The sequence below is a fragment of the Zalophus californianus genome, chromosome 2 (genome assembly GCF_009762305.2).
Source record: "Zalophus californianus isolate mZalCal1 chromosome 2, mZalCal1.pri.v2, whole genome shotgun sequence".
Lineage (NCBI taxonomy): Eukaryota > Metazoa > Chordata > Mammalia > Carnivora > Otariidae > Zalophus > Zalophus californianus.
The window spans coordinates 130750177-130894355 of NC_045596.1; the positions used below are offsets into that span (position 1 = coordinate 130750177).

General features: G+C 38.5%; 2 protein-coding genes and 3 pseudogenes across 12 annotated transcripts in view; 4 read left to right on the plus strand and 1 right to left on the minus strand.

The window, feature by feature from the left end:
- Nucleotides 1-314: 314 nt before the first annotated feature.
- LOC113925337 lies at nt 315-690 on the minus strand (annotated as a pseudogene).
- Nucleotides 691-1963: 1273 nt separating this feature from the next.
- Nucleotides 1964-3067, plus strand: LOC118356747 (annotated as a pseudogene).
- A 12764-nt stretch (nt 3068-15831) lies between these two features.
- On the plus strand, nt 15832-76683 carry GUCY1A1 (guanylate cyclase 1 soluble subunit alpha 1). 8 transcript variants are annotated; one of them, XM_027600299.1, is made up of 10 exons: nt 15832-16087; nt 16466-16539; nt 47178-47546; nt 51069-51130; nt 54961-55019; nt 56352-57061; nt 58439-58924; nt 62467-62610; nt 65889-66043; nt 74750-76683. In XM_027600299.1, the coding sequence occupies exons 3-10, from the start codon at nt 47292-47294 to the stop codon at nt 74949-74951; spliced, it is 2073 nt and encodes a 690-aa protein (XP_027456100.1). In that variant the 5' UTR covers nt 15832-16087; nt 16466-16539; nt 47178-47291; the 3' UTR covers nt 74952-76683. The 8 variants fall into 8 exon arrangements, with proteins under 8 accessions (XP_027456100.1, XP_027456109.1, XP_027456107.1 ...); XM_027600300.2 differs by lacking the exon at nt 15832-16087 and adding an exon at nt 16116-16323; XM_027600305.1 differs by lacking the exons at nt 15832-16087; nt 16466-16539 and adding exons at nt 16915-17126; nt 20128-20261.
- Nucleotides 76684-97090: 20407 nt separating this feature from the next.
- On the plus strand, nt 97091-97612 carry LOC113925751 (annotated as a pseudogene).
- A 12803-nt stretch (nt 97613-110415) lies between these two features.
- The window catches only part of GUCY1B1 (guanylate cyclase 1 soluble subunit beta 1), a 46126-nt gene continuing 12362 nt past the window's right edge, over nt 110416-144179 (plus strand). The window contains exons 1-6 of one of the 4 annotated variants that reach the window (XM_027598820.2): nt 110416-110548; nt 111215-111288; nt 127276-127376; nt 128854-128972; nt 139559-139756; nt 143160-143390. In XM_027598820.2, coding sequence (XP_027454621.1) covers nt 110546-110548; nt 111215-111288; nt 127276-127376; nt 128854-128972; nt 139559-139756; nt 143160-143390 — 726 coding nt within the window. In that variant the 5' untranslated portion in view covers nt 110416-110545. Of the gene's footprint in view, nt 110549-111214; nt 111289-125466; nt 125695-127275; nt 127377-128853; nt 128973-139558; nt 139757-143159; nt 143391-144179 lie in introns of those variants that run through there. The other 3 variants (XM_027598821.2, XM_027598822.2, XM_035726145.1) reach the window with 3 other exon arrangements.

Genomic DNA, 144179 nt, shown 5'->3' on the forward strand with positions numbered 1-144179 from the left:
TCAAGCACCATTTTGATTCTGATCCACTGAACAGAATCTCATGCATATTTGGTGACTGGGTTTAACTTCATGGGAACTCTGATGTACTGAACCATTTCTGTGGTATCCCAAGATCTCTCAACATAAGACAAGACCCTACACAAGAAAAGATAATAATCAATCCATCCATAAATTATATCTCAGGTTCTTTCTTTAGTGTAAGAGGGAAAAAGGGGCCCTACATGGATACAAGCATTATTGTAGTCTAAAGATTGTTGGATTGATACTGTGTCTGTTATAATGAAAATAAGGTGCACATCAGAACCACTGCCAGATTAAGAAACTTCCGCAACTTGTCTCAATTCTTCAAATAATGGAGCAAGTTCCTTTTCTAGACTGACAACGAGTCCAGTACTGGCATTGCTACTGGCTATGAAACTCACCATCCAAGGTAAACAACTGAACGGAACCATCTGTTAGGTGTTATAGGAACAGATGATACTTTTGTTTTTTTGAAAGTCCAAATTTGCTCCCTTGGTCTGTTGCAAAGGCAAAGGAGGATAAGCAATCAGGTCCCAAGGCATGCTCTGGAGCATTACCATTGGCCACTTTAATAATAGGCACTCCACGTCTATCTGACCCAACAATAGCATGGAGCCCTTCAACACTTGGTAATATTTTATACAGAAATTGATTTAGGTCATCTGCCATGATGAACCCCTTTCTCCTGCAGGATCAATCTCCATGCCTGGTTTTCTGGGCTGCCATGTTCTCTCACCTGTCAATTCAGGGACAGCTTCAAGGACAGTCTCCTCTGAAAGCCATCCTCGCATGATTTGTATTTCCTCTGTGCTCCAGGAAGCCCTTTCTCTGAGACATGAGTGACGTGCTCTTTTCCTAATACCATCTCTGTGCTCTGAACTTCTGGCTAATTAACTCAAAACTGGTGGGTTTACTTATATCTTAGATGAGTAAATTCAGTATCCAATAGCAAATATATTATATGGGCTAATTGATCAAAAACACACTTATGCAGTATTTGCAATAATAAAATTTATTTCAAACTCTGTTGTTAGACCAGATAGTCTTGTCCACTGAGCCTCAGTCCAGCCCCTTCCTATATTCTTGGAATGCAAGCGGGAGCATGGAAACTACAGTTCCCAGAATCCCTCACCAGCGGGATTTAGTTTGAATGTGATCTTCAGATGGCAGAGAAAAAGAGAAGTGCTATTTCCCTCTGGCAGCTGCAGGCGCCTGCACTGACTAAGGGACTCGTGAGATTTGTATCTGCCAGGTGCCCCCTGAAGACAGCTAACGTCATCAATGGGATCATACTTCCTCTGATCTGTACATTCCTCCTCAAGGCCTTCCAATAGTTCTCTTAGCACTCTTTCTGTTTGAAATGCATAAAGTGATTTAGGTTTTCCTGAAGAAAAAGATTCTGATATAGTGGTCACAATAAAACCTAAATATTCAATAGCTGAGATACGAAAAAAAAAAAGTATTGGTTGAATTTGAAGAGTTGAAACTCCTCCTTACCACCTCACCTCCATCATCCTTCTTTACTTTATTTTTCCCTACAGCACAAATCACTGTCTGACACCCTATATATTTTATTTGTTAATGTTTTTTTTTTTTCTCTTTCTCTCTCTCTTTGGGGTTGGAGGGAGGGGCAGAAGGAGAGGGAGAGAGTATGTTAAGCAGGCTCCACACCTAGCACAGAGCCCACTCCATCTCACATTCCTGAATCATGACCTGAGCTGAAATCAAGAGTTGGGCGCTTAACCAACTGAGCCAACCAGGCGCCCTTGTTAATCTTTTTAACTGTCCATCATAGTAAAAGTGCCACAACAACAAGGATCCTTGTTTATCATACTTGCCGAGTCCCCAGTTTCTAGAGCAGTGCCTGTTGCATGATTGTTACTCAATAAAAACGTTTTAATGAATGAATGATTCTGAGAAAATATTTTTTCATTTTTCCTGAATGTCAGTAAGCAGAAAAAAAAGGGCAGGCTCTAATTACAGTAAGAAGAAACAGAGCGTGCACACTGAGGAAATGCGCTTCCTGCAGGAGTGGGTGGAGAGCATGGGGGGTAAAATACCACCTGCCACTCATAAAACTAAATCAGAAGACAATATCAAGGAAGAAAAAACAGATAGTAAGAAGGCGGAGGAAAACACAAAGACAGATGAACCATCAAGTGAGGAAAGTGATCTAGAAATTGACAATGAAGGTGTGATTGAACCAGATACTGATGCCCCTCAAGAAATGGGAGATGAAAATGTAGAGATAACCGAGGAAATGATGGATCAGGCAAATGATAAAAAAGTGGCTGCCATTGATGCCCTAAATGATGGCGAACTACAGAAAGCCATTGACTTGTTCACAGATGCCATCAAACTGAATCCTCGCTTGGCCATTCTCTATGCCAAGAGAGCCAGTGTCTTCATCAAATTACAGAAGCCAAATGCTGCCATTCGTGACTGTGACAGAGCTATTGAAAAAATCCTGATTCAGCTCAGCCTTATAAGTGGCGAGGGAAAGCACACAGACTTCTGGGCCATTGGGAAGAAGCAGCACATGATCTTGCCCTTGCTTGTAAACTGGATTACGATGAAGATGCTAGTGCAATGCTGAAAGAAGTTCAACCGAGGGCCCAGAAAATTGCTGAACATCGGAGAAAGTATGAGCGAAAACGTGAAGAGCGAGAGATCAAAGAAAGAATAGAAAGGGTTAGGAAGGCTCGGGAAGAACGTGAGAGAGCCCAGAGGGAGGAAGAAGCCAGACGAAAATCAGGAGCTCAGTATGGCTCTTTCCCAGGTGGCTTTCCTGGGGGAATGCCTGGTAATTTTCCTGGAGGAATGCCTGAAATGGCAAGGGGGATGCCTGGAATGGCAGGAATGCCTGGGCTCAATGAAATTCTTAGTGATCCAGAGGTTCTCGCAGCCATGCAGGATCCAGAAGTTATGGTGGCCTTCCAGGATGTGGCCCAGAACCCAGCGAATATGTCAAAATATCAGAGCAATCCAAAGGTTATGAATCTCATCAGTAAATTGTCAGCCAAATTTGGAGGTCAAGCATAATGCCCTTCTGACAAATAAAGACCTTGCTGAAGGAGAAGCAATGATCACCTAATGGATGTCACAATAATACAAACCAGTGTACCTCTGACCTTCTCATGAAGAAAGCTGGGGTGCTGTGAAGAGAATCCCTACCCCTCTGCCCCACATGCAACTGAAACATTCTATAGTGGTTTGCCATTAGGGTATTCATTCAGATAATGTTTTCCTACTAGGAATTACAAACTTTAAACACTTTTTAAACCTTAAAAATATTTAAAAACATATTAAAAAGGTGTGTTAGTCCCTAAAAAAAATAAAAAATAAAAAAAATAAAATCTTCCTCTTCTCACCCTACTGCCAGTTCTCGCAAGATGATTTTGTTGAATATACAATTCTAAATTGGCAGCTCTTTTTCTCTTAGCACTTTCTAGCACCTTGAAGGTAATAACCTATTTTCTTCTAACCTCAATTGTTTCTGCGAAGAAACTAGCAAAATTGGCAGTCAACCTAATTGTCATTCCATTGTGGATGGTCCAAATTTTTTTCTGGTCACTTTGAAGATCTCTTTATCTTTTGTTTTGTCGTTTTATCAAATACTTCATGAACAGATTTTTTAAAATTGTATTTATCCTTTTTGAATTGTTAGACTAAGAAGAAGATGGGTGACTGAATTAAATTCTGGAAAACCTTAGCAGTTGTCCCTTTTAATATCACCTTCTACTAACTCTCTGCTCCTTCTTGGTAATATCCTTCATAAATCTTCACTCTCTCATATTTTCATCCAACTCATTTCCAAAAATGTGGTTTTTTCTTTAGATCTATTTTTTTTTAGTTTATTAATATTCTCTTCACTTTTACCTAATCTGCTTTTCAACTCTTCCAACAGAAGGGTTATTTTCAATCATTATATTTGTATTTCTGGAAGTTCCTTTTGGTTCTAGTTTCAAACGGGTCAAGTTTCATATTCTAGGTCCTTTCTGACACAATGACTGCATTTTGATGTATAAAATATATTAAACAGGGGAACCTGGGTGGCTCTGTCGATTAAGCATTTGTCTTTGGCTTGGGTCCTGATCTCGGGGTCCTGGGATCGAGTCCCGCATTGGGCTCCCTGCTCAGCGGGGAGTCTGCTTCTCCCTCTCCCTCTGCCTGTCCCCCCCTTGTGCTCTCTCTCTTTCTGAAATAAATAAATAAAATCTAAAGATATATATATATATTAAACATATTTATTTTATATTCTTCTTTGAATAATTTCTACTTTTGTAGTCTTTTTGTAGGTCTGACTTCTCATTTATTGAGTTCTCTCTATCACTTATGGTTGCATTTTCCCTCATGTATTTGGTGACTTCCTTATTATAGGCTTATTTTTCCTGGGACTTTATCTGTAGAAATTATTTGAAGACCTTCTTCAAAGTGGATTCCCCCCACTGAGGATTTACGCTTGCTTCTGCCAGATTCCTGCAGCCTTCCCAATGCACTACTACCACTTTATTTATTTATTTATTTTATTAACATACAATGTATTATTTGTTTCGGGGCTACAGGTCTGTGATTCATCAGTCTTACACAATTCACAGTGCTCACCACAGCACATACCCTCCCCAGTGTCCATCACCCAGCCACCCCATCCCTCCCACCCTGCTCCATTCCCGCAACCCTCAGTTTGTTTCCTGGGATTAAGAGTCTCTTATGGTTTATCTCCCTCTCTGGTTTCATCTTGTTTCATTTTTCCCTCCCTTTGCCTATGATCCTCTGTCTTATTTCTCAAATTCCTCCTATCAGTGAGATCATATGATACTTGTCTTTCTCTGATTGATTTATTTCACTTAGCATAATACCCTCTAGTTCTGTCCACGTCATTGCAAATGGCAAGATTTCATTTTTTGATGGCTGCATAATATTCCATTGTATATATACACCACATCTTCTTTATCCATTCTTCTGTTGATAGACATCTAGGCTTTTTCCATAGTTTGGCTATTGTGGACATTGCTGCTATAAACATTTGGGTGCACTTGCCCCTTTGGATCACTACATTTGTATCTTCAGGGTAAATACTCAGTGTGCACCACCACTTTAAACTAAAGGTTCTGCCTGCAGATGTTTAAGCCACCAAATCTGTATTCATTTCCAATCCCAAACTGTGGAAGTTCAGGCTTGGGATCAGGAATCCTTAGGAGAGACCTGTTTTCTACCCCCTGCTCCATTCTGAGTCAATATCTAATGAGAGAAAAAGTTCTTTGTGAAAACACCACCTCTAAGATTCCTATTACATGTGTTATCACTTCTTATTTGCGTTTGGTTTTGGCTTCTCAGTGCCCTGCACATGTTGCCCCATAACCCAGGTTCTGGCCTACCATGAATAGGCTCATGACCTCAAAACAACTGCCAACTACCGTGATTGCCTACCAGGGAAACCTTTCTTTCTCACTGCATCTGGTTTCAGCTTGTTACCCTTTCTGGACATCCAGCCTGGTTAAGCCCGAAAATCATGTTTAATTTTTTCTCTAGCATCATCCAGTGTTCTGTTATGGGAAGAGTTTCTAGGCACATCTGCTATGGTGTTGGAAAGGGAAGGCCTCCTTTTATTACTTGCATTACTTTTATAATCTGACCAAAATAGAATACTTTAAAAAGTAAGAAGAAAGGGATTTGGTAAGACATAATTTCCCTTAGGTAATATTGCCAACTATTTAAAGAAATTATTTTATAAATATAAATATAGACGCACAGCCGTAACTGTCATTTTCATCAAATGAGATTTCAACTAGTCTGCCTGTGCATAATTTGCCTTTTTTTTTTTAATGTCAAAACAGAGTTCTCTTTACTTTGAATCTGGAATCAATTTCTTTTTTTAATCCATGGCACAGGACATACCTTTTGGCCCCGTCTGGTGGGACTATCTTTTAAGAGCATCTTGGGCTCTCTGGCTGCTTTTTCTACTTTTGAGATCTATGTGCTTCACTTTTCCCAGAAGGAGAAAGATATGCGAAACACTCCTATAATCAAAGCTAGAAGAAAACAACTTGGCTTCGGAAGTAAATCGAAAACCAAAAGCAAAATTGACACCCATTCATTAGATGTTTCTGACACACACACTCATAGCTTATTAGCATAGCAAATCCCCAGTTGGTGAGTGTCCTGTGTTAGACTTAGGAAAACTACCAGGCCATGCTCTCACTGGGCTGCTTAGCGAGACGCATATTATTTTTCACACATCATCTTTTGTAGGTTTAAATTATAAAAGAGTAACAGAGGAAGCAAGACAAGGTTTTATGTGTTATGATATTTAAAAGGAGAGAGGGTGCTTTACTGACTTTTCATTTCATTTGCCATTATTTGAAAAATTACAAACATGGGGGTGTCTGGGTGGCTCAGTCGTTAAGCGTCTGCCTTCGGCTCAGGTCGTGATCCCGGCGTCCTGGAATTGAGTCCTACATCAGCCTGCTTCTCCCTCTCCCTCTGCCTGTTGTTCCCCCTACTTGTGTTCACTCTTTCTCTGTCAAATAAATAAATTTTAAAAAAATAAAAGAAAAATTACAAACATGGCTTTGCATGCAAAGAGCTCGCTTTTCTATAGGTCGGTAGGTCATGCTGCCTTGGAATATTTCTTTTTAAGATTTAAGGGCAACTAGATGTTCACATATTTATATTTGCATATAAAAATTCTCATTTTGATTAAATGCTTTCCTTTACAAATTATAGTCTATTAGGATGGTGATATTTTTAAACTCTATTTTAACTCAGCTCTACAGGAAACCCCTGAAATAGTATTGTCATCCTGTCGAGGAAGATTCTTGGGAGCTTGAACCACAGGAACCCTGGGGTCATTTCCACGTTCAGTGCCTAGACATAAAAAGTGTTAAAGAATTTCCAACTCTTTGTATAAGGCATTCGTTTAATCAATGATTACTTTTTAACATTCCCTGCCATGAAAGGAAGTAGGAACAACTCAACCTTTATGACTTTTGAAGAATTGGTAGAAAATTACCTGAGTGTATTTTCCTTAATAGTTTCTTCTGTAAGGTGCTTTGTTGAATAAAATTCCAATGCTTTGGCTACCTCTTCAGTAATCTGGCTAGCTTTGTCCTTCCCTTCTTTCCTTCCTTCTCTTTGTGTCTTTCTTTTACTTTTTATAAATACATAATTAAATGGAAACATACTACCCCTATTTAGTTAACCATTCTATTAAAAACTAAAGCTCTTGAAACTCATGTTCTCTGCTCCTTACTTGGCAGCTTAAACTCATGTCAAGCAAAGAATTTAAGAGAATATATAAACAGTTCGAAGTGCAAGTGCCGAAAACCCAAACCTATTACATAATTGTGTCAGGAATAGGTACCCGTCCAAGGAATTCTCAATAAGACAAATTTACTACCTTGAAATATCTGTTTCTCATACTCAGCCATCAGAATGATCTACAGGTGCTTGTCAAAATGCAGGTTCCTGGGACATACCAGTACCCAAAGAATTTGATTTAATATGTTTGCACTAGGACTCTTTACTTCACAAAATTAAGAAGCTCTTTGCAGGATAACCAGAGTGATTCATACCTCAGGATTACGAGCCAGATGGCCTGAGTCTGAGTCTTGCTTTTGCCACTTGCTAGCTATATGCTTTTGGGAAAGTTACTTAATCTTCCTATACCTCAATTTTTTTCATGTGTTAAGCAAATATAATAACAGTGCTTACCTCAAAGGATTACTGGAAGAAACGAATGACCTAATGCACATAGTACTTAGAACTGTTTGGCACATATTTAACTTTAACATCCTACCATGCCAACTATTATGATTCTTCTTGACCATTAAAATGTTAGAATTCCAGAAAAGAAGTCATTCATGCTTCTTTTAATGACTTTGATTGTGGATGTTGTTTTGAAATCAACTTCACTGAGATAAATTTACATACAATAAAATACACTCATTTTAAGCATGTAGTTCAGTGAGTTTTAATACATGTATATACTCTCATAACCACCACCACAATCATGATATAGAACATTTTTATGACCCAAAAATGTACCCCTTTGTTGGCATCTTCCTATCCTGGCTCCCAGCAACTGCTATTCTCCCCTCGGTCATTACAGATTAGTTTTGCCCTTTCTTGAATTGCATATAAATGGAATCATGCAGTATGTATACTTTTATGTCTCCCCCCCCCGCCCCCAGCACAATGTTTTTGAGATTCAGCCTTGTGATTCCATGTATTAGCAGTTTCTTCTTTTCTATTGCTGAGTGGTGTTCCATTATACGAATATACCATAATTTGCTCATCCATTCACCTGCTGCTGGATATTTGAGTTGTTTCCAGTTTGAGGCTATTACAAATAGTCCAAATAATCTTTTTGGAAGCTGGCATTCGTTTTCCTATTTAAAAAATAGAAAAGTAAAAGGCCCAGGAAACAGAATCTCTCTCTATATGGTCAATTATTTTGGAAAGCCTAGAAATCCTGTAAAAGCAGGGCAGGGGGCGGGGAATAAGCTAGAGTAGAAACAGCAATAGTGAAAACTAAGTGTGTTTTGAGCTAAGTTACAATGAGAGATTAACCATAGCTATGGACTTTTTGTTTTGTTTTTATAGACATCATATCTTTGTAGGGCTGAACTGTTCCTTTTAGATGTGTCAATTTTTACTCATGGGAAATATTTGTTACTGGGTAGAGTTACACTCAATAGATATCTTTATTAAGTTTTTCAAGTCTTTGTTTTGCGGTATCCTAATCCATTCATCTTAAGGACTTCCATGTCAATGTCTCCATTCTACATTTTCTTTTTGATTTCCTGAAGTCAACAGCAGTAAATATATCGAGGTCTATAGACTACCATTTTGGCCTCCTTTCAAAACACAATTCTTGGAATACTACTGGTGCTGTGTAATGATATCAGGGCTAAAAAAGTCAATATGACTATAGTACTTTGGGACATAAAATTAAAATATGGGGATCTGCCATATCAGTATGTTCTGCAGATTTTTCAAATACAAGAATCGATAAAGCCTCTCCATTTTCACCCAAGTATAAGGACATTACGTTTACCTGGAAAAGGATGGCATGGCATCTTTCGCAGGCTGGATAAACTGAAGATTTCCTAAATCACCAATCCTGGTTCTGTTTTTGTTTAATGGTTCTTCTTTTCAATTTCTCTTTCCTCCCACATTTTATAGTAAGTGGCAAGAAAAACCCAAGGCACGCCTTCCAACACTTTGTTTATATAGTAATAGTGCTTACCTCAATGTCCAGATTCCTCCTTTCTGGTACCTGCAGACTATAATTCAGCTAAGTTTCCTGCCATATTGCTTTTCCTCCAGTTTCCATCAACAGATACCTCATTTCCAGCTATGTCGTCCCTGGCAGCACTTTTAACATCATAATTCAACCAGCAGTCAGATCATGACACATTATGTATTCTTTAGAATGATACAGGCTCTCTCTACCATGCTTCCACTTCTCTACCATGTTTTGGAGTCCTTGCTAACAGAGTTAACATACATATGTTCACTGACAGTGCATTCAAAGCAACCTAGGCTTTTTAAAAACCGTGCTCCACAAAATTCTTCCAGGATTTGCCATTGCCCCATTTAAAGCTACCTTCACACTTCTAGGTATTTGTTACAATAGCACCTCATGCTCCAGTACCAAAATCTGTATTCATTTCCCATTGCTGCTGTAACAAACAATCGCAAACCTAGTTGCTTAAAGCAACACAAACTGAGACTCTGAAATGAGTCTCACGAGATTAAAATCAAAGTGTTGGCAGGGCTGCTTCTTTTCCGGAGGCTCTCAGGGAGAATAGGTTTTCCAGCCTTATCCAGTTTCTAGAGGCTGCACACATGCTTTGGTAAGACCTTTGCATCATCCAAGCCAGTGATTCCTGGGCAAGTCTTTCTCACGTTGCATGACTCTGACTCTGACCCTGAATCTCTTGCCTCCATTTTTCATTTATAATGACCCTTGTGATTACAGTGCACCCATATGGATAATCTGGGGTAATCTTCCCCATCTCAAGGTCAGTTGATTAACAATCCTAATTCTATGTGCAACCTTAACTTCCGCTCGCCATGTGCCTTGTAACATAACATAGTCGTAGTTTTCAGGGGTGGCATGGGCACCTTGGGGCAGGGAGGGCACATTATTCTATTTACTGATAACAAACACCATCAGTTTGAGAAAACAGTGAACATTTCTGTCATCATTAGAATCTCTTAGAGTCCAAACTGCTTCATAAATATCGATACCAAGATACCAGGATGAGAAATTTAGGGACCCCTACTCTACATGGTCTGCTTTTCCTAATTGAAACTTCACATTCTTTTTTTTTTAAGATTTTATTTATTTATTTCTCAGAGAGAGAGAGAGCCCACAAGCAGGGGGAGCAGAAGGCAGAGAGAGAAGCAGTTTCCCTGCTGAGCAAGGAGCCTGATGCGGGGCTCGATCCCAGGACCTTGAGATCATGACCTGAGCAGAAGCCAGATGCTTAGCCAAGTGAGCCACCCAGGCATCCCAAAACTTTACATTCTAAAAGAGACATTTTAGAGTACTAACATGATCCCAGTAATGACAAGTTACCAATGTGAAGTTTATCTAACTAGTTGTATTTAAAACAAATTGAAAGTAAATCACCTTAAGAAGAAAAGGAGGAAAAAAAGAGTCATAAAGAGGAAAAAGATAATGAAGTTATCTTTCTTGTGTTTGACAAGTTATCCCTATTTGATAAACAGTACAGTCAAGTCGTTTGTCTGTTTGCTAAAAAAATAAAGTGAGGTTCTGTCCCTGACATATTAAAAAACTATACAATAATGTTCAATGTTTCTCATATCTTTCCCTCCTGCTTCATTGCTCCCATCCTCATTTCTCTCACAATTCCCTTTGGTTTATGAATTTGTGTTTGGTTTATGAATTAGACCAAGAAGCCAGTAGAGATAAATCTATTAGTCCCATACTTTATGTAAATCGATTTGGTAATAAACATCACAGAAAAACAAAAAAGAAGAAGCTGGTCCTAAAAATCTCTAGGTTTAAACACATTCATACAACCTGTTTCCAAGTCTAGCATACTTAATGCATTGATATTAGATCAGTGTTTCTGAAACTTTAATATGCATAGGCATCAACTGAAGATTTTGTTAAATAAATATTCTGATTCCATAAATTTGGAATGAGGTTCATAACTCTATATTTCTGGCAGAAGGAAGGTCATGCCAATGCTGCCAATATGCAGACCACACTCTTGAGTAGCAAGGAGTGAGAGCACATCACTGGTTGCCATTGTCATTTGCAAGTGTGAAAAGAATAAACATTTGAATGGTTTTTGTGCCATTGTCAATTGTGGGCACAGGAAAAAACAAAGCATTGAGAAGAAAAACTGAGCTTTTCTGACAAAGCTGACAGGACTACCAAGGATTGCTTTAACTCAATACTTGTCCTTGTAATATTTTTTATTAAGTTGTCATGACAAATTTCCTATTCTCAATAAAGTGGAAGCAAGTGGGTATTAACCCATACATTATCTATAAGATGGAAGAATGGACCTGGAAGACGGTGAAATACTCATATATTCATTCATCCACTCGACAGTAATTTTACTGAATTTCTCTTATGAACCATGTTCATTGCTTGGCACTTAGTCTGCAAAGATTACTTCTCTAACATCAAGAAAACTCTTAGCACTTTTTCAGGGCATATCAAACATCTAGATTAGAACATGTGCTTCATGATCACCCGATACCCTAGATTGGTTACTTTTCCCACATACCATATTGCCTGACAGTCACAAAGTTTGGGAGAAGGAGAATACAAGCACTCTCTAGCTGAGAGTCTGTCCTTGGTAAAACTGAGTAGCCTGGAACAGAGATTACTGAGGTTAAATGTAGTACTTGTGAAGGACTTCGGTGTGCTATGGGTTATGAAGATGGTGAAGACAGAAATGAATGAGTTAAGCAAGTCATGTTCCAGGATGAAAGGAATATTGACAAGAGTAAAGGAACACAAAAACAAAAACACAGATTTTATGCAAGCCTACATGGCATGCAACTGGAGGACAGTCCAATGGGGCCATCTGGCCCCAACTGATCTTTCTACTTTATCTTCCTAGACTTTTTTTTTTTCATTTACTTCATATTTCTATCTGTTGGCATCACCCTCTGTGTTTTGAATATTGGCCTTCATGCCTTCCCACCTCCATGCCCTTGTTCACAAGTTTCCCTTTGCCTGAAAACAAAACAAAACAAAGAAAAATCTCCTCTGATTAAGGAGTCAATCCCATTTACAATTGCACCCAAAACCATAAGATACCTAGGAATAAATCTAACCAAAGAGGCAAAGAATCTGTATTCAGAAAACTATAGAACACTCATGAAAGAAATTGAGGAAGACACAAAGGAATGGAAAAACCTTCCTTTCTCATAGATCGGAAGAACAAATATTGTGAAGATGTCAATGCTACCTAGAGCAATCTACACATTTATTGCAATCCTTATCAAAATACCACCAACTTTCTTTCACAGAACTGGAACAAATAATCCTAAAATTTATATGGAACCAGAAAAGACCCCGAATAGCCAGAGGAATGTTAAAAAAGAAAAGCAAAGCTGGCAGCATCACAATTCCAGACTTCAAGCTCTATTACAAAGCTGTAATCATCAAGACAGTATAGTACTGGCACAAAAACAGACACATAGATCAATGGAACAGAATAGAGAACCCAGAAATGGACCCTCAATTCTGGTCAATTAATCTTTAACAAAGCAGGAAAGAATATCCAATGGAAAAAAGACGGTCTCTTCAACAAATGATGTTGGGAAAATTGGACACCCACATGCAGAAGAATGAAACTGGACCATTTTCTTACACCATACAGAAAAATAGACTCAAAATGGATGAAAGACCTAAATGTGAGAGAGGAATCTATCAAAATCCTAGAGAGAACACAGGTAGCAACCACTGTGACCTCAGCCACAACTTCTTCCTAGACACATCGCCAAAGGCAAGGGAAGCAAGGGCAAAAATGAACTATTGGGACTTCATCAAGATAAAAAGCTTTTGCTCAGCAAAGGAAACAGTCAACAAAACCCAAAGACAACAGACAGAATGGGAGAAGATATTTGCAAATGTCTTCTCAGATAAAGGGCTAGTATCCAAAATCTAGAAAGAACTTATCAAACTCAACACTGAAAGAACAAATGATCCAATCAAAAGAAATGGGCAGAAGACTTGAACAGACATTTCTCCAGAGAAGACATCCAAATGGCCAACGGACACATGAAAAAGTGCTCAACATCCCTCGGCATCAGGGAAATGCAAACCAAAAGCACAATGACATACCACCTCACACCAATCAGAATGGCTAAAATTAACAAGTCAGGAAACGAGAAAGGTGAACCCTCCTACACTGTTGGTGGGAATTCAAGTTGGTGCAGCCACTCTGGAAAACAGTTTTGAGATTCCTCAAAAAGTTGAAAATAGAGATACCCTATGACCCAGCAATTGCACTACTGGGTATTTACCCCAAGGATACAAATGTAGTGATCCAAAGGGGCACCTATACCCCAATGTTTATAGCAGCAATGTCTACAATAGCCAAACTATGGAAAAAGCCCAAATATCCATTGACAGATGAATGGATAAAGAAGAGGTGGTATATATTTATATGGTGGTGATATATATATATATATATATATATATATATATAAGTGTGTGTGTGTATATATATATACACACACAATGGAATACTACTCAGCCATCAAAAAAAATGAAATCCTGCCATTTAAAACGATGTGGATGGAACTAGAGGGAATTATGCTAAGTGAAATAAGTCAATTAGAGAAAGACAATTATCATATAATCTCACTCATGTGTGAAATTTAAGAAACAACACAGAGGATCATAGGGGAAGACAGGAAAAAATAAAACAAGATGAAATCAGAGTGGGAGACAAACCATAAGAGACTTTTAATCATAGGAAACAAACTGAGGGTTGCTGGAGGGGAGAGGGGTGGGGGGATGGGGTAACTGGATGAAGGACAATAAGGAAGGCACGCAATGTAATGAGCACTGGGTATTATTTGAGACTGATGAATCACTGATCTTTACCTTTGAAACCAATAATACGTTATATGTTAATTAATTGAATTTAATTTAAAAAAAATTTAAAAAAACAGAAAAATCTCTTCTATTTCATCTTTCATAGTGGCCAAATTTTTAAGTACTAACTCTAATGCTGCTCCATTATAAAGTATTTCTATCAGAAGATATTTCTTCTTCCTCTGAGCTTTCACATCATTGAATTTATTTTTAAAAAATAGTAAGAGGTCCTCTTTCAATTATGCTGTCCACTGAAAGAAAGCCAACCTCATGGTAGGTTAGTCAATGCCTTATTCATTGTCTCCCTGAGGACTATAGCCTGGTACAGTGTTTCAGATTGCTCTGAAGAACTGCTTCAAAGCTTGTGAGCTACAGGGGATTATAGATACAAAAGAGAAAGGGTACATACCCTTTGTTCTTCAAATACTTGCACATCACAAGTTATAATTCAGTTGCAAAAATATATATACAGTTGTAAAATGTACTACAGTTGTAAATATAATACAGTTTTTAAAATAATGGTTTTTCTGCTTTCTAAATAGACACAAGAAAGACCCTTAGGTCATCTTTTATTTTTTTCCTCTAGGTCATCTTAATACATTATGTTTCTATTATATCTGATTGTTTAAAAATATTGTTTGCATGCCTCTACTTAACTGATTTTCCAGTTCTTCCTGTTCTTGATTTTTCCTTGAGATCACCTGAGACAATCACACAAGGCTGACATAGTCACCTACTGCAATTTTAGTGCACAGTGCATCACTGGGTATTTATTTTTACTTTTTATTCTAGGTCTTAAATTCTAAGAGCTGTGAGGACAAACGCCTACTGACTTAAGACATTAACATGGGTTGGGTGTAGAGGAGGAGAATGTTTCAGAGATGGCAGAACCAAAAAATGCCAATTTATAGCTCTGAACTTTTGCCTGATACTAAGGCAAAGTTTACTTAAATGCTTTTTTTTCAAATTTAAATTCTTTTTTCCCCCTTCTTTGCTTATTCTCACTCATGTTTGCCATGAGGAGAACATAGTACACAAGGCTGGGAGAAAATTTTGCAAATGTGGTGAGCCTAACACGGGACCAGATCATGTGCTGTATGTTGCAAGAAATATAAGAATTTCAGATAACCATGAACGATTTGTTTCAGAGTTCCTGGGTTTGAAGAAGGATCACATAATAATCAGGATTAATTATGAATTCACAATGAAACAGCATAATGAGATTTTTTTTAAGTCAGGAAACTGACTCAAAATCAATGTCAGAACTTATTTTTCTGTGCTGGAATTCTTTCTCGCTCTCTTTCTCTCTCTCTCTCTCTCTCTCTCTCTCACACACACACACACACACACACACACACACACACACAAGAAATAAATGCACTGAACCAAGCAGAATTAGGACTTTACTGGAAAGATGTGTAAGCTTTGCAATCGCAGAATTGCATTTGCAAAGGCGTAGATTGGTTTTAAACCTGTAAACCAGGACAAGAAAACCGTCCGTGCGGTACTAACTTCTGAGCAGAAATGTTGGGGGTTTTAACTACTGTAAACGATAGTTTTTCTGGACCAGTGTGTACTGGAGATTTTTTTTTTTTTCTAAGTGAGCCAAATTTTCCTTAAGTTCCCTCCCTTTTTTTTTTTTTTTTGTTTCTCTTCCTTTGTCCCCGTCCCTTCTCCCTGTCTCCACACAGTGACTGCTGGGATGGCGATTGGGCGGCTGGAGAGGCCAGGACTCAGTTCCCCTGCCCTAGTCTGAGCGTAGTGGGTGGGACTCCAACACAGAGAGCTGATTTTTCCAAAGCAGGTTTCTATGCAGTTTTCCGACACTTTGGCTGCGCTAAATCCGAGGCAAAAGGCAAAGAGCAGCCGGGGAGCCGCCCCAGGCGACCGACACCTGCAGGGGGAGAGGGGGCGGGGAGCGTCACGAGCATCGGCGGGACCCAGACCCTGAGTGACCTCACCATGGTGCGTTTTAGTCGCTACTTTCTTTTTCAGTCTTTCGGTGCTGGGAAGGGGAAGGATTCTGAAAAGAACTTGAATGCCGTAGGGAAAGGGATTATAAGGGATCCTTTGGAGTCATCAGAAGAGAGAGAGATAACGGAGACAGGGCGGAACCACGGCCAGAGCTGATTGAGTGTTTGGGAGCAGAGCGGGAATCCGGTTTGCGAGGCACGTCGCGTCCCGCCCAGCCTGTTGAGCAGGTAGACCGGAGTGAGCCCAAGTGTGAATACCGCGGTCGCATGTTTGGTGGCTGCGCTCGCGCCCCGACTGACAGGTGCGGCTGCAGGGTCCCTCTCCCGCTCACCCTCCTGTCCTTGACGCCCACTCTCTCTGCGTTCGCAGTGGGGATTTGCCAGGCGCACCCTGGAGCTGCCGGAGATCCGGAAACGCAGCCGCGAGGTCTGCGAAGCCATCAAGTAAGTGGTCTCTGAGTGCCCACGCGGCTCGGGGCTCCCCAGAGAGGCAGTCCTTCTCCCCCGGCCCCTGGCCTGGGCTCATCCCCCTTCCCCTCGCTAGGAAGACTTACGCGCGCTCCCAGCTGCTCAGCCCCTGGGGGCCGGGGACCGGTTCCCACGCCGGGGAGGAGCGGGGGAGCAAAGGTGACGGCGCCCGGGGGGCCCGGCTCAGGGCCCGGGGGAGCTGCGGGGCCCGAGGGAAGAGGACTGACGGGGGTGGGCGCCGGGCCGCGCAGCGCCCGCGGCGGCGCTCGGAGAGCCGGGGCGTGAGAACGCTCGGGGCGCGCTGGGGCCGCTGCTCTCCCACGGCCGGGGCGCCGGGGCCTCGGGCGCACGCGAGGGCCAGCTGCGGCAGCAAAGGGCCGCCGGGACCTGAGAGCCGGCCGGGGCTCGAGGCCGCGCCCGGGCTTCACCGCAACTTCACCCCGCCGGCTGCTGCGTAGGCGAGCGATTCGCCCTTTTAGAGAGCAAACAGCTGCGATCGCTCGATTGCTTAGAGAAAGCATCCAGCAAACTTCCAGCAGGGCTGCTCGGGGCTGGACCCAAGAGTAAGAGAGAGAGAGAGAGAGAGAGAGAGAGTGTGTGTGTGTGTGTGTGTGTGTGTGTGTGTGTGTGTGTGTGTACGCGCGCGGTCTAATTTGGCAGACCAATTTTCTGTTCTCATTATGACTGCAGCACTTGGGGAGATGGGGAGATGGTGAGCAGGGGATCACAACCGTCTCTGCGCGTCGCGTCTGTGCTTGCACCCTGTGCTCACCGAGCTGAGCAGCCTCACAGTGGCATTTGTGTGAGGGGCTGCCTTGCATCGTGGTCATGTGATTTCAGGCTATGGATTTCGTGCGTCTTTCTTTTGCTCACTTTTATCCTACGGTTCTTCATTTTGCAATGGATGAAGTTTGTATCTTCTGAAGTAATCCAGGTTGTACCTCTCCCTTAATGGTAACCGGTCAGAGGCACCTTGTTTCCAACATACTGAAAACTCATCTGAGTTTTAAATACAACAGGCCATATTGTGTGTGTGTGCGTGTGTGTGTGTGTGTGCGCGCGCGCGCGCGCGCTCGCATTTATTTTGTATCAGTAGGGATTTTTCAGGGTCAGTCTTCTGATGGTGATATCGTTAAATGTCTACCTACTTACTTGAACTAGTCTTGGTGAGAATATCATTAACCCTCTGGTTACATACATAAACGTCCAAGCGCTTAATGGTAGAGACTTTTATATCTTAGTTCATAATGTGGAAGTTATCTGTTGCTTTTCCTAAAATGGCTATATTTCTCTTCAAGAGTGGTCATGTCAGGTGCTATACTATGAAGAGTGGTAAAAAATCAGTAACAATAAAAATATAACAACAATATGAAAATCTAAAATTCCAAAGCAAACTTTAATATGTCAGAAAGCTGTATAAGCTTTATTATTCTTTGAGTGAGATTGTCTGTGTAGTCTGTGTTCTGCTAAATTATTAAACAACTGGGTCGGTAGATCTTCTTCAAGGAGTCATGAAGCCCCTGATATTGTATTTAAACATTTGAGTCGCTGCATTTTTAGGGCGATAGTCCAGAGTTCTCAGATATCCAAAGGGATCTTTGACCCAATAGAAAAATAACCACAAAGTTAAAATATATGAGCTTTACTTTTTCTTGTCAAAACAATAGGCTTTCTACATAAAGCCTGCAGACATAAAATGGTAGGAAAATTTCTAGAATAACTCCTGTTATAATAATTAAACATTTCATATAAGATAGGCCCACTTGTATGTTTTTAAATGTATCAGGAATCTTAGGTAGGGGAACTTTATTTAGTAGAAATTTGTGATGAATATATAGGTACATTCTGTTTCTTCGGCTGTAAGATCTCTTTCTAGTATGACATAGAAAATAAAAATTGTATTTTTCACTATTTGAAACCCAACAGAAATATAAAGTACTTATAGTTGGTATGCTGTTTCAAAGTGTGTGAATATAAATTATCCCTTAAAAGCCATGTTTTTAGATGTCCACGTATAGTATATCTAAGATAGTTTTCTGTCATTTAGAGAATGTGGAAGAAAATATAAAGGTATTTGACTTATATCTGGCAGCATCAAAGGAAAAAGAAATGTGGGAAACTTCATAAGTCTTAGTCCTTATATTTCTTATAACTATGGTTTATGAAACAATCTTATTTTAAGGCATTATTTAGGAAAAACTGTTTTAATATGGCACTAAAAACTAAAGAAATGATAACTAAAGTGAAATTATTTCTATTATGAATATATCAATAAAATATTTTTGTGCCTAAATGTCAACTGTTATGTCATAGATATTTTTCAAACAAAAAGACTTAAATCTTTAGTTAATACCAGGTTTGTTTGTTTTTTATAAATTAAGATTGGATAACCTTGAATTTTGTCAGAAATCATATCAGGGAAATTAAATCCTGTATTTACATTTGTAACAATTAATAATGACTGTAGGGGGAAAATGTTTATTTTTTTAATAGTATCAGTACCGAAAAAATCTCTAGTTAAAAATCAAATTAGCCTCAAGAATTAATTTCTCCAGGTAAGGAGAAGTAGAAAGCTAAAACAGTATTTGAGTAAATCAAAAAATATGTTACTGGTGGGAAAATTTTTTGGAGGAAATTAGTTATTGAGAATATTTTCTGTATGTCAGATTTGCCAGTAAGTTGCTTAGCTTCTCTTTTTTTTGCTGGGGTAAATAACTTTTATGGCACTGATTTTTATACCATTTAATTATAGATATTCACCCAAGCTACTTTTCTTAAATACTACTAATTACTTTTCTGTATATTTGTAGAAAGATCTTTTTCTTCGTAAAATATCAATAATTTTAGTTTTTAGTCTCTAAACCATCTAGATTTATTCAGTAGGTATTTGTTAGGTGCCTATGCAATAGTTTTGAGCATTTCTACCTTGACCTGATACAAGAAGAGTTTTTGACAATTTTTAGGTTTTTATATGAACAAATTTGGCTGTCCATGGACTACTCGACTTATTTGGGGTTGCAATAATGTTTGGCTATCCTGAATCACATTTGCTTTTCTTATTTCTCTCAAACCGTTTAGAAGTGTCTGACCTATTTCATATTTTTTTCTCTCTCCTGGGTTCAGACCAACAGATTTTCTCTTCCTATAGTCATGAGGGTTATAGAGCATGAATAGAATTATTTGCAAGGAGTGAAGAGCTTTGGGTAAGCTCCCTCCTCAGCCTACAGTAGGAAAGAATGATTACCTTATAAAACTTGAGGGTCTCTGGGGCATGATTACCCCTTTCCACAAAAATGTGATTTTCACTGCTTGTAGTTACTCATATCACTTACCGGAAATGCTCTGGCAATTAATACTTGTTTTATAATATGAACCCTCCCTTTCAGAAAATCAAAGGCTATTTAATTAACTCACCACATACCACCACCTCCTACTCACCATAGTAAGAATTAGCAAGAAGCCAACAGAAGACAATGGCTTTGGGAGTGAACACCCGGGGGGGGGGGGGGGAAGGAAGTTGGGCAGACCAAAAAAAACTTCTTAATCCTGAATTTTTTTTTCCAGGTCTGACCTATCTACATGTCTCCTTTCTCTATGTGGCATTACATTAAAAATACCTGTAAATATGTCTATATTGCCTACCGAACTCAGATCTCTTTCAGGATACTCATCACTGGATCCACAGTACCTGGCACATAGTAGGTGTCTAAGAAGATTAATTGTGTTGTCTTTGTAATTACTGAATTAAGGGTTTTTTTTATGCCTTGATGCTATAAATTATTCTGTTCAAGAATACGATTTTTTAAAGAAATATTTGTTTTGCACTGATGCTCAATGGAATATTATGGTCTTGATCATCCAGAGACATTGCTGTGCTCGTCTCTCATTTGGCTTTCAGCCTGTTCAGAACTGCTTGTAAACTTACTTCTTTCACCATCGTCCAATAACCCTTTGTTTTTTTAAATTTACATCTTTCACTTGTGTTACCCTGTGCTTTTTGACCTCCTGAACATTCGACTTTCCTTAGGAATCTAAAATAATGGAGGTTTTCATCAGCTGTCATTGTTCAGGGCTTCATTCAACATCGACGGATTCAGCTTTCACAGGACCATAACCTGCTCGACCTCCCTCTGGGAGTCCGCTGGTATTCACCCACTTGGGCCTTCTCATCACTCAGGATTGTCCTGGCTGAACGAAAAGCTAAGCATTTCATAGTCTTTCTTACCAACAACCTCTTATCCCTCCCCTAATTCCACTCACTCATCACTACCCAACACCCTTCTCTCCCATTATTGTTTGTTGGCTGCCCCCAATTTTCTCATGTTTTCCTCTTTACTTACCACACTCATCTTGAACAGCAATGTCAACTCTGTTTCAGACTTCAGATCTCTTGCCACTAGAGCTACCAGAATCTGATTCACTCTAACTTCAGCTTAAGAGATGGTTAACAGTGCTAAGAAGTTAGTTTATCCTCTCTTGGATAATTCCATATCAAATTCTCTCATAGTATGAGCAAGTCTCCTCATAATACTTGTTCCAGATTTTTCTAGGTTTTCCATCTGCCCACATTAGCCTTACTCTTTTCACTCTTAGCAGATGACCTTATTTCCATATTCACAGAGAATATTAAGACCAATTTAGGCAAATCATTTATCAAGATTCATCTGGAACTTAGGAGGCATTTCTTTATTTGACCCGTCCTGAGCATAAGAACTCTTTTCTTATATTGAACAATACTAGTTATCTTCTGTGATATTCATATCCTGATTATTACCTCTTAGAGTACTTACACAAAATGCTTTTATATATGACAACTCTTGTGTCTCTATTGGTACTATCCAGTTCCCTCAACTCATCCTTATTTGACATGCCTTGAAAGTCTCATTATCATCAGGGAATTTCTCTTTTGGATGCACTCCTGTTTTTCTTAAAGTGTGGACCCTAGAGCTGAACATAGATGAGCGGACTGCTATCATTAGATATACCTGGCTAAGTCCTCTGGATATCGTATAATAAATCATCCTAAAACCTAATATGTTTTTCCCCCACTTTTTTTTTTTGCATCCACACTGCATTGTTTAATTATGCATCTTTTTGTCCGTACTCTTCTGCAGATATATTTCTCCTCAGTTGTACATTTGGCCACTTGAGTTGGGGCTTTTAAAAATACTTACTGCAATTAAATGTAATCTTTACCTTTAGTTAGTCTATTGTTCCAGAAGGTCAAGGTATCTTTGGATTCTGATTCCTTGATAAAGATTAGCCATTCTTCCCAATTTAGTGGCATTAATAGATTTGATTAGGATACAATTAAGATCTTCATCCAAGTAACTGCAAAATGCTGAACTGGAAGAATATCTGGCACAATCCTAGATCCTAGACACCTTCTTCTTGCTTTACATTAGTCTATGAATTACTAGTCCTCTTTATGAGGATGTCCAGCCAAATATATCATCAATATCTCTTTCTTGGAGTTTACATTCCTTTGTGTAGCCCAAGAATATACTGTGACAGACTTGGTCAAATTCCTTGGGAAAATGCATTTCTACTTTCTGCAGAATAGATACCAAGTTATTATTTTTATATAATGATATGCTCCCTGCGATGTTCACTAGCTTGGAGGTAACAACACATCACATTTTGAATACTCACATACCATAGTTTTACAGATCTCTTGGGAATCATGCCTGGAATGAATGTCAAGTTCTCTAGGCTGGAGTTGATGGAATCACCTTCTCTATTTTGAAAATTGAGACAATGGCTGGATTCTTCCTTCTCTATCAACGCTTCTCTTCATTGTAATATTTTTAAAGATGATTTTAACTATTCCCTTATTTCATCCACAAATGCTTTCAGTACTTCGTCATGCAGTTTCTTCACATGAATAGATTTAAACTCATTTAGAACATTTCATATCGTTCTATACCTTGGGCCTTAAATTTATTACTTTGATTTTGGTCTTCTTTTGCCAGTATGAATATTATTTTCTTGAGGAATGGAGATGAAACAAAACAAAAATAGAGTAATTCTGCTTGACCAGTCCTGTGCCATCATTTGAATTTCCTCACGTCCCCCTCAAGTCCTTGAACTCTTCCTATGCCAATATAAATGCCATTATCTCCACTTTATCTGAAAGATAAATTAAAAGATTTAAAAGAACTTTTTTTTGATTTTGTAATTTTTGAAAGCTTTGGCTTATTTTATATTTTATGACACTCTTCTCAGAGGCTCAGTCACTTTTGTGTACTTCATGCAATAAAGTTTATTAAGGATTGTGTTCGTCACTGAGCGACATACAACACAGTTTATGACACAGTCCCTGACTTGAGGGAATTTAAAGTCTGCATGTAGAGATAACAGAACCCAGAAGTAGTCTCAGAATTACACACATCAGCACCTATCAATGAACTTAATATGAGTGGTGCCTTTTTAGTAAGGTCTGAAGAACTTAAAGGAGAGAGCTTTGCAGGGTGGAAATACTGAAGGCTCTCTAGGGAAGATCTGGCTCTTAGTTGAGATTTTAAAAGAGGACTGATGTGGGACTTTGCAGGACCTGTAGGATTTAAATATAGAGAAGAGTGGGAAGGGTGTTCTGGGCAGAGAATAGGAAAGGCGCAGAACAGGAAGTGGGTGAGTGGGGTGTGTGTGTGTGCGTCCACGTGCGTGCATGTCTCTGAGGAACCAGGGTATGGAGGGAGAAGGGGCAACAGCAAGTCTCCTCAAGAACACCTTTGAAGTATTCCTTTGTGCAATATATTACTACCATCCCCCTCCATTTCTAGATTTCTTTTCCCTTTGCTCAGTTTTCGAGAGGCCCATAGCTACTCAAACTTTTAATCTCAAATTAGGCTCTACTTCTCAGAAACTTTCCCTGACCTTTCCAGCCTGAGTTAAGTGCTCTGTTATGTTTTCCTTCAATGCCCTGTGCTTCCCCCATCATATTATTATACTACCCTGTAATTGCTTGGTGAATTGTCTGTTTTCACCAGTACACTCCTATTCGGTGGCAGGAGGTACCATTTCTGTCTAGTTCTCATTCTATTCATAGACACCTAATAGAAGTGTCCCATGGATCCTAAGCACTCAGTAAAAATGTGTGATATGATACAGGCCTGCTTGGAGTGATGAGGTTATGCTGGGGCATATTTATAAAAAGATTTAAGGTAAAGAGAGGTTAGATTACAAAAGACCAGGATACCAGGCTGAGTTTTTGCTTTATTAGGTAATGTAGAACTATCTTGTTTTTTGAGTTTAGGGACAGGATACGGCACATGCATGACTTTTAATTAGACCTCTGTAAATCAATTCAAACTATTCAAAATTTGATATGCTTTTCTAGATTTAACAAGGAAATTATTTGGCTCCTTATCTTGCATCAGGTGTTTGCATCTGTGAGGTTGAGGAGCCCCCATAACTTTAATGCCATTCGTTTTGTTAAAGAAGTTTTGTTATTTTACTAGTCTAATTTTATTTGTAGGATATTGAAGTTATTAGCTGCTGATTGTTCTCAATTTTCAATCATTTTGCAGCTTCCGAAGCTATTATAAATAGTTAAATGTTATGTGGTTTATATTATTAAGTTAATAACACACAGGGCAAGGAATTTCAATGTTCCATTGGTATAATATAAACTTTTAAGTCGTATATTTGTGAGCATAAAGTTTAACAAAGATAGCACAATTGGTGGAGTATTTAGGGGATTACAACTCTAATATGGAAGAGATTTGGGTAAGCACATTAACATTGTCAGTACTTGATATGTCCAATATTTAAAACAAGATATTCTTACAGTGGATTAGTATTCATTTGTAAATGTGATTAGGAAAACACACTTTTCCCAGTGAAGAGTCTTTGGGTGAAATTCCATTTTTTAAGTGTTTTAAAATATTCGCAGTCACTAATTGTAAGTAACATTCCTCTTTGTCCACCTCTACCCCAAATAACAATTTAATACCCCATGCATCTATTTCTGGTTCTTTTCTCTAGTGACTGGCTTAGAGTAATTCTTAAGTTTATGTTGTGTTGTCTTATGCTTAAAAAAATCAGCAGTGGTATATAGGAGAGCTGTGATCTTTTCTTGAGAGAGTCTGTTCCTTGGGTAGATAGCAAATTATCCGAACTGAATTTGCTAGCTTGCCCCATCTCCTCTTTCTTTGCCACCCTTTGAAGCTATAAGAATTTATCCTGTTTAGACTGGGTTACCACCTACAACTCATCTGATGGCTTGGCCAAGGACAAAAAGGTTGTATTTGAGGAGTTTCGTAAGGCCATCTACCACAAAAGTTTTTCTTCCACCGGTCCTCTCCTAGGGACAACTCTTTTGGATTGATGTAGTCCTTTGGATTTTATCTCTAGGAGGCCCTGGGATAACTGTTTTACTCAGAAGAACAGCATAACCTTTTTTGCCCAATAGCAAAAGTCACATTTATTATGTTGCCTTATACCTTCAAGCAAGAGTATGGTTTCTTGGACCGTAGACATTTAAATGTAAGAGAAAAAGAAAACTGAAAGACCTAGCATGTAGGACATAAATGAGAAAGGTAGATACAAGTAGGGTACATTTGGGTGACAATATGGTGTTCAGACAGGAAGAGGAAGGTTAAAAAAAGTTAGGGTCCTGAAAAGAGTTGTTTTTTCACATTTTTGTTCCCTATCCTAACTGGGGATGGTTAGAACATTTTCCTCACCAGCATGTTGTGGTCTTGATTATCTATCTAAATCAAATCAGAGTAACATCAATTTAGTTATATTTATCTTAATATTGGATCTGTTTCAGTACATAGTGGAAATTGGTAGCTGTAGGTTGTCATAGTCTGTTTTACACACGGTAAAATGGTGTTTGGCTACATTTCTTTACATTAACTGTCCTTGATAAATATCACTGGTCATTGTATGAGTATCAAGAATTTGCTGCATGCCATGTGTTAAAAATGATTTTCAGTGTTGTAGAGATCATGCAGTGTTCATAATTTCAAGTAGTCTGCCAGCCTTACTTTACTGTCTAACTCTGCTGGCCAATGTCTTGGTTATTCTCTTACTTGATTCTGTGTTATGGACATATTGTCTTTACTGTACTTGGTCACCAAGCTCTTTTTGTTTGTTTGTTTCTGTCATTGTCTTTTGCACATCTTTTTCTGCTCCTTAAAATACCTTTCTTGTTTTCTCTATGCCTTGTTATTTCTTACTTATTCTAGAAGCTTCAACGTAAGTCTTTTTTCGAGGAAGCATTTACCAGTGTACCATGTCAGGTTTAGATGCAGATTTTCTGTCTTCCCATCACATGTCATGAGAAATCACACTTTAACTGAATGTGTGTGCTTTTAGTCTGTCCACACCCCATTCCTTACATGAAACATTCCTTAAGCGTCTAGTGCTGGTTTATTTTTATTTCTTTTTGTTTTTGGTTTCTGAATCTTCATCTCTTAGAAAGTAGTCATAGATGCTTAATAAATATTTCTAGGATAAATGAACGAATGAATGGATGGATGGATGGATAAATTGAGGAATTCAGGTAGAAGAAAGGGGAATATTTTAAGGGAACATTAGAGTAATTATAAAGAAAGGTCCTGGAGAAAGCATGTTGTGATGGAGTCTAGAGCAGTATATAGACTTTGAAGAGGAAATACATTGTCTTGTCCAGTATCAGAAAGAAGGATACGTTGGTGGATACAGAATTAGTGTGACATTAAGGTAAATGCTATGGAAGAGAGAAGTGGCATTACCCAAATGATTTGTGAGATATAAACCTAAAGTATATTAATTGAAAGCACTAACTATGCATTTGATAAAAGAACCCACAATCGTTATATACTTGTTTGAAGTAAAAAGTAATATTTTTTTTCTTTTTAAAAATATTTTATTTATTTTAGAGAGAGAGAAAGAGTGTGAGTGGGAGGTGGGTCAGAAGGAGAGGGAAAGAGAGAATCTTAAGCAGGCTTCTCCCTGAGCATAAGACTGACTCAGGGCTCGATCCCAGGACCCTGAGATCATTCCCTGAGTGGAAATCAAGAATTGACGCTTAACCAACTGAGCCACCCAGGCGCCCCAAAAGTAATGTATTTTTTTTTAACATTTAACAAATTCAGGTTGTTTTGGTTGAAGTCTATGAAAAAATTCCAGCCTTACTCTGATACACGGTTGAAAAGGGAGGAGTGATTTAATAGTATTTTCAGATAACTATGGATTTTTCTGATATAAAAATTTCAAAATTTGAAGCATGATTATAACCTAAAGGCTACTTGCAGTATGGGACGAGAAACCATTAAAAATCTGTGTTCTGTGAATGGATCTTTATTAATGCACGATTTTGTAACATCATAGTCATTGGAAAATACTGGTTCACTGAGCTTTGCCAGGTCTATCAAAGGTTGATGCACTCTACATTTTATCATGTAGTATCAAAAAATCACATTCATCAATATCACCATTGATCTCCTCCGGAAAATTTTTTAAGTATTGGGAAGCTGTCGAGTTCACCATGGCAGATGTAGAAAGTCCAGCTGTTACGTATGGTGTGATGGCTGAGAAAGTCTCCCAGTCTCATTTTTTCAAGCCAAGAATCCATCCATAAATATATGAAAAATACAAATAAATTTTCCTTTCAATTGGAATAAATATTATTAAATTCTAACATAGCAGCTTAAGTGAAAATTTGCAATTTAGAAAACTTAACATAATTTAATATTACTGCAAAACAAAATAGCAAAGTGTAGTTATTTTTTGTATTTACATGGAGATGTAAGAAAAACTCGGGAATTTCAAAATGATGCTTTATTGAACAATGATGAGGTTACAGAGATAATAATAGCAAGTATATCCAGTGATTTCTGGGAAGAGCACAGCAGAAGTTCTGAGAACAAACTGAGTTAATCCCTGAACATACATACATTTATACATGAAATCTACTACCTTAGAAAGTTCTACGCAAGCACAAATTCCATTGGCTGATAAAATTAAGACATTGTTAGATGATTAGATGTCGTATAGCTTCTGGAAACCTGCACTCAATAACTTTAGAGAATGAGAATGAAAAGGGCACTTGGTATCTCAGTACTGTTATGAAAATAGTTGTGATGTTGCATATCCTTTAAAGGGCCTCAGGGCATCCCCAAGAACCTGCAGATGACACGTTGAGAACTACTGCTTTAGGTCAACCAAGCCTCGAACAATGTAACATACAGGCGCTAGAATAATTTTATACCTAATTTCAGAAACTAGAAGTCAACATTTATTAAGCACATATTATATTCCAAGCATTGTTAAAACTGAATTAAAATTAAAGCATTATTGAACCCCTTGAGAAATGTTCTACCTTATCACTTAAATGTACAGATGAGGAAACGGAGTCAAGAGCAGAAAAGTAATTTGCCTTACTGTCATACCTTGTTAGTGGTAGAACCAGTGTTTGTAGTTAGGCAGCATCCATCCTCTTAAATACTATGTTTTACCACCTTTCCTGGCTATAGAAAGGGTTTCTGGTGGTTTGTAAATTATTTTCCAAATGACCAATAACATATTTGCTTTACAGTGGTCAACTTAGACTCTAGAGTTAGGTTTCAAAGACCTGTGAACTTCCAAATAAAATGCATGAAACAGGAGATAATTAATGCATTTGAAAGAATTTTGATAGAAATTCAGTTAACTTAGGGATGCTTGGGTGGCTTAGTTGGTTAAGCGTCTGCCTTCTGATCAGGTTATGATCCCAGGGGCCCTGGAATCGAGTCCCGCACTGGGCTGCGAGCCTGCATCTCCCTCTGCCTGGCTCTCTCTCTTACTCTCTCTCTGACAAATAAATAAATAAATAAATCTTAAAAAAAAAAAAAGACTCTCTCCTTCTCCCTCTGCCCATCCCACCCCACTCACTCTCTCTCTAAAAATAAATAAATAAATCTTTTTAAAAATTTTTATTTATTAATTTGACAGAGAGAGACACAGCGAGAGAGGGAACACAAGCAGAGGGAACGGGAGAGGGAGAAGCAGGCTTCCTGAGAAGCAGGGAGCCCGATGCGGGGCTCAATCCCAGGACCCTGGGATCATGACGGGAGATGAAGGCAGACGCTTAATGACTGAGCCACCCAGGCTCCCCAATATATAAATCTTTAAAACAAAACAAAACAAAACAAAAAATAAATTCAGTTAAATTAAAATAAAATATCTTTAAATTTTCCACCAGTCTAAAGTTGTTATGATTGCAATGTTTAGGCAACTCTATTCTTTGTATGTGTTAACTCTTAAAGAATATTTTGTTGGATATATAATTTAAGGGAAACAGATTGGTTTGTTTCCTTTCTTCAGTCCTTAATTTTTTGTTTCATTATTTGCTAGTTTCCATGATTCTCTGGCTTTTTTTTTTCCTTTTTTCTTTGAATTTCAGAAGTTTGGTAACTAAATGCTTAGGTGTGATTTTCTTTGTATTTATCATGCATGGGGATTTGCTGAACTTCTTGGATCTGTGAGTTAATGCTGTTATCAAATATGGACTATTCCCAGCCATTTCAAATATTTCTTCTTCCTGCATCCCCTCACCTTCCCCTCCACCCCGGGACTCTAAATACATGTATGTTAGACCTTTTGATATTGTTCTATAGATTTCAGGTGCTCTTTTGTGTTTTTGTTTGTTTGTTTGTTTGTTTGTTGCTGTTTATTCTCTTTGTGATTCTGTTGGTGTTGTTTCTATTAACCTGACTTCAAGTTCACTGATCCCTTCCTCTGATGTTATCCAATTAAATGGAATTCTTTATTTCTTGTATTGTAGTTTTCATTTTTAGCATTTCCAATTGTTTCATTTTCTTTGCTTGCCATTTCTCAATGGATACTCTCTATTTACACATGCGCACATATATATTAAGCTCCAAGTGTGGAAGACTGAGTCAATATAAATTGTGGGGCATCACTGGGTTCTAATCTAACTTGCAGTGGTTAAAAGGTTTATAAACATTTAACCAGCTTTTGTTGACCCCTGCCTGGGGGAGATTCTGTCACCTTCCACCACTTCATCTGGGATGAAAATAGCCATGAGTCTCATCTCCCCCAATGCCTGTTATTTTTATTTATTTATTTATTTTGGAATCTATTTCATTTAGATTTCTTTGAGTTCTCCACTGAATTTTTTTTTTTAAACAACTTAGCCAATGTGTAACTTATGCAAAATCTCACGTATCTAAAATACACAGTTGGATATGATTTGATGGATGTATACACCTGTGAAACCACCACCATCATCAACATAAAAAAGATCCCCATCACCCCTTAAAAGTTTTCTTGTGTCTTTTTCCTGTCAATTCGCCACTCCTCCTTTGTTCCCCAGGCAATCATTGATCTGCTTTCTGTACTTACAGATTTGTTTGCAGTATCTAGATTTTATGGGAAAGCAATGTATTCTTGTATGTGTGGTCTCATTCACACAATTTGAGATTTATCTTCCTTGTTGCCTGTATATGCTGGTAATAGTCCTTTACATGTGTGGCTATACAACATCTCTTTTTATTTGTTCCCATGACCAGAGACATTTAAGTTATTTCCAAGTGTTGATTACTACCAAAAAATCCCCCAAAAACCAAAAAACAAAAAAACCTGCTGTGAACGTTTGCATTCAAGTCTTTGTTTGAAAACATGTTTACCTTTCTTTTTGGGTAAATACTTAGAAATGGAATAACTGGCTGGTATGAGAAGGCATGTTTAACGTTTTAAGAAACCACCAAACTGTTTTACAAAGTGGTAGTTCCTTTGTACATTCCCACCAACAGCATATAAAAAATTCTAGTTATCCCACATCATCACTAAGTCTTGGCATTGTCAAACTTTTAAATTTTAGACATTTCAATGGGTTTTTGCCTCACAATTAGTATTATTGAACATAGGAAGAGATATTTATGGGCTAGTCATGTATTTTTTTAATGAAATATCTATTCAGGTCTTTTGCCCACTTTTAATTGAATTGTTTGCTTTCTTATTTAGCAGTAAAATTTATATATTCTGGATTTAATTACTTTGCTGTTATATGTGTGGCAAATGTTTTCTCCCAGTGTGTGACTTATTTTTCTGTTTATTTAATGGCATCTTTTGAAGAGTAAAAGATTTAAAATTTTGATGAAGTCTAATTTATTATTTTCTTTGATGTTTCATGATTTGTTTTTTCTCTTTGAACATCTTTGCTTCATACCAGGTCACAAAGATTTTCTCCTGTTTTCTTCTATAAGTATTATCATTTTAACATCTATATTTATGACTGTGATCCATATAGAATTAATTTTTGTATGTGGTATGGAATATGGATCAATGTTCATTTTTTTTCCATATGCATATCCAGTTGTTCCAACATCACTTATTGAAAAAACTTTTTTTTTTTCCCTCACTGAATTGCCTTGATATGTTGGTTGTATAATTGAACACACAAATCTGGATCTGTTTTGGGGCTCGTTAGTCCATTGATCTCTATGTTACTCCTTTCAAACCAGTATCACATTCTTTTGATTACTTTAGTTTTATAATAATTTTTAAATAAGTTATATATATCTTTCAATGTTATTTTTCTTCTTTAGTATTGACTTAGCCATTCTATGTCTTCCATTAAATCTTAGTATCATTTTTTCAATATCTCCTAAAAATGATAACTGGGATTTTAATTGGGTTTGCTTTGAATTTATAGACTATTTAGGAAAAATTGGTACATTAACAATATTAAGCATGATACACTTCTGCATTTCTTTGGCCTTCCTTATTTTATCTTACTGGTATTTGTAGTTTTCAGTATAGAGGTCTTGAAAACCTTTGGTTAGATTTATTCCTAAGTATTTCATATTTATTGATATTATTATATATGGATTTTAAAAAAATATTATTACCCACCTGTTTACTCTTAGTACAGAAATTACAACAGATTTTTGTAGATTAGCACACATATATACATAGTTGTATTTTCAACCTTGCTAAATTCACATCTTAGTTCTAGCTGTTACAGGCAGGTTTCACTTTATTGTGCTTCACAGATACTGTGTTTTTCCAAATTGAAAGTTTGTTGGAACCCCAAATCCAGCAAGTCACCTAGGGCCATTTTTCCAACAGCATTTGCTCACTTTGTGTCTTGATGTCATATTCTGGAATGATCATGGTATTCCAAAGTTTTTCATTTGTTATGGTGATCTGTGATCAATGATTGCAACTCACTGAAAGCTCAGATGAAGGTTAGCATTTTTTAGCAATAGAGTGCTTTTCAGGGGCGCCTGGATAGCTGAATCGGTTAGGCTGCCAACTCTTGATTTCGGCTCTGGTCATGATCTTGGGGTGGTGGGATCAGACCCTGTGTCTGGGGGCTCTGCGCTCAGCAGGGAGTCTGCTTGGGATTCTCTCTCTCCCTCTCCTCCCGCCCCTCCTTGCTCCCGCCCCCACCCTCTCGCTCTCTCTCTAAAATAAATAAATCTTTTTTAAAGAATAAAGTACTTTTCAATTAAGGTATGCACATTTTTTTAGACATAATGCTATTATACACTTAATAGATTGTAGTATGGTATAAACATAACTTTTATTTGCACTGGGAAACCTAAAATTCACTTGACTCACTTTATTACAATTTTGCTTTATTGCCATTGTTTGGAACTAAACTTGCAATATCTCTGAGATATGCTTATATTTGGTAGATCCCTCGGGAATTCCTGCATGAACAATTATATATACATACAACAAACAGGGATAGTTTCACTTCTCTCTTTCTAATCTTTGTGTCTTTTATTTCTCTTTCTTACTGCAATGATTAGGATCTAACTTCAATGCAATTGATGAGGTGTGGTGGCATCTTTGCCTTATTTCTGATCATAGTAGGAAGTGGTAAGTCTTTAATTTTGGGTATGACTTTTACTGTAGTTTATATAGACGTCCTCTGATAGATTTTTAAAACTATGATTATGTAGTTTGTCTAGCTAGTTCTCATTCTTGGGATTGGAGTAGGAGTCTTTTGTGATTTTCTATAATCTAATCAGAAGTGAAGACTCTGTACTTTGACTTTAAGCTAACTTGATACAGATGTGGTTAAGTATTTCTGTTTATAGAAAACTACCAGTATACATAAATAAAGAACAAGAGATTTCCCATTCTCAAAATCCTTCCTTCAAACTTGCTGTTTCTCAGTGTAATCTGTAATCAATCACACTGTAGTATTTCCTCACCATAACTCCTTGTTTCCTTTCACTTTTACTCTACTATTCTTACTGAAATTTGTCTCATAAAAGCTATAAATGTCTTTCTAATGTAAAAATCAGATGATATTTTCTCAGTTCTCCTGCTATGGACTGAATTGTGTCCCCATCCAAATTCATATGTTGAAGCTCTAAAAATCCCCAATGCATTTGGAGGCGGGGGGCCTTTGGGAGATAATTGGGTATAAGATGAGGTCATGAAGGTGAGACCATCATGATGGGATTAGTGCCCTTATAAGAAAAGACAGCAGAGAACTTGCTCTTTCTCTCTCTCCTTGCACCATGTTAGGATACAGTGAGAAAGTAGCCATCCACAAGCCAGGAAGAGAGCTTTTACCAAATCCAACCATGTTGGCACCTGATCTGGAACTTTCAGCTTCTAGAACTGTGGAAAATGAATGTTGACGGTTTAAGCCACCCAGTCTATGGTATTTTGTTAACATCGGACTGAGCTGACTAATAGACCCCCCTTACCCTTTTCAGACTTGCAAAATACACTTCTTTTTGAACATGTGTCTTCTTCTGTTTCCATTCTCATCATAGTTTTCTGATTGCTGCTTCTCCATCTTAGTCATAACAATCCTTCTCCAACTCTTATATATGAATATTCCCCCAGAGTAAAGAATTTGGCTGTTTTCTCTCTCTACTTGCAGCCTTTTGACATTAAACAGTTTGAATTAAAGTCAACTTTAAGAGCTTCCTCAGTGTGGAGGACCACACACTCATGTCTCTAATGCTTAATTAAAAATTCCAATTTTCAAATGTATCTCTACCTAGATGTCCTGCTAATTGTTCAAGATCCATGTGTACAGAACAGAATTCAATATCCCTTCTCTCAAGCCTACTTGTGTTACCTCTTTCTATTAATGGTACCATTATCTTTCCAGACAAACCTCAAAGTCATCTTGTTCCTCAGATCTAGTCATTTGCCACGTGATGTCAACTTTAATTTTATAATATCTCTAGCACCCATCCTTTCCTGCCCCTTCCCACAGCTTCCTTCACTCCCCGCATTCGCTTCCACTGTTCTCCCTCTTTGGCATGAGTTTTTGCTGATGACTTTATGGCCAAACCTTAGTCATTTTCAAAACTAAGCTCAAATTGCGTGCCTTCCAAGAAGCTATCCCTGATCACCTTTTTGCTGCCACTACCTTAAAGCAATGTTTCTTATAAACATCATTAACTTTCTGTCTCTACCTATCCTCCACTTTTTATTATAGCTATTTACAAAAATATATATCACCCATACTAGACTTTGAAGAAAATTAAAGAAAGGAATAATTTTATCTTTTTCAGAAACTCAGTAAATATTGATTGAATTATAAGTTCATTTATTAATAACTCATTATAAAACTTGTTTTCAAGAAGCAACACATTTTGTAAGCTCCAATTTAGCCTCATTTTACTTCTATTTTATACCTTTTTGACTGTTTTGTCTTTTATACTAGTTATAATAATGGCCTAATATTAGTGTATTTTTTTGACATTAGCTCATATTTATTGAATACCAAATAATATATGATGCTGTGCTCAGTGCTTCTGACAAAGAAATGAACTGTAGGAAACATGTATGGTTTTTCACTTAGCTAATTTCACAGAGAAGTGGAAAAAGACAATAGGTGACTACCTAAGCCTTGTTGGCTTCTTTGTCACACTTTAGTAAACTTCATAAATTTTTATCTATAACAAGATTTCTCCTTTCCAAAAAAGGTAAACAATAAGTAAGAAAAGAGAAAAGGGAAGAAATAATAAAAAAATAGATAACATGGTAAATACAGAATAAAATGTAAAAGGAAAATATATAGGAAAACATTTGGAACACTTTTCTTCTCAAACTGTATGCCATTTATATATATATATATATATATATATATAATACAAATACATTGTATTGTATAATACAAATACATATATATGTATTTGTGTCTGCACATACACAAGATCCAGTGAAAATAAAATGAAAAAATTGAGTGAATTTGATAATAAGGATTTAAGCTACCCTAACCCCTTCCATGTTTATAACAGATGAGTTCAAGCCAGTCGTTCTGTCATTTAATTACAGCATAAAGTAACTCATTGGAGGGACACCTGGGTGGCTTAATCCGTTAAGCGCCTGCCTTCTGCTCAGGTCATGATCCCCGGATCCTAGGATCAAGTTCCACATGGGGCTCCTTGCTCATCAGGGAGCCTACTTCCCCTCTGCCTGCCATTCCCCGTGCTCCCTGCCCAGCTTGTGCTCTCTCTCTCTCTCTCTCTCTGACAAATAAATAAAATATTTAAAAAAAACACTCATTGGAAGTCCAAAATTGAATAAATTGCGATCTACATTGGCTAGTTAGATTAAGTCTGGAAACATACCTACTTTCTTTTTATTTTCTTTTAAAGATTTTGGGGTGCCTCAGTGGCTCAGTCGGTTAAGCGTCTGCCTTCGGCTTAGGTCATGATCCCAGGGTCCTGGGATTGAGCTCCACATCAGGCTTCATGCTCTGCCAAAAGTCTGCTTCTCCCTCTCCCTCTGCCCCTCCCCCCCACCCCATCCCCCGCTCGTGCTCATGCTCTCTCTCTTTTGCTCTCTCTCTATCTCAAATAAATAAATAAAATCTTTAAACAAAAAAACAATTTTATTTTTTAATTTATTTTAGAGAGGGAGAGCACTGGGTGGGGGGAGAATCTCAAGCAGACTCCATGCTGAGCCCTGAGCCAAAGTGGGGCTCGATATGATAACCCTGAGATCACAACCTGACCTGAAAATAAGAGTTGGATGCTCAACTGACTGAGCCACCCAGACGCCCCCATACCTACTTTCAATTAAGTGGCAAAGGTTGGATCATGAGTAAGGTTATTTAGAAAATATTTTTAGAGAATTGAAAAAGGACTAAAGAAAGCTTCTTGAGAAACTGCAAAATGTGATGAGAAAATCATGAAAAAGAGTCTGGGGAAATATTGTAGAAACTACAGACAGCCAAAGCAGTCTGATGGCATGTATTAATATTAATTCATTAATATTATTAATAATGATGTATGGATGAAATGTAAGCCTCTGATTAGACTAAGCTAAAGTATTTTTTTTTTAAGCTGAAGTATTTTTAACTCAAATTATTAAGGGTGGGGGGGGCGCCTGGGTGGCTCAGTCGTTAAGCGCCTGCCTTCGGCTCAGGTCATAATCCCAGGGTCCTGGGATCGAGCCCCGCATCGGGCTCCATGCTCAGCCGGGAGCCTGCTTCTCCCTCTCCTGCTGCCCCCTGCTTGTGCTTCCTCTCTAGCTGTCTCTCTCTCTGTGTCAAGTAAATAAATAAAATCTTAAAAAAATATATTAAGGGTGGAACTTGAACTAAAATTATCGTTAAAGAGGGGCTCCTGGGTGGCTCAGTTGGTTAAGTGCCTGCCTTCGGCTCAGGTCATGATCCTAGGGTACTGGGATCGAGCCCTGCATCAGGCTCCCTGCTCAGCCCGGAGCCTGCTTCTCCCTCTCCTGCTGCCCCCACTTGTGTTCCCTCTCTAGCTGTCTCTCTCTGTGTGTCAAATAAATAAATAAAATCTTTAAAAAAATTATTAAGGGTGGAACTTGAACTAAAATTGTCATTAAAAAGGGGCTCCTGGGTGGCTCAGTTGGTTAAGCGGCTACCTTTGGCTCAGGTCATGATCCCAGGGTCCTGGAATTGAGTGCGGAATCGGGCTCCCTGATCAGCGGGGACCCTGCTTATCTCTCTCCTCTGCTGTTCCCCCTGCTTGTACTCTCTCTCTCAGATAAATAAATAAAATCTTTTTAAAAATACTGTTAAAAATAAATAAAAATAAATGAAAAATAAAATTACTAAGTGTTAAATTTTTCTCAAAGCCGTCCCTGCAGTTGTTGGAGAGCCACAAAAGGAGGAGAGCTTTTCTGCGTTTCGGGTGAAGGGGTGATCAGAGTATAGTTGATCCGTGAACAATGTGGGGGTTAGGGACACTGACCCTTGCACAGTTGAAAATCCACACGACTTCTGACCCCCAAAACTTAGCTACTAAGAGCATACTGTTGACCTGAAGCCTTAGCAATAAAGTAAACAGTCAATTAACACATAGTTTGTGTGTCACATGTATTATATACTGTATTTTTACAATAAGTTAGAGGAAAGAAAATGTTATTAAGAAAATCATAAGGAAAATACATGGACAGTACTGTACCGTATATATTGAAAAACAAATCTGTGTACAAGTGGACCAGTGCAGTTCAAATTCATGTTTTTCAAAGTTCAGCTGTATATTGGAGTAAATTCTGGGCTTCTTGTGGTCCATCTGCCTGAGTTCCCAACTGACTCATATAGCTCAGTAACTTTGAGATTTGGGCCAAGTCATTGAAATCTGACTTGTATTCTGCCATCTTCAAGTAGGAGGGGTTACAATACATAGTCTCTAACATGTTTTCTAGTTCAAAACTTCTGTTATGCAAATGCCTATTACTTTATGTTCACTTTTATGTAGGAGATACTGAAATGGAGAAGAAAACTTGCTTAGGGTTTACTATGAACAGGAAGGCTTCTTTTAACTTTTCCCATTTTGAATAAATTAGATATAAAAAGGCATTAAAATAATATAGTTGTGGTTTTGGATTTAATGGGAAAGAACTGGGCCTTTCTCAACATGTTACTTTGTGAGTATCCAAATATGTACCTGCAAAAGACACATACAGAAGGCAAAATTTACTTCTGGTAATGATTTCTTTTAATTTAATCATTATGTAAAAGTTCAGAAAGAATGGAATTTGTGCTGGACCCTGCTGCATTTCTTTTGCTGGTCTGGTTCCCGCATGAGTATCAAGGATCTGTATCCCACTGTTGGTGACGGAAGGTCATTTTCTGTCTCATGAATCAGAAGAGCTCTGCTGTTGAACTGAGAACCCAAGAAGACCCCTGACTACCCATGATGTCCCCAGGAGCTTCCAGAGAAACATCTTTTCTGGGGTCTTCAGGGTGGGATTTTTGGGTGAATTGTAAATTGTAGAAGAGGGAGGTCTTTTTCAAACACAACCTTTACATACCTTCTCCAGGTGTGTTACCCACCTAGCACCTTCACATGTTCACCATCCCAGAAGCTCTCCAAAACCCCTCTGGTTAGGATTTTTTTATGGAGGCTTCATGAGCTAGGCATGATTGATGAGATCATTGACCGTTAGTGATTAACTCTACCTTCAGACTCTCTCTGCTCTCCAGAGCCCAGGAAAGGAGAGAGAATTCCAGCCCTCTAATCACATGGTTGGTTCCCCTGGCAACCAGGCCCCATCCTGAAGCTATCCAGGAGCCTTATCACTTTGGAGATTCCTTGGGTTTCAGCAGTTGTGTGCCAGGAAACAGCAGGCAGAAGCCAAATATATATTTCTTATTCTGTCACAGCATGGCTGTGTTCCAATGAAACTTTATTTATGGACACTGCAATTTGAATCTCATATAGTGTACGTGTATCAGGAAGTATTCTCTGGGCTTATTCAACCACTTAGTAACATAAAGACCATCTTAGCTCTAGGGCAGAACAAGAACAGGCAGCAGGTTGGATTTCGCCATTGTTTGCCAACCCCTGCTTTAAAAGGCCCCAAGAAGGGCGCCTGGGCGGCTCAGTCAGTTGAGCATCTGACTCTTGATTTCAGCTCAGGTCATGATCTCAGGGTCGTGAGTTTGAACCCCTCCTGCCCCATCGGGCTCCACGTTGGCATGGAGTCTGTCTGTTTGAGATTCTCTCTGCCCACCCTGCCACCCCGCCCACTCTCACACACTTTCTTTCTCTTTAAAAAGCCGGGGTGGGGGGAGGTTTCCTGAAAGTCTAATGTTTTCCTGAGTGTGGGGTTTAGCTTTATCTGGCCTTCCTAGTCCTGGCCCAATGTAGGCATTGCCTTCACTGCTTATGCCTCTACTATTGATATATTTGTTCCTGTTCTTGTTTTTTCTCTTTGTTGAGAGAAGGTGCTTGTTAAGTCTTAAAGTTTTCATGGCTTTATAGTTTGAAGCCCTTTCTCTCAAAGATCTTGAGAAAAGTTTCAAGGGCTGGGTTAGAAGACTCACGAGGGTCATTATTGTGTCTTCTTCCAGAATCTCCTTTCCAAATATGACAGGTTAAAGCCCAGATAATTCTATTTTCCTCTCCCAGAGGGTGAATTCTGTGCTCGTCCAGTCACCCTTTTCTTCCCATCAAAGATGAGGTCACTTTGATATTTCCTCATTGTTAAAATGTTACTTCAAATGCTCTACAGGTGTGACAGTCTAACCAGAACCCACTTTATTCTTGTTAGAAATCTCGGCATGTCCTATTTTAATCAGACTCTGGGTGACTTAATTTGATTTCACAAATATCCTAAAATTAACATGCTAATTAATCTCTCCCTACCCATCTCTTAAACCTTTCCACCAAATAAGTGCACACTGAGAAGTTAAGTACATAAAAGGGTTAACACTGAATCAATATTGAGAACAGTTAGCTTATGAAAGCAGTAATTGAAGGCAAGATTGTTTGTATAACAATACAAATCATTTGTCAACCTAGCATTCTAGGAAAAGAAAATCAGATACCACAGAATTTCTATTTCAGTTACAGGTTTATTTTGTTTAAAAAATTTTCCACATTGGGAATAATGTGGCTTTACAGAAAATAATATGTACTTCAGTGATGTAAGGCTTGCTTGATTTATATCACAGGCTTGGTTTCATGAGTGGAAAAAGATTTAAAATCTAACATAGTCCATCAATTTTTATTCTAATATTTTATTAAAGAAATTTGGCATGCAACTTATTAGCTAACGGAATTATGTAAGATAAAACCAAATTAGAATCTTACTCTTCTGGGTAATGCTGTAAACTCTATTATTTTGTAATCCAATAAAAGAAACCCTAATTACTGACATAGGTATTATTTTCTTGGTATGCATTAACGTTCTTCAAGTGGAAAATGTTTTCCAAATTTGTAGAGTACCAAGCACCTGCTATATATTAGAGTTCCCTTCAACTGGCTTTGAAAGGAAATAGGAAAGATGTCACAGGTATAAGGCATGACTTGATCTTTCTGAGGAAATAGAATAAATTTGTCAGTCTTTTATTTAGTGACCTCTTTTAGCATGATTCTCTTGTACAGTGCTTTTGCAGAGATTTTTTTCTAATCCTTCATACATCCCTGTTTCATCATCATTTTATCATTTTAGAGATGAGGTAACAGAAACTCAGTGAAATTAAGAAACCTGTCCAGTGTTGCACTACTGCTAAGTAGGAATTGTGATAGTCAACATTAATCATTACATGTTGGGCAGGAGGTACTTTTCTAAGTGCTTTACATTTATCAATTTGTTTACTTTCATAACACATTTATGAGACAGTTGCTCTTAGCATCTCTGTTTTCCAGATGGAGAAAGCGGAGGTGGAAGTTAAGAACTTAACCAAGGTCACAGAGCTGGTAGATGGTAGAAGCAAGAAGCAGACACAGACTCTCTGGTCCCAGAGCCTGAGCTCGGTCATTCTATACTAACTGTATTACCTCAGGGCACAACTGTGCATGGCCCCAACATTTGTGTGAACTGATCTCTCCAAGCATGAAGTCTTTCTCATACTAATCATCTTCAGAGATATAGATATAAATACATAATCTCAGACACTTAAAAAAGTCATCATTGCACAAGAGGGCAAATAAGTATGTATGTGTATGTACGCATGTATATGAAATCCAAGATGTGTTTCCAGGTCTTCCTGATTGGCCAAAATTAAAAAGAAAAGAAAATGGAGAAGTTCTGATGTTAGATGGTCATTAGTTTTATCTTGCCACTTAACTGAAATGTATCAATCAGCCCAATTGTTTAATCATCACGGACTTGTTTTCATTTTAAAAGGTTCATCGGGCTGTATTACCTATATCATAATGGACTCTGTAGACTCTTCAAGAATGTGACCTTATTGAGTGTTTTTTCTAGGTAGTTAAGTCAGCTTTTTGCCTTACTTGCAAATTTAAACCAAACATTGTTGAGAGTACAGGCATTTCTAAAACAACACCATATATGCGTTCCTGAAAAACCTCATATGCTGCAAAACTGCACTAAAAATAAAAGGACTTGTGGAAAGAAAATGTGTTAGGGTGAAACCAGTCAGCATGATGAACACCAACAAAAGCAATAACAATCATAAAAGCTATACCAGCTTAGGTAAAAAGACTGGTTGCATGCATCTAAGGAATTCTAAGGAATAGTGCACTACTGCAATTAACGATGGGCCTGACATTAGGGGAAAAGGTGAAAGTAGTTTGATGGGAAGGAACTATGAGGAAGTTCTGAGCCTGCTGAGCTATGGAGCTGAGGAAGAAAATACAGGAAAAAGGTAGTAAGTACTTCCAAGACGGGACGTGAGGTCAGCTGAGCTGGGAGGAAGAACGTGCGGTGGTTAGAGATCCAGCATAACTGCTACTTTATACAGACATTATTCCCCTCTTTATGACTGCATATGAGCCAGTTCACATCACAGAAATACGCAGGATTTATCTGAAAATAGATAAAAACAAAATGGCTTTTCATGGTGTAAAAAGGAATTCCATTTCTCATGGAACTCCTTTCATGCTAATTGTCATATGTTCAGTAAATATATTTTTAAATGACTAAGTCTCTAAGGAACTATTTTAGTAATAAAACAATGATGGGAATCACAGAAATAGCTGTAGGAAATTGTTTTATATATTTCAGGAGCAAAATATTGAAATATTTATCTGATTTCCTTATGACCTACGTGACTTACTGTAAGTGATAATGATATTTAATTTGAAGACATACTAACTGTATGTATTCAAATTTCAGTGATAGTCACACTAGAAAGTCTTAAACATAGAGATTTAGGATTTATAGTCCCAAAGGTTTTGCTCTTTAGTTATAAAACATTCTGTAAACATTTTGATATAAAAGCTGAGAATCGCATAAAACATTCTATAAACATTTTGATATAAAAACTGAGAAACCTCAGAGTTAAAAGCTCCCTACTATAGACTATATTAAACTTTGCTATTACTTCAAAGATGTCAGAGAATTGCTCCCAATTCTAATGAAAAAAGATTGTGAATCATACCCACCTTATTTTTGATAGAGAATTAATACAGTTTGGGGGCACCTGGGAGGCTCAGTCGATTAAGCGTCTGACTCTTAATTTTGGCTCTGGTCGTGATCACAGGGTCCTGAGATTGAGCCCCATGTGGGTCTCTGTGCTCAGGGGAGTCCGCTTCTCTCCCTCTCTCTGCCCGTGCCCTCACACTTTCTCTCTCTCAAATAAATAAATCATAAAAAAAAGAAAATAGTTTGTTAAACTAGAATTATCAGTATTAAATAAAATTATTGTCATAATTATTATTAAACATAAGTTGTATGGATGCTGTAGCTTTGGTGAGTTGCCATCAGGCGAGGGGGAATTTCTGGCATTTTGGTCCCTAGAACTGAGGTTGCCATTGCCCTTAGAGTTGAGTTCTTTGTTTTGGGAAGGTTGACTGTATGGGCTCTCCAGTTACAAAAATTCAAAGTAAGTACCCTACACTCTTCTTAAAGATAGCTGGAAACACCTTACACTTGCACACGGATGCAGTCTTGGAACGTGAATGCTCTGTTCTGTAACATAAACTGGAGTCAGCTTTCCCACATCTGGGCTTTTGAAGAAGGAGAAATTACTTTCCAAAAGGAGATTTTAGCAAGAGAGTTGGAGCACACTGACTCCCACAAGGTGTTATGTAATAGTGAAAAGCCAAATTCTGGGCTCATTTATGATTGAATAACCAAAGTCATGGGAAATGGATCATGGACCCTTTTGATTGCTCTCCATGGGCTCTAGAGTCTTTTCTTCACTGTGGTATGGAGAAGTAAAGTCAGAGGAATATGTCTTCACTGTCCTTCAGCCCCCATATCCAGTCAATAGCTAAGGGCTGTAGATCTCTACTTGAAATACTCTGGAATTGATCCACTCTTTCATGCTAAGGTCATTATTTTAGTCCAACCCAGATCAGCCACCTGTCCAACTCTAACACATTTCTTATTCTCCATTCCAAATAATCCTTTAAAAGTACAATCTAACCTATTCATATTCTTACATCTTAGTCTTTCAGGTGATTGCTCATAGAATAGTTTTTCTTTGTTTAACAAGGTTTAGAGAGCCCTCCACAATCTTGACCTCTGCCTGTCTCAGCTCCCTCCACCATCACCTTGCTCTCCCTGACCCCATGCTCTAGCCATGCTGGAATTATTTCAGTTCCTTAGAACATAGCTAGGTCTGTCTTGGCGCCCAAGCATGTTGTTCTGTTTGGAACTCTCTTGACCTGGTGCAGGGTCACAACTACGCTCAGATGTCTCTTCCTCTGGGACTGGGTTTGGATCCCTCATTTGCACTCTGAGAGCACTCACTTGCCCTTCTCCTTTATGTAGCATGGATCACACGTGGAACTGATATGTCGGAAATAGTTCTCCTGCCAGATTGTGAACTCCAAGAGGGCAGGCGATGTCCTTTTTTCACTTCTCTGTCCCTGTGCCTGGAAGAAGGCCTGAGACATAGTATAGGCCACTGCAAATACCTGTTGAACAGAATGAAAAGTGAATGACTTAGAAGTATCAAAGAATTTGTGGGAGTAGAGATTATGAAAAAGAAAAGGCAAATGGCACTTGAGAATTCATCAACTATGTTAAAAGCCAAAAGGTTCATAAGCTTTAACTTTTCAGCGGTTATCGTGTCAGGGTGTCAGTAACTCAGTGGAAGCAAAAGCCAGGGAATGGTAGACTTAGGAATAAATTATTTTTTAAGGAAGTGAACACAGCACCTAAGGCCTGATCTTCCAAGAAGTGTGACCATAAGGGGGAACAGGGATGAGATGAAAGAGTCTGACATTGGCTTGCTTTTTTTTTTTTTTTTTTAGACTTAGTACTGGAGTGACTTGGACATTCTTACCGGTTTTTCTAGTACTTTGTCCTGCTTTCCTGATAGATCACAGGGGAAAGTTCTACAAATATTTCCCATTGAAAAATGAAAAGAAACATATTATGAAAGGCTGATTTATGGAGTTTTATTAGTTTTTTGTTTGTTTGTTTTTGAAGAAGAAAGACTTTTTAGATTTCTGGTCTACCTGAAAATTAAGCTTGACACCGTTTATGAAAATGGTGATGAGTCTTTGCTGCTCTATGCAAACTTTATCCTCACTAAGGCACTTTTTTTTTTTATTTGAGAGAGAGAGAATGAGAGACAGAGAGCACGAGAGGGAAGAGGATCAGAGGGAGAAGCAGGCTCCCATGGAGCAGGGAGCCCGATGTGGGACTCGATCCCGGGACTCCAGGATCATGACCTGAGCCGAAGGCAGTTGCTCAACCAACTGAGTCACCCAGGCGCCCCTCACTAAGGCACTTTTTGTTTCTAAGTTCTCTTCTCCTTTCAGCTACTCTTAAAAATTTCGACTTTGGAATTTGAACTTAAAACACATCTCTTTAACCACAGATTTTGGCATGGCTAGGTGCTAGGTCTGAAATTGGACATTGGCTATAACTATTTGCTTTTACTATAGAGACTTAGTTCTTAGGCTCCTCCCACCACCCCAATTTCTAGTTTGAAATCTGCTCTTTAAGACCTGCTGTCATAAAAGAGGTTTTCTGTGTCGAAGTCCTTATGGGGTGTTTTCTCTCAGATCTTTGTATAAGTAGAAAACAAGATTTTGTGTGTAACTCTAGAGTTGAAATGATGGACAGCCCCCTTACCTGAACAATCACGCATCCTGGTTATTAATATGAGGCCAATAGCTGGGTCATTATTCTCACCATAGCAGAGTTAATCACTTACTAGTAAAAGGCAGAGAGCATTCAATACATTTGAAGGCTGTTTAATCATCAACCTTGGGGATGGCAAATACCTCTCCGAGTTTCTGAGAACATATATCCCACTGCTTGCCAAGGCCTTGTCACCAAGTTTATTACTTTAATTAATTTGTTTTCCCCTTACCATGTTACTCTCATTTCTACAACCAGCTATGTACTGAGTTCAGCCACTGACCAAACCATTTCCAAAGTCACTGCTAATGTTACACATGAAAATCATCACTCGTTTAGTTGAAGAATGTATTCTGTATTCCTAGCAGGCAAACACAAGACAAACGTAGGTTTCCAAGGTATCAGCACTCAGTACATCTGTTTCATAATGTAATTTCATCGGTTGAGCAGATGAAGAATGCTAATTAGCTTGTTTATACATATGTGATTTAATGAGACTAAACACTCAACTTAAAGAAAGCACAACTTGTTTCCTGTTGCTGTTTTTACTTAATAAAAAAACAGTGTTAGACACATTTTCTGGAAATTATAGTGCTGTGCAATATAGGAGAAGAAAGAATTCCAAGGTTGACTGGTCGGTTTTATTCTTCTGCAGCGAGATTGAATAGGAGGCTGAGAATCAAAATATTGGGTTTGGGGACAAGGGTTGAAATCCAACATTAATGAGAAGGTTAAACTTAGTGGGAGACTTTATCATAAACTGTATTATGTCAAACCCTTAAGTCCCAAACTAAAATTCTGATATGTACCAGAATAACTTATTTTAAGGAGCAGTTCTATACCTTCATCAGATCCAATCTAAAATTTATTTTTTTTGTTGCTTTCCTTTATTTTTTTTGAGTACTCTCTTCTTCCAGTTATTATAGTTATCTTTTGATATAACTGAAATCATGGCATTCAGTTAATATAGCTCTTTTTCCTGAAAATTAATATAAAATAATGGTATTATAATTTTTATAGTTATTTAATATTATCTACTATGCTGCCTTTTTTTACTTTCAAGTTGTACAAAACTGGATCCACGTAGGCTGCTATATTTTGCAGGTGGGGTGGGTAGAGATGAGGAAGTAACTCTGGTCCTATAGGCAGAATTCTGTTTGGATTAAAATGCTTCAGTTAACCTGCTCAGCTTTCTATAACCAGGGGTCTGCAAGCTATGGCTTGATCCAAATCGACAAGGGTGAATCTGAGGGCCAAATCCACAGCAAATTGTTTTTGCAAGTAAAGTTTTATTGGAACACATCCATACCATTCCTTTGTATATCAGCTGTGGTTGCTTTCATGCTGCAATGGCAGGAGTTAAGTCACTGATAGAAACCCACAAAGCTGAAATTATCTACTCTCTGGCCTTTTACAGAAAGGTCTACTGTCCACTGATCTAAAGCATGTATGAGAATGGAAGTTAGTGAATAGTAATAGTTACATTCAGATGCATTAAAGACTGAGTAACATATATTTTCTTAGAATTGAAGCTTAAAATAAATGTGGTTGAGAGCCTGGGATTTCTAGGTCTTTCAGACTCCCAAGTAACCATTCCCTCTATCACCAAATTATCTTTGGATCACTCAGTAGCCTGCTGAGAGAACTCCCTATTCTATTCTGGAAGAAAATGTCTTCTGCTCGTGAATAGATAAGATCTTCCTTGTATCTTCTTGAAGATTCATAAATTACATGTGATCACAGATTTGGGGGAGGACTTTTAAGTAGAGAGTAGCAGCAACTTCTTGGTTTACTCCAGTGTCATCTAGATTCAGATCCAGAGGCCCCTGCAAATCCAATGGCATGATCTTAGGGATCAGGAGTTCTTTGAAAAAAAAATTATTTGTTTTTCATTTTGATGATATATTTTTTAAAGATTTTATTTATTTATTTGAGAGAGAGAGAATGAGAAATAGAGAACACAAGAGGGAAGAGGGTCAGAGGGAGAAGCAGACTCCGTGCTGAGCAGGGAGCCCGATGTGGGACTCGATCCAGGACTCCAGGATCATGACCTGAGCCGAAGGCAGTCGCTTAACCAACTGAGCCACCCAGGCGCCCCATTTTGATGATATTTTTAAATTATTTTGCTATTTATAGAAACAAGTATCTTCTTTTGCCGTAATCATTTCAATTAATCTTTTTTCATCTGAAACTCAGTATTTCAGATCCAAAAACATGTACTTGAACATCACTACATATATATATTTTTTTCCTTTAAATATTGGGAGACACTGGTTTCTGCTATCCTGATTTTTCAGTAAGGGGAGCATAATGAGAATTAGTACTTAGCCCTAAGACATAGATTTATACTTGGCTTTTGTCATAAAACCATTAAGTTCCACTCTTGTGGAATCAAACTAGCCCAAATGGGCTATAAAAATGGAAATCAGTCATTTGTGGTAGGGACATTTGGGAGAAAATTATGCTCCATTCGAAAAATACTAAAACCAAGTATTTCACTAAGATACTAAAATGCACACATAGCAAATAAAGACCTTTACCAAATGGTTTATCCATTTTGGAACTGACATGTCCACCACAATTTTCTTCTTATTTGAAAGTGACATATGAATGTATGGTCTTTGCTTTTTTACACCTGTCTTTTTCTGTTTTCGTAAGTATACAAAATCACGTGTCTTTCTGTTCTGACTTTCTATTACCCATAGACACCCCAGTCACCAGTATCCTTGATCTGTTAGTGGCTTCCACTGGGCAGTCCCACATAAGAAGAACGGCTCACCCAGAGGTGCTCTGCTGCAGAGTGAGAGGCTACTAACACCATGTTCTGCACAAAGCTGAAGGATCTCAAGATCACAGGGGAGTGCCCTTTGTCCTTACTGGCACCTGGGCAGGTTCCCAAGGAGCCAGGGGAAGAGATAGCAGGAAGCTCAGAGAGTGGCAAAGCAACTCTGCCCATCTGTCAGGATGTCCCTGAGAAGAATGTACAAAGAAGTCTTCCTCAAAGAAAGACCAGTAGGAGCCGAGTCTATCTTCATACGTTAGCGGAGAGTATTTGCAAACTGATTTTTCCCGAGGTGAGTGCTTGCCCTTTTGAGATTTTACTGACATTTTGAAAATTGTAAAAGAATATCTTTTAAGGAAAATGTTAACCCTTGCTTTCTCACTTGCAAGGCTATAAGAAATGTGGACTATTTCCTGGAAACATATAAAAACACTTCTTGAAAGCTTTCATGTTCTTAAATTATGTTTAATCTTAATCAATGCTTAAGATCTTGAATTCTGTTCAACAAGAGCCTGCACTCTGATGAGCTTTATGACTTTGAGCAACTGCTTAGCCCCTCTTATCCTCAATTTCTTTATCTGTGGAATGGTAGTAATAACAGTACCTACTCTCTAGAGTTTTAATGAGCATGAAGGGACTTAATCCATGGCTCTTGCCATACCATAAGTGCCTGTTAGTTGTTAGCTATTATCTTAAAATTAAATTCCTTGAAGAATAACTTATCTTCTGCCCATTTTCTTCTAATTCCAAAGAGCATCGTATGTTCCCTGCCATTTGTTGAGGTGGGAAAATCTCCCTTTTCCTCCTCCAGCTCTGCGTCTGAAGTCTCTGCACAAGCCAGGCTTGACCTGTTTCCTTGAGTCAGAGTCATGGCCCCGTGCTTGCACATTAGCTCGGACACTTCTTGATCTAGCTCTCTGAGCTGCGTAGCCTCATGACCCTTCGAGATCTGGAGCACCTTCTGTTAATCCACCTATAAGAGAACTCTGGGGACAGGGCACGTACCTAATGAAGTCACATATCTTAGGAATAGAGGGATATGTGGAGAGCTTCTCTCCCCCTGCAGGGGGAGCAGCTGACGAGTCTTCGTGACGTCTTCTTCCCTCTGGCAGTGTTCACAGTTTTATATAAACTCAATCTGAGAGATTGGACATTGATCTAATCTGACTCCAGCTATAATAATCCACTGAACATTTTTAATTCACCCAACACCCACCCTTTCCTTTGTGCGGAGCACTGAAGAACCACAGACTGCTGACTTTTAAAAAACTTAAAGGAATTTCAGAGGTAATCTTGTTGCATTTCTAGGAAGGACTTAGCTAGGTTAAACGACTTGACTAAAGTCACACAGCTCCCGAAGGGCAGAGCATTACTCCTGTCAACAGTATGGCTAGAGTGACTAAGAAAAAAGGGACTAGCACTGAAGCTTGAAGATGGAGAAATTAGAATCAACAGAGAGTTGAGGGAACTTACTTCAAATACAGTATTAGCACAATAGGACTTTGGTTAATGGCCTTTGACATGGAAATATTTCATTATTCTCACTCCACCCCAGTTACTGGACAGCCAGCTTTGGCTGGGATGAGCGATGTCATACTTCACAGGGAGTTGGTTGGCATCATCGTCTGGGAAGTGGTTGGGACTCTCATTTCCAAGAACAGAGTGAGACACACAGAGATGAGCAGATGGTGAGGATGGGAAAGCTGGAGGGCTCCCATGCCTTCCCTGGGTCCTGTCATTACCATGTTGGCTTCGTTATTGTGTTGCATAAATTTTGAATTCCTGCCATTGAAGTCAGACACACATTGGAATCTCTTTTAAAAACATTCTGGGGTTGCCTGGGTGGCTCAGTCAGCTGGACATCTGCCTTTGGCTCGGGTCATGATCTCGGGGTCCTGGGATCGAGGCCCGCATTCGGCTCCCTGCTCAGTGGGAAACCTGCTTCTCCCTCTGCCTGCCGTTCCCCCTGCTCGTGCGTGCTCTCTCTCAAATAAATAAAGTCTTCAAAAAATTTTTAAAAATATTAAAAACATTCTGAATACCAACTCTAAAGGATATTTTACCTTTTTTTCTTTTTCTTCATTTGGAATAATCTGTGTTTATGAACCCGTAGGAATAAACATCAAAATTTGACGAGAGCGTCATGTAGCAAGGAAGGCAAAGCTGTAGGAACTCTAGGGGGTAAAAGAGGTACATTTGGCATTAATGACTAGAACTCTGACAACTGAGGCCATTTGCCTTATAACAGTACATGCTGGATGCATTTGGACTATGTAGTGATGAGTGCAGATCACTTCATCAACTGTCCAAACATCAGCATGTCTTTGATCAAATACAACTTTTTTTTTCACTGATTCTTTTTTATGTGGACAGATTTAATGCTTAGCCTAGTGTTTAGTTTCAATTCTATCAGCAACCCAAAGGAGAGACTCAGAACGACATTTGACAGCATTATAGTTCTTGTTTTAGATAATTAGATTTAACTCTGCAGTCATGGTGTTTTGGGTTTGTTTTGGAGTTTTCTCGGCGGGGGAGGGGGCAAGTATCCTTAGAAGATTTAGAGTGGGGATATGTCATTCCCGAGTAATGGAATAGAAGGGCCTGAAAAGGTGTTATTGCTCATCCAATGCAAACTTTTCATTTCTGTTTTTCTCCAATAAATTCCAGATTTTTCCCCTAAGCTTTATATGCACTTTAAAACTAAAAATTCTTTCCATAACCATTTTATTAAAACAGAAGCTTGCTCTATTTTGCTTAACTCTGCTGCCTCACTTGACCAGTGGGAACTCTAAGAGGGATATAAATAGTTCTTAGGGAAAAAGGAATTTCCCAACTTGGAACATAACCAAATTTACTTTCCTCTGGGCAAACTACAGAAAGAATCAACAGTTATATATACACATATAGATACATATGGTTTTTATATGGAATGCAAAACATTGGCAGCCTTGCTAACCAATGCTCTACGTCCTACTTACCAACTAGTTAGAGAAAACAAGCTGTCAACAGAGATTAATAGATCGTCAAGTATTTATGAAGTACGGAGGCTTATATACACATAACTTATAATGTGGAAAAACTCATGAAATACTCCAAAATCAATAAAAGAAAGTAAAAGTGTAAGTATTTGATGAAAATAATTAGTTCAAAGAAAGGAGATTAGTACAAGTTTGGGTAAATGCAAGATTTGTTTCAAATCAGGGATCAACTGACCTTGGTGAAAGCTTGGATTTAAGGTATTAGAAAAAGGGGAAAGACAGAGATAGCTCCAGAGTTTTCTAGGCCAGAACATGTAAATGAAATATGAAACATAAATTTGCATTTGTAGTTGAGAAAATCAGCAGGGGGGCCGGGTGTAGGGTTTGTGAAGAGAACAGGAATTTGCTTGGCTTGAGCCACGCTGAGATTGAAGCATTGGCAGCACATCCCAGAGGATTTCCTGACCCAGAGGAAGTGGTGCTCACAATTCCTTCGTGGAAGACCTGGCATTACCAACTGGAGTCTTCTGTTTGGATTCCGATTCAGGCTGACCTTGTTTTGTGGCTGTCAGTGAGACCACCCACAAAGTGCAAAGCCTGGGAGTCACAACCCACATCATCCAAACTCAAATTAGTCAAAGCTCATTGTTTCTTCCCAGAGTTGAGAAATTTATAGAAAATCAGGCTCTGTTTCCAAAGCGTAAATTCACCACACTCATCAGTAAGGTAATCATGTTTCTGCTTGATAGAAAAACTTCCAGGACAAATGTTTAAAATATCTATCTTCAAGTAAATTATTGAAGGGAATGTTTAAAACTTTTCTTCTCAATTTTTAGTTGGAGCGGCTGAACCTTGCACTTCAGAGGACATTGGCGAAACACAAACTAAAAGAAAGCAGGTAAAATTGAACCACTTTAGGTTGTGTGAACCTCCCTTTACACTTAACTGGTATTACTGCAAATAGACACCACTTAGTGAATGCGTCGACATTTTTCGAATCACTGTGGTATTCGAGAAACTGGACTAAGTGTTTTAACTGCCACTAATCTGAAAGTAAGTGCATTTATTTTTCGCATTGAATACATCCCTGAGCTCAGATTTATATAAAATGTTTAGGATTTTACAGCTGTTCAGGAAAAGGTAGAACTGAGTTTCAAGCCTGGGTTTTTCAGAAGCTCATGATTTTAACTATGTTGCCATATACCGCTGCTTTTAACAAGCTATAAAGCCTATTCTTTCCTACTAGAGGTAATGTCAATACTTCACAGGTAAGGCAGGGATCCCAGATGATCAGTACAGACTCCTGCCAAAAGCTGCAGCCTGGTCCCAGGGCAGGGGAGGGGGGGGGGGGCACCTCCCGCACACGTTAAACTTTCAGCTGTTGCGGCAGGAGGAGATTGAAAAAGAATCAGAGTTGGGAGGGTGGTTAAAAAGGAGAGGTTGGGGCGTCTGGGTGGCTCAGTCGTTAAGCGTTTGCCCTCGGCTCAGGTCATGGTCCCAGGGTCCTGGGATCGAGCCCCACATCGGGCTCCCTACTCAGGCGGGAAGCCTGCTTCTTCCTCTCCCTCTACCTGCTTGTGTTCCTCTCTCCCTGTGTCTTTCTCTGTCAAATAAATAAATAAAATTTTTAAAAATAAATAAATTAAAAGGGAGAGGTTGACTCAGGGGTTTGAGGCAACAGCTGTTTATCAGTCTAAAGGAAGTGTTTCCACATTTTTGTAACCCCTTTGGTTATATTTGTAGGCACTGGCTGAGTATCAGTTCCATCTATACTTTTTTCTTGAATTCTGTCTTTGAAATTTGTTTAAAGAAAGGGTTTAAAAGGTTAATATATAAGATGGTTTGTTTTTTGTTTTTGTTTTTAAAGCCGCTTTCTAGAGTTAATTTTTCAAATACATCTTGGCACATTTACTGCTGGCGGGGAATTTGGCCTTGTTTTTGATTCCTTGGAATCTCAAGGATTATTTCATTTGTAAATAATAGAATAAATACTTGGGTTCAAATTTGCAGAATTGAACATTGCAGCTTTGCAAACCAACACTGTTGTCGGGAATATGTTATACTTTCATTCATCTGCCTATTTCTCATGAGTGGGTTATCTGTCCTTCATTTTCCCTGTTGACTAACTGGTCCCAGACTGCAGACAGAGGGCAAGCCAGGAACGGGTCAGAAGGGGTCCAGAAGGAGAGAGTGTGAATCTCTATGTCTGACAGAAACTTCGTTTACACAAGTGATAGGAAAAGCATTCCGGAATGCCTCTGACCTTTATTCTAAGTCACGCTGATAAGATAGCCACCAACCATTGTAGTTACACTACTGTGTCTGTCTGCTTAAGTCCTTGGCAGCCAGTTGGCTCAAAATTGATTCTCAGGGCTTTGTGTTCTGAAATGTTCCAAGCCAAAGGCTGCAGGGGTTCAGGTAGGATGTATTCCCAGTGGTGTATCTCTTTAAAAATACCTCAAAACTAAAAAAAAAAAAAAAAAAATCATTTTATTTGGAAATCTGAAAAGCTTTTTTTTGCCATTTCCTTGATTTCTTAGCTGATCATACTTTTAAATTGTGCTAATGATAATTATTCAGTTGTTGAAATAAGATGACAAACCTTTTTTCTCATGACTGCCTGCTGATAGGCTAAATGGCTTCTTCTGCTTTGTTTTTTTAGCTCTTGGATATATTTTTTGTTTCCTTTTTTCCCCCCATCTTCATTTTGGAAAGTCAGCTGCCATTTCTACTGCTGTCAGCCTGCCAACCACTGAACATAACTTTTTTTGACTGTTTATTATCTTATATGATTTGAAAAGAAAAAATCAATAAATTAAACCATAAACTGTCCCTAAATGAAGACTGGAGCCCTCTGCTCCCCACCTTTTTAGTGAATGAATTTTAATGCAGTCATTGTGATATCTCTCTGGGTTGGTTTCACAGAAAGCTTTTGCTTTGTTTCTTTTCCTGGGATCTTCTGATCACATCAGCATATCTGTGCATGGCTGGTATGTGTGTGTGAGTGTGTATATGTGTACATGTGTGTGTGTGTGTGTGTGTGTGTGTGTACAAACGCACACACATTTGCTGGCTCATATGCAGGTTTAGTCTCTTTTTTTTAAGGTGAAGACAGAGAACTTATTTTTTTTTTAAAGATTTTATTTATTTATTTGAGAGAGAGAGAGAATGAGAGATAGACAGCATGAGAGGGAAGAGGGTCAGAGGGAGAAGCAGACTCCCTGCTGAGCAGGAAGGCCGATGCGGGACTCGATCCCGGGACTCCAGGATCATGACCTGAGCCGAAGGCAGTCGCTTAACCAACTGAGCCACCCAGGCACCCAGAGAACTTATTTTTAATTGCATTATGTGCTGTTTGCTCTCAGTTTTGCTCACATCTCATATCATGGGTGCAGGGAATCGGCAGAATTAGCGTTCTCTGAGCAGAAATGCTCTCATTCTTTGGGAAAACAAAACAGGAAGTGCTTAAATGAGAAAAATAAGCAAATCTGAAGATGATTGACATAAAATAATATATAACAAGAAGTTTGGGGATATTTAGACTCAAACTAAATATAAAATTAGATAGTGAACCTCAACCAATTTAGATAAGGAAATATTTCTACCTAGCATTTTAAGCAGTTATAAGCAATGTACCTTTATGTGATAAAGTAGTGGACTGAGCAGTTTTCCTTCTTGAAAATATTTCGTTTTGAAACTTCTCTACATGTATTGTGTTTTATTGAAACCTGTTTAAAATTTGGATTTTTGCCTGTTTGTAAACATGGCTTATCTAATGGCAAATTGAATTACAAATGGAACCTTAGGTGTCTTTTAATATGTGTTAGTAATTTGGTCATAAAAAGTCATCACTATCAGAAATCATCAAAAAAAACAATTAGGCAAACATGAATCAATAAGTTATCTAGTCAAAATTACCAAAACTTTTTATCAGTCAAAATGTATGCTATTATATTATCAACTTCTGTGCTGTAAAAACCAATGCAGTAATTGAATAAAGAATAGATTTCTTTAGTTACTAATTTTTATACACATAGCTCAATGTAATAATGCCAGAGAGTTAAATTATATAGAACCTTAAACTCAGAAGCAAGTTATGCTACGTATTTGTTTAAGAACAAAGATAGTGGGGGCACCTGGGTGGCTCAGTCACTTAAGCGACTGCCTTCAGTTCAGGTCATGATCCCAGGGTCCTGAAATGGAACCCCGAGTCGGACTCTCTGTTCAGCGGGGAGTCTGCTGCTCCCTCTGCCTGCCCCTCTCCCTGCTTGTGCCCTCTCTCTCTCTCTCTCATTCTCTCTGTCAAATAAATAAATAAATAAAATTAAAAAAAAAAGAAAAGAAAAAAGTGGAACTTAAAAAGTGAAATCCATCAGTATGTAAATTTTTCTTCTTAGTTGTGTCATCAGAAAAACCCTGGGCGGCTTTATTACCATACTTACTTGCCCATTTCATACGCTGGTTTCCTGCCAGTGTAAACCTCTATAGTATTGCCTAGGTAAAGTTAACTTACAAGGTAAATATGCTTCAAAAAAGTGAGGAAACACTCCAAATCAGGTATATTTTGGGGTTGCACATGTCCTTCTTTCTTGTAAACTTGATAGTCAAGATTTGCCTCTACAGAAAAGGCAGCTCAAACTATTTTCTGTCGTCATGTCTGTATGTTATAATCAGAAGTGGTAGCATTCATTTGTCAGTTTATAATTTAAGATGTGGACATATTTTCAGGAAATCTTTGGAAAGAGAAGACTTGGAAAAAATAATTACAGACCACGCAATTGCAGCAGGTAATAGAATTGTTTAAGTATATGTAATTAGGGAGTAATTATACTTACAGAACTAATATTTTACCTATAAACTAATATTTTCTATTAGTAGAAATATTTACCTGTAGAACTAAAATTTTCTCCTAAAATATTCATATTTATTTTTTGGTGACTTCCAGTGTGAAGTATTCAGTATTATGTATTGTGTTAACATAAAGAGTAATTCTTTTTCATGCTGTGTATTTTTGTTTGACTGAAAACATTTCCTCTTCTTTATAATGTTTATTTGCTGAGACATAGATAAGGTTGCATGGGAAGCTGACTCATAGACATTTACATGCTTTGGCCTTGAACTTAACTAAGTATTCCTCATTTATTCATGAAAAATTTTATTCAACAAAGTAAAATAAAGAATTTTTTTGAAGGTTGGAAGTGATCCTGGGAAAAAGGATTAGCAGGGTTCTCATATTAATGATTAGTTTGAGAGAAGCAAGTAGATGGGTAAGTTTGTCGTACTGTCCTTTTCAAAGTTGGAGGACACAGACGGACCAATGGGTTAAATCTTTCTGAAGATACAAGATACTAAGAATTTAATGATGATGATGATGGCTGACATACTGAGCCCTTCCTGGGAGCTGGGCACTATTTTAAACATAGTCTTTCCACATCACAACAGTGCTATGGAAAGGGCACTATTGTTCTTCCAAATTTCAGATGAGAAAAAAAATGATACACAAAATTTAAAGAATAAAGGAGATTAGGGAAGGAGAAGTTACAGGAAGTAAATAAATTCCAAATACTCATTCAGGTAACATTAAACAAGAATGCTGTTTTGCTTAAAAAAAAATTAAAAATGACTTTATATCATCTCTAGAGAAAAAAATGACAAAATTGAGTTTCATCACTGGTGACTTTAAATTCATTCCTGTCTGACATTCCTACTGCTGGAGGCCCTCCAAGTGGGGACAGTGCCCCTTCACCAAGATGTACTGTGTTTGTCATTAACAGAATGATGGGAGAACTTTTTCTGAAATGAACCTAATTCTGTAATACTGATTGTTCTTTTGTAAAAACAGTCTCTTCAGGGAGATTAAAAGTTGTATATTATACTTAATTTATCATACTTTTGTAATTAACTGATGGGGAATTTTTATTTGGCATTTCCAGAATTGTAGAAACTCACCGACATAGATAATCTGAATATAGATGACTAATATTGGTTGGAACTCTTGTTACCAGACATAAAGGGGACCAGCTCATCCCATCAAATGGTGTTAAAAATAGTAGTTAACCATACAGCTCTTCCGAGAACGATCGAGTTGATATGGCAGAAAAGGTATTTTTTGCTTTCAGGAGTTCCAGTGGAGATCATCAAAGAATCTCTCGGGGAAGAGCTTTTCAAAATATGTTACGAGGAAGATGAACACATCCTGGGTGTGGTTGGAGGAACCCTCAAAGATTTTTTAAATAGCTTCAGCACCCTTCTGAAACAGAGCGGCCACTACCAAGGAGCAGAAAAGAGAGGCGGGTTTGAGGACGCTTCCATTCTGTGCCTGGATAAAGATCAGAATTTCTTAAATGTGTACTATTTTTTCCCTAAGAAAACCACGTCCCTGATTCTTCCTGGCATCATTAAGGCTGCTGCGCGCGTGTTGTATGAAACCGAAGTCGAAGTGTCCCTCCTGCCTCCCTGCTTCCGAAATGATTGCAGCGAGTTCGTCAATCAGCCCTATCTGTTATACTCCCTTCACATCAAAAGCACCAAACCATCCCTGTCCCCGGGCAAACCCCAGTCCTCGCTGGTGATCCCCGCTTCCCTCTTCTGTAAGACCTTTCCTTTCCATTTCATGTTTGACAAGGACTTGACGATTCTGCAGTTTGGCCATGGCATTCGAAGGCTGATGAACAGGAGAGACTTTCAAGGAAAGCCGAATTTTGAAGAGTACTTTGAGATTCTGACTCCCAGAATCAACCAAACGTTTAGTGGAATCATGGCTATGTTGAACATGCAGTTTGTCGTCCGAGTGAGGAGGTGGGACAACTCTGTGAAGAAATCTTCAAGGGTAAGGAAAATGTCATAGTAGTTGGAATATGAGAAATGATTTCATTTCTTGCTTAAGGACTAGAAACAAAAAGGTAGGAAGATAGGCATCACTTCAAACGTTTTGATGAAACACTGGTACATTTGAGACAATTCTAGTATAATTTTAAGGCTGAAATAATTTAAAACAAAATCCTTTCCTCATTCATTTGCTTGCTTACTTGATTCGTTACTTCACAAATATTTAGTGAATGCGGTCTACCTTTTAAAATCCTCTCAGAGTATTTTATAAGCCGAACTAGATAAATATTTATATAAAAATATGTTTTCGATCATCATCAAATAGCTGGCAATTGGGAGTAACAAGGGGCATTATTCTGCAACAAACAAACAAAAACTACTTGTTTCTTAGAGGAGACAACTAAATGGACTTTTTAATCAATATTTAATAGACATGGAAAATCAATAACTTTTTTAATTGTTAGAGAATGTTGTGGGGGTTGTGCTTATGGTAGAGAATTTGGGTAATTATTTAGTTCAAGGAAAGAGTTTGCAAAATCATAGTTGATGGTACAAGCAAAGCTAATATTCAGGCTTATATGCATATAACTTTTAAACGTGCATAATTCCAGGAGATGTGCAGTTTGTTCCCAAAAATGAAAACAGTTTTACCACTTTTTATCATAAAAGCAATGTAACTAAATGCTCAAAATAGGTAATACTTAAAGATATTCACTGCGGCCAAAAAATCAAAGACATTAGTTAGATACATTTTTGTGTGTGTGAAACAAAACAAAATACTACTTGCAACTTCCTTTTTCTCACTAAACAACACATTTCGGGCATTCTTCCATGTCGTGAGGTATAAGCCTATTTCCTTTTTCCAAAGACTGTATACAATTCCATTGTATGCTTGTCTCCTACCTAAGGACATCGGGGTTGATTTTGACTCTTTGCTGCAGGGAACACACTTATACGTATTTGTTCTCACTCATACAGTAAACCAGGATGATCACCTACAACCTCACATCTCTCAAGGCTTCCTAGGTACAATCCTTTATGCTATCTGCTACTATGAAAAGAATATAATAGCAGAAGCATCAGCATTCCCCCTAGTGAGAAAGCCTTGAGGCAAGAATTTTTTGCATTGTTTATTGAAAATCATGATCTCTATGTAGAGTTATTCCAATCTGTCCGTTCTTCAAATGCCCACGTGCATTTTAGAATGCACAGTACATTGGAACTATAAGAAAGCATCTTGTTCCTTTTCAGCAGGTAGAAAAAAAAACGAGTTTAGACACAAAGGGATCGCAACTGTATCTTCTGCCTTTCCTTTTGTCTCAAAAAGGTGTTGGAAACTGAAATAAACCACGACAATTGGTTTGCCTTTGCTTCCCAGGTTATGGACCTCAAAGGCCAAATGATCTACATTGTTGAATCCAGTGCAATCTTGTTTTTGGGGTCACCCTGTGTGGACAGATTAGAAGATTTTACAGGACGAGGGCTCTACCTCTCAGACATCCCGATCCACAATGCACTGAGGGATGTAGTCTTGATAGGGGAGCAGGCCAGAGCGCAAGATGGCCTGAAGAAGAGGCTGGGCAAGCTGAAAGCCACCCTTGAGCAAGCCCACCAAGCCCTGGAGGAGGAGAAGAAGAAGACGGTGGATCTCCTGTGCTCCATATTTCCCTGCGAGGTTGCGCAGCAGCTGTGGCAAGGGCAAGTTGTGCAAGCCAAGAAGTTCAGTGATGTCACCATGCTTTTCTCAGACATTGTGGGGTTCACGGCCATCTGCTCCCAGAGCTCACCGCTGCAGGTCATCACCATGCTCAATGCGCTCTACACTCGCTTTGACCAGCAGTGCGGCGAGCTGGATGTCTACAAGGTAGGGGTGGAGGAGGGCAGGCAGAAGACACTGAGAAAAAGCACGGTAGCCAGGACTCCCGAGTTACCGAGGTACCGTGCAGATGCAAGGCTTTCTCTGCAAGCCACATCCTGGGAGCAGGCATTGTGCGTTAACCATGTGGGTGTGCTCTAGCCAGAAATAGCTCTGAATCTGCTCAGAAACAGAGATAATTATTCCATGAAAGAACTGCCCCATTGTCTTCTCAAAGAATAAGCATAGAATGGAGGGGTGATAGGCTGAGTGGAGGGTGGGGTGTAGGACCCATGAACGGGTACGTTTAAAAGTCAGTGAACATGACACTGGACTGTGGCAACTGAGTTGAATTATCAAGCATGAGATAATTCCAAGTATGACTTGCATGGGGAAAAGTTATCCTCTGTAAAAGTACAGAAGAAACATAAGGAGTAGTACTACTTTTCATAGTAGGAGTATACAAACTATCGTCAAATAGGTTAACCCAATATGGAGTTAACGTGATACTTAATATGGCTGATTAAGAGGGAAAAAAACACTGACTTAAGGCATTATTGAAGAGAGGCCAAGGGCAGAGACATCGGTGCAAAGAGAGGCCAGTCTTCAAATCTTGTTCTCTACTTGCTTTGTAAGGTGAGAAAGTGGAATAGACTTTCTCATTTCTAAAACAGAAAATAATATCCACCTACAGAGTTTAGATGCATGAATAACATACCTTATGTCCCATAAGCCTCATGAACAGGCCTGTTACGAAGATGATGGTAAATAATATCTGTTATTCATGATGTAGCAGGGTTTACTGAGTGTCTACCACGTACTGGGCATCATTCTAGGCACAGGGAGGCTCAGTAATTGTCCTTAACGAGTACTAGCCCTTTTTATAAATGTAACTCGACATAAGAGAACTAATGAAGTGATTTCGTATTCTGTGTTTCTAGAATTAAAACCTATTTTTTACTAATTTAAAGTCTTTCACATTATTCTAGCCACTGGCATTAAGAATAAAGCACCCTTCTCATTTGTGTGGCTTGAATCACCTTTTAGTTTGTCGCATACAATCTAAAGTTTCAGAGATTCACCCAACATGAAATAAATACATTATTGAGGAGAAAAAAATATTATTTATGGGGAATACATAAGCCTCTGCTTTGTTCCAATCTAGCCACTAGAAATAAAACCTTCCTTTTAAGAATTTCCAGCAGGAAATTCCAGACAGAGCCATGATCCCCCTGGGGGTGGGGGGAGGGAGAGAGATCCACGTATAATTACTGATAAAATAATTGGCTTTCGTTAGGTTAAGCTTGATGGCCTCTTGTGGAATTTACTATATTTATTTGTAGATAGTTTCTATCTTGTCATTGTCTCTTCTCCGAATTGTAAGAAGAAAGTCTCACTCTCGCTTGCAACTGCTGCGATTGCTAGCAGAGGCAGTAGCCCTCTTCTACAAATTTCTACTTGTTGAAACTAAAACAATTCAGTTATTGCAACAAGTATTCAGAATCTGTGCTCCTTACCGCATGGATAGTAGCCACAGTTCCATGGTTAATCCATCCACAAGCCAAGCTAGATAGTGAATCATCTGCTCTGTCCTTATTTCCACTTTCTCTTCACTTCTGATTCTGCATGAAAGTACCTGGAGACAGCTATGAATAAATCAGGAAGGGTTTCATCAGGAGATAGATGTAAGATGCACAGAATGTGTAATCATTTGCTCGCCTGTGAGTGGTGGCTTCCAAGGAATAGTCTAGCTTCCCCCGCCCCCCCCAGGACCTGTTTGTACCAGGACTTTATTTAATTTCATTTTCTTGTTGTCTTTTAGTCTGTTGTTCATTTTTCAGTTTATTCGGTATTCATTTATTGATTGTTTCAGCGCATATTTACTGTCAGCCAGGGTTGGCCAGCATGAATGAAAAGATCTCATATGTGGGAGTAGAGGAGGGAGGGGCTGACCACTGCCAGATTTCCATATGACAAGGTGAAAGCCTGATTGAGAACACAGGCTTCTGTGATAGCGTAGAGCATAGGCATCTAACACCAAGTAGGAGTGAGGGCGCCACTTCTTCTAATTAAGTGACAATTATTGGGCACATGAGATATGTTAGCCATTATTTTAGGCACTTCTTATATATTCGTTGCTGAGGAAAATCTTTTAAGAGGCACTGCCACCTGGTTCACTTGGTAGCAAATATACTGGGCACTGGAAATTTAGGAGTTAGTAAAAGAGGCAAACTGAGAGAGCTAACATTCTACTGGGGAAAAGAAGGAACATGAACCAATGAGTAAATTTATAGCATTCCAACTGGTGTGCTCTTCTGGATAAAGTTGAGAAGGAGAAGTGCAGAAGGTAAGGGTGATTGCTATTTTATAGAGGGCAGTTGCGAGAGGCGTTTCTCACGTGGGGATGTTTTAGCAGGCACTGGAGGAAATGAGGGACACGCCAAGTGGCTCTCTTCAGGAGATTGTTCCAGCCCGAGGAATAGCAAATGGGAACATGTTTGGTACGTTTGAGGGATAACAGGAGGCCAATGGCACTGGGACAAAGTGACCAAGAGAGAGGCTGAAGAAATAAAATCAGAGATTAGCAGACAGGTCAGAAGAACTTTGGAGGCATTTTAAGAGTTTCAGCATTGATTCTGAGTGAAATGGAGAATCACTGAAGGTTTGTCTCCCTCTCTTTTTTCCTTTCTCATCTCCCTCCATACGAGAAGGTTTGGATAAGAGAAGTGGTATGATCTTATTAGATCCGTAGCTTATTAGCTGTAGCTTACTGTAGCTTATTAGCTACAGTAAATATTTAGAGGAGAAGAAAAACGCAATGATGAAGATTTGGTGGATTATTTGTGGATTTAAATTAACCAGTAGCTTTGTCATCAGCATCACGGACAGATAAAAATCCCGTTACAACAACTGTAATGACAATGATAACACTTGGAATTTGTAGAACAGCTTGATTTTCAACAGGCTTCCAAGCACCCCCTCGTTTGACATCTTGATTTCTATACTTCGTGATTGATACTCATGGCAACCTATTTATAGTTGCTCTGAGAATCCCCAAATCCTTTCGAAAAACTATAATGTCTTACTTTCATATCACACATTCTTGTTAACTTCATATGACATTGGTTGAGCAGTGACTGTTCAAAACACTGCACGCGAGGAGGATATAAAATCAGCAAGTGATTCCGGTATCTTTAAGCAATTTGTCATAAACACAAGATATCTTTTACATTACGTCATTGGCCTCTACAGAGCCACTTTACATGGTGGGGGGAAAAAAAAGGTGAAATGCTGTGTTGAGTCAGCAGCTAGTCTGGGAGTAGAAGCTACCCCCTGACGTTGTGCTCACAGGACCACACTGTCCTCCAGAGCAGCGCCTGATGTAAAAGCATCTAAACTTGATGAATTTCGTGAAAGAGAAAGCCATTTCTGAGAGTGTCTGATTTACTCTGATTTTCCAGAGGGCCTGACCCCTGCAATTTCTGCTCTATGACCTTCACTCTCCTTCTTTCTGACGTGTATTTGTAATACGGAAAATCTGTTACGTGCAGGTGGAGACCATTGGTGACGCATACTGTGTGGCTGGGGGATTACACAAAGAAAGTGACACCCATGCTGTTCAGATAGCACTGATGGCCCTGAAGATGATGGAGCTCTCTGATGAAGTTATGTCTCCCCATGGAGAACCTATCAAGGTAAGGCAGATCATATACTGCCCAGCAAATGTCATGGAGAGTACATGCTTATTAATTAGTTATCCAAAGAATAGTCCATCCGTCAGGGTCTGGTTGCAGAGAGCAAAATCTCTTAAGTGGTGGAAGCCAGAAAACATTTACAATTGGGTCTCCAGTGGCTCACAGAATCACCAAGAGGACAAACAAAGCCATCTATAAGTGAAACCTTCAAAAAATGGCTCCCAACGCTGCTCTTCAGAGCCCCTGTTTTTTTCCAAGATCAAGCAGTTGGCTCCAGAACTATACCACCTCAGCCGCAGTCAGGAAACCGCTATGTTCAGAAAGCTGCTGCCTCTATTATTGGCTGCAGAACAAAACTGCACGTATTATAATTTGAGTCAGTAACATGGAAATCCTGCATCATGACCTTCACAAGACGAGGGACTAGAAACTGGGCTAAGTTTGCCGTAGAAAACCCAGAGGCTGCCACCGTGGGCCGCAGAGTTGCAGTCATAGCCGAAAGCCTGGCTTCCAAATCGCTTGCAAGTATATCTGATCACCAAACCGAAACGCACCTAGAAAATGCAAGGGAGTTTGGAACACGTCATTTTTAGTCTTCCAATCCCTGCAGGGGAGGGCATTACATTATAATGAAAATTGACTGCTAATCCACCCCAATATTTTCCAAAGCACATAAACTCTAAAATTTCTAGATTATCTCAGAATAACGTCTTATTACAGATGAGAAGATAAAATTACCATGCTTGGCATTATAGTTTAATAGAATACAAGAAGATTACCTTTATTTGTCCTAATTGAGTGAATCTGCTACTTAATTTTTATAGAACAGTTCTCAATTGATGATCTTCAGAAATGGGACTTGGAAGGGCGCCTGGGTGGCTCAGTCGGTTGGGCATCTGCCTTCAGCTCAGGTCATAATCCCAGGGTCCTGGGATCGAGTCCTGCATCGCTTCTTCCTCTCCCCCCTGCTCATGCTCTCTCTCTCACTCTCTTTCAAATAAATAAATAAAATCTTTAAAAAAAAGAAATGGAACTTTGAAGTCATATAGAATCCTATCTGGCATGCCATAAAATAATAGAGAAATGAAAGAAAAAATGTAAAATACAAAACTATAATACTTAGAAGCGTAGCCTTTTCTCTCTTCATAATAGAAGCCATATGTTGAGCCCAGCCTTTTTCTCCTTCTTACCCTGCTACCCGATGGAATAGAATCAAAGTGAAAGAATAGGAAATATTTTCTTTTTTTCAAGCTCTATGTGTTTCTCCAACATGCCATATGTATAAATCATCTATCACTGTTGATTTCCTTACTAACATCCACCTGCTCCGGCTTAGAAAGCCGCAGGTGGAGTATTGATGGAAACCAGAGGGCTGAATGTGGCAGGGAAAGTCAGTAAGTGCAAACTGAACTTGGAAACAGACTCCTGTTACCCCCCTTCCTATTCCCAAGGCGTCTACGATGAGACACGTGCTGTGGCAAACATGGTCCCCAAATGGAAGATTTCCCCAGCAGGTTTCCATTCAGGGCGTGCTGCGCATCCAAAGTTATAAACTTTGGATCATTTTCTCATGAATTCTAAATGAAATTTGCGAATTCGCTGGTGAATTTGAGAAGTTCCCTGATAAGAAAGCTGTGGAATTGAGAGCGAAATTCAGAACTGGCAAAGGGAAGAGAGGGAGGGAGAGCAGCATGGGAGGAACCAAGGGGCATTTACTTTATCTGCCTCGTTTGGATTGATTGATTATGAAATAGAAAAAAAAATTATCATAAATTTATCAAAGAGACAAAGCTAGAATAACTAAGTACAGAGAGAGAAACGGGTTTAACCAGGAGAGTGCCCAAAGAGAGCAGCCTGATCTAACTTATGTGCTAAAATGGTGTTTGTTATTTATACACAGAAGATAGCCTTTTGCTCATATTGATCAGATGGTATATGTGCAAAACCACATTCTCCTAAAGAAAAAAATACCAGATGTAACGGATAACTAAGCTTTGCTGATTAAAATGAAAATGTGACAAAGAAGGGACTCTAAAACTAATTCAATCCTGTATTTTATAGATGAGGAAATAATGAACGGGACATAAAGAGACTCACAGAAAGTCAGACTATCCATTGTTAGCAGAGTTTGTTTGCGAATGCAGGTCTCCTGATTCATACTATAGTGCTTTTGTTTGAAAATTGTGCAGAATTCATGATTTGACGTCTTATAAGCAAATGATTCTGGAACATTGTTAGGAGATACCTAAAATCAGTTGTAAAACTAAGCTAAACTGGAGTCTTCTGAATTCTGAACAACATTAAATCATTGAGTACTTAGCCTTTGTTTAAAATGCATATATCTAATGAAACTTCTTTTGAATGGTCAACTGAACAGAGGACTTAAAACGAATGAACATGGTGCCCGATTGTCGTATAAAATATGTGACTTTAACTTGAACTTACTGTATCTTTAACTTACTGTATTGTAGCAGCAATTTCAGAATTTGTACATGCCCTGAGATCATCAAGAATTAGGATCTTATAGAAGATGCCAGTTTAAAATATTGTTTTAATTGTTCTCCAAATCACTGGTAACCTTCAGAATTCCTAAACTTTTACCCCAGCATATCCCAGACCGCACCTTATATCTAGATAATGGCCCAGCTCTGGTTTTCCCTGCATCCGGGCGGGTTTAACAAAAGTGTCTCTGTGGTCATTGCGATGCCGGTCTAAGCAAGCCCAGCTCTGCTTCCTCTGTCTGTGATGTGTTCTACTTAAACATCACAGTTCCTTTCTCCTTTCACGTTCGTCACTGAAGAGCGGGGAAGTGTCTGTCATAAAGTTCTTTTTATCCTTTATATTCTAAGAGCCGGCTTCTCCTGCCCTTCTCTGACAGTGCGTTGGGAAGCAACCCCTGGGGGCCAGGAATTTTGTCTCCCTTGATGGACAGAGCAGGTTCACGTAAACAGCCCACAGACGCTTCACCTTGTCACTCTGGTGACTGTGATAGGGATGCACGGAAATGTGTTTCAGACATTGAAGGCAGCTGAAACAAAGATGCTTTGTGGAACAGACCTAAGTGCGTAGTGGAGAAGAGTTAAGAGGTGTGACTGATTTTGTACTAGTAATTTTTAATTGGATGCGAGTAGAGGGAAGTTGGCAAGTCTTGTGGAAGAGTGGAATGGTGTAGTGACAGTGAAGGGTAAAATCATGTAAAGGGCGTTCATACGGTACCGACGAACGAGCGCGAAGTATTTTGCCAGTGACGGGGACACTGTGTTACTTTTGGCTTTCAGATGCGAATTGGACTGCACTCTGGGTCAGTTTTTGCTGGAGTCGTTGGCGTTAAAATGCCTCGTTACTGTCTTTTTGGAAACAATGTCACCTTGGCGAACAAATTTGAGTCCTGCAGTGTACCACGGAAAATCAATGTCAGCCCAACAACGTACAGGTGCGGTTTGCATTGAAGGCCTGAAATCTATTCTTTTCATTTATACACAGTTGTCATGTTTATATTATCATCCATAACATTTTCTTGCTTAGATAATCTGACAAGAAAGAGAAAAGCAATAATTTTATCATCCCCACCTTTTTTAAAATTACTCAGCTTCATGAGAACAACTCTGAGATATTTGTAGCCCAGGTGTAACCCTTAACACACGTCCTATCTTCCCCCACTATTATTCTTTTTTTTTTTAAGTTTTTATTTATTCAGTTGAGACACAGAGATACAGAGAGAAAGAGAGCATGAGCAGTGGGAGAGGCAGAGGGAGAGGGAGAAGCAGACTCCCCGCTGAGCCAGGAGCCCGATGTGGGGCTTGATCCCAGGACCCTGGGATCATGACCTGAGCCAAAGGCAGACGCTTAATCATCTGAGCCACACAGGCGCCCCCCCCCACTATTATTCTTTTCAAAGCACGTATTAATGCTCTCCATACTTTGATGGTTATTCTGACAGCAGAACCATCCTGGCACTAGCCACCCAGACTTAGCATGGTCCCCACAAGTTATAGAGCATGGTCCTCAACATGCCCTCAGCTCAGGTGCCAGACAGGGAGACGTTTCATCTCATTTTAAGAATCTAATTACAGGGCGCCTGGGTGGCTCAGTCGTTAAGCGTCTGCCTTCGGCTCGGGTCATGTTCCCAGGGTTCTGGGATCGAGTCTCGGTCGGGCTCCCTGCTTGGCTGGAAGCCTGCTTTTCCGTTTCCCGCTCCCCCTGCTTGTGTTCTCTCTCTCGCTGTGTCTCTCTCTGTCAAGTAAATAAATAAAATCTTAAAAAAAAAATAAGAATCCAATTACAATGGAAATGGTTGAATAACAAAACGTGTTCCAGATACATGTGGTAGCTAACGTACCAAACTGTACCAAGCAAGTTATCGTTCTTATTCTCAGAGACAGCTGTTTTATAGCACTTTCTTTGTCCTTAAAACTCCACAGCCTTTCCTTTCCAGCCCTGGCTCTAAGTCGATACCTTCACTTCATATTTCACAGGAGAAGACTAAAATGCATCAGATAAGCACATCACCACCTTCTCCAGGGCAGACCCCATTAACCTAGCTCCCCCGGGGCCCTGGTCTTAGGCACTTGTTGGGGTGACAGTGCCGCCCTCCGCCCTGCTCCTCTTCCAGATGCTCCCCCCAGGTTTGCTCTGAGTGCTGCCACATCGCTTGCTTTCTCAAAAACTTGTCTCCTGAAAATACCTGCTCTCTTTACGATTAATTTCTCTGGTGAAACGATTATTCCCATCAGAATACAGACATATCTTACTATCAGACCTCTTAAAATAGTATATTCCTTGTTACCAAGTGTATCTCAGCTACCCCCCTATATTTCTGTTCCTTTTTCCAGCAAAACTTGGTGCAAGTTGTTCATGCTCACCATCTCTATTATTTTTTTTTACCTCCCATTGGCTCTCTGACTCACACCGATCGGCATGTGTCCCTTGCACTCCATTGAAATGGTTCTTATCAGGGTCATCGGTGTCCCTTGCGAAAATCATGGTCAGTTCTCTCCCCTTATCTTCCTCAACATCTCAATGGTAACTGAATAGCTTGAGCACTCTCTCTGTTGAACGTTTTCTTCTTAGGCTTTTGTGACACCACATTCACCTGGTTTTCTCATTACCCGTGACTTCACCATCTCAGTGTTTTGTGTTGTTACTCTTTTCCTACCAAACCTTTGAAGTGTCCAGAGCTCTGTCCCCATTGTCTTCTATGTCTGGACTTTACTGACTCACTTTTTTTTTTTTTTTTAAATCTCTATCCCATCCCACAATTCTCCACTGATCTACAGACTTGTGTATCTTATTCTATGTTTCTATTTGGATGACTAATTGACAAATTAAAATTAACATGATCATCTTAGAACACATGATTTTCCATATACCAGAGCCCGATGAGATCCTTTCCCCCCAGCCAGACTAACTTTATCAATCTCCTTAAAATGGCACCACCATCTATCGCGTTCCTTCGACTCTAAATCTCAGAGTGATCATTGCTTTCTCTCCCCAACAACTTACCACATCCACCTACAAATTATATCCTGAATACATCTTTTTTCACTTCCTTCAGGACTACACCCCAAGGCAAGGCTCCCTCCTCTGTCCCACCAGAGCCAACCCAGGATCATCCTCACCCTTCTGCTTGCTTTCTTGTACAACTCCTCCCCACCGTCCATCCGCCCGCCACACAGTAGCCAAATTGTCTCTCAAAAGTATAAATCAGATCTCGTCACTCCTGCATTAAAACCCCTCCAATGGCTTCCCACTGCAGCCAGAATAAAATTTAAGTATGTCACCACAGACTAAAATGTCCTCTTTGATCAGTGTCCTGCCAACAACCTGTGTCACTTTATTTGTTCCACTTTCTCCTTCGCTCGCTGATACCCTGCCACCCTGCCCTTCCTTTTTTTCATCAGACTTGCTAAACCCATTCCTGAATCAAGGATACTGACTGTTCCTCTGCTTTCCACTTCTTCCCTGGATCATCCTGCGTCTTCCTCTTTCTCAGAATTAGACCTTAAGTCAAATGTCACCTCTTCAAAGACACACCGGTCAGTTAACTGCCGTAGCTAGAGGAACAACTTTCATCCCACACACCTCACGTTATTTTATTTTTTCATCTTAGCTCACACCTGTGTCTGAAACGGTGTTTTCTTTATGTGTTTATTGCCTGCCTCCCCTTGTAGAGTGTCAGCCTCCTGCGTATACATTTTATAGCCCCACTTCCCAGATCAGTGCCTGGAACACAGTAGGAAAGCAGTAAGTATTGATTGATTGACAGTCCACTCTTTGATCTGAAAATGAGTTACTATAGCAAGAGAATTGGAAAAGTCCTTGGAAACTGTTGTAATGGTTAATAGCCCTGGAGTCTTCCCACATAAGCCAGGCAAGGATAAGAACTCAAGTCCTTAGAGGAAAGGACTCTGCTCTCTGGAGGATGTGAGAGTAATAATCTGGAGGATGTGAGAGTAATAATTAGTAAGAGTATTTGCTAATCCATTCATTGCTGTTGCATGTTCAATAACATAATATATATGCATGAGCACCATGAAGAGTCCTTGGCTGTGTATCTATCCTTAAAACCAAACCTTTGCATAAAAAAAAGTGTATTTTCTATTTCTTCTATTTAATTGTTTTCAGACAGTATAAGACAAAACTTTTCCAAATTTTTCCTTTGTTTCATATCTCAGAGTCTGGTTGTCTTAAATCTTGATAGGAGACATTGATATCAGCTACTCCTTTTACTCCCCAAATGTTATTTAGGATCTCTTGTCTTCCCAACAGAGGATCATGACGCATTGATATACATTTTCAGCAACTGGAGAAGGCTCATAGCTTAAATCCTTAGATTCATCATATAGTCAATGTTATTAGGCATGCACATACAGGATTTTACACCATACATAGTGTCACCTTTTTTTTAATCAATTATTTTTTATTATAATAGTAATATATGCTTATTTTAGAAAATTTACAATATCGGAAAGTTATGAAGGAAATAAAAATAACTCAATCTCAGATCCAGAGACAGTAACTATTCACATTTTTGTGTTTTTTCATTATTTCTTAGTATGTGTTTTTATACACCTATGTAAATGATAATGAATATTTAATTGATACTGAACATCAATGCATTTGCTAAATTTATTTCTATCTTTTGTAAAAAAATATGGTATGGTTTATTTGTTTTTTCCTTTTTCAATTTACTTACCTCTTACTCTCATATAGGAAATATTTATGTCTTCTCTAAAGGGCAAGTGGTAGTTAAAATGCTTTATTTAGGCAAGAAATAAGTATTTAATGTGAAATACGTGTAACCACATTTTAAAAGGCTTTCTTTTAAAAACTACTTTATTTTTTTTCCAAATGATAGGAAAATTTAAAAGAGAACAGATAATTTAAATTCAGTCAAAAGTCCATGCTTTATGAAATTTAACAACTGGATTGTAAAATAGAGACATAATTCCAGTTCTGTTAAAGTTCGGGACAAACAGTAGACTCCATTAGAAATTGTACAGATATAAAACCTAATTATTTCTTTGGAGAACTTTACTGGTAATACATTGAAATCTAGGGTGACATTTCTCAAAAAATAAAAGAATATCAAACGTAGCATCCCTGATACACTTACGAGACACTTGCAAATTTAGGACACAGAATACATACCCCACACGCACAAAAAGTCCTTAACTTCAAATCTTGCCTTTCACTTCCAATTCTAATCAGTAATTTAAAATGTTGCTGTGTCATGACAGTTATACATTCCTTTATTCTAAATGTCATGAGGAATTTTATTTTCGGGGACAATGTTCTGCCTTCTTGTTTGATCTTACTGCAGTGCAGGAAACGGAGACGAGACTAAGTATTGTCCAAGTTTCAGGTCAGTGGATTAATAAGACAGGTTTATGTGGTGATCCAGGGATCATTAAAGACAAAAATGGCTCGTGGGGGATATAAATGGATACTGCCCAGGGTGGGTGGGGACGTAGACCCAGGAACTCCTGTTTGCAAGAAACATCTGAGAACCTAATAACAGGGAAACAGGACTTGAATTCTAGAAGGGGAAGGAACAGAGAGAAGAAAGAGAATATGGAGAGATGACAGAAAAAAGGAGAGTTAATACAGCAATTTGGGGAAAATGGTATTGGGTCGAGAGAGAATAAAGAAAAACTCCCACCATATGTGGACATCTGCCCTGAGACTGTTGTTTTTCTTGGGTCTGACTTCCATCAGGCTTTCATCTAAATGGTATTATTTTTCCAAACTGTTTTCCTTAAAAATTCTGATCTTTTTGGGACACCTGGGTGGCACAGTCGATTAAGCGTCTGACTCTTAGTTTCAGCTCAGGTTGTGATCTCAGGGTGGTGACCTCAGAGTCCTGAGATTGAGCCCCGCATCGGGCTCCACACTCAGCAAGGAGTCTGCCTAAGATTCTTTTCTCCCTCTGCCCTTCCTCCCTGCACGTTCTCTGTCTCTCTCAAATAAATAAATAAATAAATCTTTTAAAAAAAATCCGATTTGTTCTTGAAGGTGATTTAATGAACATTTCTAACTTCATGATACTCTAATTGTGTTTATCTGTAAGTTTCTTAAAGCATAGAATTTGTATTCAGAATACATGCTGTACAGCTAAACACATCTCTCCAGATGTGCCTTCGTGAGCAAGGCACCTCAATTCAAATGACATACTTTAAGGCCACTTCTAAGTGCTGAATATTTTATATGAACTCAAATGTAAAGTTAATATTGTAATTACCATATTCAATAGAAGATGCTGGGTTGATGTGGACAGAAAAAAGAAAGATCTTAATTACCTATAATTTTATTATTGTTATTTATCAAACCTTTTTAGTTTTATTTTTATGCATTTTTATAATTAATTTTTAAACATTTTAAACCTACAGAAAAAAAATCAAAGAAAATGTAACACGCATGTGGCCAATCCTAATATTTAATAAATGTCAGTATGTTGCCATTTTTGTTTCAGATCCCTATTTTATAAAAAAAATAAAATATTCTGGCCCCACCCCCCCAACTGTCTGACATGTTGGACTCTATGCCCCTTAGGGTTTGTAGGAGCAGCTGAGAACATACATTTCCCGCAGACAGGCAGGCTCCCAAAGAGAGGCAGGAAGGCGCTGAGGAGAGCATGCTCAGCAGCTTCTCCCAAACTCACTACCAGGAAAGAAAGTGGGCAGAGAGAGGCCAAGAGTGTAACTCTCATTTAGGTTCCACCAGAGAAAAATAGATGTCCGTTCAACCTATCCATGTCCTTTCCCGACTTGCCTTAAATCTGCTGCATATTATGTTTTTGAGATTTTTTTTTGATGAATTGTAAACCTAGTTCATTTATTTAAACTATTCCTAATGCAGCAGTGTGCAGGTAAACCAGCATTGGGAGTAAAGTGGAGAATCTTTGATTTTTAGCATTTACCGATTTCTATGGTGTATGTACTCCCACCACAGCAGGTTTCAGCTACAGGTGGAGTTAATTGGCTCATAAAATTCCTGAATGTTTAGCTGTTGGCTCTCATAAGCCAGTATGGGCCAGGTCTAGCATGTCACTATATGTGCATGTGATATAAAATGTATTCTAGAGTATGAATAAGCTATATATATATATATATATATATATATATATAATATACCTACAAATGGTATTCCCAGATCATAGGCAATATCCAGTTTAGCTTTACTAAACATCAATTAGCTGTCCAAATTGGTCTTACCAATTTATATCCCACCAACAGTATATGAAGGTTTCTATTCCCTAAATGTTACCAATATGATGAGTGTTAACTGATAATTAATTGATGCTTAACCAATCATGTTTAATCTATTTACTTCATCTCCACAGCTGTCCTAAGAGGCCTGTACTATTATTATTCCATCTTAAAAGCTAGAAAACTGACATCTTTGCTGCTATTCCAGCCTAGAAGCTTATAATTTTAATATTATGGAATTCTGTAACTTCTCATTATATATTACCAAATATTATGCCTCATAAATAACAGACACTCAAATATTTATGGATCATGACTAAAGCATCATTTGATTGATTATTTTGCAGATTACATATTTATTGATGAGTTTTTAAAAATTAGCTAAGTGAATATTCACATGTTTTTTTCTACTTGAGGTCTGTCATTTTTGAAATCTGGATTTCTATTCGGTCGGTTTCTTCAGTACGTAGAGAGGTGTCTTGGTACCAAACCTAATGCAACACCATCGTTCTGTTACATTTAGGCATGACATCACAAACAGATGAGTCGGAGGCCATGGTCTGGTTGGGCAGATATAAGTGGTTTTCTGGGGAAGCTGATTTAGGGCCCAGAATTGTCAAGATTTTCCATCCTGAATACATATGCCTGAATAATAGGTTAGAGAAATGCTTATGAAGTTTGCATTTGACAGAAAGCTAGGGAAGCAAATAGAAAGAAGAGCCAGTAACTTCATCAGTAGGATTGGAACTTAAAATGAATTTAACTCATGTGTGGAATTTAAGAAACAAAACAAACAAGCAAAGGGGGAGAGAGAGACAGGCTGACCAAGACATAGACCCTTAACTGCAGAGAACAAACTGATGGTCACCAGAGGGGAGGAGGGTGGGGGATGGGTGAAATAGGTGGAGGGGATTAAGGAGGGCACTTGTGCTGAGCACCGATGGAAGTGTTGAACCCAATATCACACTGTATGTTAACTAACTGGGATATGAATAAAAACGTGAAAAATAAACTAAAAATAAGCAAATACAATAAAAGGAGTTTACCATAATGGATACGTAGTTAGTAGCAGATAATAAAATGTGGTAAACAGATACATTTAAGAAGAAATATTTCAAATACCAGATAGTAAGAGGAGTGTCAGTTTGTACAATTAAATCGCCTTTTAGTCGTACTAACCTAGAATTCATAAAAATTCTATTGAGAGATTCAAATGTTATTCTTTGATTATATATATATCTTATTGATATATATCTATATCTATATATCTTACATAGAACTTCTCTTTTACAGCTTCTTGCCCTTGACTACTTCTCCATAATATTTACAAAATAAATGAATCAATAAATGGACAATGTCTTTTCTCTTTCAACTTAGGAAGCCTTATTCTATAAAACTATGTTTATGCATGGGTTTGGGGGTCTTTTGCTATTATTAGAGTTTTGGATTATTTTGGTTTTTTTCCCACTATTGTAAATTTACTGCTATATGAATTATTGGTTATATCTTTACAAAAATATTTTATAATTTTATTTCCTAATATGAGTGAAATATATTATTTGGTAGAATTTTTTTTGTTATTGTGAATTGATTCTTCTTTGTTATTCTGTGAAGGTGTTTTTTTTTAAATCATTATGATCTGGGCGCCTGGGTGGCTCAGTCATTAAGCGTCTGCCTTCGGCTCAGGTCATGATCCCAGGATCCTGGGATCGAGCCCCGCATCAGGCTCCCTGCTCAGCGGGAAGCCTGCTTCTCCCTCTCCCACTCCCCCTGCTTGTGTTTCCTCTCTTGCTGTGTCTCTCTCTGTCAAAAAATAAATAAAATCTTAAAAAAAAAATCATTATGATCTTTCTGTCAATCACACTGTAAATGATTGGTTTATTAATACAGAGAGTTCCCAGCTTTTGGTGATTAACTTAATGATTTTTCAATTTTACAATGGTGGGAAAACTATACACATTCAGTAGAAACCATAGTTTGAATTCTAATTTTTGATCTTTCCCCTAGCTAGCGATATGCCACATGACACTCTTATTCACAATCAGGGGAATAAACAACCAATACACTTACAACCATTCTGTTTTTCACTTTCAATAAAATATTGAATAAATTATATGAGATATTAAACATTTTATTATAAAATAGTCTGTGTGTTAGAGGATTTTGCCCAACTGCAGGCTACTTTAAGTGTTCTGAGCACATTAAGACAGGCCAGGTCAAACTATGATGTTCCGTAGGTTACATGGTTAGGTATGTTAAATGCATTTTCAACTTATTAATATGTAACCCCATTATAAGTCAAGGAAGATCTGTAGTCTCAGGAGTATTGATTTGGTTGTTTTTTCTTGCATAGACAGTTATATCAGTATTAAATTTTAATATTAATATTTTTATTTTAATCTTTATTAATACTTTTATTTTAATCTTTTCAGATTACTCAAAGACTGCCCTGGTTTTGTGTTTACCCCTCGATCAAGGGAAGAACTTCCACCAAACTTCCCCAGTGAAATTCCTGGAATCTGTCATTTCCTGGAAGATTATCAACCAGTAACAAATTCAAAACCATGGTTCCAGAAGAAAGATGTTGAAGATGGCAATGCCAATTTCTTAGGCAAAGCCTCAGGAATAGATTAGCAAAATATATATCTGATTATTAGTCCTTGGGTTTTGACTCCTGTGAGCATGGGTGGAATCTCTAAAAGCACTTTACGATTGCAGATGACTAAGAACAGTATTAAAATTTCAGGAGCTAAGTCACGATCTACTTTTTCTTCCACTTAACATGACAAAAATGTATTTACTTCGATACTTCAAGTCTTTAGGGAGAAAAAAAGGAAAGAAACCTCAAAAATGGCATTTGGGGGTTATTTCTGTTATTATACCCACCATTTATTATCTGTACTCACAATTCAGCACATGTACATCTATCAGGTAATTGCAGTGTCCTGACCCGCACAGCCTGATGGAATGACACACAGTCTTGTGTCATGGTGGAATGCCATGGTTGTAAAAATGCATTTGTGATAGTGTGACCTCCAAAAAGCTTTCCAAATAGAAATTAGAGTCTTTGATACCATAAGCTCTTTGAACCTTTCAGCTCTGCATTTTATTACATTTCTTCATTTCACTGTTGGTGTATATAACAAAATAGGTTGAGTATTTTTTCTGTTGCACTTTTCCTTTTTCTTTTTTTTAAGAAAATAAGCAATTATGGGTTAGATGCAATATGAATATAAAGTAGTTCTTCTATAAATATCAAAGATTGTTTTATAAAAATATCTGCCATAACGTAATGTGTCATATCAATAAATACTGCCTTTTGTTTGACATTTTTCTATTCTGCACTTTGGTAAAGGCTATTTTAATTCATATTAACAATTTAATTCCTATTAATTCATTTTTGTATCATAACATTTGGGATAAAAGAGGGTTACAGCCTATATTAAAATGCAATAATATCATTCTAATTTAATTTAATTAGAAGCAACATGAGAGTAAAGTAAGAATCCAGGGAATATACCATAATGTCCAGAAGTAAAACATTTAAACACACACACACAAATTTGGATCTATTTGAGCAGACATCCTGCATTGCCATACTGAGCCGTATAAAGTTCCAATGAGAAAATCTAAGTTCAGAAGTGGGAAATGAGACTTGTTCTTTTTTGCTAATAGCTTATTTTTAAATATTTGTGTTGGACACTTTAGTGTGTATATATGTCCTAAGAATCATCAAGTTTTTTTCTCTAATTAAGTACACATTTGTGAATGTTTTTAATCTAGTTGAATGATCTCAATGATATTTTTTAAAGAGAATGTTAGTATTGATGAAGAAAATGATGTTATGATTTCATTAAGAAAATTCTCAAACATTTTTCTGGAGCTGGAACTTCTATTTTTAGTGATATTAGTCTAAGCTCTCTGAAGAACTAAATAACCTACAGAGTTTGGTTTGGGATAAGGATCTGATTTTAAAAAGAGCTCCATTTCAAAAGAGGAGAAAGATGAACATTATAATTTTTAAATCAGTATTAACAGAGTCATAGATACACTAGCCTGGTGACCTTAGGAATAAAAAGTGATTACTGATTGGCCTCTAGTATCCCAAGTTTACTACGACAGATACAACAAGTTAGTGAATGAAATCCCAACCTCGTGAAGCACTAACTGTATCTTATTAAATACCAATCCTATCATTGGAAAGTACCATAGGCCTTGGAAAAATAGAGTTATAGTCTCATAATTATATGAAGTTAATAAAAACATTTTATTTTTTTAAAGATTTTATTTATTTATTTGAGAGAGAGAGAATGAGAGACAGAGCACGAGAGGGAAGAGGGTCAGAGGGAGAAGCAGACCCCCCGCTGAGCAGGGAGCCCGATGCGGGACTCGATCCCGGGACTCCAGGATCATGACCTGAGCTGAAGGCAGTCGTTTAACCAACTGAGCCACCCAGGCGCCCCAATAAAAACATTTTAAAGAAAAATAAAAACTTAAATACATTTTTCTTTCTGGAACTGAACCATTATTACAGCAAAAATGATATGAATTAAAGGAAATTAAAAAGCATAAAACACAATGTCTCCTTATCAAATTTTTAAACAGACCCCATTTGATAATGATTTGTCTTCTAAGTTTGTAAGTTAATTAAAACTCAAAAAATATTTTCTCTGTATACACACATACAGAACCAATGGAAGAAAATGTAAACGTGAGTAAAAGCTATATAGGAACTCCTTGTACTATTGCTGTAACTATTCCATAAGTTTGAAATCTTACCTAAATAAAAGTTACCAAGAATGTAATTTCACAGAGAAATTAAATCTTCTGTGATAGATACTCTAGGCCAGCCTACAAAGGCTCATTAATTATGGAATATTTTAGGGATCTTACGATGAACATACATTTCCATGATAGAATGTATTCAAAATGCAGTGTGGATACTAAAAAAAATTAAGGAAACCCTTTTTACTCTCTAGCTTACCCACTTTGGAGGGTAGCAATTATGGAGACATTTTCAGATCCAGACCACTGATGGTAGCCAGGGACAGAGAGCCTAGAGGGTAAGTTTTCAAGGAAAGTAAGAGATCAAACTAGCAGTTCTGAAGTTAGGAGTGAAATTGAGGATGTAGGAAAGAATGGACAGAGAGGGTATATGACAGGGTTGGGGGCTGAGGGTTCTGAATATTGTAGCCAGGTTAACTTTTCGAAAAAGTAATGTGGGTCCCAAGAGTGCTTCCCAATCAGCCTGTTTTTCCTAATTCCCCGGAATTCCAGGAACTGTTCCTTCTGTTCTGGTCTTATTGTTTCCATCCATGGCTTCTTGTTCCTTCCATATCTCAAAAGAAAATGATTCATGCTATTTCCTGAGTTTGAACACACAGATATGAACATAAAGCTGGCGTGTCTGGTATAGGAATTTCATATTACTCTAAAGGCCATTAGTCCTTCAGATCCTTTGGTGGGAAGGAAAGAAAAGTTGCTTTAACGTTTTACTAACCTTTCCTCCAGATACTTCATATTGCCAGTCATGCCGAGGTAGACCCTTCCAAGCACGTCTTATGGTTAAGTCAGAAGCAGTCATAGAATGGGAAAGCGTGTTCTATGGTGGGTCTAGTAAGTGAATGAGGTGAACAAAGGGGACTGTTTACTCCACATAGTGGGTCTGGGGGTTAGACATGGCTCCCTGAGACTCCCCAAATGGGAAAGTGCCCAACTGGAGCTTTACATGCAGAGTCCCAATGAAGTCTGGGGCTATATAATGCTTTAAGGTAACTTTCAAATTGCTGTTAAAACAACAGTTAATAGTCCCAAAAAGAATGGGTTAATGAGTTATTGTAGTAGTTTTAAGTGCATGGATTTTACCTGGATAAATCGTTATTTAAAAAGTGAAAAGGAATCTCTCACACATCCTCATTGGGGTGGCTTGATGGATCATTAACCTTACTGAATAATAAAGCATAAAGTGTGTTTTGCCTGGCTGCACACTTTAGTGCTACTTCACTCTTTAGATGCTGGACCTGGAAAGTTAAATAAAGGCAGATTTGAAAGGTAGAAGGATTGGGGGATATGATGGGTGTGTGAGATGGGAGGGCAGTCACTGGAATGAGCTAGGCCAGAGGAGTTACAATTCCTGTGTTGACGGACTTACCATCCTCTGCAAAGCCAGAACACAATGCTGCAGAGACCATAGAGAAGTGCAATCCCCTTGTCTAAATACAAGCTAAAAGCAGGGCCAGCTTGCTTTATTAAGCTGGGAACACCAAAATGTACTTTAATCAAAGTTTACAGTGTTAAAATGTACATTTGTGGTTAGGATTCTTCATAAAGCTTGGGAAATCTTCGTATTCTCTAGTGAGACGGGGAAGAATCGCTCCTGTCCTGAAGAGCATAAGCTTATGGAAGTAATTAGTCCTCCATCGTCTTTGTTGCACTGTTTCCTTTTGCTCTGAGTATGTTTGCTTCCAGATTTTAGACAAAGTGCGGCTTCCTTTTAAGTGCTCCTTTTATTATGTTGATGATGTGCACTCATTTGGTATTGTTACTTTCATCCACTTCAGACATTTTACATTTTGTTGCCATCTATAGATTTCCTGTGAAGCTGCTTTGCCCTTAACCTGTCACACCTGCATCTGTTTTGACTGTATCGCACACAGTCTATACTCATTTTCATCCAAAGCTATTCTCTTATGCCTAATTCTTCTATTCAGTGCCTGCAAAAATAAATAAATACTATTTTTTTAAAAAGCATAGGATCTCATTTCAAAAAATAATAAAAATAAAAATAAACTAAGCGAATGGAGAAAAAAGGTGATATTCTAAAAGCCAGGCTCCTTTTATCATCAGTGCAGACTCTTTTTCCACCATAATGAACTTTGTTTCAGGAAAAGATTAATATTTTGGATTTAAACACTGGGATAGAAATCAGGACAAAATTTAGATGGCAGATCTAGGACTTCCCAGATACTCTGGTGAAGATTTTGGATAAGGTTGGTGCTGCCTTTCAATTTTTTAGTATTTAATGTCAAAATATTACATTGCAAATAAACTTGACAGATTGTGAAGAAATTTGCTTGGCAGAGAAATGACTTTGCATAATGTCCAAACCTTAAAGTATCTACTAAGATGGTTGTTTAGTCTGAAATGTTGCCAAATCCATTTGTATTGAAGAAAGAACTCTGAGGTAGTCTCACAGGAAATTAAAACAAAGCGAAACAAAAATGTTGCTACAGCAGCTGGACAATCCGATGTATTACACAGCAAGAATAAACGAGGCAAAACTGAAGCCTTCTGGAAAGTTACAGTGATAGTGGTCATGGAATTCTATGCATTCAGTAATAGTGATGCCCAGTGAAGCAGGGATATGCAGCATCTAGGCACTGTTCAATCACAATTAACTGCCTTCTTCCCCAAGTAAATAGTGTCTTGGGAAGTTGAAGTGAATAAAAATATATTAGTATTTGAGAATGTACTGTTCCTTCACCTCCTCCCACATGTTAATTAAAGATGGCTTGCAAAATCTTTTGACAACTTGATATTCACTCATCTAGAGCAGTGTTCTTCAATCTTTGGATTCCTGCACACCATTAGTAAAATATTTTAGCACACTGACATTCTATTATAAATACATAAGCATAAATGTAAATATTACTAAGATTTATGATTTATAAATAAAATATGTTGCCCTCAATCTGATATACTATGATATAGTGGTAAAGTTTATTTTATTTTTTAAATGAGAATGAATATAAATAAAAATCCTAGTATTTTCTTCACTTAGTGCCAGTGAATCATCTTTTTATTTTACTTTGGAAACTGCTACAATAGGCTAGTGGGTCTTCATTTTCACTGAGTCCCATATCACTATGAAAACTGGATAAAAGATGAAAGTACAAAGCATTACCGTACATCCTAAAATGTGCATATGACCTTATACCCTAAGACTTATCTGTATTTCCAGAGTTTCGGGGGCTCCCTGGATTCTAGTGCTAGAACACCCCAGTGAGGTAGCAGAACCCTCAAACTTAAGAACTTATTATCAAGAGAGGAAAAAATGTAAATACTATTTGAAATGCAAAGTGTATGACTGGGAAAAAGCAGTGACTTTTCTTTAGGTGAAACCATTTTTAAGGGAATTAGTTTATTTGGTCCTATTCTGTGGAATGATTCATGGGGTTTCGCATACAGGCAACCAAAGTTTTCTTTTCAGCAAATTTTTAATATATCAACCTATTTTTCTCCAGTTTTTGGTAAATGCGCATTGCTACAGGTATCTTCTTTTTTTCTAATTTAATTATTTCTTTTCATTTTTCTTCTATGTAAAATAGAATCAACTGTTGGACCTTGCATTGAAAACCTCCTTGATACTAACAAGACTCCTTTTATTATTACTTTCACAGTCGCTTTAAATAACACATTTATTTTGAGTTCTGCTTCTGGCAGTGTTGCAAAGTCTATCAAAAAGTTATCCTGTGTCTCAGAAGCTTGTTAGATATTGCTGCCACATAAATATTGTAATGAAAGTGTTAAATAAAAACCTTTTTAAAATTTAAAATGAGTGCTGTTTAAAAAGAAAAAATGAACTGTCGAGTCAGGTAAAACAATGTTGTTCCAAGTCATGCAAACACATTTGTTCTGATGTAGATCTTGCTGCTACCGATATATAAGAAACCTCCAACACAACAGTGTGGAAAAACGGGACCAACAACTGCTATCCCTTTTCAAGAATTACTGTCAAATATGGCATTAACATAACCAAAATATATTTCTTTAGATATGTAAAGCTCCTATTTTCAATAAAACTCATATCCAAAGTTTTCAAATCACCCATAAAATCAAAATTTTTAAAAATAACCTAAACAAGAATAAAACTGTATTCTGTCTATCCAAGTGTAATGGTTAGTAGTACAAGCTCTGGGGACAATTTGTCTCAGCTACATTCTGCTAAAAAAGCAATTTTCCATCACTGCCTTTGTATTTTGTAGAGAAACAGGAGTACGGACTGCTTTTGGTCTACACTATCTTTTCAGGATGTTTGTATAGGAAACCGCTTTAGAAAATCAAGATGACGTTTCCCTTGAGCAAAAAGGCAGGCATATTTAGTGACCATTATAAAAATCTGTGTTCCTAAACTCAGGGCTTCTTTCCTATAATGAGACCCATTTTATGTGCAGGGGTCACTTGGTTCTCTTCACATTGTCCTGCAGAAATTGGGGCCCAGGGGTGCCTGGGTGGCTCAGTCAGTTGAGTGTCTGCCTTTGGCATGGTCATGATCTCAGGGTCCTGGGATGGAGCCCTGCATTGGGTTCCCTGTTCAGTAGGGAGTCTGCTTCTCCCTCTCCCTCTGTGCTCTCTCTCTCTTGCTCTCTCTCTCTCTCTCAAATAAATAAAATCTTAAAAAAAAAGAAAGAAATCGGGGCCCAGGGAACCAGTGCAAGATCAAGCTGATGCTCTCTGTCTGCTGTCATAGTTGTAAGAAATGAAGTCTTTAATCTCTGACCCAGGAATCTTGTGTCTTCTACCAGCATCCATGAAACTGTGGTGGTTTAACTTGTTAATTTGCAACCGAAGTAAAATCTCACTCCTCATAGTTATTGACAGTTTTGGCAATGAGAATGAGATGCTGACAGAGACATGGCTTCCTGGAAGAGGGAGTATGAAGGTCTTGCGGGCTGATTAACAGGATTTGAGGGAAGAGTCTGTGGGAATCGGTGACAAGCATGGTGACAAAATCATACGTTCAGCAGGGTGATAAATGGTCCTCCATTTTGTTGTTTGCTAGTGAGGAAGAATTAGGGAGGAATTTGCATGTCAAGTATCAGAAAGGAGGTTCAAAGCCAGTTGCCTGAACAGTGGCTTAGTTGTTGCTTGTACTCCTCCAAGTGAGAAGACTTTCCTAATCAGGCTGCCAGCCACAAGTCTACCTCATTATCCAAACTGATGCAAAGATCAGTCCTGGGTTAAAGGAAATTTACAACCCTCTTTAGACAATAGTTACAGAGGTGTACATTTACATTCAAAGCAAAGGAAGGGAATCTGCATGCCCTATGAGCATGAACCAGGTGAATCATTAAAATTTCAGTTAGTTCACTTGGGCAATGAGTGTGCTAGATGCACAATGTTTATTAAGGTAGAATGGCAACAGCTGGGAAGTCTTAAGGCAAAGCTCTTCCTACAGGCTTTCATGCTAACCTGAGATCTTCTCAGAGATGACAGTCAAAGTTCTTGAAGTTCTTTTTTTTTTGAAAGATTTTACTTATTTATTTATTTATTTATTTATTTATTTATTTATTTATTTATTGGAGAGAGAGAATGAGAGAGAGAGAGCATGAGAAGGGGGAGGGTCAGAGGGAGAGGCAGACTCCCTGCTGAGCAGGGAGCCCGATGTGGGACTCGATCCCGGGACTCCAGGATCATGACCTGAGCCGAAGGCAGTCGCTTAACCAACTGAGCCACCCAGGCGCCCCTGAAGTTCTTTTCAGTAGTCTTGGCTGCCACAGGGGAGTTTGGTTCTTTTGGGGAGATTTCCCTGAAACAGACAAACTCTCATGGGAAACCATAGTGAAGCAGTGTTACAGGTTGAATTGTGTTACCCCAAATTCATCTGTTGAAGTCCTAGTCCCAGTACATCAGAATATGACCTTATTTGGGAAAAAGGTCACGGCAGATATAATTAGTTAAAATGAGGTCCTATTGGAGCACATAGACCCCTAATCCAATATGACTGATATCCTTATAAAAAGGGGAAATTTGGATACAGACAGGGAAAATGCCGTATGAAGATGAAGGCAGAAACTGAGATGATGCTTTTACAGGTCAAGGGATACAAGTTATTGACAAGAAAAACTAGAAACTAAGTGAGGGCTATGGGACGGATTCTTTCTCACAGTCTCATAAGGAACTAACCCTGCTGACACCTTGATCTTGGACTTCTAGTTTTCTGTACTGGGAGACAATAAATTTCTGCTGTTTAAGCCACCTACATACTTGTTTCAACAATCCTAGCAACTAATATAGGCATTAACCTATATTTGGACCTTTAATACCCTGAATTAGATTTACATTGCTGACCAAAGTGGCTCACTGGAAAATGACAGGCTGACATAGATCAATTATTGAAGTCTGATGTGCAGCCCCAGAAAACTCCTCTAGACTTTGCACTTAAATTGGGCAAGAATTTAAGGATATTTTCTTAGTAATGGTGCAACAATTGCCCTAGATTAAAGTGATCTCCTTAAAAAGAAGTTGCTGCTGTCCACGTCAATCACTTGTCAGCTAAAGTGAGCAAACCCCATGCCCCCAGTTGGAATACAGTGTTGCTGTGGCTGCTGAGTCAAGGGATCCCCACCTGCAGAGTGTTGTGCAGGTCAGACTTTGGAAGCCCATTTTGTTAAACCATGAGATGCCGCTATGTGCAAGAAACTAAAAGCAAATGCTCCTGGCTTAGTGGATTAGAGCCATTCTTGCTCTCTTTACCCCTTTACCCATCCTTTCTTCTCTACTCTGACCTCAGCAGCTTTAAGGAGAAAGACAATTACAGCTGACACCAAGGCCTCCCTGCACCCATGGAGAAACAAAGGTCATAAGCACCTATCTAAATATTTGAGAGGTGGGGACCTTTGGGGAGGGATAAGGAAGGAGATCAAAATTTTATACCTATGTTGTACACAAGTCACCATTCTACCTGGCCTTGTTGGAATGGGACAGTGAATTCAATTAATGGAATTTAGGCAGGAATCATAGTGGAGAAGGGAAGCGAATGTGCCTTGTGTTTGGGGCCTTTTAGGCTAATTCAATGCATTGTTGTCACATCAATATCTGAATGTATATTAGGTATTGATGTGTTATATGCTCATATTTCCCTGTTCCCTGAATGCCAGAAGGAATTCTCCTGATCAGTAAGAGCAGCATGTAGGTAAATGCTAGTAACTTTGGTGCCCTGAAACTTTAGCCATATCTTTGAGCTACAAGTCTCTCCTCTGATAGTTTTAGTGATTACAGCCTCTGGTAAGAGGAGTCAGCCTTCCCCAGAAGTCCTCTTTGAAGTTTAGACTTATTGTCTCCCTGAAAGAGCGACTAAACAACTCTTACTATCAAACCTTTATTAGTCTGCCAGTAGGCTCTTGTCAAACTGAATGCCTTACCCATGAGGGTCTTGAGACCGTCCAACCTGATATTCCCATTTCAGAGAGAGTTGACTCAGATTCAGTGATTAACAAGGTGGGAATGGCTCACAAGCCTTGCTTGGTAAGTAGAAACAGGATGTTCAAGCTTGCAGCTAGTCTAACCCCAGTGGCATCTCAGCTTTCCATGGGAAAGTGGCAGCTATCACTGGGAGAAACTTCATCCCCGACTCTGTTGCTTACAGCACAGCTACCGGCTCTGCGGAGCCTTGGTCCACCTACGTGTCTGGGCCTGTCTCACTGACAGTTTAGCCAGACTAAAACCCAGTGGTGCCCTGGTATAGTTTTACTTATTCCTGGGTTGTTGCTAATGTCCTAGCTCTTTGAACAATTACATATTAGCAAACTAAAGATACCCCTCTCTGGGGCCATGAAGAGTCAGAACAAATCACGATTGCTGAATGAGTCATGTAAACGCCTGCGATGAGGACCTGTTCTCTAAAGATATGGAATGGAATGCCGAAAGACTGAATGAAACTGCACCATTCACATTTCCACCATCACTACCCTGGATCCATCATTGTAGTGAACACAGCAACACATTCACCATCACAGCCCAGGCACAACAATCTCTTTCAGACCTTTGACCCCTTCGTGAAGCTATCAGTGGTGCATCACCAATGTTGACACTTTTTTTAGATCACAGTGTTGCATTACAGCTGGATCAGCTCATTACAGTTACATTATTGTAGCCCTTGGAAATAAGCTCTGTATTGTTTTAGCTTTCTTGGAACATTTATAGTCTAACAATGGTGCATGTTTAATTGCAAAAGCTACTCAACAATGTGCTTATACTCAAATTATTCCACTCCATGCTTCCTACCATCCTCAAGTACCTGTATCATTGACCACTAGAATGAACTTCTCAAAAATTGACTAAAATTTTTTTGACTCTACTCCCATCACCTCCTCTTGGTTTACACACCTTAATAAAGAAGTTTGATTACTGAATACAGTTGTCTCAAGGTAGGAATTATCTCTTCTAGGCTGCTTCTTGAGTAATGAACAGAAAGAAAGGGATAAGGAGCTGCCAAATAGACCTAATTTAAAAATTCAGGACTTTGCTCTGACTTTTCCTGGGCATGAACTTCTTTCTGTTTGTAACAGAAATCCCAGGCCAGCATGGCTTTTTCCAGCCTCTGGGTTGGCAGCCCAGATACCATGGGACCTAGAAAATGCAGACTTAATTTGCCACTTAGATTCCCTTGTTGGGTTAACACGGTCCTAAATCATAGGGTGATCTCTTGATTGAGTATAATTTTTACCAAGTCCCCACATGGACCAAAGGAAGGAATTCAATCAATTTGTCTAAATTTTATTTAAAAATGCCCTTGTCAGGGCACCTGGGTGGCTCAGTCAGTTAAGCATCTGCCTTTGGCTCAGGTCGTGATCCCAGGGTCCTGGGATGGAGCCCCACATCCAGCTCCCTGCCGGGTATACTTCTCCCTCTCCCTCTACTCCTCACTCTGCTCACTCACTCTCCCTCTCAAATAAATAAATAAATAAATAAAATCTTTAAAATTTTTTTTTAAATTAAATAAAAATGCCCTTGTCTTTCACCATCTAGCCTTTGCAGGTGAATGGTCTGGGTGAAAATAGGGGGAAATTTACAAAAAAGTGAAGTTACAGCTACTAAAATAGGACTCAGATTCATGGTGATGAAGGAGAAGCAATAACCCTGGCCTGTAGAGAGCAAACATATTGACTGCCAGGAAATGTGGCAGAGGGGAGAGCATTAATGATCTTTATCATCCCTGGATCCTTCCTCATAAAAGAAGATGCTTTAGTTTGTTTCCAAACTATTTTAAATGCCTTAAATTTTGCTGACTACTGGCCTGCCATTTCCAATGAGACAGCTCTGAACATGAATTAATTACCATTCCCTTAACATTACTGAATCCATCAGACACAGGGGATGGCTCCAGCACATGCATATCCTACACAAACTATCATTCCCACCCCATTCCTATAGCTGTTGCTCAGTCATTCTGTGGACCTAATAAATACCATTGGCTGGTGGCATGGATCTTTAGGACAAGTTGGGCCAACTGTACTCAGTGCTTCCACAAACAAAAAAGTATTCAAATTGAACTGGGAACCCCACTGTCTACTAGCTTTCTGGGAAGCAACAGAGGAGAGGCATTATCAACCTGTTTCTCCTGACTAAAGTAGGTTCTACTTGAGAGATCCCAAGAATGGTAAACAAAACGATTTTCTTTCTAGGGCACCACATGCCTCCTGGGACTATACTCCTTGTGTGGAAGCACAGCATTAATTTTCCTTCATTCTGAAAACTCAGTGACTTGTACTGTAAGGTATGGAGTAATAAGGAAGGAATATGACACCTTCAAATGTCTAATGCAATGCCAAGCGTAGACACCTGCAGAGGAGTACAGAGATCTCTCCAGAGTGGGATCATCCTTGATTACCCAGGGAAGCTTCCTGGAGGGATAACTGACTGATTATCTATGCATACACTGCAAGCAGATGTCCTGGTGATGGCAGTCATACAGTTAGACTACAGTGCAAAAAAATTTTCCCCAACTTTAGCTGAAGTCAAAGTCACCATATAAGCCCTCGAAGGCTTCACACCCAGCCTCAGTTTGCTGGTCTGGGTGATTATGAATATGATAAAATTGCCCTGGACTTTCCTCTTGCAGGTCAAGGTGGAGTCTATGCAATCTCTAACCTGATCAAGTGCAGAAGTCACTACAGAAACTTGAGGAGAAAGCCACCTGGCCTTCGAAATTAGACCTGGTGGTTTATGGGTCTTGTTCAGCTGTTTGGGTCTGGGATTCCGGGGCAAGGTTGAGGTCGGTATTCAGCATGGCCTCATTCTGCTGCCCAGAATGCTGTTGATACTAGCTATAATTAAATGCTGTATGAGCCAAATCGAACAGATTTGGACTCAGTTCTTTCAATCAGATTAATCAGGGTGCTATACTTGTAAAATTTACCAGAAGCCAAGATGGCATAGAAATTAGTGATGAATATTGTGGGGAGATACTTTTCCATGGACATCTCATATTTATGCATGTCTTATGACTAGAGTCTCTGACTGCCTTTATCCCACACTATTTTTTTCAAGGATGTTTGTACAGCAAACTACCTTGGAAGATACAGGTAGTATCTCACTCTGGAGCAAAGGAAGGCATACCTACAGTCCAGGATAAAAGACTCAGGTTCCCTAAGGTCAGGGTTTCTAGGTTATAATATAACCCACTGCATGCACAGGTGCCTCCTGGCCCACTTTCTATTATCCTGTGGGAATTGGGACTCAGGAAACTGGCTATTGCTATTGCTGTGAGTAATACAGTCCTTAAATCACTATCCCAAGAGTCTGACATTTTCTGCCATCACCCTTGGAACTGCCTCAGGCTAACTTTTTAGCTTGCAAGTAGGAAAACATTAGGGCAGAATGCCAAAATTTAAAAATTAGATGATTTTGCCCAGAAATCCAGATCATAGATCTCACTAAGGAATTTCAGTATACTTAGCATTACTGGCCCATAATCTATCCTGCCAATGAAAGGCTGGAAAAATATTCATTTGGGCTAGAAAAATATTCACTGGCTCACTGCATTCCCCAACACTCCCTTTTGTCTTAAATGTACCCAATCAGTTTCATCACTCTTCTATTACCTACCCAACCCAGTGGGCTTTAGAGATTGTGGCTCTTACATATTTCTCTAGGATAGCAAACCTGCTTTATGAAAATTATGATAAAATGGAATGTTCACTGTATCAAAAGAGTCTTTCCTTTATAACTCATAGCTCATATTAGGATTTCATTAAATATCTACCCTTGATACATCTAAAAGTGATTTGATTTTATGGTCTTCAGAACTGTTATGTAGTTATCAAGAATACAGTTTCTATAAAGTGAGATTTATATTAGTACTGTTGCTCTCATAGTTCTGATGTGGGACAACTGTGTGTCACTATTTAAATTGTAGATGGCACAGAGTGGTAGGTTTGCATCCTGGAGCTGGCCCAGTACAGACATTAATAGTTTTGGGTTCAGTCCCCAGAGAGTGGTTGTGTCAATAACTCGAACATTATGACTCATGACAAACTTTCTGCCTGATGATTTTGAGACCAGATAAAGTCCCAGATTACACCTTTGCTTCCTGTTTACGGAAACAGTAATCCTCTTAACTGGAAAACTGGATTCTTAACACACAGGCAAGCCAGAGTCCCATACCCATTTGGATGGACAGAGTATAGGGCAAATAATGTCCTCAGCTTCCTGTCCTGCGAAGGTTGTACATGGTACAGGAGACAGAAGTATTACTAAGGTGAGCAATGCAATCTGCAAGCCCTCAGCTCGTACTGTGTTATTTAAGGTAGGCTAACCCTCAAATAAACAAAACCCAAAGTGTTAGTAGCCCGCGTGAGCTGTTTATCTTTTACAAAATGGGGGTGGGAGGCAGGATGACATTTCATTAGTCATTCAGGGCCTGGACAGGCAAAATTCTCATCTTCAGCAACACCCTAAGCATAGATACCCATTGGGCAGAAGGGGAAAGAAAATGGAAATGTTTGTATGGCAGGTTGTTATGTTCCGGCTTGGAGGTGACATGTGTCCCTCTGTTCACATTTTGTTAGCTTCAACTGAGTGACATGGCTAGCCTCACTGCAAGGAAAGGGAAGAAATTGATCACATGAGTGACCAGCGCAGTTCCCGGCACAAAGATTCATTGAGGACATACTTAGTACTGGGCATTGTTCTGCGCTTTGTGCCACCAGTTATTTGGCAGTCCCACATGGTCAGGAGATTGAATGTTTTTGGCCTCATCAGGCCCATCTTCAGGTCTGGAAGCAGTGTGGCACTGAGAGTAGGTGACAATGAAGGTAGAATCCTTTTTTTTTAATTTAATTTTATTATATTATGTTAATCACCATACATTACATCATTAGTTTTTGAGGTAGTGTTCCATGATTCATTGTTTGCATGTAACACCCAGTGCTCCATGCAGTACATGCCCTCTTTAATACCCATCACCAGACTAACCCATCCCCCCATCCCCCTCCCCTCTAGAACCCTCAGGTTGTTTCTCAAAGTCCATAGTCTTGCATGGTTCGTCTCCCCCTCCGATTTCCCCCCTTTCATTTTTTCCTTCCTACTATCTTTTTTTTTTAACATATAATCTATTATTTGTTTCAGAGGTACAGGTCTATGATTCAACAATCTTACACAATTCACAGCGCTCACCACAGCAGCCATTAAAAAAAATGAAATCTTGCCATCTGCAATGAAGGTAGAATCTTAATGTGGCAGCGCATGTAAGCCTCCAAGGGAAAAGCATGATGTACCTTCTTCCCTCTCTCAAAACAAGACAAAGTTGATGATGCTCTCTGGATTTTGTCCATCATCTGCTGAACCTACTGGACCAAGGCCTAGAACCCTTTATCTCCAGGGAAAGATGAAAAGCATCTGAGTGAAGAGCAAAAAACACCCTCCCTATTATAAACCTGGGGGGTTCCCAGGTGAGGGAGGTAAAGAACCCCAAAAAAGAAACCCAAATAATAAGTCCTATTATAACCTAGCAAAGGCAAGGAAATATCTCTGATCCATAGGTGTCTTATGTGGATAGTGGGTGTCACCACTCTGGCTACAGTAGGGGTTATGAAGGAATGCTGGAGGGGTTCATTCTCCTTTAATCAGAGCTCTGGCCAATCATTTCTTGCATGCTGGCTGCTTCCCACCCAACCAATTGCACACTGAGGGCAATTTTTTTCCAGGACAAGTTTTGCACTAAGAACAGAAATCTCGCAGAACATCTGTTAATAGGAGCTCATCACTGCCAGAGCTGGAAAGAGTCTGTACAGAATTTTCTTGCAGCTGAAGCAACCTGCATAAGAATCTCTTGTAGTTATTTACAGGGTATTCCTTGAGCATTGGGTGTCATTCATTTTTAAACCCTGATACCAAGGGAGAGAAGACCAAGAGTACCATGCATTAGACTTCACCTGGGAACCAGACAGTGGACCTCTAAATGTGGACCACTTGCTTTAGAATCATTGGAGGAATGGGATGCTTGTTAAAATTGCAGAATCCTAGGGAAACAATCACAGACCTAACAATTAGAATAGCAGGATTGGGGCCCAGGGATCTGCATTTTACACAAAATTCTCAAGAATATTTTATCAGCATTTTCAATCCCAGTAATCTATTATAGTTCTCCCCAAAGGGTTGGGGTAACTGTTAAGGTTTACCCCTGGGTTGCAAGATGTGCTAACAACTAATATTTTTCTAATCACATGGATTGCTTGGTAAGCATTTCAACCCACAGATCCCCTACTTCCTGTACCATAGTGATTTACCGAGGCAAGGAGCATGCACCTTCCTTGGATTCCTTCTATCTTGCTTATTCCTAGCTCTCCAAGGTTCAGTAGGTTAGGGAGATGATATGCACAGTGTAGTACACTGAGTCTAGAGTAAAAGAGACCCTAAAATGCCGGACCATACACCATACACAGGGTTACATCTGTGACAAAGACTAAATGATAGTTACTAAGAGTCTGTGCCAAGGAAACCATGAACCAGAAGATAAAATGGTAGAATTCAGACCTATAAAAGCCAATCAATCAATTGGTTTATAGGGATTTCACTGCATTTATTCTCAAATGATTAATCAGTATCTTTAGTGTAATCCATGATAAATAACCTTTTGATTTTTATTCACACACTCATCACTGAAATGTGACTCATCTTCTCTGGAATTTTTCCCTACCCCAAGATGATTAGTTTCATATGTTGCTCCCCTTTTCCTTTCCCAGCCTTCTAGTTTCACTGTTGGCTTTTTCTCAAGCCTCATTCTCAACTCTCAGAATGAACTACCTCCCTCTATGTATTCCTGATGTTGAAATGCAATTTAAAAAATAGAAAAATTAATTAGTGTTGGGAAACAGACCAAACATTTTGGTAATGGTGTAAGGAAGGTTTCTAGCTCTGAGAAGACTGGCAGGAAAAACCTGCAGACCCTGTAAGGCACCTACCAGCACAAAAAGCAAAGATAATTTTTTAGTTCCCCCGGTCAAAAAGTATAAAATAATGCCATCTATCTTCTTGTAAAAAGGAAAACTCCCCAAATCTACATACTGATGTAATATCTACAACTGACTCAAATCAATAACTTTTGGATCACTTCTCATGCAGGAAATAAATAGAATTACATGTAATTGATGTTTTTCCCACTATTTTTCCTGTCTTCTTTGTGACTCTGTGAATTACTCAGTATTCATATGTTTCCTTTTGTGTTTAAGTCAGCCACAGCAAGTTTCTGTTGCTTGCAATGCAGAACTTTGACTGATGGACAGACTAACAATTTCTGTGTCAATTAATTCTGGGGAAAGATCATTCTTTCAAAGAAGGCTGTGGCTAACCATAGGAGGCGGGCCTGTGATCCTAAATGAATTATAAGCTATATCAGTGTGATCCTTTTCTCAGTGAAACCTAACAGAGCCAACAGGAGAAGAGATCAATACATATAGTAATAAGATACGCAAGGAATAGAGTGGGAGATTTGCTACTATTACTGACATCTCTGAAAGATTAGCATAGAAATATAACTTATAAAAAAGAGAGATAGAGAGGGAAACAAATTCATAAGAGACTTAACAATAGAGAACAAATTGAGGGTTGATGGAGGGAGGTGAGTGGGGGATGGGCTAGATGGGTGATGGGTATTAAGGAGGGTACTTGTGATGATGAGCACTGGGTGTTGTATGTAAGTGATGAATCACTGAATTCTGCCACTGAAACCAATATTGCACTGCATGTTAACTAGCTAGAATTTAAATAAAAATTTAAAAAGAAAAAAGAAATATAATTTATCGGTCTGTCTTATCTTGGGCTATTACAACAAAATACCATAGACTGATGGCTTAAATATCAGACATTTAGTTCTCACAGCTCTAAAGGCTAGAAAGTCTAAGATTAAGGAGGTGACAGATTCTGTTCCTGAAGAGGGCCCTCTTCTTGGCTTATAGATGTCTGTTTTCTTGCTGTATCCTCACATGGCTGGCCTCCTCCTCTTCTTATAAGGACACTGATCCCCTCTTAGGGATCCACCCTTATGACTTCACCTAAACCTAATCACCTACCAAGGGCCCTAATACTGTCACATTGGGAATTGGAAAAGGCTTCAACATATGGATTTTAGGGGACATAAATACTCAGTCCTTAACAAGATCTTCAAGAGACCTCAGAATTTGATTAGAAAAGCTACTGAGAAAACTGTATTAGTATCTTATTGCTGCTACAACAAATTAGCAAAAATTTAGTGGCTTAAAACAAAAGGTTATTACCTTACAGTTCTGAAGGTCAGAAGTCCTAAAATCAAGGTGTCAGCAGGGCTGCGTTCCTCCTAGCAGTTCTAGGGAAGAATCCATTCTCTTGCCTATTTCAGTATTTAGAGGCCACCTGCATTCCTTGGCTCATGGCTCCTTCCTTGAATCACTCCCACCTCTGCCTCTATCACCACATCTTCTCTGACTTTGATACTCTTATCTCTCTTTTATAAGAACCTTTGTGATTATATTAGGCCTATTCAGAAAATCCAAGATACTGTCCACATACCAATATCCTTAACTTGATCTTGTGTACAAAGTCCCTTTTGCCATATACACAGGCTCTGGGGATTAGGCCATAAACATCTTAAGGAGAGGAAGAGGATGGAGAGGGGAGGGTATGATCCTGTCCACCACAGTATATCAAGTGTTACATATGTCAGAAGAGCCACATCACAGCTCAGGACTCCCTATTCAGGTCATAGTTCTCACTACACTACTGTACCACTTTTTTTCATATGGGACAATTCTTGGCTTCACTAAAATCACCTTTACCCTAGTTACACTGGAGAAACCACATATTTCCAAAGAAGGCCAAGAAAGTAAGTCTGAGTAGTCTTGGAAATTATGGTCATTTATTTACGGTCTTTTTTTAATGGGTCTCTTGGCAGAGGTGAAAATGAAAGGAAAGAAAGAAAGAAAGAAAGAAAGAAAGAAAGAAAGAAAGAAAGAAAGAAAGAAAGAAAGAAAGAAAGAAAGAAAGAAAGAAAGAAAGAAAGAAAGAAAGAAAGAAAGAAAGAAAGAAAGAAAGAAAGAAGAAAGAAAGACAGAAAGAAAGACAGAAAGAAAGACAGAAAGAAAGACAGGAAGAAAGAAAGGAAGGAAGGAAGGAAGGAAGGAAGGAAGGAAGGAAGGAAGGAAGGAAGGAAGGAAGGAAGGAAGGAAGGAAGGAAGGAAGAAAAAGAGAAAAAGAAAGAGGGAGGGAAGAAGGAAGGAAAGAAGTAAGGAAAATGATTTCAATAAAATGAATGCACATTATTTTGGCAGATAAAATTTAAAAACATGGCCCTGGGTGGTTTGATTTTCATTCCCTTAGGATTATAAAATGGAATGAATCTAGAGCTGCTTTATTCCGCTGACTTTGGCTCCTATCTGTGGGGCTGGAGTGATAGAGGAAGGGATCAGGAAACCATGGCTTCTATTCTCTATAATGTCATTTAAGATTCAAGTGTCATCTTACCTCATGTTAAAGTGGACTATTTACATTTTTATGAATACATTTCTTAAATAGATTGTAAATTCACATTTGATGAGTGTTTACTGTGTGTCGAACACTGTATTATGTCATTTACATAAATTATCATATTTCTTCTTTACAGTTGCCTCACTTTCACAGGTTTAGACAGTTCAGTAGCTTGTCATAGTAGGGCCAAAGGTCAGAAGTCTTATGTAGCTCACTCTCATATCGCCTTTGTGGTATTTTCTCACAAGAACGTTCACAATTCATATAATTCAGACAGAAAACCATATAATAAAGATTGCAAATCCAATGTGCATTAAGTTGTACTGTACATAAAATACATTTATATGTATCTACTCACTTGATTCTTACCAAAACCCTACAGAAGGTATAAAAGGTACTATCTATTAACGTCTTTGGTTTAAAGACAAGAAAAGTGAAGATTATGTCAATTCTCTCTGATTTACATAGCTCATTGCAGATAACTTCTCTTTTGATTTCTTTTTATTCTATTATGCATTATAATAAACAAACACTAATTGTTGATTTCTCCAGACACATAAAGGAAAAGAATGATGTCTTAAGGAAGGAGCTATAGGTTAAGAATCTAATGATCTGCTTCGGGGTGAATGAGCAGAGCCATGACCCTTATCATTGTATGAGTCCCTCACTCCTCTGAGCCTTGGGTTCCCACATCTAAAATGAGCAAAACCCTCTCCCTCATAAACAAGGGGATGACGTGTATGAAAGTACTTGGTAAACTGCAAAAGTTATTTAGAGGCAAGATTTTTTTCTAACTAAACAGCATTAAAATCATTCTAGTAGAGCAAATGTTGTTTCACACTCTAATCTTTTCAATAGGGTATTGATGCTTCTCAAGTGAAACCTCATTACCAGCTCTTTGAATCTGGTTAAGCCAGTTTAGGACTTTTTGTTTCTACATTCCAGTTTGATGTTTTTTGCCATGTGGGGAGCCATCATATAGAGACAGCAGAAATCATAAAGATCCTTCAAAATGCATTCTAAATGACATTTTATTAAATACTTATGTTTTGTAAACATATTCATGATTACATTCAGTGAAATTGTTTTGCTGTAAATGTCAATGGAAATGAGTATTATTTTATCATATTGGCATGGGCTAATTTTAATTTTTTATGTTGCTGATAAAGTTCCGATTCAGAAAAAAAGAACCTCATGCTCTATGCAAATGGATCAATGGTCAATTTACTTCCTTTTCATTATTTTTACTCGTGTTAGAAAATGCATAACCTTATTGTATCATTTAGTTATGTTTGGATTTTATTTTCAACAAAAAAGAAAAGAACAGAGATATGAATGTCAAAAGTAGATGCAGCTGTTGGGAAGAAAGAATTTCCTATGCCCTCAAGATCCTTCTAGCTGGACCAAGAATCAAATTGACATGAGAGAGATTAACAGGAGGAAATCAAATTGAATTTCATACACATGGGGAATCCACATAGACATGAAATTCCAAAGACAGTGAGGCAACATGAGGCTTATATGAGCTAAGGAAAGGGATAAGAATCTGAGGATATAGAGGAGAAAGACCATTAGGAGGAGGGTGAAAGGAGATGTTGGAAGACAAAACAAATAGTTTGCATACTATTATACAAATAAGTCTCTTGGATAAAGAGGAATCTCTGTTAATAGCTCTCCTCCTGGTACCTGCAGGCAGTTAAGGGGAGCTTAGAAAGCTTTTTCTGAATCTGCTGGGTTGTGGTTGCTTGTAACTCAAAACAATGTTTACACCAAAGGGGCCCATCTTGGGGCAACCGGCCTTGGCCCCTACACAGCCAAGAGATAGTTGTCACTTGTCACTCAGTGCTTCTTTTGTGAGTCTTTGGTTTATTCAATTGTTAATTCCATACAATCAGTAACAGAGTAGGGTAGCTCTTTAAGGTTTAAGAGAAGCCTTCAAACATGTCTCATTTGATTCTTCTAGTACCTTAGTTTAGGAAAGTGGGCCAGGCGATGTTATCACCATTGTAAAATGGGGAATTTGGGACTCAGGTTAACTTGCCAAGCAGCAACTGACAAGTCTGATCTAGATCTTCCAATTGCTGTGTTTTTGTTCTTTTCGCTATGCATTCATTGCCAGTGGTTGCCAGGTAACTTTAGGGCTGGCTAAGCCTACATTTCTGTAAGGTTTAAGGGACAGCCATCCTCACCCACAGACGCTCTCTGTCTCCTCCAGGGTAGGGTGAACTCCTTCTGCCGTGGTCCCAGGAAGGGCAGGGGGGCGCTAGGCTCCAGTGCATCCAGGCTAGTCCCCAGGGGTGAGGGTTCCGAGGCCGCCTCGTTCTGAGTCATCACTCCTATGGTGCCCGCGTCCCATTCACCATCACACGCACATGCACACGCTCACACACCCCCGGGTGGCTGCAGTGAGATGCCTTCCATCAATCCGGTCCCTACTCCGCACCTGTGGGGCAGGTGTGGCAAAGCATTCGGGGAGAGTTCCTAAATGCTGCTGGTCCAGGTGTGAGCAGGGTTGCCGTGCTGGCCCTCTGTCAGCTCCCTCCTGTGCGGGGCCCCAGAAGGCGCCCTCCTTTTATCCCCAGGATCAGCAGAGGCTGTGGCTTCCTGAGGGCCTGAGCTTCCTGCAGCTAGCCGTCCCCTGAGCTCCCCTGTAGCTTGTACATATGTGGTTGTGTGACACACCCTGGCCCCCGCGCTGTAACCACCATCCTGACGTAATGACTCCAGTTCCCTTACGTCCTAAACCCAAGTGTTAGGCTCTAGGCTCCTGTACTGTGTGTGTGCACTTAAAATTCTGTCCAATTAAGAAATAAATGTGGTTCCTTATGCAACACCAGGAAAAAAAAAAAAAAAAAAAAACTCAGGGGGTTTAGTCACATCAATGGTTGATTGTAAAAACAGCAATAACAGCAGGAGCCCGGAGGGCCAGCCCCAGAACGCAGCAAGGCAGGGCCAGGTGCCGGCTCCCTGACGTAGTGAAAGGGTCGAGAAGCGCGTCTTAGAGGGACCTGGACCCGGGGCCCTGGGTGCCCTGAATCCTGCTTGTCTATGAAATGCAGTTAACACATCAGCTGGACCTATTTCCCTAATGCAGAGTGACTCTTCTGTTATTTAAAGATGTAAAAAATGCTGGAGACTTGAGAAAAAGGGCCATGGAAGGTGCTATTGATGGTTCATCAATAAACCCTAAGGTGATTGTCAGTCCATTTCAGATACTTGTGGCAGCAAACAAAGCAGTTCATCTCTACAAACTGGGAAAAATGAAGACAAGAACTCTATCAACTGAAATTATTTTCAACCTTTCCCCAAATAACAATATTTCAGCTTTGAAAAAATTTGGTATCTCAGCAAATGACTCTTCAATTCTTATTGTTTACACTGAAGAGGGAGAAAAACAAAGAAATCAAGACCTAATATCTCAGGTTGAAGGTCATCAAGTTTCTCTAAAAAACCTTCCTGACATAACAAATACTGCAGAAGTCAAAAAGATATATAAACTATATTCACAAGAAGAAAGTATTGGAACATTATTGGATGGTATCATTTGTAGAATGTCAACAAAAGATATTTTGTGAAGTGACAAAAGTATTAAAAATTTTAAGCATCTATAAACAAACAAACAAACGAACAAAAAAACCCCAGCAATAACAGCAACAACCTCAAAAATAATATTAGCTGATAATTTCTCAGTGCATAATGGGTGCCACTCTTGTTTTAAGTATCACATTTGTATTAACAATTTGCTATTCACAATAAACCTGTGAGGTAGGTACTATTTTAATCTTCTCAACACTGGAGTGTATTGACCTACTATTTTTCCAATTTTATAAGTGATGAAACTGTATTCAAAGAACTCACATGACTTGTCCAATGTTTACACCACTACTAAATCATGGGGAGAAAAGCAGTGTGACTGAAGAATCTATGCAATTAACTACTTTACCATATTGTCCTCAGAGTTGGCTTTGATCGTTGGTTTTTTTTTTCAATAAAGAAAAGATAAAAAGAGATGAATTAAGAGATGAATCAAACAAATGAATTAGTGGCTCATTCTCTCCTATTTCCTTTTGTATCGGTAATACTCAGTCATTAACTGAACATAGACTAGAAATATATAGAGGCTTTTAAGAATAGTGAACTGTTTTGGAATAGATACATGTAGCTCAAGTACCGGAGGCTCCACGAAGAAATATTAATTGGGCTCTGAACCATGCAGATTAAGAAGCATACAAATATAAATCAAATCAGAATTGTTGAAATTAAAGAACATACTGCTCCATGAAATGATCCAAAATAGAAGCCCTGATTCCATGGTGGGAAAAACTGGCAAAACACCAAAACTTGAAAAACACATGCACAGACCTGAGACCATCCTCCAAAAATGTGTTTCTTTTTATCACCAACCTAAGTTTTATTATTTTCACATCTCTGGAAAAGCCTTGAAAACAGTGGTTAAAATACATTTAATATTTAACTTACCAAACTAACTTATTGTCAGTCATTTCAGCTGATGTTTCTGAAAGCCACATACTGCCTTTTTATTTATTTATTTTTCATGAATTGAACTCATCTTCAAATAGTGTTAACTTTAGGGCTGGCCAAGCAATTCCTTAAGCTCCTCCTATTCCTACATAACCAATTCTTTTCAGCATGGGGAATACAGAGAAAAGGGTATCAGGGAGCAAGAACTCCTTTCCCCTTCAAGGATCCTTCTAGCTGGACCAAGAGTCAAATTGACATGAGACAGATTAACAGAAGATAATCAAATGTAATAGTATGTACAGGGAATCTACGCAGACATAGGAATTCCAAAGACAGTCAGGAAAATGAGGAATATTTGTCATCCTGAACTAAGGAGCGGGGGGGTATTGGTCTGGAACTTGAGAGGAAAGGAATACAATTCACAGGGTAATAAGAAAAGCAGATGTTTCATAATTAGATGTTTGCCCTGCCATACAGATGGGTCACTCAGATAATATTTATGTCTGCTATTAACCCTTAATCTGGAAAAAATCTCCAACTTAGATTCTTCTATGCAGTTAAGGGAGGAGAAAAATTTCTCAGGAAACTATAGGGTCTCAATGGCCTTCACCTCAAATGGTCTGCATGCCACGTGGCTCATCTGGGGGCAGCCTGCCCTTGGCCCTTACAGTTCCCTCCTCTGAAACTTCAGAGAAGGTGACCTGGTATACTGTTTCATGTCCTTGAACTAGTCCCTTACTTCCAACAATAGGTCAGTTCAGTTAAGTTCATTTCATGAGGCAGTGATGCAGTTGTGTTCTCAAAGTTAGGCTTATGGTTCCAGTAGTCAAGTATTAAATGAAAAGTATTTCTATGGAAACAAAAGAAAAACAACAGTTAATGATTGGATCAAATTATAAACTGGTTTCTGAGTTCTCAGAGGTAGCCAGTCAAGATTTCTAGATGTCAGGCTCCAAGCATCTGCAGATAGTGAGGGCAAGCAGTGGCAATCTGACCGATTGTCCTGGTTTGTAGTTTAAGTGTCTGGGGATCTTTTTGAGTGGCCCACAGAGCAATAGACACAAAGATCATCTATACATCAACTATTGGGGCAATTTCCCTGCAGTTTATATCAAGTTGTTTATATTCAGTTTGAAGGGATTTAGAAAAAAGGGTAGTATTAGCTTTCAAATGATTCTAAGTCAAAAGATGGGGGAAAGCAATCGAATGTTAGTTTAGAGAGTTGTAGCCAGGCATTGGGGGACTAGAATAAACCAGGATTTAGTCCAGTTTATGATGAATAGTATCCAAATCAAATATCTACAAAAATGCACTATTGAAACAAATTTTCTCTCTATAATCGCTCTCATTTCTACCAAAGATAGCCAAATTAACACTACTTGCAAAATCAGTCTAGTTTCAAAAAACAAAATCAAAACTTGGCCTGATTATTTCCATAAGTCTTACAAGAACCATATAGATTATTTAAAAACTATTTACTGGAATTTTTCATTAGGAATCTCTAGACTGAACTTTTAACAGCCTCGGAAGGCCAGAACCCAAGCCAAATACTTGTCATCAGACTATGTCTACAATACATATAGATTTGGGTGAATTCCTTTCTTCTCGAGGTGCTCAAAGTATTGTCTCCTGCACCTGCTAGGAATGACCTTCTTTACTCACCTGGCAAGGCTCTGGGCAGTCTGTAAGCAAGGTACCAGGCTCTTATTTCCAAGGGGCTTTATTGACTCCATAAAGCCAAACTGAGTTCCTCAAAGCTGGTCATATCTGAGTGTATGCATGTCTCTCTCAAATATCACATTGCAGTCAAAACTTTAGTAATATAACCAATGAGTTCAGTTGTGTCCTGTCATAAGAAATATGGATTCTTACTGAACTTATGTAAATAAATATTTTGCCATAAAAATTTAAGAATACTACCTGAGAGTTTTTGAGTTCTAGAGGGTTCAGGCAGGGAGCAACATAAATGTTTCAATTTATTCACAAAGGCATATTTTATCAAATCATTGTCAGTTTGCTTAAAAGAAAAAGTTTTCTTAAATCAAGAAAAACAAAGCATTTTTTAAAAGTCAGCAATGTTACAAACAATAAGTTGTAAAATTTATAATTATATTCCTTAGTTATTCAAGTCCAATGATATTAATTCTTATTCTGCTTGAATTCAGTTTTTCTGGGCAAACCAGAAATTTTTACCTAGTTGAGTTTTATGATCTTAAGGCTATCAGACACCTGTCCTCAGAGTTCTTTCCATGAATCTCACTGAAGTTGAAACACATCTGCAGGAAGCTCTTACAAGAGTGTCTGAGTAACAGTGTAACTGTCTGTAAATGAGAAAAGACTTAAAAATGGCCATGCTTAAAGAGCTGATTCGAATTCATTGCAATGCAATTGATAAGGAAATCTGATTATTTTGAACACACACCACCTCAAGATAAAAACATACCTGGTTATTATCATTAGCTTTCTAGGAGTTTTTTACAATTTTTGGAAAACTTATTTTAATAACATATCTCTAGAAATAGAATCTAAGAGGGTTTAATATCACTTTTTCTTCCCATGTAGTTTAACATATGAGATAAGCCTAATTAGTTTAATTTCTCACAATGTTATTGTTTGGAAATGTTTCAGGGGCCCGCTGGAAAATTTCAGTTAGATTGTGGTCCAAAGGCCTTATTTTAGAATTTGATTTTGGGAAGTATGTCAAAAAATGCCAAAAGGTTTGAATATTGATTAAATACAAACAGAAATCATTATGAAACAATATTGAAGTATACATTTAATCAAAGTGACAATAAAAGATATCAAAGGCAAATACAGAAGGTTACATAGTTGTGAGCAAAACTTAGTTCTTTTAATATCAACACTCAGTTTTCCTATGTAATCAAGGGCATACATATAACAATATATTATATATAATGAACATAGCAAATTATTTTGGCAAAACATGGAATCCTTTTTTCTTTAGGTAGATAACTTCAAAGGTAAAGAAAAACTTTCGTTTATCGCGTTTATATTTTCTTATTAAGAGCAAACCAATATTCAAGAAATCTTTGTCCTTTTAATAAAGAGAACACAAATATTTTGCACTAGTGTACTTTTTTTTTTTAAGATTTATTTGTTTATTTTAGAGGCGGGGGAGCAGAGGGAGAGGGAGAGAGAAACCCAAGTAGATACAGGGCTGAGCACAGCCCCATGTGGGGCTCCATCTCAGGACCCTGAGATAATGACCTGAGCCAAAACCAAGAGTCAGATGCTTAACTGACTGAGCCAACCAGGGGCCCCTGCATTAGTGTGCTTTTGGTATTAGAACTAATTTGCTTACTTAAATTTATCTTAATTGTAGCAAGCATTGATCACACATGTAACTCCTCTCTAACGATTCCCTCTCCACACACCTGCAACCTGTTTACATTCAGACTTTGTCCTCAGTCTTCCCTCCCCAAATAACCAGCCTCACTTTAGGACAAAACCACTTTCTTTTCCACCAAACAGAACCATATTCTTATTCTTTATACTTTTTCTTACTGAAATCACAAATCTTACTTTCCTTGCATGGAAAGTTGTTTCCCTTATCATTTCCAGTAGTCTTCATTATATTGATTAGATTTTGTAATGGTTAGAAACCTTAATTTCTCATGAAAGCTGAGTAATGAGCAATTTTGAACTGTCTGTTACACAAGAGTTCTTTTAAAAAAAAAACATTTTATTTATTCATTTGAGAGAGAGGAGAGAGAGAGAGATGAATGCGCAGGAGCCCGGGAAGGTGCAGAGAAGCAGACTCCCCGCTGAGCAGGGAGCCTACCATGGGACTCTATCCCAGGACTCTGGATCATGACCTGAGCAGATGGCAGACGCTTAACCGACTGAGCCACCCAGCTGCCCCACAAGAGTTCTTTAGATTGGCAAATCTGTTAATATATTTCATAATTTTTAGAAACTTTTTCACAGTACAATTTTTCAATAAAGCATAAAGCATATTTACAAAAAGACCCAAATTTATCTTTAGTTTTTCTGTAATAAGACAAAAGTAGATAAACCCAAGTTTAGTACTTAATGCTTCATTATTTTATCTTATTTGGAAATAACCTAGATAGTCAACAAATTTAACTTGACTCATCATTTAACTTAACAGAACTTTGTTTTAGATTACCAAATATTTTGGGAGCTATTTAAAAGTTTATCCACTAATCTTTTCATTTATTTATATCTATTTAGTTTATTTGTTCTTAACAATTATGTTTAGACTACCTATAAAACTTCATGAGACACTAGACACAGTCAGCCATTCTAAGCTTTTTTTCTAAAAAAAATTGCAACAGGGATATCATGACCTTATTTGACTTTCAGTAACACAAGCAGAATAAAAGTTTTATATTTAATGCTGATGATTCTGAAGACAGACTTGTATATCTTAATTAAACCAAAGACGTTAAATTAACTATGATACCAAGTATTTTCCCAGATCATTTGAACCTGAAAACATCTGGGTTAGCTCTTATCTTTCTGAGTTTTAGAATAGCCAATCCTTACAAGGGCTTGCCTTTAAACTGATTAAATAGAGCCCTTTTACAAATTAATTTTAGCAACACCATCCAGAGGTAGAAAAAAATACCTCACATTTACAACATACATGGACACACATTTTAAAAATACACAGACAAGATGCAAACAAAATCTTACAGCTTTTGTTTTTACTAATATTTGTGCAGAGGATATTATAGGCTCAATTTTCAAAAAAACCTTACTCTTTTTTTTTTTTCTGATGAAAAACTTCTCCCTTAAGTTTGCATTTCAAAGAAAGGTTCTCATTTCCTAGAGAATACATCACAAAGGCACAGAGAGACTATCCAAGATTTTTCCAAGGTGGATATTTGGAATATATCTGTCCATTATCTGAGGTGTTAGACTCTGTAGTTTGTATTTTAAAAAAGGCCTCTTTTATTTTTCTTTCTTCAGTCTCAGGCAACTGTGGGCTGTGTTTACATTTAAAAGATATAGTAAGATTTATAATTTGAAGGGACAGAGAAAATGTAATTAAAAAAAAATTTCCCTAGAGTTTCAGGGTAATTGCTATTTAAAATTTACCTTTTTTAAGTACAGAACAATTTTGTTCCAAAATCCTGATCTTTTATAATATCCACAAACATTTTGATAGGAATAGGTGAGCTTTAGTGATTGATAAAGATAGGTGGGTTTTGACTTGCTTCTAGAGCTGAGGTTCTGGTTTTGCAGAAATTTGTAAGACAAAAACAGTTGTTTCTAATTCCCCAAAGAACCGGATTACAGCCTAAATATCAAGGGACAAGTTAGTCTTTTTAACAGAATTTGCTTCTTTATTTGAGGGGGAATTTTTAAATAAAATAGGAACCAAAAGATCTATGCCTTGATGAAGTCTGTGTAATGTATTTTAACAAAACCCTTTTTTTTTTTCTAGGTACATAATTCAATCTTGGCTCTATCAGCTCCTGAATATTGGCCTTCTACTGACCATTTGTAGGAGAGCATATGAAAAATTTTGGTCATCTTGTTTCCTCTCTGAAGGGAAGTTTGTGAATAGAGCCAAATAGTCTTTCTAAATTTGGTAGACTCTTTTGAAAGTAGAGATAAAGGGCTTTATAATTTAAAAGATCTGCTGCTGTCCGGGGAACACAAATTCTTTTGTGGTGGGGGTCTAGGATACACCTATAAAGGATATTGCCTAGTAATAATGTCTGAAATTGGCAGAGCCTGATTGCAAGAGCCCTGGAAGGTAGGCACAAAGCAAGCCCTATGGCCAGTCTGCGTGCTTTTGTTAAATTCATTTCTGGCTTTCAGCATTTACATGAACAACCTGTATACTTTATACCTAAAGATTAGGCCCAAGTGATCTCTGTAAATCTTCTAGGGAAATAAGGCTGGATTTTAAGAAGGGGATTTCACATTGGATAAGGACATTTATTTTTGTCCTAAGTCTGATTTTTGTTCTTTAATCTTGTCAAGGGAGTCCCTAAGATTAGCCATTATACTAATAAGACAAAAAGGGTGGTGTATTTCTGGTCTTCCATGAAAACATGAGATGTGTCGGATAAGGTCCACTAATCTGTGACACCAGGCTGGTGCTAGTGAGATGAAAATTTTCCAGCACCAACAAACAGTGAAGGTTGAGATGACAAAGGTTCCTATGGGCTCCTGCCTCTCCTGAGAAACTCCCCTAAGAGCTGGCACAGCAGGACAGAGAGACCCCAATAGACATTGGACTGGCCATCAAAGTGCACCCTATTAAGTGCATTCTTGGAAGGGTGGAGACCGAAGAGAATATTCTCACTGGTGAAAAAACAAGCTTTTAGGACATAGAACAAGATGAAAGAAAAACTTCCATGTGAAACAAAAATGGACTTTTGGGACTTCATCAAGATAAAAAGCTTTTGCACAGCAAAGGAAACAGTCAACAAAACAAAGAGGCAACCTACAGAATGGGAGAAGATATTTGCAAATGACACTACAGATAAAGGGCTGGTATCCAAGATCTATAAAGAACTTCTCAAACTCAACACCCAAAAAACAAATAATCGAGTCAAAAAATGGGCAGAAGATAAGAACAGACACTTCTCCGAAGAAGAAATACAAATGGCTAACAGACACATGAAAAAATGTTCATCATCATTTGCCATCAGGGAAATTCAAATCAAAACCACATTGAGATGCCACCTTACACCAGTTAGAATGGCAAAATTTGACAAGGCAAGAAACAAATGTTGGAGAGGTTGTGGAGAAAGGGGAACCCTCTTACACTGTTGGTGGGAATGCAAGTTGGTACAGCCACTTTGGAAAACAGTGTGGAGGTTCCTCAAAAAATTAAAAATAGAGCTACCTTATGACCCAGCAATTGCACTCCTGGGTATTTACCCCAAAGACACAGATGTAGTGAAAACAAGGGGCACATGCACCCCAATGTTCATAGCAGCAAGGTCCGCAATAGCCAAACTGTGGAAAGAGCCGAGATGCCCTTCAACAGAAGAATGGATAAAGAAGATGTGGTCCATATATACAATGGAATATTACTCAGTCATCAGAAAGGATGAATACCCAAGTTTTATATCAACGTGGGTGGGACTGGAGGAGACTATGCTAAGTGAAATAAGTCAGGCAGAGAAAGTCAATTATCATATGATTTCACTTATTTGTGGAACATAAGGAATAGGGTGGAGGCCATTAGGAGAAGGAAGGGAAAAATGAAGGAGGGAAATCAGAGGGAGAGATGAACAATGAGAGACTATGGACTCTGAGACACAAACTGAAGGTTTTAGAGGGGAGGGGGGTAGGGGGATGGGTTAGCCTGGTGATGGGTATTAAGGAGGGCACGTACTGCATGGAGCGCTGGATGTTATACGAAAACAATGATACGTGGATCACTACATCAAACAATGAATCATGGAACACTACACCAAAACAAATGATGTAATATATGGTGATTAACATAACAATAAAAAATTTAAAAAAAAACTAATGATGTATTGTATGGTGACTAACATAACATATTAAAATTAAATTAAATTAAAAAAAGAGAAAAACTTCTATGTGGAAAAAGTACATTAACTGCTTTATCTAAGCCTTGGATCTCTTGGAGCCACACTCATACCTAGGAGAGTTGTGCCACCGTGTGCTGTTTCATAGCACACCTCGTTGCGTGGAAGTTATCTTGAAGGTGGTGGACCGCCTAGTATCAATCTGACCCATCTGTGACCAACTTCTCCTATCATGGGAGTCTTTCAGTTTGGTGGCTGAATGGTCTAACAGGTTTTAAATGCTCGACTCCTGCCCACCAGATTTGTAGCTTTGCCTTCCACAGTTGTCCATCGACAACAGCCTTTACCTCATGCGCTCACATTCCAAGTCAGTTTGACCAACAACATGAAAGACACAGACAAAAGAAAACAAAGATGATCTCTGGGAGGAAAGGGATCGGTAACCAAAGAGTTGCTAAGCCAAGGGACTACTTCCACAGATATTTTCTCCTTCTAATCTAAATTTAGGAAGAGAGAAAAACGACTCTCACCACTGTTGCTCCATTGAACTCCGCAGATGGATTCCGGGGGCTGACATGGTAAGAAATCCTACGCTCCGCGGCCTGTATGTCGGATTTCCCAGGATCTCTCAGCGGCAGCTATATCTAGGGCAAGCAGTGTCTGGCGAGTGAAAGGATCCCCGTCCACTATGCCAACTTTCCCGGAGCAAGAATTCCTGTTCCCTTCAAATGTTCTTCTACCTCGATTAACAGACAGATTCACAGGAGACGATAAAATTGAACTGTGTACGAACAGGCAATCCCCACAGACTCGGAAATCACGAAGACTATCTGGCAAAATGAAGTATATATGTCATCCTGAACTACGGAGAACGGGTCTGGGACTTTAGAGGAAAGCATTAAAAGACAAACACAGGCCCCAGATGGTGTCACTTCGTCAGAGTTCTCAAATCAGTGCTCAATACATAATCTTATTGCAGTTTCAATGTCTGACTGGGTTGGAAACCCAGAAATGTAGAAGTTTTTGGTCTGTGCCACTGAGTCTGCCACCTGGGTCCTCTCCATCCCCCAAAGAAAGATGAGGTAATCTGCATGAGACATCTTGCCTTCCCCCCTAGAACCAGCTCACCTGGAACAATCTTTTTCTTTTGCTAATAACCTTCTTGTCCCCCATCATTCTCTTATAAAAATCTTCCATTTTGAACAACTCTTGGAGTCTTTGAACTCTACTTGCTAGAGAGGGTGCTGCCTGCTTCATGAACTATTTAATAAAGACAATTAGGTCTTCACATTTACTTAGTTTAATTTTGTTTTTTAACAGAAGAAATGCAATTCACAGGGCAATAAGAAGAACAGACATTTCATAAGCAGCTGTTTGTCCTGCCATACACATGAGTCACTCAGATAAAATTTATCTCTATTGGTCAACCTAATTCTGAAAGAAGACCCTCAATTTCGATTCTTCTATGCAGTTAAGAGAGGGGTAAAATTTCTCTTGAGCTTGCAGGGTCTCAAACTGCCTTCTGTTTGAAACAGTCTGCATACCAGGGGTGCCCCGCTGGCTCAGTAAAGCATATGACTCTTAATCTCAGAGTTGTGAGTTTGAGCTCCACGTTGGGGGTAGAGTTTACTTAAAAAATAAATAAAAGAGTTTACTTAAACAATAAATAAAAGAAAAAGAAAAAAAATAAGCAACCTTAAAAAAATAGTCTGCATACCGAAGTGGCCCATCTTGGGGTGGCCTGCCCTTGGTCCCTACAAAGGTAATACATTGTTTCTGAGAATACCATATAGACTACTTGTGACTGTATTCCTATGCTCCTTTGTCATAGGAATGGTGGTGGCAACAATGGGTAGGGTGTTGCAGAAGCAGAGTGACTTCCTTTTGGGATCCTCCACTGCTGGTGGATCCCCCCTCTCCCCGAACATCATATCTTTTGTAGTATCTTCTGGGCCAAACAAAAGCTGGCAAACATTTGGTGAACAGAACTTTCTTTGGATTCAGAGTGAATATAAGAAATTAGAAAACAAAATAGCAAAATATACTTGCAAATGCAAATAGGTGTTGGACAGAAGGACAATCAATGCAGAAAGTTACCAGACAGAAGAACAATGATGGGGAATGTTTGAACTTCAGAGAGAGAGAACAAAAGTTGACAGGGACGCTCATCCTTCATTTCCTCTATATCTCTCTCCCGGTGGACTTTTCTTATTTTTCGTAATTAGAGAGCAGTTTCCCCTCTTTATCTTTTACCTATGAAAAGTCTAAGGTAGAGGACATCACAGCACACTCCAGACTGAGACGCAACAGGGGTCTACTGCTGGTCACAAGAAGACAGGTCAAGATATGATAAAAATTCTTTTTTTTTTGGAAGATTTTTATTTATTTATTTGACAGAGAGAGAGAGCACAAGTAGGCAGAAGGGCCGGCAGAGGGAGAGGGAGAAGCAGACTCCCTGCTGAGAAGGGAGCCCGCCCGATGTGGGGCTTGATCTAACTTTGAGATCACAACCTGAGCTGAAGGCAGATGCTTAGCCGACAGAGCCACCCAGGTACCCCTGATAAAAATTCATTTTAACAAATTAAAAAATTATTACATCTTCATAGAAAAATATCAAAAGGTATAGAACATCATCTTACAAAATGTAAAAGTCGATGTCTCCAGCCACTAGTTTGAATTATAGACAACAAGCAAATCAAAACTTTCCTATGCAACTCCCCAAAGGTTATGCTTACAGCAATGTGTGTGTGTGGTCTTATTACCCAAATAGCATTTTATCCTATATAACCAAAAAAATTACATTCATGTGTCATTTGTTTATTAAATAACATATTTTTCTGTATTGTTATATATCTATCTTTTTCAGAGTTGTATAGAGTAATAGGCTATTTTAATGGTTAAAGAGTAATAGTTAATAATAAATAATAGTTTAGTATTTTATTTATTGTGTAATGTGTTCCATTGTATGAATCTAATTGATCATTTCATCATTGATAAAATTAGTGTTTTTATAAGTTATTTGTTGTTTTGTTTATTTTCTATATAATTATTTATTTTTTAAGATTTTTAAAATTTATTTGACAGAGAGCACAAGCAGTGGGGCAAGCAGAGGGAGAGGGAGAAGCAGGCTCCCCACTGAGCAGAGAGCCCGATGTGGGACTCGATCCCAGGACCCTGGGGATCATGCCTTGAGCTGAAGGCAGGTGCTTAACAACTGAGCCACCCAGGTGCCCCTCTATATAATTATTTCTTTATCAATTACACCTCAATATAGATCTCTGGGTACCAATGCCAGTATAGTTTTCTTGCTTTGACATTTTCTCTACCATACTGAAATTGTTCTCACAGTAAACTATTCACATTACAGAATGGTATCCTGGCTTCTCAGGTCCACTTGAGACTGGTGACCTAGAAGTAATGCTTGCTTTCCCTTCCTTACTTTGGATCTAACACTAGTTAACCATATCCATGCGCCTCAGGCAGTTTTAATCAACAGAAAGTCCCTGTTCCTCTCATCTTTTCCCTGCGGTGGGCCTCAGAGCACTAACCAACATAAGTGTCTGGTAGAATGTTGACTGGGAGATAGATTACTTAAAAGGTTGCTCATTTTGTACTTTTTTTTTTTTTCCAGTTCATCTGTTACCTCTGAGAAAGAGGAGCAGAAGTCAATCCTGGACAGTTAAAAATTCCCTGGAGTCATGGCTCTTGTCTATGGTATAGGGTCAGGTGTCCCGCCAGGATCAAGCGCAGAACACGGGATCTTGTAGGGCAATTTAATAATGGGCAAAGTTGGGTTTGACAGGATGCTCACCAAACTGTATTATTATGCTCATCAAACTGAATGAATACTTTAGCGGGCTCACTCAACTAGTCTCATTAACTACAAGTAGTATGTGTTAAGCTCAGTATTATTAGCTTTCAGTTTGCCAAAAGCTGTTGAGGAATCAAGCCACAAAGGAAATGTTTATCTGCAAGAGGACGATGAACATGAGGATGCTGACCATGAGGGTGTATTCCTTTTTAGGGCTTGACTGTTGCAACTCTCTCTCTCTCTCTCTCTCTCTCTCTCTCTCTTTCCTTAGTTTTTGCTACCCTTGAAGGCAGACCTTTGGGTAAGAATACATTTGGTGGGACCACAACGGCTGTATTCTTCCTCCCCCGGAATTCATGCAAGAAGCAAAACTGGGGCTTCTCCGTCGTCATGTAATGGCCTCAAATGAAAGCCTTGTCACCGGGGCGGGGGCTGGAAGGCACTGGAGCGCCACAGCACAGAGAGCATCCGAATTCCCTCCTCTGTCGCTGACTGGTTGAAAACTGGGAGGCAACGACCAGCCTCCAGCTGCTCGACTCTCGATTGGCTGCGAAGAGGTGGCAATCAGGGCGGGCCGAGGCTCTGCACTGCTTCCAGCTCTATGCTGCTGCCGCGGTCCTGCTGCGCGGTCGCTGCTGCAGCCGCCACCCGGGTCCCTTCGACCGTGCCTCTGCGTGGGGGCTGCCTCCTCGGCTCGGGTCGCAGACACCATGGTGAGTGCCTCCAGCCGGGGCAGGCTAGGAACCTCACGCCGTGCCGCGCCGGGCCTGGATGCCCAAGGGAACCCGCCGCGCCACCCGAGCTTGGAGCCGGGTCGGGGGAACGCACCGCCGGCCGCGGGAGCAGTCTCGCTGTTTTGCCTGTGTCCTGGGCAGGGGTGGTGGGAACGCTGGGGTCGCGACGGGGGCGGTCAGTGCCTTCGCTCCTGAGGGGAAGGTCCGCCACTCTGCATCGCGCCGCGACTTCCCGGGCTCGGGAAGGGGACTTGCGGCTGAGGCGCGGCGGCTTTTCGGCTCAGGCGGACCCCACCGGCGTGGGTGGCTGAGGGCCAGAGGCGGGGGACGTGCCGGGTTCGCGTCCCCTTTGCCACACTTTCCCGGATGCCCACTCTGCTTCGGAGCGGTGACAGGTGAGCGGAGGGGTAAGAAGGTGGCGTGGCGATAGGGTGGACGGTGGCGGAAAGGATCGGCCTTTGATTGGGGTGGAGGTGGCGCGCGTCTGATGCCTCTCTTTAGCACCGAGTACCCCGAACCGAGCGGAGCTAGAGGACGGGGGACAAGGTTAAACCAGAGCTGTGGCAGCTGATGCTGCAGCCCACCCTCGAGCCCCTTCCCACCCACCGCTGGTCCCTGACGTTCAGGTTTCCCCTGTCCCTGCAGTATGGATTTGTGAATCACGCGCTGGAGCTGCTGGTGATCCGCAATTACGGGCCGGAGGTGTGGGAAGACATCAAGTAAGTGACTGGCCCCTCTAGCTTGGGCCCCGCTCTGGCGACGCGCGCTGCGTGTGCGTGTGTGTGTGTGTGTGTGCGTGCGTGTGCGCGCGCGGGGTGGGGTGGGGTGGAGTGGGGGTGGGGGGCGGCCCGGGGCGGCCCCGGCACTGTCCCCCGCGCCTCATTGCATCCTCCGCTTCCTGCCTGGGTCGCTGGCGCGCGTCCTCGGAGATGCCTCCGCCCGCCGCTCCCCGCTGCAGCTGCGCTCCCACGCTCCGGAGCGGGGACCCGGAGAGGAGCGGCGGCCGGGGCGGGGCTGCGAGGGCGAAAGCCAGGGGAAGGAGCCCCCGGGGTCACCGCGGCCTCCCGACCCGGCCTGAGCGTGGGAACGCTCTGCCAGCGCCCCGGCGGCTCCGAGCCTCTGCAAGCCGGACGACTCCCACGCGGAGAGGGGCCCCGGGGACCACTAAGGCCTCCGCGACGTTCAGAGAGCCTGAGGCCTTAGAAACAAACAGGAAACCTTGGCTCGTTTAGAATTCACACACCTCGCAGACACATAAAATAGTTAAGCCTTTTTAGTGTGCCCTTCTCTTGAGATGATTTCTTGAGCAACTGAATCAAGTGCATTTATTCATTTGAAATAAAGTAAAATTGGAATTTTTTTCTTTCATTTTATCAAAATCTACCCCATCCCCCCCCCCCCCCCCCTTTTTGGCTTCTACTATGGTGAAGGCTGCCTTGTAGGAGAGCAGCCTAGTTTTAGTCTAGCGCCGGCGGTACTTTAGATGGGGACGGAAATAACCACAGCCACCTGAGACTTTGAGCCTGTTGGAATGATGGGTCATTTCCGCGGGCACGTTGAACATTTCGATCTAACAAAATTCTCTCTTCTCTTACTCTGGTGAAATTTGCGTTTGACTTGTATAGATGAGCACAACCCAACTAGCTACACCAAAACCATGTATAAGGGTTTTCATACTGGAGCGATGGAGCAACAATTGGTCACACTGAAATGGAAGTAGAGGAAATGATTACCTGGGTGGGCGGAGGAGAACACATTGTTATTCTTTACTTTCATTTCCTGACCTCACTGATTTCATTTTGTTATATCAAGTAGGTGGTGTTTTCATGCTATTTTTTTCTAAATACATTGCAACTGTTGGCAATCAATTCTAACAAGTCTTATTATGCAGTTACATGCTAATGAGTTCTTTTAAATATCCGTTTCCAAGGAAACGGCCAGGGTTAAATATTAAGCTCTAGAATGCGACTTTTCTCTCCCTTGGTTCTGTACAGTTGAGCGTGGTTTCATGTTCCATGAGCCATTTATGTTACCCACAGGGCATATCCACATATTATAAAGAGAAGTGGAGATTTGGAAATTATGGATTGAATCAAATGAGTATTTAGGTACTAAAGCTTACTTAGGGATTTGAATAAAGTAGATTTGGATCTACTTCATAATTTTTATTATGCTTGTTAGAGTTATAGAGAAGGCAGACGTCAAAAGCAAGATTTTAGAATGTAATTTAAGTATAGGATTATCTTTAAGCCACTTTGTGAATTTATAAAAGCATCATGCATATCACTCACATGTTTTCTCGTCCATAATACAGAAATCTCCAAATTTCTGGGAGAATATGCTATGACAATATACTTGAAATTTGAGGGCACAATAAAAGATAGCTATTATGGCTAAATAGCTATTATGTGTTTTAACCAGATTTAGAGTGTATGTCCTACCCATTACCAACTTAAATCACTGTTAAATACAAAGATGAAAAATATGCTTTATAGAGAAATGTATCAAAAATTTTAAAAATTAAATTATCACTGATTTGTTTGTATTGGCCACATTTTCCCCAGAGAAGGTCAAAATATCGAAAAATATTCAAATTCCACTGGTGTGAGAACGTAACTCTGTCAAAGTAGGCTAAGAACTTTGTTACATTCTACTTTAAAAAATAGTGTATTGATTTTTAATTAAACATCAATATCTTTTAACTCACTAATTTATCTCTAAGTATTTCTGGACAGTATTCTTAATCTGTCTTAACACTTAACACTGTTCAAGTGTTGATAATTTAAATCACTCAAAATCTTTTTTTCCGGTAAAATGAAACAAATCATATGGGTCTTTTTATATGTACCCCTGCAACAATTATGTACCCCAGCAAGGGGAATACTGTTAGTTAAACTAGTGTTGTAATACAGGTGTTAACTTTAATCCTTTTTTGTCTGAGCATCCCTTTTGTTGGAGCCCTTATTGTCTTGGGTACCATTTAGGATCTGGAATAGAGAACATTGTTCAGTTTTCTGTGTTGAGAGGGATTAAAGCAGCTCATTGGTTTCCAACCCAGTCAGTACCCCTGAGGGGTGACTTTGTACTCCCTGGAAGAGCATTTGCTTAGCACAGCAAAGAGATTCTCACTGCCTAGGGGCAGGAGAGGAGAATTTGGAGGAGCTTAATTTGAACATGCTCCTTGGAAGATTCTGATGCCTGCTCTCAATTTCGTCTTCTACTCCAGGAGGGAAGGATCACTGGTTCAATATGCAAAATATACAATACACTTTCTGTTTTAACTTTTTATGAAAAACTAAATGTGTGTATTTTTTTTTTTTTGTCTCCGTAAGTACCAAACATCTCTATCTTCCGTTTTGGTCTGTGAGAAACTATATAAATCAATATTTATAAAACTTTATATAACTTTTTTTGGTTTAGTAGGAAATAACTATCCATTCTTCATGAGAAAGGATGCCAAACATTTAATGACAAATAAAACCCTAAGTAACAGATTCCAGACAGCAAATTCTAAGTGGTAGGAGCCAAAAATGCTTCATTGTAAACTCTGTATCCACTTACACTCTTACCAATCATATAACCATTTCACAGAGGCTTTAAATTCCTCCTTTTAAGAAAAAAAATCTAGACTAAGGGTCAGCAAACATTCTCTTAAAGGGCCAGATAGTAAATAATCCAGGTGCTGCAGGCCAAGAGTCAATATTGAGGATATTATGTAGGTATGGACATAACTGTTAAAATGTGACTCTCTAAAATATAAAAATGATTCTTTGCTCTCAGACCAGACAATTAGGGCAGTGGCCTGGATTTAATCCATAGCTTGTAGTTTGCTAACCTCTGATCTAGACCATCTATACATATGAAAAAGAAAAAGAGACCTCTGAATCTACTTTAAATCTTGTTTTGTTGGTTTCTTTTCAGTTTTCAGATGGTCCTTTCTAGAAGCCGTGGTCCCAAGGTGATGAAAAAAATCAATCATCATTTCAGAGAAACATGAAGTCAGAATATAGCTATTAGAAAAGCACTTAACTACTTGATATAATCATATCTGTTATTCTTCCATCATCCCTGGCAAAACTAATCGTTGCATCAAATTAATGGGTTCAATTTTAGATTGGTTTAACTTCACTGAAACATAAAGATGGATTCAAAAAACTGAAAAAAATCTAAGATGATTAAAAGTTTATTAAAAACAAGCAAACAAAATGCCTTCCTAAAAACTACTTTGCCTCGAGTTGAGCAGGCCAAGGAACAAATTAAAAATAGATATGAAACTCCATAGTGCTATACAGTACATGGCTTAGCCCTTCTCTGTCTTAATAAAAGGTATGAGATAAATATTTGGATTGAAATTTTAGTATGAGATTTGAAAATGATGTAATCACACCATTAGTTGGTACGTGTTGGAGCAATTCCTCTAGAAGGCTGTCCATTATCTTCCTTGAATAAAGAATTCATATATGTTTAGTATGGTTTTATCTGATTTACCCACAGAAGGGCATCATACTTTTTCATTCATTGATTTATTCCTTTTTTTTTTCATTTTCTAGTTAAGCTTAGTCTTCATGAGCATAGTGTAGTGTTTTAGGCACTGAGGGTAGAAAAGTAAGATATACTCCTTGCCTCTAAATAAAATCTTATGCTACTAACTCTTTTCAGAGTTATCAGGATATTTTTGTCTTATTTTTTCTTGACTTTTCTGCCTGTAACACAGACATGGAAAGATTTCTGCCTGTAACTCAAGCATAGAAACATGCTTATCTTCCGGTTTTGAAATTAATGTATCTAGTTGAATTTGCTAATCACAAATTAATCATTATGGTTCATATAGGCAAGTGCTTTGCTATAAGCTAGTTATGTGACTTTCCCAAGTTGCCTAAGTTTTCTAAGCCTCGCGGAGTAAGGAAAACATAATACCTATTGTATAGAGTTGTTGTAACATGTTGAAAAATATCTGAAAGTGCTTAGCACAGTTTTTGAAAAGGAACTATTTAATAAGTGGTAGCTATTATTAATTTCACTCTAGAACCAAAATTTTTCAACTTTTCTCTTCCCCAGCTCACCTGAAAGATACGAAGTTCTCCTTTAAGCAACAGTAGTAGCTCATTGAGGTCTACATAACTAAACGCTCCCTCATCACTCTAGGACAAGTAGTCACTTCCTTGTCATTTTCACTTGTTTTTCCCTTTTGTCCATTCTGTGCAACTGGTACCAGTTCTTTGAATTTGAAGTGCCCCTTAGACTCTCCTCTTCTTTCATTCTGGCTCCTAGCACTTTCCTTTGTCCTCTTAACAGCACTATGACTGGGTTCTCTGTGTCTGGTTTGCCCCACCCATCCTCTCCATTCTGCAGATTGTGGGAAGATTGTTACTTTCATGCCGCTGCTTCCACTTTGGAATCAATCTTACATTTTTCTCATCCTCCCTCACCTAATCCTTATTTATTGTTTGAAAATGTAGCATTTGCTCCTCATATATAGTTTATAAAAAAAAATTAAAACAAGCAAAATAAGGCACTATGTTTTGCCATATTTTATTTATTTTATTTATTTTAAGATTGTATTTATTTATTTGATAGGGAGAGAGAGATAGTGAGAGAGAGCACAAGCAGGGGGAGCGGCAGGCAGAGGCAGAGGGAGAAGCAGGCTCCCCGCTGAGCAAGGAGCCTGATGGGGGCTTGATCCCAGAACTCTGGGATCATGACCTGAGCTGAAGGCAGACGTTTAACCCACTGAGCCACCCAGTGCCCCTTATGTTTTGTCATATTTTAATCAGATTTTCATATTCATGAGGCCATACAATTAAATTTCTATACCTTTCTGTACCCTTGTTCAAGTAGGTTTTTATATATCACTGGTACTCTATATTTTAAAAATTGTTTAAAATTTCCAGTCTTTTCCTCTATGCAATTTCAGTTGAGTGCAACAGTACCCATTTGAAATTGGAAAGACTTTTCCAGCTCATTTTTTTCCTGGTTTATTGAGATATAATTGACACATAACATTGTGTAAGTTTAAGGCGTACAATGTGTTGATTAGATACATTTATTAAGTGTGAAATGATTGCCACCATAGTATTAGCTACCACTTCTATTACACAGTTACCATTTCTTTTTTTGTGGTAAGAACATTTAAGATCTACTCTCTTAGTAACATTCAAGTATATGATACAATGTTATTAGTTATAATCAGTTTGTTAATCTTACAACTGGCAGTCTTACCCTTTGCACAACAGCTCCCCATTTCCCCCACCCCCACCCCCTGGTAACTGCCACTTTACTCGTTTCTCTGAGTTTGTCCTTTGTAGATTCCACAGATAAGTGAGTGCAATATTGTTTGTTGTTTGTTTATTTTTAGTGATAAAGCTGAGTTTCCAAGAGGTTAAAGGACTGTCCTAGGGGGTTATATACAGGAAGCTAAAAGGTCAGGACTCCAACCCTGCTTTTCTGGTGCCAAGATAGAAATGCTTCTCTTAAGATAGAAATAGGAGCTAATGTAATATACATATAAAGATGAAACCATATTGTCACACCCAGAAACTTCCTCCGTCCAAATAAAAAAATAATATACAGAAAAAATTGGTAAATTAGATCATTGTTAGGTTCGAGAGCTTTTTCTGTAGGAAGACCTGCTAGTTAGCCTGAAAGATGGAGGTGGGCACAGTCTGTTGCTTGATAAGGTCACTAGCATTTGAAGTTATTCTTACTAGGAGAAAGATGTCCGTGTGTAAATCCCTCCACATATCTGCCAGTGAGCTCTTCACATAAGACTCTCCTGGAACCTGGACCATGTCTGGTGAGCAGCATGATGTGTGATAGTCCAGGTCATAGCCTGATCTCAGGGTATTTCTTTGATGATTTGAAGTATCTCTCTGAAATCAAGCTAAGTCTTTGTTTTACTTGCAATACTTGCAAATATTTTCTGCAATTTTTGAGAATTGAACACAAAATCATAGAAACATATTATTTAATTAGGTATTTCAGAGAAGGAGCTTTGCTCATTAACATCAGAGCCAGAGAAAAAATTAGAAAATCTGTATTCTCCCTTTTGACCTATCCAGACATAGCTGTGGCCGACGTTAACTAGACATTGCTACTGTTCACAAGGAACAATGTCCTTTCGACTCTCTTGCCTCTCTGCAGGATAAGGAACTTGAGCACATGTTTCTCTTCAGTGTGTTGGAAAGCGATAGTTATGAGTCGATAGTGCGTAGACATTAACAGGAAAACACACTTTAAGAAATCTGTATAACTGGCCCAGTTCAGAGGGTGACAACTCAGAAGACATGAGTACTTGCAGCTTTTCCATCTGCTTCTTTGCTTCGTTGTTCATTAAACAGGAAACAGTGGAAAATGGTGTTTTTGTGCCTAGTAAGATGGAGCACCTTTTTTCTGTCGAAAGATATTGAGGTTAAAGAAGTCTCTATTCCAGGTAAAAGGCAAATATTCTGAAGTATTTTTTGTACCTCTTTGTTACTGTGGTTTTGGATCCATTGCATGTTCTGATCTACTTACCATTCATTGTCGAATGAAGAAGTGTTATATTTTTGTTTTATTGAAATTCTTTGTGATCAATTTTCATATCACTCAAACATGGGGATCTTTCAGTCCACATACCCTGCTTTCTCTCAGCACTCCAACCTCATGGGCCAGTTTTTAGTTCCTGAAGACTTTGAATTTTTTTTTATTATTATGTTATGTTAATCACCATACATTACATCGTTAGTTTTTGACGTAGTGTTCCATGATTCATTGTTTGCACATAACACCCAGTGCTCCACGCAGAATGTGCCCTCTTTAATACCCATCACCAGGCTAACCCATCCCCCCACCCCCCTCCCCTCTAGAAACCTCAGTTTGTTTCTCAGAGCCCATAGTCTCTCATGGTTCGTCTCCCCCTCCGATTTCCCCCCCTTCATTTTTCCCTTCCTGCTATCGTCTTCTTCTTCTTCTTCTTTTTTTTTAACATATAATGTATTATTTGTTTCAAAGGTACAGGTCTGTGATTCAACAGTCTTACACAATTCACAGCGCTCACCATAGCACATACCCTCCCCAATGTCTATCACCCAGCCACCCCATCCCTCCCACCCCACCCCTCTAGCAACTCTCAGTTTGTTTCCTGAGATTAAGAGTTCCTCATATCAGTGAGGTCATATTATGTGTCTGGATAACACCTGTGCTTAGCAGATTCTCCTCTTCACTCTCCCCATCCCTTACCCAGAAATGGAAATGTGTCTCGGCTCTGAGATGGCAAAACAAATGTGACTTCTTAAAGGAAGGCTTCTCTCACCTCCGAAACTGTGATTTTTCTTTATGGTACATACCAGGGTTTATAATTATGTATTTCTATTACTGATTAATATTTGTTTTGTCTCAGTAGATTCTAGGCTTTGTAACAGTTACCTAAGAAAGAGCCTGGTATATTGTGGTCTTTTTCTTCTCTCTCTCTCTCTTTCCCCCATGTGTATGTGTGTATGTGTGTATGTGTGTGTGTGTGTGTGTGTGTGTGTGTGTATGTGTGGTGTGTTATTATATATATAATATATTATATATATAATCCTTCACATTTTTAATTTCCAGGGAGTAGAACACATACACATTCACAGATTTTTTTTCTGTAACCAGGATTTAGTATGTCAGATTGATGACATTTATAACCACTATTTAACACAATATAAACTCTGTTGAAATGGACTTTTTTTTTTTAATATCAGCAAAGGCAGAAGATCAAGTAGTATATTATAGCAGCTCCTTTTGGAAGAGTCAGAGTTCTTTTGTGTCATCTCTCCCTGTGTATGGATGTAATAGAAGATTGAAAACACTACTGTTGAATTACCAATTTCATATACCAAAAACCAGCTACTGGATTGGATTCAGGACAAGACTGAATCCTTTAGCAAGTGTCTAAAAGCTGGGTAGATACAGTGCTGTTGAAAGTCAGTGTTATAAACTGTAGATAATTGTTTGTAATACTGAAATTAAATTAAAAAAAAAAACCAGACGAGAATGCTCATCATGTCATTCAGTTTTGAACGTAACAGCTCATATATACCGCACACTTACCATAAGGTTCCTCAGTCCCAGTCCCCAGTGTTGAAAAGTGCTTTATACTCATTGTCTCACCTAATCCTCACAACCACCAGAGAAAATAGAGTTGTTCATTGTCCTTGTTTTGTAAGTAAGGGAACTGAGCCTTCAAGACTTTAAAACCCTGTGTCAAATCACTCAGCTATTAATCATCACAGCAAGGATTTGAACAGAGGTAGGCTTGCAATGATTATATTATGTGCTTTCCCCCAAAGAGAAGAACCTATGACCTTCTTTCCAAAGGCAGCCAGTTTAGCATGGGCCTGGGCAATACGCATGTGTATTAGTACTACTCATTTTTTGTTTTTGTTTTCCTGGGCTTTTCAAGCACTTACACAGGTGATTTTGGCTATGACATTTTTAAAGGTGGTTTTATTCACCAACTAGCACATTTACTAAAGAAAACCAGAGCCTCAGAAATTTTGAGCAACCCATTTATTTTTAGAAGAGCTGTGACTCAGCAGGTCACAAGGTGAGTTCATGATGAAGTACACACACAAAGATCTAAGTGAATTCATTTGTCTGATGAAGCTACTGAAAATGGCTCGTATGAGATGTTTATGAATGTGCCTTCAGAATTTGGGCAGTTACAAATGAGACCTGTACAAAGAAAGGAAATGCAATTATATATCAAGAGTGATGTCACTTTGCCTCAATATGTGTCACTCTTGACAGTATTTACTGTTACTGTTTATAGTACTTGGATGAGTGAACACATTGCCTTAAGGAGGGACCTTTATTAACTGAAAGAGACTCCAAGCAGGAAGCCATCACTGCATTTAAAGGACCCATCTCTTCCCTTGCTTCTCCCCTCTGCAGCTGCCTCAATCCAGAGTTTCTCCTTTGCAGATTCAGACCTAGTGTGAATTCACTACTGAAAATTGAGAGGTCATTAATACTTCACAACCACTCAGAAAAAAAACAATGTGAATTTTTAACTTTTTAGATATTATATAGAGTTACCTGTGTTTTGTAAGTGGGGGATTTCAATTTTAGTACTGGTTGGACACAACTCAACATTTATGATGTCCTTACTGTACACTAAAATAGACCATCTTGGGGCTATTGTCAATGTGACATCTACATTCTGTTTTTTAATTAAACATGTTCTGTGATAATGGTTTTCAAAGATAACTGGCCAGGTTGATTGTTTGATATATGCTCACCTTTTCCTTCTGAGATCAGACCCTATTTTGAGACTTTATTTTTAAGGTGCCGGTATTCAGGGTCTACATCACAGAACACCTGCTTTCTTACCTCTATGAGAAACCTCTTTACTTAAAAGTCAGGTCTTTCTAGTACACTAAACTTATCTGAAAAGTGTATAACAGCAGGAATTCAGCGTCAGAATATGAATTCAGGTTTTTGTACATTCACATTTCACAGTTAAGGATTAACTCCTTAAGTATGGAGTTATGAGAAATGCTGCCTGGATATTTATGACAAATTGTGTACCTAGTCTTTAAAAATTAAATAGTAGTTTGAAAACAAACTGCTCAGTTTTGCCAGTAATGTTTGATTGCTTGATTTTTAGTAGGCAGTTTAGAAACATGTGAGGGAAATGGGTTTAATTAATACATTCACTTCTTTTAAAACATTCATACATTTATTGAGCACATGTTCTATTCCAGCACTTGGGTTAGGCACCAATAATTAGAAAAGCAAAAGGCAAAAGCCAAAACCACAGAACACCACAGTAAAAATACCTACTATTCTTTTGGGGAAAGGTAGTTAGTGTAAATAAAAGATCAACTTATATTCCAACAAATAGCCATCACTAAAAGTAGGAGGGGAATTGCTACTAGGAAAATTGTTCATGTGTGCCTACTTAATTTTTAAACACTTGCTGTGGCTTCAAATATACGGAACATGATGATTTCTTATTCCATCTCTAGGTGAGAGCTTGGTCTTTATTTTTAAAGTCCTTAGGGGGACAGGATTTATTTGTTCTTGGCTGTTTGAATTAAGAGAACTTACCATCAAATCAACAAATTAAGTGCACCTTTAGTTTGACTTTTTTGATGCTGAATACAAATTCCCAATATTTGATTGTCATTTCTTTCCTTCTCTTTCTCCACTTACCAGTTTGTCTTCCTCCTCCTTCCTCTTCTTCAACAACTAAAATATTGCCGGTTGGCTGTATTGGGCATTAAATGGGTGGGAGACACTATTCTAAATCCGTTATGTAGACTAATTCTGCCATCCAACAGGGTTACAGGTAAGTACTGCTATTCCTCTATTTTACAGATGAAGAAATGGAAGCACTGAGAGGTGACCTGCCCAAGCTTAGTGCAACCTCCTATGGAAGTAGCTTAGCTGCTTCTTTTGCATGCTGCGTGAGAAAACACTCTGACTTGTGGTACAGATGAAACCAGATGAGTTTCTCTGTCTAGGTTTACTTGTTAACCAAAGAAAGGGTCTTTTTTCCCCCACTTCATCCAACCTCATTTAAGCCACTTTAAAAATAAATCTCTCAATATGTCTTACCGTATGCTGACTTCTTTCATTGAATAATGCACCAAGTAGAAAAATGTAATGCTTAGCCCAAATACAGTTATTGAGTATACAGGTAAAGATAACACAAACTACTGCAAGTGATACTGTTTGGAAAGAGGGGGAAGACTGTATTCTTTAGGGTTATCCAAGAGATATTTAAAATAATAGGAAGCAGCAGGATATAATAACACAAACTCGGACATATGATGATAATAGTTCTATCGGTTGCATTTGATAAACGAACACTATTGAATATATTTTAATCCAGTTTACTTCTGGGTTCATATGATATTTGCTGTCATCTGCGAGTTATTGGGAAAAAAAGTATGTCCAAAATCTTTCATTTTTGAGAAAATTTAAAATTGTTTCACAGATCAACCTCTGGCTTTTTTCACGTGTAAACTAAATATAATTTAAATAACAGGGAATTACACCCTTGCTTTGTGTATGCAACAATTTAAACAAAGTTAATGCTCAAAAAAAATATATTCTGAAAGGTGAGTGATTCTAGAAAATTGGGTTAGTGTACTTGGCTGAATTTGGATAATTTAAGCACAAAAGAAATTCTGTCAAGAGAATAAACCTTAAATATTGTTAGAAATGTTATATCTATATTTTGAAGCATCCTTTGCTTTTGCTTTTAAGAAAAAAGCTAGAAACTTATGGAGAATTATGAGGTGAGCTAATATTACATGAATTATAGAAATCATTTATGTAATCTGAATATTAGCTTACTTCCCAGCTTTTCTTTGCTGGTCACCCTCTGTGGTTTTAAGTAGGCTAGGGGGAAAAAAAAAATCTCCAAGAGGAGCAAAGGAAGAGTGTAATGTCAGAAGGAGGCCCATTGAAGCTTCCCTCAAAAAAGAGTGGCAGATATATCTTCAAGATGTATCTGAGAGATGGTTCTTATCAACTCTGCACCCTCTGGAGGCTAAATCATTGACAGCATAAAGTCTGAACAAATACAGATTTGTCCAGAAGTTAGAAGAAAAGTAGTATTGAGAATGAAGACACATTGAGAAGGTATTTGTAGTAGCTTCTTTGATCTTATTGCCTGAAATTAATTATTTTGCATACTACTCCTTTTGCACTGTAAATTCTCTTTCCCCTGAAGAGGGAAAAAGATGAAGAATGATTTACATTTACATGTAAATTCTCTTTCCCCTGAAGAGGGAAAAAGATGAAAATGGGTCCAGAAAGATTAGGTCATGGAGATCAATTTTACCACCTAAAATCTTGCTGGGAAATTAACTTTTCCAAGGAAGCCTCTCATAATCATTATTTTAATACTGTATCCTTTCCCTTCTTCCTACATCCCTACTCTCATCCCTTTATCCTCATCTACTTTGTTTTGTAACATTCATCACCTCATGATAGGTTATAAAATTTGAGCATATATTTATTGCTCATTGTTTCTACCAGTTAAAATGTAAGCTCTTTGAGGTCAGGGATCTTTATTTCCTTTATTAAGATATTAAAAGTACTTAGAAAAGTGCCTAGGGCATAATAGGTGCTGAAATATTTGTGGCAAAATACCCCTTTCCCGGGTGAAGTGAGGGGAGAGTAATTAAAAAGCCACTCAAAATTCCAAAAGATTTCTAAGATAAATGTAAATAAGGAATCCTAAGTATTTTAAATAATTCATTAGAATTTAGTGTGACGTTTTTCAAAGAAGATGACTGTTTCCTTCCATGTACTACTGTTTAATTTATATTTCAACCTCCCTCCAGGGAGCACGTTGGGCTGATCATTTCAGGAAGTAAAGCTTAAAAGATAAGAGAGCTTATTTTATTAAAACAAGAGAAAGGAAAGAAGGAATGCATTGACTCATGGTTAGGGGTTTTCTAGGGAGATGGCCGTTCTTCTATTTTATGCAGAGGGATTGAGTATTCTGTTTGTACCTCATTCATTTAACTATTGTTATGGGTTATTGAGTGTTTCTGAGGAACTGAGTTTATTATAGAAATTTATGTCATCTGATTTATCCCAGTTGGAAGAGAGAGAAGAGGGCACAGTGAGAGCATAGATGAATTTATACTTTATTATATATTTAATTAAAATGTATCTATATTTTATTAGAATGCCCTAAATTAGAGGTTTCAAAATTCTAATCTGTTGACCAATGCTATTTTGTAATAAAATGTTAGTGGCAAAATGAGAAAAATTAGGCTATCCATATCTTTCAAATCAGCAATCCCATTTCTAGGAATTTATTGTTTTTACATAGAAATACAGTTAATAGCTACAAAGACACCACTCATCACAACCTTGTTCATACTTGCAAAAAAATAAATCTCAGTATCTACTAAAACTTCAGTATGTCTATACAATGCAATTTTATGCAAAGTGTAGAAATGTATTGAATGAAATGAAGAGATATCCATCAAATACTAAGTCAAAAAAGGAGACTTTTAAGGCAGTATAATTGTGTGTGTCATCCATACAAGTATATTCAGGCATGAACAACTCCAATATAATATTAGCAGTGGTTATTGGGATAGGGGAGGATTCTTTAAAAGGTTTCCCTGCCTATATTTTATATTTTTATACAATTAGAAATTAGAATGTATAAGACACACAATAGCACTTATCAAGAGATAAGTCGGTGTTTGTACATTACATCTTCAAAATTTGGGGATATTTCACTGACCTTCGGTATTAAAAAGACTTGAGGTTTGGAACATGTGTTCCCTTCATTTAATAGCTATGTAAGTTCAGCAAAAGGAAGACTTCCACATCTTATATGTGGAAGATATTCCACATCTTTTTAATTTGTTGAATACGTAGACATGGGAAGCACTATGGTCATTAGTAATACACACACACACACACACACACACACTCCCCAACAGCTTAGAACATACTTTTGCACACTGTATCTCTTAAAATGTGGAAGCTCGGTTATATCACAGCTCTTGTTTTTAAAAAGTGGGGGTTTAATGTTCATGTGCTTTGTCTGGGTTGTCCACGTTCATTCAGCTGGTAAATTCTGGGCTCTGAAATTCAGATCTCTGTGCCTACCAAAATCAGGTTCTTTTTTTTTTTTTATGCAATGTTATGCACAACTGCAGGCAAATAAATGGTATGCTCTTAAGCACACAGGGTACTTTTTAAGAATATCCCCATGCCCCCTGGACCTAATCCATGCCACCATTTGGAGTTCTTCCCTTGAGCAGACGCTGGTATTCTAGCCCGGAGAGAGAGGGGAAGGGACTGTGGCCTGCCTTGGCAGCATTTCATGAGTAGCTATTCGAGCTACTGTGTTGCAGCTTCACCTGATGATAGTGCTGGTTTGTCTTGCATTCTCCTGGCAGCCTACAGGGATTTAGATGAATTGGATTGAGAGTTAAATGGATTATATCCAAGCTCCACCTATTTGTGATTTTAACACTGGAAAAGATACCTGCAAACTTGTCAGTTCTCTTCTACAGCTGGCAATATTTTGAATAATAGATTTCTCCTTTGGGCACTTGTTTGAGAAAAATAATCCAAATCTTATCAAGATAAAAATACTTCTATGATCATGACAACTATTAAAAATGGTGAGTATAATTTCCTTTCATGAATACTGTATATATTTTGAGCTACTGTATTTAATAAGCTAAGGATATGTTAGGAGATTTTATCCATCCACTTGGCACCTCAAACCTGAGTTTTGGACATTAGGATGTCCAAAACTGCCCCCACGCCTGTTCCAGCCACACTGGCCTCTGCTGGTCCCCCAATGCCCCAGGCTGCTCCTGCCTAGCCCTCTTCCCCACATTGCTCTGGCTCACTCCCAGAGCTTCCTTCAGACTCTATGTTTAAAACATAAGTCTTTTTTTTTTTTTTTTTTTTTTTAAGTAGGCTCCATGCTGGGCTTGGAGCCCAAGGCGGGGCTTGAACTCAAGGACTCTGAGATCAAGACCTGAGCTGAAATCAAGAGTTGGACACCTACCCAACTGAATTCCCCGGGCGTGCCTAAAACATAACCCTTGATCTAACCCACCCCTGCTCCAGTCCACTTTCAATAGCCTTTTCCAGTTCAGCCATTGGTGACAATATCCTTCCAGTTGCTCAGGCCAAAACCTCCGTGTCATCTGTGTTTCCTGTCCTCTTCTCACATCCTGTAACCAATCCACCAGCAAATCGTGTTGAATTTGCCTTCAGAATATATTCCGTTTGGACCACTTCTCCCTCCTTGCACTGCTTCCACTCTGAATCAACTTACCAGCCTTTTTCGTCTGAGTGTTGGCAGTAGCCCCCTCACTGGTCTCCTTGCTCTCTCCTAAAAAGCCTTTTGGTCCAGTCTCAGTGCAACAGCAGGATTGATTCCTTTAACACAGGTCTGTTCCTCTCGCTCTTGGATCACAAAGGCAAAAACCATCCATTTCTTTCAAGTAAATGCCATAGTCATCCTAATGTCCGCCCAGGCACCTTGTTACCACTCTGACCCATTCCCTTACAGCTACTCTGCCCCCACGCCTGTTCCACCCACACTGGCCTCTGCTGGTCCCCCAATGCCCCAGGCTGCTCCTGCCTAGCCCTCTTCCCCACATTGCTCTGGCTCACTCCCAGAGCTTCCTTCAGACTCTACTCAGTTGCCAGTATCTCAGCTTCTTGGCTTTTGTACTCAAGCTCCCTACCCCACTACCTGTCATTATTTTTCTTCAAACTACTTACCATTATATGTTACTTATTAGTTTTATGCCTGGTCTGTCTCCCCTCCTAGAATGCGTATGCCGCAAGAGGTCAGGTATTTTTGTTTATCTTGCTAAATGCTTGATACCTAATGCCTGGAACCATGCCTGGCACAGTTAGGGACTCAACTGATATTTGCTATTTGTTGAACCAAAAGTTATTTCTTGATTATAGTTAATATCAGGCATTGTATTGGGCATTAGAGTACTATGTAAATGTTAGTCTTGCTAAACTATGCTTAAATATATCATGTTAATTTGGGGAGGAGAATGTGGAATGATTTCTTCTTAATCATTAGACTTTTAGGCAAATGGCATTGATTTAAACAAATTGGCCAAAAACATCCCATTTCAGGTGTCAAACCATCGTTTACGCAATAGTTTTAGCTATAGTAGCTATTTTTTTATTTCAGCATTTGCCTCCTGTCTGTTTTTGTTTTCCAGAAAAGAGGCACAGTTAGATGAAGAAGGACAATTTCTTGTCAGAATAATATATGATGATTCTAAAACTTATGATTTGGTTGCTGCTGCAAGCAAAGTCCTCAGTAAGTTGAATGTGACTTTCCTTCTTTGGCTGAGTTATACATAGAAGCCCAAAGGAGTACATGAACCAAGATCCCATTGTATAGTTCCATAGGTTGTACACTGCACAACAGCAGAGGGAAGGCTCAGGCTTTCCTGAGTCCTAGTTTTCCTTCACAAGCTCTTTAGAGAGTGGAGAAGCTCTCTGCACCCCCTCACAGAAAACCATGTGTTGGGGTGGAAAAAAATTATTGAGACTTCATGTAATAATAACTTCAGTTATGGTGTCAACAACACAGTAATTACAAAAGTGTAGTATGCAGAAAGTATTGTCCCCAAATCTCTCTTGCAATCTCGTGTTCCATTAACTATTGGTAAAAGAAAACAAGAAACTGAGGTCTACATCAGGGAAAGCTCATGCAAAGTAGGCAAAGTTCAAAAACAGCTTCATGGGAAAAAAAAGTTGTTCTCAAAATTATTCTCATGTGCTGAATTTACAACTAGGCCACGGTTTGGGTAGAACAGAAAAACTTTTTAGCTTTGCCACTGATAACTAGAAGAGCAAATACCTATTACAGAATACAAGAATTACAAAGAAAGAATGGTAATTTGTTAATAATAAAAATATTCAGCCTTGCTAGTAATCAAAATGGAAACAAATATGAAATTTTATTCATATAGATTTGGTAATTTTTAAAATTAAGTGTCTAGTGTAGTCAAAAGTAGAGTTAAAGAAGAAATCGCACACATTGTTAATCTGATGGTAAATTAAGACAACATTGTAGAGAATAATTTTGCATCATTAGTTAAAGTCTCTTAAAAATGTACAAACCCTTTAGGAATTTTTCCTAAAGGAATTATTAGATCTATTTGCATTAAGATTTATGTATATTTTCATTTCAGGATAACTTGTATTATCAAAAATTGGAAAAGTCTACCTTTTTGATAAGAGTGGATTGGTTAAATAAATTGTTGTGTCCCTAAGTTAATGAGATGGCAGTTAAAATGGATATTACAGAAAAAACATAAAGATTTTAGGAAATATTAATAATTGAACATTAAGAAAAACACAGGATATTGGGATACATTTTACATGTAACCAACTTACTAAATATGCATATTTACATTAAGAAAACCATTTTTCACCAACATACTGTCATGTGCATTCTTGATTTTTTTCTGTGTTTTTCAGAAAAAATAAGTTAATACCTTAAATACAGATTTAAAAAAGTTCAAAATTAATTAAGTAGTTTGTTGTGAAAGCTGAGAAACTGTTTGGCACGTAGGTACACACCTATGCTGCTGACATGTCAATATTTTGTCTTCACAGATTTCATTGTATTGTTCAGGTCAGAATTTTTTCTTGTGATCAATGTCTACCTGCGCAAAAATTGAGGATATTTTAATTTTTTAATTATGCACCTATTTTCATTCTTCCCATTAACAATATTCTAGCTGTAATATGTTTTATTGTTGTTGTTCTCCCAAACCTATAAATAGATCTCAATGCTGGGGAAATCCTCCAAATGTTCGGGAAGATGTTTTTTGTCTTTTGTCAAGAGTCTGGTTATGATACAATCTTGCGTGTCCTGGGATCTAATGTCAGAGAATTTCTACAGGTAAGCAATTTGAAGTCTCGGAGTTAAAAGTTCTGAGTTACTGATTCTTAAACAGAGGCTCTAGAATACTTTTGCTCAGCCAGCTAGATGACGGTGTCTTGCTGCTAAAATGGAATCACAGTGAATCACATAAAATAATGGTTATTGGGTGGTATTGAATCCATTTTAGCATTTTTGTTTCATATATTTTTCTTTAACTTTTGGTTGCTGACCTTGAATGTTCAAGTTGTAAATTAATGCTCTCTGAGAATCTCAGCATGGCCTATTGTGATCTTAGTTTAACTGCCCCCTTTTTCATGATTTATATGTGCTAGTAGTTGTGGTTTTATGTTTCTGATATATAATGCGGTCTTCTTTTTCTCTTTTAAGGTATTCTCAGTTTGTAGAGTATAATTAAATAGTATCGATGACCTTCTCCGTGGGCTCAAAGTTTAGGAGAAAGCACGATGGCTTTCAGGTGCTCGGCCACCAAAACAAATTTGAGAAGCATTGCTCCCAGTTACCTATTAATTAAGCTACTGTAGAAAAGAAAATAGGAGAGCACTCCCAAAGTCAGTTTCTGTTCAAGTGAAAAAAATAATGTCCCCAAAGACCTTTGTCTTCTATGCTTGTTTAAATTACCTTAAAAGTTTTTACTAGTAAATTACCCATTTAGATGAGAGGCTATTTTTGGATTGACTGCCCTATTTTAAGCACAGGCATTTGTAAGACCCTCTTCTTGAAATGTGTTAACGTTGAAAATTATTTGGTTGTTTGTAAAGGATTATTTCTGACCCAGCTGCTGAGAGTGGCCAGATCTTGCTGGAAAATGATGTCAGCGCAATACTAGCTGAGCCGAAGCCCAGTTTGGAGGGAATGTAAACTACTTTCAATCCAGCTGCATTATTGATTTCATAGCCAAAATAAGAACTGTAGTGTTTAATCAAAATGTCTGTTGTTTACATAGTGACATTTTTCTTATAAACTTAAAACAGCACTAAATCAAGATGGAAACTGGTTTGCAATGCCCTGCCGTGGATTTATAGAACTACTGGTGTCAAAAAAAAAAAAAAAAAAAAAGCTGCCAATTCCAAATGAAGTCACTACCAGGAGATTTTTAAATTAAGTGTTAACAGGCTGTATTTAAAAGAGTTATTTTAAATGGATTAAAGTTTGGTATTGAAAGTTTATTGGGATTTTGGATTTTTGAATACATATTCCGTTTTTTAATACTTTTGTTGACTCCTGTCACCTTATTGGCAAAGTTGCAATTTGCAGTTCCTCTCTCTTAACTTTAACTTTTGTTCTCATGGCCACATCTCCATAACAAAACAACTATCCAAATGATTTTACAAAAAAAAAATTTTTTTTTAAGCTTTATTTATTTGACAGAGAGAGACACAGTGAGTGAGAGAGGGAACATAAGCAGGGGGAGTGGGAGAGGCGGAAGCAGGCTTCCTGCTGAGCAAGGAGCCCGATGTGGGACTCGATCCCAGGACCCTGGGATCGTGACCTGAGCCGAAGGCAGACACCTAACGACTGAGCCACCCAGGTGCCCCACAAAAAATTTTTTAAACCTTTACTCCTTGTGACCCTCTACTAAATTTGTAACAGCACAGTTAGAGAGCAAGCAGCCTCTTGGTGGGTTTCCCTGTGTTCTAGAACTGCACCATCCAATAGGATAGCCACTAACCACGTGTAGCTACTAAGTATTTGAAATGTGATGTGCTATGGGTAAAATACAGAACAGATTTCAACAGCAGTACAAAAAGAATACAAAATTGCTGATAAATATTTTATATAAATTCCATGTTGAGATGATAATATTTTGGATATATTGAGTTCTATAAAAATATATCATGGACATTAATTTCACCTGTTTCTTTTTTTCTTTTTTAACTTTAACATTACTTATGTGGCAAGTATTTGTGCCTTGCTCTAGTGGCTTTTATTGCCTTCTGTTTCCATTGGATGGCATTACTTTAAGTAGCCCTAAGTCCTTTCTCCTCAAAGTCAATATGCAACTTTAGTTAATGTATCTTTAAATTGCATAAGATTTTTTCTTTCACTGTGAGTGTGAATAATGAAGAAACTAGAAAGTTAGAATACTGCGAAGTTTTCACCAAAATTGGATATTTTGTATCTAATTCTTTTGTCCCCTGTTTTTCAAATTGCATATCTTACCGGCAAATTGAATGGATTAAAATACTCCAGGTATTTGTCTTATGATTAGGCTACTTACATAGAAATTAAATGAATATTTTTTCTGTATAAGTGATTACAAAACAAAGCAACTGATTTTCATAGATTGTCTTAAGATCCTTGTTCCCAAATAAAAATTTACATTTCTCGGGGTGCCTGGGTGGCTCAGGTAAGTGGCTGCCTTGGGCTCAGGTCATGATCCCAGGGGCCTGGGATCGAGTCCCACGTCAGGCTTCCTGCTCTGCGGGGAGCCTGCTTCTCCCTCCGCCTGCCTCTCTGCCTACTAGTGCTTCTATCTCTCTGTCAAATAAATAATAATAAAAAAAAACTTTATAAAAATAAAAAAATTCACATTTCTCATTATATAAATTAATAAAACATTATTTTTTGTAGACTTTAATCCTTCACTAAAGAGTAAGATAAACTGGGTTTCATTTTAAAAGTTTAAAAACTTCTTTCTTTTTCACCCCCTGATTTTAATCAATCATCAAAGCCTTAGAGTCAATTTCCTAAATACTGTATGTTGAAAATTCTACCACTTTTCTTCATTTCCTCTACACTTTTGTGAGAGCTATCATTCTTTAGAAATTGGATGGCTTCCCAGCCTCCCTTCAAGCCTCTTCTGATCTCGTTTCCATTCTATAACTCTGCTGTTTTTTCTGAAGTACAAATATATCCGATTATATCATTTTCTTGCTTAAATCCTTCAACGATTCTCAATTACTTGCTGGAAAAGGTCGAAAGTAATTAAAATGATTGAGACTACTTACATCCCCTGTCCATCCGTCCTCTTCCTGTCCCGCAGCCTGGCCAAAACGGAACTTCCTTTTTAGAATCTTTGTTTTTATCTTGCTGTCTCTATCCTCTGACCTTTGGCACCTGCTCTTCCCTTCGTCTGGAACACTGTTACTGCTACTTTCACCTAAATAAATCCTGCTTATCCCGTTGGTCAAATTACTTCTTCCAGGAGGACACTACTCCCCTCTCCAATCTCTGCCCTTTCTAAGTCAGGGTAATTGTCATTTCCCATATCTTCACAGTACACTTATTTCCCCAGCCCTCATAATTCTCACACTCTATTATCATTTCTTGTTTGTTGGGCTGGAATGTAAACTTCATGGAGCCAGAAACCATGTATAATGTCTTAATGATGTTATCTCCACAGATACAATCTGTATCTGAGAATGAATCAGTATCATTTTTGAAGCTTGAAGAATGAAGATTTGTTGTTTGTACAAAAAGAGGAAGCAAATACACCGAGAGCTCAAGATTAATTATTTTATTAAAGATAACAAAACTTATTTTTATTTTATTATTATTATTCTTTTGATGAGACGATATAACTTTTTTAGAGTTGAATTATAGTATGAAATATATAATAATAGACAACACACTAGACCAATTTCCACCTCGTGTGGACATGGCAAATTACTATTTATTGATTAATTTACAAGTTACATTATTTCTATCTAGAAACTTTAAAATGATCATTCTAATATCTCCATTTGGAGTTCCCAGGTAACAATAAAATAACTACTGGAATTATAACATGGAAAACCATTTGACTATGCCTTAGGCTGGGCAGCTCTGACCACTCATCATGGTTCCAGTGAGGAATTCCTTGGACGTTGTCTTTCCTCAGTTTCTCAGTTGGATACGTTACTAAGAATGGTTCTTGGGGCACTTGGGTGGCTCAGTCAATATAAGAATCCGACTCTTGATTTTGGCTCAGGTCATGATCTCACCGTGGTGAGATCAAGCTGCACGACAGGCTCTGCACTGGGTGTAGAGTCTGCTTAAGATCCTCTCTTTCGGGGCACCTGGGTGGCTCGGTCATTGGGCGTCTGCCTTCGGCTCAGGTCAGGATCCCGGGGTCCTGGGATCGAGCCCCGCGTCGGGCTCCCCGCTCCGCGGGAAGCCCGCTTCTCCCTCTCCCACTCCCCCTGCTTGTGTTCCCGCTCTCGCTGTGTCTCTCTCTGTCAAATAAATAAATAAAAATCTTAAAAAAAAAAAGATCCTCTCTTTCCCTCTCCCTCGGTCCCTCCCTGCTCCTCTCTCTCTTTAAAAAAAAAAAAAATAGTAGATAAACCTTGGAATTTATTATCCTTTAATTTATTTAATAAACGGAAACATGATTTATCAAAAAGAGATAAAAACAAGAAGACATTTTGATTTTGATTTTTGAATTTTATACATTTTACTTGGGTATGTTGTCTTACAGATAAGATCATCTTTCAGCAAGAATTTTTCTTCTATTCTGCTATTTCCTTAATTGTAAATTAGTAATAAAATGTGCCGTTTCATGCTGGTATTGTAGTAAATTTCTATATGAAGCTTCTAGTGTATTGATTAAAACAGTGAAGAAAATATGGAGGATTTGAAACCTTCTTAAAAAAAAACTAGCTCATAAGGAATGTCCGATATGACAGTATTTGCACCTTAATCCACACTCATCTTACTTCCAATGTCCTATTTGCATTATTGCCGATCGTGTTTTCCAAAAATCACTGCATTAATATCTCCCACCTCACATGCTCCCCTGAAATATGATTTTGCCACTCCCATCACAAGGTAGAATTTGCCTTCCCTTGAATCTGAGTTGGCTTTAGTGATTATTTGACCAATAGAACATGGTAGAAGTAACATTTTGATACTTTCTAGGCTTGTTTATAAGAAGTCTTAAAGTTTCCACCTGAGTATCTGGGAATAGTTGCTCTTGGGATGCTCGCTCCAGGAGCCCAGCGTCAGGAAGTGAGAAGTCCAGCCCACGTGCAGAGGTCATGTGTAGGCTCTCAGACAGCAGTGCTTGCTCAACTCCCAGCAAAGGGCCAACAAGTACTACCAGCCTTTTGGGTGACCTGTCCTGGGAAAACAGCCTGGTAGAACATTATGATGACACCATCCCCAGCTTTATCTACCACAACCCAAGAATTTCCTGAGTCCAGAAAATTCACAGAGCCACTAGGGATAATAATATCTTATTGTTTTAAGCCAATAAGCTTGGGGTGCTTTGACATGCAGTAATGCATAATTGGAACAGCACTCTGTGTATTGTTTTGCTTTTCATTTTTTATATCTCTGTTAGTATGTACACGTGCACTTACACACATATTTACAGATGAGTCAAGAGTTTTGAACAGGCCATATTTGATAAGATAAGAACGATATATAGCCTCGGGGAATAAAACCCAAGTCAATCTACAGTGGGGCCCCCAATTCATTCTCAGTGGTGTTGTATTGCTATTACATTGTATATTGTTTACCTCCTAATACTTTTACAGAGGTAAAATGAAATTTAAATGAGCATGGAAAGCTGCCAGGTTGACTAATGAAAACTAAATGAGCAATGTGCAATCTTAGAGATTAGTCAGGATTTAAATTATGAGCCTGCTTAAATATGCCTCAGAATCTCAGTTGAATATCAAGCAAATATTCTGTTATCATTTGCTGGAAACACTGCTTCCTTCCACTAATTTTGGTATGGTGGCAGTTTCACTCATTCATTCAGTTCATATCCATGAATGTTCCTCTACCAGTACCTCTGTGCAGTCTGCTATGGGATTTTCTTCAAATTCAGGTGGACTCGAGGTTTTGGCTTTTAAAACACAGCAGTGATTTGGCCAGCCTACCAGAAGCAGTCTGGGATTGATGACGGATCTAAAATTCTTAAATGTTTGTGTGAAGTGTTATTTTGGGAAATATGAGGATTTTCCTGAACAGCTGTGAAATTCTAATACTTCCCTAAATTATTTATAATATTTCTTAGACAAAAATGCACCATTCATTTTATTTTTAACTTTTGAATTTCAAAAGGACCTGTTTCTCTCAACACCCAAAATGCCAATTTCTATAACCTGCAATTTTAAAATGGACAAGTAAGGACTTATAAGGGAAGATGAGTATTTTAGAATTGTAAGACTGTTTTCTCTTTGAATAACTGACATATATTTTCACAATTTTATAAAACATTGTCAATTGCAGTATATAAATGGGATATTTTTTAAGCATGAATTTAAAAGCAGTATAATAAGTAAAATATTTTACAGAGGTATGATTATTTGCCTTTTTTTCTTTAATTAACATACTTTTCTCGAGAGGATGGTAATGATAATTATATGTAGTTTTAACAATATTACCAGTGAAACGATTTTAGTGACTCTGATACAATTTCTTTTTAAACAGTGCCGTACATTATTTCTTCTTAAAAAGCTTGTATCTTTTCAGCTGGAAGGCTATTTCCCATGAAGTAGCTCCAAGAGGAAAAGGCAGGAGGGGTTATCATGAAAGCATTAACTTCTTAGTTGTTCTGATCTCATGCTATTCACACCCCAGCCTTGGTGCTTCCCGTTATATGGGTTGGGTTTTCCACCTTTATTTAGGTGCTGCTTGTTTCATTTTTTGATGTTCAAGTTCTAAAATGACTTATGTCCCATAAAACTTGACAAAATATGTTTCAAATTGCATGCTGCTTTGTACACAAATGCTGGTGTTGGTCATGTTTTTCAGAAGTATAAGAAGTATAAAGAAAGGAAATGCTTGATCTCATCTTTCTTCCTTAAAAAAGAGAGGTTTGAAATGACTGATTTTGAAGGTTTCTTCCTAATCTAAACTTCAGTCATGTTCTCCAGTAACACAGGCCACTCCCTTCCCCCCATTCACTAGGATAAGGCTACTTGGAGACTGAAAAATCTCTCTTAAAACTTTCAAGGCGACGACTTACTCCACCCGCCTAACATGTGGATCATTTAGATATTTTTCATTAGATGCCGAGGAGGCAGGGAAATGAGGTAGTTAATTCCTGGAAACTCTGCCTCTATAATTATGTATGAACTTATTTTTGCTGTGCATATTACAGAGACAACTTGCATTTATTTTGAACCATTCCAAGATCTTTGAAAATATGGAACTTCAAAGTATTTCTCAAAGGAATAATAAATTCTCGTTTGTTTCCTAAATCTGTGGATTTTACTAAATCCAGATCTCCACCACAGTTTCCCAGGATGCCACCACTCATTTTTCTTCTGTAAATAATAAATGCTAGGTGACAAGATGAATTGGACTTATGGATTAGCAGAATTCCTGAGTAGAAAAAGTATATTCGTTTTGCTTGTAGAAAAAGCAGTAAAATGATATCGGAACATAAGTGAAATGAAAACCTGACTCCTCTTTTTGGCATCTTGAAAGAAAATAGATAAATGAACCTGCTCTCTATCCCTTTCTTGTTTTCTGACTTTATAAAGCTAAGAAAAATGAAGTCAGAGCATACTTAAGCTTTGCTTTATTGTTCGCTGGGAATCTACTGTGCTAAAATATATGTTGTGTTTACATTTTTTTATGTCTCTTTTATGTACGTATACTTCTTTATAACTGGCCATTCAGGTCTTTTTTTGTATACCTATTCCCATGGTATATTTAGAAATAAAACAGAATACCAGTTTTAATATGAAACTCTTGTTCTCCAGACTACATTGCTACCGTCATGTGGATGAATAATTAGCTTTATATAGATCATATTATAAAAGGTGGACAGAGTTTTCCCTTGGCTTTTTTGAGAATCTTTTTTTTTTTTTTTGTCGTCTTTTAGGTTCCTGCAAAGAAATACAGTCTAACTATGAAGAAGGCTCATTTTTAGCAATAGAAATGTACTCAATGAAATCAATTTAATTTTTAATCATGAAGTCCATTTCTAATAGTAGACAGGCTGTGGTCATCACTTGAATTTTGAGAGAGTAAAACCAAGTAAGGAAAGCTGCAACTAAAGAAATCCTGAGAGTATTTTGTATGTTAGATACTACCTAAAGAAAATCAATCTCAGATTAAGTGTTGTTAAATCTTTTATGCTCCAGGAAAGCACTTTACTTGTCCATTTAATTAATAGCAAATTCAATAAAACAGGAAAACTCTGGAGAGTTGGTTACCACAAAAACTTAAAAGATGAACATTCTGGCTTGATGCATTTTGGTATTCCACTTGCTTTGAAGTGATCAATTTAAGCAGTATTTTATTATCAATTTTAATACCTTAGGATTATTAGTATTTTTATTTAAATTAAAATGGGTCCACGTTTAAGATGCCGTGTCTACCTTTGTGTGACTCATGGCCAAGGGTCTTGGGCTACCCAGGCCTATCCCTGGCCTTCGTTGGCATCAGTGGTGCTACTTATGTAAATGGTGTCAGTTACTGTCACACGCCATCTGTTTAGTTGCATATAGAAATGTGCTAATGGTACAATTTGACACAAGAGGAAAATAGGTGAGGATGGAAGTGATGTTGGCATATTGATTTATGGTATATTTGAACATTTTGTAGAGGGAAAAATGTAAAGAAATCAAGATACATACTTCAATTTATCATTGGACTCAATTTCTTTTTTCTTTGAAATCAGCCACAGCATAGTACCTGGGACTGACTACATTAGGACGTTTCCTAAATGCAGCAACAAGCTCAATTTTTACTTTGTGAGAAATGGAAATAAGTACCCAACTTTTCTCGTGATGTTTCTTCTCACCAGATTTTCTCACATTTTTTTGCAACCCCGGTAGTTGTAGAAGGGATCTGGAAGAGTTATAAAGGAACAGCCTTCACGTCTTCCCTTCCCAGGGAAGAATTTTCATGAGGAAAACTTATAAGAACTTCCTACGACTCAACCAAGTAAAATAGTTTTAGGCCTTCAGTGGCTTGCAGTTTCTATAAACTGTCCAATACTTAGTGTCTGCCATATTGGATTCCTTTTATATGGCAATAGCAACCTCTAGAGGCAATCAGGACAAACTGAAACTTTTGTTAAGAGTGGGCCTGATTTGATTTTAACAGGTGTAATTTTCAGGAAGAAAACAAAAATCACTAGGCATGAAGGCAGTTGAAAAAGAAACCAGATTCACTCAACTGAGAAGACTATTGAAATAATTCTCTGAATCAGAACGTCAAACCTTTCATGACCTAGCTCAGGGCTTCTCTTCACCTTGAAGTCTTTGGACCCCATTCTTTCAGTCTGAGCTATTCGCTCCGATATTTATGCCTCAAGACCACTCTGCACATTTATTTGTGATATGAACCATGAGCTGCTTAAAGTCAAGGTCCAGGTCATACAGATTTGTGTCTGACCCTCTACCCTGCCCCCAGCTTGTACCTCATACAGTTCATAATATATAATGCATATGGAGTAACTACAGAATGAACGAATCATTGAATGGAAGGGACAGAAAAAAACTAAACCAGAGTGCCATCGGTGCCCTGGTGGAGTATTTCTCGAATCTGGGCACCCATGGAGCCACCTTGTACTCACTTCCTAATATCTCACTGGATTCGTCTCTGTTTTCCTAAATTGGCTTCTTTGAGACATTTGGAACTAGTTTTGGCCTCTCTCCAGCACCTTCTTTTTTGATGCGTTCTTTTATCCTCATGGGATTCTGAAACTATTTTATTTTACCTGTTTGTTTTTAGTGATAATGACCAGTTATTGATCGATTACTATTTGCTTGGTGTGTTAGTTTTTATTGCTACCATAACAAATCATCAGAAATATAAGTGCCTAAAACAACACAAATTTATTCTGTATTTTTTTGGTCAAAGTCCATTAAGGTCTCACTAGACCATAATGAAGGTGTCAGCAGGACTATGTTCCTTTATGTAGTCTCTAGGGGATAACTGTTTCCTTGCTCATTTAGGTGTTGACAGTTCAGTTCGCTGCTGTTATAGGGCTGAGGACAATGTCATGTTTTAAATCGAAGTCTACTTAATTCTAAAGCTACCTCACTCTTAATTCTTATACTGTGCTATGATGTGTGTATCTTACAACATGTGTGTGACACACACAGGCTAACACATTATGAACTGTTATTTGAAAGACCACGTTGGACCAAATAAAACATACAGTTTACACCATTGCTCCTGGTGCAATGGTGCAATTTATTATAAAATAAGTTTTGTGTATCAGTGAGTAAAACAGGATGCTGGGGAGTTTGGTATGTTCTATGTTAATGGCAAAGCTACAAGTACAGAAAACATTTACTGGTAAATGTATTAGTTTTCCAAGATTCCATTCCAAAAGATAATTATTTCACAGGTCAGTGGTGATGCTGTATCTTGATTGGAGGGTACTAATAATATGAAACAATCCTGCTACTTTAACTTATAAAATGTTTTTAATTCTAAAATATTACCTCTCAAAATAATATGCTTATGTTTCATAGGCTTAATCATACTGCTTTAGCTTTACGTTCTCCATGGCTCTTACCTTACAGTTGTCCCAGGGCACAGGGGAAGGTTGTGTGCTCTGTGAACGTTCACTCAATCATTCTGCCAACTAACCTCAGATTTGGGCCCTGTTTCTCTATCTTGTTTTCTCAATGTCAGCTGCCATTGTGGAGGCATCATCTATTCGTGCCATTTCCTCTTTATTGCAGAACCTTGATGCTCTGCATGACCACCTCGCTACTATCTACCCGGGTATGCGTGCTCCTTCCTTTAGATGCACCGATGCAGAAAAGGGCAAAGGACTCATTCTGCACTATTACTCAGAGAGAGAAGGACTTCAGGATATTGTCATCGGAATCATCAAAACAGTAGCTCAACAGATACATGGCACCGAAATAGACATGAAGGTAATGGTCAGTGATGGAGACTCTTCTGAACACATCTGACATATAGAATATTAAGCATGATACCCTGTGAATTTACCTTTGGTTATCACTGCCAGTGGACCTCATTAGATATATATTTGAGCTATAACAGTGCTGCACCAGCAATACTCTACATTTGGCCTTGGAAATCATTCTACAGGATATTTTTTTTCCCTGTGGCAGCAGATATCTCTTTCCAATTATACATTGCTTAAGGCAACATGAAACCTAGTTTGCATCTCCTGTGAGCACACACCAGCTGGGCAGCAGAAGGATACGTGACTGGCTAAGCTGTATGTAACTGTATGCCTTCAGCATACAAAAAACCCATAATGTGGATAGTCAAATTCTAAGAGAATATAAAATCAGATATTGTTCTGCTGTTCATTATTTCTTTGTAGATTTTTTTGGTCTGTCCCTGAACTATAGTTGGAATCTCACATTTTGTGATGTAAAAATTTTGCTTTTTTAAAAAAAATCTAATTCTAAATCTAATCTATTTTTTTAAAAGATCTAATTCTAATTCTAATTCTTTTATTAGATTACAAGGTGAAAGAAGCCAGGTCTTATACTTTAAAAGTTGTGTTGCTATTGATAATACGCGGTCTTAGCTGTGTGCAATAAAGAGAACTGTTGTTTGACTCTTTGTGACCCACACGGTCTCTCCTAGTCAACTGCTTTTTGTGCGCTAAGCACATTCAGCCTTGAGAGCCATTTTTCAGTTGCCCTAAGTTAGAGAAAATTAGGGAAAGGGATACCCCATTTCAGCTTTTTTTCTTTATGGATATTTCCTAGGTGTCAGAGTTATGTTCTAGCTCATATGTGAAGCCCAAGCTTTAAGTACAGTATTATGCCAAATAAAAATTGTAGCATTTAAATTGATGACATTGGAAAAGTGTCCCGTCTAGTTCATCTAGTAGTGTTACATTAGGCTTTGTGGTTTTCTTTCTTTCTTTCAGGAGTTGGTGTCCATGCTTCATGGGGGCACTTGGTGATTCCCAGGTGCAGCCTTAATTTTTCTACAACCAGAGAGTGGGACTCTGTGTAACTTGACCTTATCAAATCCAGAGACATTTAAAAGTTAAATTAAAACCTTGGGCAATGAATACAAATTTATCCATGATTAGGAATCTCATTGGAAGTTAGTCAAAATATTAGATACCTTTCATTCTCATTTTTGATCCTGGTACCAAACTAACTGCATCTTTTTTTTTTTAAAGATTTTATTTAAATTTATTTGAGAGAGAGAATGAGATAGAGAGAGAGAGCATGAGAGGGGGGAGGGTCCGAGGGAGAAGCAGACTCCCTGCTGAGCAGGGTGCCCGATGCGGGACTCGATCCCGGGACTCCAGGATCATGACCTGAGCTGAAGGAAGTCGCTTAACCAACTGAGCTGCCCAGGCACCCCACTAACAACTACATCTATACTAAGTGAGACTTCATCAGGGGCTTTATGCACTGTGTCTTTCTACTTTTGGTTTTGTTTTTTTATTTAGGCAAGTTGAGCAAGAGACAAGTACAGAAACTTCAGGAAAGAAACACAAATTCGAGCACACTTGGATCCTGCAGTTGCTATGGTTATTAGTGTATTTGTCATGGAAGGTTGACAGCACACTCTATATAAAATTCAAGTTTTTACTTAATTATGTGCTTTACTTTATACAATATTTAGGTTGCCTTGTGGCCTTTATTGATTCAAGTATGCCATCACAGAATTCTGAAATATTTTCATTTTTAGTTATGTTTTGTATATTTAATTTTTGTCAAAGGCACTGTTTTAATTTCCTGAAGTATTATGTTGAATCTGTAAGCTTAACAGGTCCGGAGCTACCAGACAGTTTAACTACTTAAGGAATATTATACCATGTCAAGAAGTAATATGCCGAGGAGAGGTTAAAAATATGATCAGAAAGCAGTTCATTTTGACAATTTAACCAAAGCAAAAGAGCAGAATTGAGGAATTACTTAGTAAATTGAGGTTACATATAATTCAGTTCCTGTAGCTAAAATGGAATCAGAGCAGAACATTTTAAAGATTGACTCTTATTTTGTTTATGAAACTGTAGAAAAAGCAACTTTAGTGGGATAGAATGCTTAAATCATAAGTAAGAATACTGATATTTAGCCGGTGTAGTAGATTAGGATGACACTGATAGTAACAATATCCTAATTCCGTCAGGAAACTGTATTTGAGAGAATATATACAGTAGCGGCCGTATTAATTGTGATTCATTCTGCAGTTTCAGAATATGGCGCAGTGAACTGAACAAAAAAAGCGAAAAAGAGCAACATTCTGCTTTCATTTAGTTGTAACTGAAGAACTCTTGCCCCAACTAGTTCCCATTTGGATTTGGCCGCAGTTGAGATACAGTATTTCCCTTTTTAAGGGGATGTGTTGTTTGTAGTTCCTTAAACTCAGAAGAAAAAACATCTTCTCGAAACCTTAATAATGTATTTGCCTATGAATAATATTTTAGAAATGTAGTTATTTCTTTAAATTACAGAGCTTTACTCACTATTATGATTACTTCCTCAGAATGAGTTCCTAGATTTGTAATTAAATCAGAGAATATAGAACTTTTTGGGGATTACTTATATATTAGCAGTCTACCCTTCAGAATGTTTAATCAAGATCCCCTTCTGCTGGTGGTATTTGAGATGACTCTTTTTCTGTGTCTTACCCAATTTGGTATTTTGCATAATTGCCAACTGATGGATAAAAATGACACTGCATGTATTTTTTTAAAGATTTTATTTATTTATTTATTTACTTACTTACTTATTTATTTATTTATTTATTTAGTGGGAGCCGGGGAGGGGTGGAGGGAGAGGGGGAACCTCAAGCAGACTCCTCCCTGAGTTCGGAGCCCCAACATGGGGCTCGATTTCACGACCCAGTGATCATGACCTGAGCCGAAATCAAGAGTCAGATGCTTAACCAATGGAGCCACCCAGCCACTGTGACATTGCATGTATTTTAAAATATATATCTCTATTAAATTTCATTTCTCTCTGTGAATATCATTTTTTATCATATTAAATAGAGCCACTTTGTATGCTTTGTAGGTCGTTCACTGAACAAGTGTACCTGGCTGAGTGGGCTGAACCTCCAGGACAAGGGGGTGCTTTTCTCCTAATTCTACCCAAGAGGCCATCTGGGCTACTAAAGGACCGATACCAGATTTGCAATTTTATTGTTAATAATTATTCAGTTTTCACATTGCACAAGACAATATCTAGAAATAGTTTCCTATTTAAGACATGCATAGTATTTGCATAGTTAACCCTCTAAGTGCAATTCTCATAACCAGTTTCTTAAGTATTTAGGTATTTTAACCAAACTGAAATGCAGACAATCAACACCATCTCCCCCTTTGAAATCCAGGTTATTCAGCAAAGAAATGAAGAATGTGATCATACTCAATTTTTAATTGAAGAAAAAGAGTCAAAAGAAGAAGACTTTTATGAAGATCTTGATAGATTTGAAGAAAATGGTACCCAGGAATCACGCATCAGCCCCTATACCTTCTGCAAAGCTTTTCCTTTTCACATAATATTTGACCGGGACCTAGTGGTTACTCAGTGTGGCAATGCCATATACAGAGTGCTTCCCCAGGTAAAATGACCTCACGCTTCCCTGAGGCCTGAGACAAAAGGCCATGAATACGCCATTGTTACATATGGTCATTTATTCATTTAACACATTGACTGTATATCATGTGATGTGCAACACATCACATATCATAAATTTTTCAAATGTGAGCTGAGTATATTTGAGCATACTGCAACTTTCCCTAGGAAAGCTACTTATTTATTTATTTTTCTGTTTTAGTCACTTACAGGGACAGTGGGAAAATTATATGGGAATGCTTTTTTTTTTCAAACGAGAAAATGGGTGATTTTCTGGTAACAAGCGTCTTTCACTTATTTATTCACTCATTGAGTAAATATGCGCTGACTTCAAATATCTTTCCAAGTCAATCATTGACATTTTCAGGGAAAAGAAGGGAATTTTACAAACACTTAAGAAGAAAATGATAGATTCTTATAGGGTTGAGCAGACAAAGCATCAAAGGACAACAGTTGGGGTGATGATGAGAATCTGCGTTTGATTTGTATTATTTCAGACCCATTTGAAAAATCCTTTCTACTTTTTTCTCTCACTTAACTAACTTTTGAAGTTGTATCTAACATGTTAGGGTTACTTCGCACTTGTAGTTAAAGAGACTTATTAATTGAGGATTAGCCCAGATGGGATCTGTGGTAGACCTATACATCCAGAAGCAGAGTAGTGTACAGTGTGGGTTCCTATGCTGGCCCTGCCTCTCTCTCATTGTATGAATGTGAGCACATTACCTGGCCTCTCTCTGCCTATTTTCCCTTCATTATAATGTGAGGAGACAGA

Bases quoted from the DNA above. Each gene is read 5' to 3' on its own strand.
- GUCY1A1 (XM_027600299.1), top strand. From the start codon at position 47,292: ATGTTCTGCACAAAGCTGAAGGATCTCAAGATCACAGGGGAGTGCCCT. The intron at 47,547-51,068 runs GTGAGTGCTTGC...CTCAATTTTTAG, and splicing joins GCAAACTGATTTTTCCCGAG to TTGGAGCGGCTGAACCTTGC. The intron at 66,044-74,749 runs GTGCGGTTTGCA...TAATCTTTTCAG, and splicing joins GTCAGCCCAACAACGTACAG to ATTACTCAAAGACTGCCCTG.